This window comes from Chaetodon auriga, chromosome 2 (assembly GCF_051107435.1).
Source record: "Chaetodon auriga isolate fChaAug3 chromosome 2, fChaAug3.hap1, whole genome shotgun sequence".
NCBI lineage: Eukaryota > Metazoa > Chordata > Actinopteri > Chaetodontiformes > Chaetodontidae > Chaetodon > Chaetodon auriga.
The window spans coordinates 3,449,447-3,570,971 of record NC_135075.1 but is presented as its reverse complement, the minus strand read 5'-3'; the positions used below and the strand labels follow the sequence as shown (position 1 = coordinate 3,570,971).

General features: G+C 42.8%; 3 protein-coding genes across 6 annotated transcripts; 1 reads left to right on the top strand and 2 right to left on the bottom strand.

The window, feature by feature from the left end:
* Positions 1 to 1,660: 1,660 nt before the first annotated feature.
* Positions 1,661 to 8,038, bottom strand: LOC143332635 (putative peptidyl-tRNA hydrolase 2). Of its 2 annotated transcripts, none has more exons than XM_076750323.1 (7): positions 7,421 to 8,038; positions 6,503 to 6,616; positions 6,077 to 6,148; positions 5,891 to 5,965; positions 3,992 to 4,089; positions 3,225 to 3,339; positions 1,661 to 3,038 (listed from the first exon to the last, which is right to left on the bottom strand). In XM_076750323.1, the coding sequence occupies exons 2-7, from the start codon at positions 6,608 to 6,610 to the stop codon at positions 2,952 to 2,954; spliced, it is 555 nt and encodes a 184-aa protein (XP_076606438.1). In that variant the 5' UTR covers positions 6,611 to 6,616; positions 7,421 to 8,038; the 3' UTR covers positions 1,661 to 2,951. The 2 variants fall into 2 exon arrangements, with proteins under 2 accessions (XP_076606438.1, XP_076606447.1); XM_076750332.1 differs by having other exon boundaries at positions 7,514 to 7,649.
* A 111-nt stretch (positions 8,039 to 8,149) lies between these two features.
* On the bottom strand, positions 8,150 to 105,652 carry plxnb1b (plexin b1b). 3 transcript variants are annotated; one of them, XM_076750285.1, is made up of 40 exons: positions 105,234 to 105,652; positions 84,052 to 84,122; positions 69,865 to 69,989; positions 49,013 to 49,100; positions 47,116 to 48,283; positions 43,903 to 44,085; positions 37,225 to 37,353; positions 36,853 to 36,953; positions 34,029 to 34,161; positions 31,375 to 31,531; positions 29,871 to 29,979; positions 27,294 to 27,402; positions 24,300 to 25,256; positions 22,762 to 22,896; positions 22,528 to 22,650; positions 22,240 to 22,333; positions 21,887 to 22,053; positions 21,531 to 21,682; positions 21,179 to 21,284; positions 20,803 to 20,939; positions 20,286 to 20,462; positions 19,948 to 20,176; positions 19,554 to 19,796; positions 18,794 to 18,973; positions 18,535 to 18,683; positions 16,708 to 16,808; positions 16,109 to 16,326; positions 15,838 to 16,016; positions 15,694 to 15,760; positions 14,971 to 15,117; positions 14,689 to 14,854; positions 14,174 to 14,277; positions 13,983 to 14,067; positions 13,374 to 13,540; positions 12,703 to 12,863; positions 12,365 to 12,512; positions 12,112 to 12,176; positions 11,923 to 11,998; positions 11,771 to 11,845; positions 8,150 to 10,860 (listed from the first exon to the last, which is right to left on the bottom strand). In XM_076750285.1, the coding sequence occupies exons 5-40, from the start codon at positions 48,271 to 48,273 to the stop codon at positions 10,756 to 10,758; spliced, it is 6,792 nt and encodes a 2,263-aa protein (XP_076606400.1). In that variant the 5' UTR covers positions 48,274 to 48,283; positions 49,013 to 49,100; positions 69,865 to 69,989; positions 84,052 to 84,122; positions 105,234 to 105,652; the 3' UTR covers positions 8,150 to 10,755. The 3 variants fall into 3 exon arrangements, with proteins under 3 accessions (XP_076606400.1, XP_076606423.1, XP_076606411.1); XM_076750308.1 differs by lacking the exon at positions 24,300 to 25,256; XM_076750296.1 differs by lacking the exon at positions 69,865 to 69,989.
* A 6,950-nt stretch (positions 105,653 to 112,602) lies between these two features.
* ube2v1 (ubiquitin-conjugating enzyme E2 variant 1) lies at positions 112,603 to 120,356 on the top strand. The gene is made up of 4 exons (XM_076750260.1): positions 112,603 to 112,755; positions 114,422 to 114,567; positions 117,133 to 117,258; positions 119,001 to 120,356. The coding sequence occupies exons 1-4, from the start codon at positions 112,734 to 112,736 to the stop codon at positions 119,145 to 119,147; spliced, it is 441 nt and encodes a 146-aa protein (XP_076606375.1). The 5' UTR covers positions 112,603 to 112,733; the 3' UTR covers positions 119,148 to 120,356.
* The last annotated feature ends 1,169 nt before the right edge of the window (positions 120,357 to 121,525 follow it).

Below are 121,525 nucleotides of genomic sequence, written 5' to 3'. Positions count from 1 at the left end.
CGTCAGAGGATCTGTACCTTCAAAGTTTCGGGAAATGCTCGTTATTAAATTCAAATGCCATGGAATTAATTTCAATTCGTTAGTGGGATTAATGTTTTTTATTTGAGGGTTACATTCATCAATCTATCGCGGAAGGAGCTTCCATACCAATACATAGTAGCAAACGTTAGCTACACGGGGTCTCTGGGGCCCAGTTCCAGGGACACCAGAGGCAGGGTTAGCCCACTGGGTCAGCCCCACCTACCGGTATGTCAGATGAATGGAGTATGAGGTGTCGCTCTGGTAGCATCTGGTAAGGGGTTGGACAGGGAAATTGACCAGTGCTCCTGGGTTGCATCTACTTAATGCTGGTCCCTCCTCCTACTTTTGTTCCCGCTGCCTAAATCAGTCTCTTCCCACACTTCGGCAGTCACAGAAATAGTGACCGACACAACGAAAGTACCTTCATCAGCAGCGGTTCAATAAAACTAACTCACCTGGGAGTTGTGCCAGAGGAGCGGGCGAAAAAACGAGCTTAATTCATGTTAGCATTTCAAAAAGAAAATCACGACGCAGTCCTTGCTGAATATTGTAGTGTTATTGCCCGAGCATACTACACACTGGATTTACAAACAACGGCAAACGGAGACATTATTTTCAACAGATACAAGTAAATAGAGGATACTTTTGATATTTTGATTGTTATGTATAACCACAGTCACAATGACGCGATTGGTTTCATGTCATGTCATGAGACTTGGAGGGCGACTTTGATTGGCTGTGGTGATAAACGTCAACGTCATTTGTTGCAGAGGTCTGACGACCGATGAAATTAGACAGCAGAATAATAAAATTGTGACCATGCGGCTCTTGGCACAATAAAGTTAAGACTTAGAGCTTCATAAAACAGGTTTACGGAACATAGTGGTATCTGATACATTTGCGTATGTGATGAAGTGACGGTTCAGGCCGAACAAAGCAGTCAGACGAAATGAAAACACCGGACTCCATGTTGAAACGTATGTTCGATCAGTGGCACAACTGTAGTCTGTTCCTTCATGAACCCTACGCATTCTAACAGTAGTATGTTATGGAGTCAATGTCATAGCCACCATTACACACATAAGGCAATAATCAATAGGTACACTTTGCATTGCATTCTACGTGGGTGACATAATGTACCTAAGTCTGGGACAAAATGTATCCTTTTAACAGTCGGTGAATTATGTAAATCTAACACCTACGCCCCGCAGCAAACGATAACGCTTTAGAAAAGTGAATTGTTTGACGTTACTTAAAATGTCAACGTCAGACACGTCATATATCATTTTCTTGAAGTAAGGCACTTTCCACTTTATCGTCCTTTTTGTTGTGTCTTCTCTGGTTGCTGCACTGTAAACGCGGCAAAGAGAATCATATCCAAGAGAACGTCATGAGGTTAATAATTGAAGGACAATTTACAGGCCGGACTGCCTTGGCAGGCAGTGGCCATATTTAACAATACTGCCATTGTGACTGCGGTGAAAAAGCAATGTCATATGGCCAGTCCTCACCACGCACTGCAACATGGCTGCGCTCACCCCTCCCCCACACTGCTTTCACTGCCACAGCCCCAGCAAACCTTTTCATATGCATAGTCTGTATGTTCGAGTCTGGAACGTAAAAACACGATTCAGGCTGCTTGTGACTTCATCTGGAGGCATTTTTTATTGTCTCCATAGTCTGAAATACTCACACAAATGACTGTATAACACAGGAGGTATCCAAGTGTGGACATGTTACTAAAATTGACATGACTTTGGGATTCCAAGGGTTTCTTCAAATATGCATTTCATGTTGCATGCGTCACATTGTCTTTTTTTCTTTCAAGATTTGTTACAAATAAAATCTTTAACATTAAACTAAGACTTCTGGGAGTGGCAGCTCATGGTCACAAATATTTGTTAGTGAGAACATAGACAAACAGCAGCTCACATCATTCTTTGTGTATTATTATTAGTGTGCAAGACTATTCACCACATCTGTAACAACTGTCATACACACAATCATCTGCTTTCTTTCAAGCTGTAAATTAATCAACTTCGTTATTGTAAACAATCCACAATAGCAGTCAGAGTGCATAAAGTTAGGCCGAGCTCAAATCTCATCAAATTCTACCAATAAATCCAAAAATTATGACTTAATATTTCTTTCCTTTTGCTGAAAGAAAAAATACAATAAAGTCCAGTAACTGTGCATACTGTTAAAGATGGCACACCACAGATTATACAGTATATGGCCTTAACAGGCATATGTATACAAAATATAGCCATTTATCAATAAGAAGTGATGTTACTGAGTCTACAGGATAGGGATCTTTGGGAGAACAGTTGCATACAGACACAAAGTAATTTTAACATCAAAAATGAGTGTTCACATGTTATCAGTTGATAAGTTATCCTTCACTCAGGAGTAGTGGGTCCAACAGGAAATACTACATCTGCTATGGGTGTAATCATTATCATGTATAAGGCTACAGTACACAGCCCCTTGAATAAGCATAAATACAATATTGGTCAACCACCAAAAAACGCAATTTGACTTTGCCATATGAGAAACTGGACAACAGACTAGATGTGTTTGAAAACTGATTAAGATTCTAACAAAACTCCTCTAAGGAGGTGGCCTGTTCAAAAAAGGGAAAGGTCACCACAAAAAGAGTGCCTTCGTCTCATTCGCCTGTAAAGAACCGGTCTCTCACCCCTCCTGCTCTCAACGGCCGACTAAGCGGCGACTAAGAATGAAAGGGAAACAAATGGCTGAGAGTGTTTGTTTTCTGGTGTTAGGACATTCCCCCTGTTCTTTAGGTCTTTTTAAAAGGTTGTTACACTCTTGCATGCCAAGACTCTCCCTGCTGCTGGGAAATGCTGCCCTCTGCTGGTTGCTCAGTGGCACTGCAGAGCCATGCCTCTCCCATTGTGGGTTCAAGCCCCTCAGAGCAGCTTCAGACTCCCAGTGACATTGTTCACCATCTCCTCCTCACCCATGATTGCCAGGACAGTACGGGACCCAGCCTCCACCTGACAATGACAAGAGGCGTTGGTTCAGTGCTCCAATTTTCATGTTTTCATAGCGAGGCACTGTGCCACACTGACAAAATCAATTGTATTGGCCAAATATAATGTGACAATATTTTGGGAATGACTACTGGGTCTCCAAAATACATTTACACACAAAACATCTTTGAAAATGGCCTCTTTCCTCACCTGGGTCAGCCCTGCATCCTGGACCAGGTAAGTGGGCAGGCTGAGGCTCATGGCTAGGGCCTGCAGCTCCAGTAGATGAGCCACATTGGTGCCCTGGACCACCACCTTCTTGGCTCTGTATCAACATCAACACCATACAAATGTACTTTTTCATTGTTACTGTTTAGTAGAATAGACTCAATTATTCAGCAATGTTATAAATGCTGGCACTAGATGTATATAAGAAAATGTTCAATGTCTGATTAAACGCTTAACAAGCGTTACTTGTGAACACTTCAGAAATTGGAGCGTTACTCAAGTAAAATGTTGGATTTGTGCAACTAGAAGCACTAGAACATGCGTGGTCCTTCTGAAATGAAAACTGTGATGTGCAAGATATCAGAGTTTTTATTATTTCCATATTTTTGCCATGGTATCTTAGGAAAAAACTGGGCTAACTTTACAATTCTGCACAAGATTAAAAGTTGACACAATGGGACTGTCAAGATTTTTTAAAGATTGTTACTGATAATATTTCTAAATTGTTAAGTTACTTCCTTGCAACTCTAATGCTTTGCTTTTTTACTTGTTAAATTCATGGTTACTTACAGTGAATTAACAAAGACTGACATAATACTGAAATTTGCGCAGCATAAACCAGTAAATTCATTTTAATGCTTTGCTAATTAACTGACATGATCAAAAATTAAGATGTACTTACATACTCCTAACAAATGCATAGCTATTCAGTGCATTTCTTCTCTACTAATATACTATACAGGCCTTACCCACTGTGGTCCCACTTCCAGGCCATCTCCCTCCAGCTGTTCTTCTCTTGCAGAGCCTGGTACAAACCCACAGCAGCATGGCCAACCTGGGCTGCCACCTGCACAAACACACAGCATTGTCACACCTACACATCTGATTACGATACTGATTCCAGAGTGAAAAATAGGGGTGGGCGTTACATTGGGGTCACATTCTACCACAACATGGATTTTGCAATACTTCAGTTACCACGCTAAACATATTAACATATTAAAAATGTTCTTCACTGTTACTGTGATAACAAGCAGGTAGAGGGCTACACACGTACTCAGAACTAGAGTTACATGCAGTAACTATTTCCTCCCTATAAAGCTGACTCCCATAACGTGAAAATTTGGAAGGTAACATTACTAGCAACACACATCAATGTATCTGTGGTTAAATGCAAGAACCAACACAAAATGTCTTCATCTACTCCCACCATCCGTGGAAGTGAGGACCCAGTAAACTTCATGAAAATAACCCCACAACAACAACAACAACAACAACAACAACAACTGGAAATCTCTCTGGCTATATGTGTGCGCCAATGATTTTGCTTCAGACTGCTTCAATGGCCAATACAAACAGGATTAACTTCAAAACTGAAGCTCAAAGATGGATCGATTGCGACTTCAAACTTAGAACATGTAACTTGGCATTCTTATGCTGCTTTACTGTTTATTTTGCTAGTTCGTCTGTTGAATTTGACATTAGCACATTCTGTGGTTAAAGCAGCTAGTAGCATCTATTGTGGACCAACATGCTGGAGCATTGTTGGAGTATTTAATATTGAGGGACAGTCAAGAGAAACTGTGTAAATGTTAACTCTCATTTGAAGCCATTTAAATAACCAGAGTAGTAGCTTAGATGTAGAAAACTGCTTTTTCAAGTATTTGCGTCATCTCACATAGCCAGAGCTAACGTTATCCCCACACTTCATACTGCAACACAAGCTCAGCTGGTTTTGTTGTCACAGGAAAGCCTCTCTGCTGCATGCTGCGTCAGTATTTGTCTGTTGCTGCTGTATGTAAATGTACTTGATTGACACGCCATGGTACAACTGACTGTTGTATTTATATAATATACTTTACTTTGGTCTTCTGCTAAATAAATGCTGCTGAGATGCATAATCCTACCCCTTGTCGATCTCTGAGAATGAATCACATTACATTCACTAATAAACCTACATTACAGGGCAGGCTACTTCTCTCAAAGCACATGTAGGTTCATACCTCATTTTAAACCCTATTTGGAGCTAAACAACAAATTTGTTTATTAAGTCTTTTTTTTCTCAAAAGATATGTTTCCTTCCATTTCAAATAGAGTGATAAGAGGAACAATCATGTTTTGAGTGGAGTATCCTTCTTATTTTTGCAATACTGTTATATATACCGTCACTGTTAAAAGCAAACAAAATACTGTGATATAAACTTTCATATCACCCAACCCTTGTTAGAATGCAAACTCAACCTAAAAACTACCTTTACATGAAATCATTACAATCCCTGTTTCAGTGTAACTGTTGTGAGCATAAACTCCTCCAACTTAGATCAAAAAAGCAGAGGACCTGGTCAGTGTTATTGGAGGAACCTGGAAAATTCCATACTAATGCAAATTAAAGACGGGCTTTGTGAAATAACAGAACACACACAGCCACAGCTTTACATAACTGTAAAACCTGGGATAGATGTTATTAAATATAGGGGTAAGAGCTTAAAAGTTAGCTTGGCTAAGAAGTTCTTCCTCAGTAGTCAGTGGAGGACCAAACCACGACTAGGCCTTTACTAAATATCATGAAAACACTTAGTTTAGGACGCATTGTGTATTTGAACACAGCACATATCCCACAGAGTCCACACTGGCACCACTGGACTCACCTTTCCAACCCCCATGGCAAGGTCCATGTTCACCACAAACACCATCTTGAACATGAGGTCATCATCTCCCTCCTCCTGAGGGTCCGAACAGACAAAAAGAGACACTGAGATTTGGCTTTGGACAAACTCCACAAGGTCTAATGTACCAAGGTGTACCTGTGGTGACTAAGGCTAGCTTATGGGCACCTCATTCTCCAGCTTGTTGAAGTAGTACATGGCCGCCTCCTCGGCAGACACATTCCGAGTGTGCAGAAGTGCCTGAAGTGGTGAGAAACAATGAAAATGGTCTTAGAACAAAACAGTGTATTATAGTATGGTCATTTCATAATTTTGACTGACAAATATAAACTAAGCAATACATGTATTAAAAAAAAACCTCATATTTAATAGGTGGTTTGATAATTGGTAATTATTATTTGGGATATTCAATTTTTGGTAGTTTTGAGCTGTTAGATATAACCTCAATTAATTATGCAAGTCCTGAATGAATAGATGACACTAACAGTCCTGTTTACTGCCAAGTCACCACAGAAAAATGCATCATTCCCAGTCATACAGTGAACGTAGCCAACATTCTGATACCAGCAGCCCACCCCGAGTGTGCCGTCCCACCTGTTTGGCTGCCTCCTCTGGGATGTCCAGCTCTCTGAGCTGCTGCAGAAACACTGGGTTGACATCCTGAGAGCCTGAATCTGGGCCTGACTGCTCTGATGGCTCCATTCTTGACTGCAATAAGGAAAACAGCAACTATGAGCATCCTCCACAGAAGTCACCCACATGAAATTACGTTGGGATTGTCGGTAAAATTTGCCACATGAGAGTAACATGTAACTCATGCCCACAAAAATATCAATGTCCGTTTTCAAAAATTCTTCTAATCTTATTCATAGCAAAAACACGAATGCTCTTCGAATGAACTGAGGCCCGAGGCCTTGAATTACACGAAATGAAGCTGTAGCATCTAGAATCATCTGGCTATACTGACAAGCGGTCACAATGGGCTTTAACCCTAATTGAACTGTACCATTTCGTAAAATGTCGTACGTTGACGTGCTTTTTCAAACAAGGTCGTATTAAAAATTAAGTGCAATTTGACGCTCTCCTCGTGTCCAAGCAGGGAACATTAAGATAACTAAAACAACGTTTACCTTCCAGACAGCGAAAAGGTGTAACAAAACAAGTCATGCGTTAGCTGCTTGATTGCTGTCGACACACAGCGTTAATGTAGCTAACCGCTAGTTCTATGTCGTTGACAGTTGTTAGCTCACCAAATACGTTAACGTATACACCATTCAAATTAGCATCGGAAACAATGCAGCTAACAAGAGCAACGTTAGCTTTCGTTTGGACAGCTGAGGCATTTCAACATCTCACAAATTGCACAAAGATGCTTAACGTTAATGCCAACCCGACAGTTAATTAATGCAACCTATCTTGCTCAACAGCTGCTATCACAAAGCTAGCTAACATTAGCATTCCCGTTACTGCTAGCTGGTCTAGCATCAGTCCAGCAAGTTGCCTATAGTTTACCCGTTTTGCGCAGCTAGCTCCACAGCAGGAACAATGACGGAGTCTTCAATTTTCGCCTGAGACTTCACAGTTTGTGTTATAATATGGAATTACATTCAGTGGGATTCCAGGCGGTATAGTCTTCAGATTCACTCCATCGTAGACCCTTATGTTTGTTGACGCAGGATGCTAATTCTTGTCGAATCAGATCGGTGTGGTGCTACAGGATTTCTGGTCATATTAATTATGTGGTGACAGCATGCGCGCGCACAAAGGACATGCAACCTAATCGCCACTATCATGAACGTAAGCACGAACGCGGGCAGGTGAAAACTCACTCAGTACTCAAGCAAATATTTTCATAACGATTACAGAATTGTGCCATTTGTTGACCCGACTCACTATGTCAATCCCCTCTAATATTTTTAACCAGGCTAGGATATAGGCTACTGTGCTCCTTTTTATCTTGTTGCAGCTGAGCAATGGCAGACTGTGTGCAAAGGTCCGTGGTTAACGAAGAAACAGGAGATATTCGTTAAACAGGTGTTGACTGTTGACCACATCTCAGCAGCCTCCTCTCCACGGTAACTCCGGCCACATGAACGCACATCGCTCCAAGCAAATAGGCCCCGAATAACTGACACTTTGGATTACGCGGTCAGTTATCAAGCCCTAAAGAACTCACTTACATATGGACATCTGCAGGGACTCAATATTCATATTATGTTTTCAAAGAAAGAGAAAAACATATCATTTTAAGAATACTTTATTACACCAGCATCTGTGAGAAGTTACACCTTCTCTTATTAAACAGGTTAAATCACTACAGTTACATTTTAAAGATCAGTATGTACAATGATATTAACACACAAAATAAGAAACATCCTTAAAACTGCTCCTTGCAGAGCCTGCTCTACATTGCCAAATTTATACAGCCTAATAACAGTTACAGTTTTCCCTCAGATAGCTTGTCTTTATCATCACAGAGCTTTCATCCCCGTCTGAACTGACAGTGTATGACAGAGCAGATCATCCATTCATATGAGTCATTGGTTGCTTGTGTGTGCTAAGTAATGTAGAATGGTAGTTGGGGGGACATGACAGTGAAAAGATCATCTTTTTTCACTAGCACTGATTTGGTTAACGGATGTTATTACTTCTTAAGTGCAGACTAAACTGGGTCTATTGCACTGACTGGTGTATTGACAGACAATTCAACATCAACGTTGGCAGGTTCTCAGTCTTGTCTTCTTACAGATATAATGTGACATTGAGACGTTTTTGTGAAAATGTGCACATATTCTGCAAAGGTACTGAACAACTTCATTATTTTGGTACTGCCAGCTTTGTGTCAGGGTTGATTTGGGTCTCCCCTTGCGTTAACCTGATCCCGACCAGTGATCTCTGCGATGCCTGACCATCACCTAAATATGAACCTAAATGAAGCCCAAACCCCAAACACAAAGGGCAGTGCTATAGGAAACATTATTCAAAGGCTTTTGACAGAAGACTGCCATCGATTATTGCCCAGCCATCCCCAGCCCTACAAAACCCCCAAAAGCCATCTCAGTCATTTGTCATTTAAATAAGAAAAGCAAATATTAGCTCATGTATAATAAGATCTCTGTGCTCAAACTGAAGGCAGAACAGTGTGACGAGATCAACTATACCTACTGAACCAATAGTAGTATAATCAATACAAAGCCTGTATCGACTGGACAGAACAAAATGCCATACAGACCTTCAGCACATGAAGCAACGCCACCTTGTGCTCAATACAAGAACTGTAGAACTGTATACCAAACACGATGCCACGACCGAAACGTTTCGACACATACCATGACCTCAGCTTGGAGCGGAACACGGTGAAGCATGATTTATTACACAGTTCAAAAGCTAAAAGGAATGTTAAAAATGCATAAAATAGAAATATGACTGACCGACACAATAAAACATTGCTGTGCCCACTAACTTCACTAATATGAGTTTCTTTATGGAAGGAGTTTTGTTTTTCCTCTAACATCTTTCCAGTGACTTGTACACTATAGACACATCCACATGAATAAGAAAAAAAGCAAGGAACAAAAACAGTAAACTGTGACTCAGTCGGGGTTTAAGTACCTTAAAATGCTCCAATGAGCAGGTTCCAATTTCACACAGAGGAAATATAGAATGTATGACAAAGAACTAGAAGTGTCTGAAATGGTATGGTTGTCTGTATCTGTGTGTGTGTGTGTGTGTGTGTGTGTGTGTGTGTGTGTGTGTGTGCGTGCGTGTGCGTGCGCTACTACAAATGAGAAATCCAGCAGGTGTTACTGTAAATGTGCATGAGGGCAGATCTGTGCTGCTGTACTGGTAGTTGTAGCTGGTTGAATTGTACACAGTAGTGTTGGTGTTGGGTCAACAACATTACAGAAAAGAGGAGTGTTTGATGCAGCACAGCAGGCTGAGGTAGAGAGCGGCAGTGACTTATTAAACTCTCAGCATTTTGCTTTAAGTAAAGCGGGTCATAACAATGTTGTGTCTATTTCAGAGAAAAAAGTCTTCCAGCTGAGTTCACTGTTTGAATACTGCTGACTTTAACATCTAAAATATAATTCCCACTTACTTCAATACTTTGTACCAGAAACCAGAAATATGAAAATACAAGGTGTAGATTGAACAACCAGGGCAGTATGAATAACTGTACACACACACATACACAAATCACTGTACACACACAAAGGAATTACTTCTGACTATACAGCAGCGACAAGCACACAAGGCATAAGAGGTACCGCTTCATGAAATTCACTCCAGAGGGAAAACACTGGCATAAAATTCCCCGTTTATCAGTTCTATCAGATCAGATCAGGTGACCGTGGACCAGCTGCTTTCTTTTACACAAGAGCTGTGCAGGACCACAAAGTCTGAGGTCCAGCACACGTTCTGGAGGGATCAAACACTCCATTTCTTCTCCAAACATCTCTTCATTAAGTTACCGGAGGGACAGCAGGCCTGACTGGTGTCTTTCACACACCTCCATTCTTTGTCCAGGTTTGTCTGGTGTCCATGTGCTGACCCACTTCTACAGGAGCTCAAAGCTTCAGACTGTCCAGACTAAAGTCACCAACGCATCCTCATCCGACTCCAGACTTCAATGCCAACCTGAATCTTCTGATCCTTCGTGTGGAACAAAGTTTCTTCAAAAACTCGCAGCTCCTCGACTCCAACCCTCCTCCTGAAAGGAAGGCTTGCCATTTGTCAGTCTGTTGCTCTCCTGCTTTTCAGTTCAACCTGCAGGGTGCAAGTCTCTTCATTCACCTCCCACTCCTCACACACTCTGTTCGCCGTGGCTCCGGTGAGTGTGTCCTCTGTCACAAGTCAGTGACTTTGTTCTCCACGGCGGCTGCAATCTGCTGCAGTCTGTAGCCGAGCTGCATTTTCTGGGCCGTGGTGTCCTCCTCCAGCGCTGTGATGATCTGATGAGAAGAAGATGACGGCACGGGGGTGGACAGAGACCGAGGTAGACAGGAGGAAAAGAGAGAGGACAAACACAAAAATGAGGTGCATCATTCTTGTAAGCAGAAATGTTCTGAAAAGTAAAAAATACAAACTCCTGAATGACCAGTTTTCAGAATGAAAACTAGTAGTTGTATTTCCAATTCACCCAAATGAGGATCTAAGGATAGAGGGTGTTGTGTGTTGCAAATGTTTCTGAGACAAACAAGTGATTTATGATTTTGGGCTATAAAAGTCAGCCATGTCAATGGTTCTGTGGAAGTATGATAGAACACCTCATGGCTGTTTGCCTGCCCAAATTTAATTTCAGAGGATGATGTATTCACCCATTTATTCAACACTCAGTCACAGGTTTAGCTTCAACCAGGAGGTCAGCTCATCTTTATTCTACATTTGCTGCATTTATGTTTCCTTGATTTTCACTGCGCTCCAGCATCCTCCACCTGTACACGTGTAAAACAGGTTGGTGTTTGATATTACTGTCATTTTATCATCTTTGAAATGAATGAATGAACTTTGCTATTAGTTCAGGTCTCTTTACAGGGCATACATAAAAAAAAAAACATGTAAAATAGTGAGGAGAATTTAGCTGTTTGATATTCTAAATTAACTTTTCATTGATTTGATGAAGATGCTGGTTTTGTACTCTATTTTAGAGGTTTCATGAGTATCTATGGTATCTACATTTTCAGGAGTTTATGTTTTCAGGCAGAAGTTGTGACGTCTGATATTTCACAGAATTTTGTGTAATTTAGTGTAAACACAAATGAGTCTTTTGTGATACATTTTCAACTACACTCACATCTATACATTGTGCCATTATATACTGTTACACCTCTACTGCTGAGTAAGACGGAGTGGTCAACGCACCTGGTCGTAGTATTTATTGATGTACTTGTACAGCTCGTGCAGTGCGACCAGGTAGTTCAGCTCTCCAGAGTAGTTCTGAAATGCAAACCATCAGATTAGTGTGCGTCTGTATTCTGTGTCTGTCATTACTGTGGCGGTGTGGCGGTACTCACCCTGGACAGTTCAGCCAGAGCAGAGTTCATCTCCTGGTCACTGGCTGAGATGGTTTGCCTGATGTCAGCATAGTACCTGCAACAATGACAATTACAGTCAACTTCACATGTGTGACTGACATTAAACACTGCTTTAATCAGCAGTGTTTCAATTAAGTTTTAATCAGCTTGAATGAAATCTGAGCCCACCTTTCTACCATCTGTTTGTAGCGTGGGATGTCTCTGGCATACAGCAGCTTGTTGATGGGAGAGTCCTGCTCAGAAAGAAAGGAGAGAATGAGAACCAAAGACAGAAGGAGGGACAGGAGGTTACCACAGCTCCGTTTGTGACTGCTGTAAAGCCACCACCTGATTTACCAGCAACTGACACAACATTTAGAGTCTGAACTTCTTTTTTTTTTTAATTCCAATGCACAAGTATATCTTGTATGTGTTCCCTCACCCGTCCCAGCTTGTGCTCAGCAATGGTACAGGAGTCCATGAAGGTCTGGGCGATGACAGAGAGCACTGCATCCACGTGATCTGAGGCCTGGACGTCAAAGATAAACTGAGGGTTCTTCACAATATTGATCCAGAAACGCAGAGGCAGACTGGAGAAACAGAGCAGACATGAGAATTATAACCACTGACATACTGTTTCAAGACTTAAAAGCAGTGTTTGGTAGTTAGGTGAAGCAGATCAAATATCTTTTTGGGCAAAATCCTTTTAACCCTTCGTATTCCTGGTCAGTGCCATCCTCATCCTGTCATGTGACCACACAGCTCCAGTCTACAATGTACCTGTTGGTCTTCCAAATGTGTATCGTCTCTGGGTCAGAGATGCCGTGTTGTCCTGCCTGGTCATCTAGCAGGTCAAAGAAGTACTTGACAGCCAACGGGACAGGACGACTGGTACTGAGGATCACTGTGAACAGATCGTCCACGAACTTCTGCAACGTCCCCTACAGAACATGAAGGAGGAAGGACATGAACATATTACAGGAAGGAGTCGAGTGTATGTGACTGTGGGCTCCTGCAGCCAGTGGGGGACGCTGTTAATCTCCACTTGGATACAAGTGACCATTGCAGCTGGATTCCCTTATGAATTATTATGATTCACTCAGCTGAATAGAAACAGAAAATTCTGATCAAACTTCACGAAATATTTTAAAACTATTTTGATATGGAAAAATAGTTTAGCCTTTGAAAATGTTCTGTATTGGTTGTATAAATAATTACATAGTGATGTTTGTTTAAAAAATAAAACCAAAAAAAAAACCTATTGTTCAATTTATTTTCAGAGATGTACTCTGTATTATAAATATCCAAATTACATAATCCGGATAATCCGGATCCGAGTAATTGTAATTGCACACTGAAAATCAACTGTCTTGACAGCTGTATGGAAACCTCCATTTGTGTGTGTGTGTGTGTGTGTGCCTGTGTGTGTGTGTGTGTGTGTGTGTCTGTACCTTCATGGACAGCAGGCGGGTCAGGTAGATCTCGGGGATGGCCTTGGCCCTCTCTCTCTCCCTCAGGCTGCCTCTGCGGTGTTTGGGGAGCTCAGGCTCCTCGCTGGCTTTCACCAGATGCCACAGCCTCACTCCACCTTCATCTGCATCCTCCAGCATTGGAGTCTCTGCACAGATCAGTGTTTTCAGAGCTATATTTAGTATAATTCACTGAGCAGTGATGCTGTGCTTCACCATCAGATATACACAAAGCTCATCATTGTCAGGTTTTTTGCGTCAGAAAATAATCATGGGAATATTTATAGATAGATTTACTTTAAATATCAAAACTTAAGGTAATGAAAAAATCAAAATAAGAAATACTACTGTGCTATACTGCTATGAAAGTACTACTTTCAGCTTGTTTTCACTTTGTAGTTTCGTTGTTTATCGTTTAAAGGACTTGAAGGGACCTTCCTGTTTCCTGGGCTGAATAACACCCTAAAGCACCACAACTTTTCAAAGCCTGCGACGTAAAATCCAGCTTTAGACTCCAGAGTCGTCTTGGATGGAATGACTGGATGGTTTTATTTATTATTACAATGGCAAACTGTAGTCGTATTAACTCACTCTCTCCTGCCACATAGTCGTGGTTGTCATGGTGAATGTGTTTGGTGTGACGAGGAACCAGCGCTACTGTTGCACCGTCTGGGACCTGATAAACAACACAAAATATGCAGTTAGCATTACTAGACCACAAACCTCCATTTTACCTTTAGTGGGTAAAACATCTCTCGTGAAGGGAGAGCGTGAACTCTGACCTTGTAGTGCTGCAGAGTGTTGAGGCGTTTCCAGCTGCCCTGAACCACAGACGTCAAGTCCTCATCTGACAGGATGAGATGACCGGCAACACCAGACCTCCACTCTGAACAAGAGACACCAGACAGACGGTCAGCACAGTGTGTGTAACCCATCAAAGTGTGTGTGTTCACACATGCCTGTTGGTGCAGCCATTTAGAAAAGTAGATAAACAATGGAACATGTGCATGCACAGGTGCTGCCCAGCAGTTCTATCAGTATGAACGGCTGATGTTGCCATTTTAAAGACATAATAACTTTGATGAAAGACCACTTATGAACTCCTCTTGCAGTTATTGTTGTCTTGCTGTAGGGGGCACCACAGCTCAACAAATGCAACAAAGGTCTTGAAGTGTACCAATTAGTAATTTCTCTCACTTTACAGCAGCAGGTTTAAGTGTCAACAGCAAAAATACTCAAATGGATTTCATCTGTAAATAAATCTGCTCTGAATATTGGCTGTGTTATGGATTCTCACCCAGGTCCAATGAGTCAGCGTGGGGTCGGTGGGAGAAGGAGGTGCCCTTGTACACCTGATCGAGCAGTTTCTCTTTCACCTGTGTGATGGTATCACAGTCCAGCACTTTGGAGGGAAGTGGCTGGGTCTCGTTCACTCCTCCACCCTGCACCAAAACATTCAGAGTCTGCAGGAGAAGAAAAAAAGGAGGGGTGAGAGAAGGCCTGAAGGTCATGGTGGGAGTCTGGGATTCCCTCATTTGATGCAAACAATAATGTTGCTGAAATTCAGAGCTCTTCTCACCAGGGTCTTGTACTCCACGTCCTCTCGCAGCAGGCGGTTGTCATTGAGCGTGTACTTGGCCTTGCCAGTCACAGCGTCCACCGGTCCTTTATCTACCTGGTGCTTTATGGCCCTGAACAGCATGTAGAGAGACTCCCCCGCTGAGTCCTGCGCGCGCACAGAGACACACACACACACACACACACACACACACACACACACACACACACACACACAGTGACATCAATTAGTATTGGCCTAACACACTCTGCAGGAGACAATGAAGGACTCAAATGACATGGACACAAAGACAAGTACATTCTTCAGACTCCTTTAAATCACTGACGCGGCACTTTGTTGAGGCTGAAATGTTTGCAGCTCAAACTGTATGAGGAAAAGCTGGACTTCATATTTTCACCAGATATTCTTCAGCTATTTCCTGAAGCTTCCAGCAGAATGACATTAAAAGCCTGTGTCACTGATGTCAATCAGCTGTGTAAATAGTCTTGTGTATTGTATTGCACTCTGGTGTGAAATGTGATCTAATAAAAAGTTGATCACAAAAAGAAGTTACACTTGAACGTGTTTTTCTCAAAGCCAACAGAGCAGTACGTTTGTGTCTTATTCACAGACTTCCTGATTTTTATCACCGTGTCCCTTCTATTTGCAAACATCTGACTGAAATTCCATTTCACAGTGCAATGGTAGCAGACACATGGACTCATGTCTCATGTCTTGACTGACCCTGAGGAAAGCATAGAGGCAGATGGACATCCAGTTGGTCAGCAGCTTCTCCACCACCGTCTCTGTTCTGCAGAGAAAAAACACAGTTTGAATCACTGCTAAATAGCTTTTAAACACTTGAGCTCATCAGTCCACTTTCCGTACCGTCGCAGCATCAGTTTGGGGTTCTTGGCCACATACTGCTCCACCAGGTCGTTGAGGAGAGTTTTGAGGATGTCGGTGAAATACTCCAGTTTGCCGTGCAGTGCCACCGTCAGCAGGGAGGCCACGTAGGCTCTGTCTCTGGGAGAGAAAGTCCGCTGGCTCTCCAGAGTGTGAATGAACTGAGAGGAAGAAAAGAGTGGCAAATGATCCCTCTGCTCTAAATGCATGTTTTGTCTTAAAGCCTCTCTCTGCTTATGACAGTGATGACTACCTTGGTGAGGAAGAGTTTACTGTTGAGAAGGTTGGACAGCTGCACCAGACCCTGCTCCACCGTCTGCCGGCGACACTCCTGAACGTCCAGGTCTCGCCTCAGTGGGGACTCCCGGTGGCCAGGGAAGAAAATGCGCTCAGCATACATCCGATAGTCAAGGAAAGGGATACCAGAGCCCACGAGGTCGCTGGACATGTCCATCATCTCTGTCATCAGGTCTGAGTCAGGGTGGAGGAGGAGGGGAGAGAGATCAGGAGGTGAAGCTGCAAGCTCTGCAGCTTTCACTACATGTAATATTCAAAATGCATGCTGGGAACCGTGTTCAGATTGGAGCTGGTGAAGACTGACACTGGTTAGTGTTGGCAGACTAAATCTAAAGTCCTCTGCAGCAGCCATGTGTAACGTGAGGAACACTTCATCCAGGAGGTGTGATGTAATGGGATCATTTCATAAATCCAGTGTGAAAACACAGTGAACCTGTCGGCCTCCACAAACTAAAATAAACCCTGTTCTTCCGTCTCTGGCTCTCCTCTGTCAACCTCCTTCCTCTCTTTCCTGCTCTCCTTAGTCACGTTACTTGACTCCCTTCACACTCTTACCTGTGAACTCTTTCTTGCAGCGGTCTCTCACGCTGGTTTCCAGGTTCTCCAGTTGGATCTGGACCTTCTTGTAGTCTCTCAAGGCCTGTTTGCTCTTTCTCCTGACAGACACCGACAAAGACAGGAGCAGGGAGTCAGGTGGGATAGAGGAGAGAGGAAAAGTAATACCAGTTTCACACTGGATTAGTGGCAATCCAACAAAACTGTGAAAAGACTGACTCAAGTAATTTGACCCAACAACCCCCCACCAGTAAGGATCAGGGTTAATTGTGGGGTCATGCTGGGTCAGAAAATGGAAACATTGCCTGATTTGGTAACACTCAAAGATGACTGTCCTCATCTGATCCCGCAGTTCTCAATGTGCCACTTTTCAAAACAGACAAAACTAAAAACTAAAGCTGCAGTCCCATAATGCTCTGGGAGATGTTAACAGGAATTATGTTTCCATGGAGTCAGTTAGCCGCAGGCTGTTGTGTTTTTAGCCTATACTTACTTACAGTTTGGCAAAATGGCACCATTAGTAGCAGCAGTTCCTGTTTGCAATGTGCCCATGGATGTACAGACGACTAACACTGGATTACACTGGATGTTTATCATGGCTGATGTTAGCTAATGCTAGCAAACTTGACAAAGACATTGCTGTCACTGACATTACAGAGTCAGCTTGCTGACTGCTGTATGACTCTTAATGCTAATGTTGAGCCCTTTTCAGACAAGGAATGTGAACCATTGGTGGCTTCATGCATCCGTTACAATGATGGCTTTTTCTTACTCAGACATAAGTGTCTGTATGGCTTTATTCAGACATGATATGATCATTAGAGAAAGAGGCACATACTTGCACCATTATTAGCATGTAGAGCGTGAAGGGGATCATGTTTGCTGTATGTAGAGTCAGAAAATAATATCAAGAAGGAGGGAGAGTATTTTCTGTTTCCTCACAGGTCACTGGTGGATTTTAAAACTTAGTTAAAGCTCGCCCCTTCTTCTCACACTGAATCTACTTATACATTTTCTGACAGGACATAAAGTTGGGGTACCAATTAAATTCCCATTTGCTCACATGCTGTATGTTAAGTGTTCTGCTGGATATTCATAGGTTCATACATGCAGCTGGTATGAATGAAAAGACAAGATATTGGGAGTGATTGCTGCTGGTCTGATGATTATCACCATACAAGGGCTTCACCTCCTCTGCCACACACTGTGAGAGGAAAACATGTTTTTTACAACTGATCTAATATGAGAGGCATCTCAACAACTTAACACTAGCTCACTCACAGTGTTTCATGTTTTATTCAAATGTTTTTGGTGTGCATTAAGGATGATAATTAAATGATAAATGTATCAGAGCAGTCTTAAGAAGACAGAATGAGAAGTGCATTCTCTCTCTGTGCATAATAACTTTGTGCTGCTGCAGCCTTTATTTTTTTATTTTGGGCCTTATTTTGGCCTGTATTAGAGAGGGAAAGAGAGAGAGGACAATATGCAGTTAAAGGGCCACAGGTTGGAATTGAACCCGAGACCAACGTGTTGAATTGCCATCACATTTACCTCATGAAGTGCATGTCTGAGAGGGACTTTGAATTACAATGTAGTTGTTATTCAGTCTTGATGTTTATTACCAAGCCTATTCAGTTCTCAATACTCACCAAAACATTGCTCTATAGCACCATCAGTGGTCAAAACTCTGCAGGGTACCTTTAACTTTCATCAAATTGATCCAATTCTTGTGTCATTTTTGTTTCTCTACACTCAATTACACAGTATACACACACACACACACACACACACACACACACACACACACACGGTCCACCCACTGACCTGTATATGAGCACGATGATGAGGACGATGAGGGCTACTATGGATGCCCCAACCCCAACTCCAATCTGAGCCTCCAGGGGGAAGGTGGACAGGCTGAGGTTGTCATACTGAACCTTACCCAGGGAGAAGTTCAGGTTGCCCATTTGGACCTGAAACACACACACACACGCACACACACTCCTTACTCACAGCAGTGTTCACAATCCCAGCCAAATGCTAAAACCCTCTTTGGTTTAAAGTGAGCGTGTGGAGGACTCACAGTGAATTCAGGCAGATTGTCGGAGCCCTCTCGCTTCTTGCCGTTGGGTACCGGTGCAGGCTGCTGAGGTGGCGGCTCGCAGTACAGATGGTTTCTGGTCAGGGTCTTAACAGCACACACACCCTCCCCAACCAACACTACCACCTCGTCCTTAGTGATGGCTAGGTCCAGGTTTTCTCCCTGAGAACACATGCAGATGGAACTTTTAGCTTATCTCAATCCGCTTTCACTATCCGTTCTTATGTTTTTTTCTTGGCAAATTTTCAGGCTATACTAAAAAATCTTGTTATATTCAAAAGAAGAAAACATGGCTTCAGATTTTGACTTGCATTTTTTTGTCAATCCTTCTCTGTAACAATGTTTCATTACCTAGTTTTTATAATAATAATTTTCTGCACGCTACTGTTATGTTCTTCTACCACAATGACAAATACCACTGCTAACAAGCTAGGCTGTGGGAGTAGGACATGATAAACCAGTATGGAATTCAAGGCTATGTTAATGCATTTCTGCGTTTTATCAGACAACCTGTCCTAGTTTGGTAATCTGTCATTTGTGTGTTATGCCAACAAGTTGTATGTCAATGTAGACTTGTCCAGCCTGACAGGTCTAAGACTGGATAATTCTCATAAGGGAACTCCCATCTGCCTGAGCTGTACATTCATGACTGTGCTTTATGTGCTAAACATCATCATCATTGCTTCTCTTAGTAAAACAACAACTTCCAGAGCTGCCTGTCTATCTCTGCCTCTCCTCTGACCTCCAGCTGGATGAAGCTGCCAGGGTTGTAGCGGTAGGCCTTTACAGGGTCCTGCTGGTTCAGGGGCCGCAGAACAGGGTTGGGTTCATAGCTGAAGCTCTGGGGGTTCAGTCTGCTGAAGTCAAAGCGCAGGTTGTCCAGCAGAAACTCCACAGTGACCTTTGACCCCCAGACAGAGGAGTCCACCATAGGAGAGCGACACAGGATCAGGGAAGAGGAGTTCACCTCACAGCGCTCCATGAACTGATGAGACAGGGAGGGTGTAGAAAAGGTGTTTAGTCAAGGAAGAAACTTGCTTTTAGTTTAAAAATAACAAACCAACACACACACACACACACACACACACACACACACACACACACACACACACACACACACACACACACACACAGACCTGTTTGACAGAACAGAGTGGGTCCCCAGGACAGACAGGGTCAGGGACCATCCTCGCTGGCCTTCCCAAAGTCTTGCCCTCCCCCTGCTCTCCACTCCTCCTCTTCCTCCTCCTTCGCTTCCTCCTTTTATTCTGGCTGATTGACTCGAATGGAGAGACGGTCACCACCATCCGGGGCTCCTGCACCACATCCAGGTTGTGGCCAGACACGTAGATCAGCCGACCACCACTAAACAGACAGAAGACTTACATTTCACGGCACTTACACACCTAAAAACTTTTTAGGACCGGAACAAGAGGTGAAGGTTCAGAGATGAAGGTCAGATTGTCAGACTCACTCCAGGAAGCTCTTTGCTGGTGTGGCATGGGTGATGTTGGGGTTGTGGGTGTAGTGGTATGCTGAAGTGTGGAGGTGACGCTGGCTGCTGCCGTAATGCAGGGTGATCCGGTGAACTCCTGTCTTATTACTGCTGCCTGTCACACACTGAACACTGGAGCTCTGCACCTCTGACACACTGAGAAGAGGAGGAGGAGAGGGCACACAGGACAGACTGATTAATAAATGATGTGATATTTCACTGACCCCAGAGTGAAATTGTCTTTTTGCCTCCTGGCACAAGGAGGTCAAAGGTCAGACTGACAGAGGGAACGTTAAATGAAGAAGTCTTTGCGGTGACTGAGAGAGAAAGAGCAGCAATAACAGTTTCTCCATTAAAGCTAACTTTGACTCAACAACAGACAATCAACCAGTAAATCATGTCAGTGTGTGTATGTGTGTGTGTGTGTGTGTGTGTGTGTGTGTGTGTGTGTGTGTGTGTGTGAGAGAGAGAGAGAGATAGAGAGACAGAGTCTTACATGTTACAGGGCACTCCTCCCACAGTGATGGTGAGGTCAGAGGGACGTCCTGTCAGCAGGTTTCTGCCAGTGATTGTCAGGGACGTTCCTCCAGCTTTTGGCCCCCTTTCAGGAGACACCCCCATCACGAATGGGTCCTGAGAGGGAAAAGAGGGTGGAAGAAGGTGGTGGTTAGAACTGTATCAACCTCAGGATCACATAGGGACACTGAAAACACATTTAGAAGACTGGCAGTAAAGCTGCCAATATCCAAATGTCTGGTCATTCTATGGTTAGAAGTGTTGCTGTTTTTAGCCATTTGCTACCGCAACAACACATCTTTCACACACGAGTCAAGGAAATCTGATCAACTACAACTAAATATAATCTAATGTACCTGGTAGCTGAATGTCTGGCTGGACAGACCAAACTCTCCTCCGCTCACTTTAACAGACACATGGTCCACTTTCTCTCCTCCACTGGCTTTGGTCCTGCACACAATCCTAGAAGACAGACATCACTCTTAATATAGTTATTCTTAATAAAACAGAATTGCCCATGAACCCTGGCAATGTTTAATAAAGCTGATAAAAAATTTAATAACACTTTTGCAATGACCCACATGCTTTTGTTGTCATTAGTTTTGAGAAATCTGAATCCACAAAAGATTTAATCAAATACTGACAAAAACATTAAAGTAAAGACATTAAACTTGTGAACTGTCCACCCTGGTGGCAGTTTGTCTGTACCTGGAGGAGACCTCGTAGAGACTGGGGATAACAGTGCAGGGAACCCCAGCTACTGACACAGAGTGGAGAATGTCTTCAGCCTTCTGGCCTAAGTTAGAGCCTGAGATGGTCACCATGGTGCTGCCTTCCAACAGGCCAGAGAGTGGCTCAATCTGAGGGAAGGAAAAGCATTTTATATTATTTATATCTCATTCATTTATAAGCACCAGTTAATTTCAGTTTCAATTTTGAAAAGTTGATGGTGAAGAAAAAGCTCTGATCTGAAGCATGAACGTAAATTGTGACTATAAGCATCTCAAATGTTGTGTCTCCCCACAGTAAAGAGGTAAGTGAGGAGGTGAAAGGTCAGCACTCACAGAGTGGATGACTGGGGCAGGACAAGTTTGCTGTACAGGTTCACTGCAGGTGTCTGAATACAAGCAGCTGGCGTGAGCACCACCACACCACACACAGCCATACTTGTGGTCAGCTGTGTGGCAGCGGCTGCAGTCAGAGTGGCCCACAGAGCAGTTGTACAGAGTCACTGAGGGCAGAACAGACAGTATCGGTCAGTGTTTAAGGGTGTTGGCACTGAGCCTTGTTAAGTTAGCGTTGGGTCTTTGGAGAAAGCACTGTCAGGGAACAATAACTGTATGTTGAGAGCAAAAAATCAGCAAGAAAATAATAAAATCCAACATGGTACAATGTAATCTGGCGACTTTGACCTCACCATACAGATCAGGAGAGCTGTCCACATGGAAGGTGTCCCTCCTCTTCACGTATACCATGGCATTGTATTCTTCCACAAGAGCAGAGTATGTGTACTGGACAAACAATACAAACAATAGTGTCATTAAAACAGCTATTTGTTTCACAGTCAGACTATCAGCCAGCCAAATTCTGCCTCTCTAATTACTTTTACTGGATCTAAGTTCTACACTGTGATTCATATGCGCACATTCCTGTCTGGACAGCAGCTTGTTACATGTTAATGAAGAGTGACAGTGCATTATCAGACCTGGTGTAGTTGACAGGTGATGTCAAAGTTTGATGGATTGGTGTCATCGGTCTCCACGTAGGCGTCCACCACCACTGTCTGTCCTTCGATGACCAACACACACTCATAGTCCAGCTCTGTGTCCTGAACACAAAAACGAGTGTTTGGTGAGGAGCTCACCAGCCAAACAGACATGTGTTGAGGCTGAGTGTGTGTGAGTGAACGTGTGTGTGTTTGTGTGTGTGTGTGGTATACCTGATAGAGGTGCAGGTTGTGGGCCAGTAAGGTGATCTTCCTCTCCACTCTGACAGGGAGCAGCGATGAACCCTGGACCTTCTCCACACAGGGACAAGCTGAGGAGCCCCAGCTGACAAAGGAGCCCTCATCCCCCTGTTGCCCAATACACATACACACACACAAAATATAAACACACGCCTTCTCCTCCTCACGCTGCTTATGTCGACATGCACACGCACACACAATACTTCAATATGATCCGGTGAGGCAGCACAGTCACTGCAGATCCAGCTAAGCATTTACTGCTGACCTTAAAACTTCTTCTTGACACCTTGTTTCTTTTAGTCCAAAACATTGTGCTAAAATTACAGTCAGTCCATTTTTTTTAACTGTGCAGGCCCTTGTTACAACCACTACAAAATGAGCTACAGAAATCAGGGCCTGACAGAAATACGGTTATAAGATTTCTTTAGCTCTGAAATATTGATGTCAGTATCAACCTCAGTTGTTCAGACAGGCACAGATTATTTTTTATTAGTGACATGATCCAATTATGGATGTTTGACCATTATCAAACTGTCATTGGCAGTCCATATAAATATCTGGGGGGGGGGGGGGGGGCGGCTGTGATCCCAGAGGACTGTCTGTGTCAGATGTGTTCCAGAGGAGCACAGGAGCAGAGCCACACCACCCAGCTAAGATATGTGCTGTTAAAATAAATGCTTAAAACCTTGATGTGAGAGTCCCGTCCAAAATAAAAGCATTCATTTACTACTAATTATTATCATAACTAGACAACAATGCAACTGTTACCAAAAAATGCCACTTTTGAATATCTGATTCCATCTGAATATCACTGAGTGATGTCAACTGACCCACTAATGTCATGTCTTCAGGTGTCTCTATTTGTCCACTACACATTAAACAAGTTTATTTCCAAGTTGGTTTTTCTCTAACTGTCTGGTTAACTTATTTATCTGATTCTATTCATGTGGACACAGGACAAGTTTGTGATGATGCTTGGCACATATCAGACATAACAGACACTTACACAAAACAATCAAAACAAGCAAAACTCTATTTTTCTTAAGATGCTCGGCTCAACTGTCTGCACTGACAAGAATATGACCCAGTGTGAGAAATACTGTGTACCACACACAAACACACACAGTATCCTCAAAGAAAAGCTACTGCTCAAAGTGAGGCTTTAAAAGTAATACTGAGCTGTAAGTGCAAAAAAAAAAAAAAAAAAAAATATCAGGAAATGTGAAATATGTTTAAACAAAAAAAAAACTGCAGCCCACACTGGAGCAGCTGCTTTTCTTGGGATCAGTGAATAAAGCAAAAGTTAAACAACAAAATAACACAGGTGTAAGACAGCAGAGGAAGAGCAGGGAACACACGGGCAGACAGGGAAGTCTGTCTGAGCTTTGATCCGACAGCAGGAGTACAGAGTCCAGTCAGGAGCTGGAAGCTTTGGGAGGATGCTGAAGAAGAAGAAGAGGAAGAGGAGGAGGAAGAAGGAGGAGCAGGAGGAGGGAGGCGGCTGAACTCACCGGGAGGAAGGCGTCGGCTGGATCATACTGGTAGTCCAGCTCTGAGTCAGTATCCAGCAGGTGGGGGTAGGATGGGGGGGCATGGTCCACCTCACCATCACCTGACAACACAGTGGCAGCTGAAAATGTGGCTGTGTCATTTTCTGGCAGGATGGCACTCTCAGCGTGGACATCTGTGTCTTCTTTTGTCCAGAGGAGAACCTCAGGGTCGGTGCCTGGGCTCCCTGCCTCAGTCTGGGAGTCTTGTGTGGGCACAGCAGTGGGAGTCAGGGTCAGGTCCAGGTAGAGGGAGTGCTCAGAGTCATCCAGTTCACCCACAGGGAAGGGCGTAGGCAGCGGGAAGCCGGATGAGGCCAGGGTGGGAGGCTCTGCCAGGCTTAAAGCTCCTTCAGCTTCCTGGGTGTCGCTGGGGGGCAATTCTGTCATCACCTCCAGGGGGGAGGAGTCCGGTTCCTGGGGCGGGATGATCAAAGGCATCACAGGGTCCAGATCTCCACTTAGACCATCAGCCGTGGTGACAGGCTCCAAATCCCTGGCTCCCGTGTCGACACTGGGTGTAGCCGCAGCACCTTTGGTGTCACTTTGGGTGATAACAACAAGCTCTCCTGCCTCACTCTCCTCTTCCTTCCTGGTGGTGACCTCTGGGGGTGGAGGTGTAGTTGGTGCTGGTGTGGTGGATGGCAGGGAAGTAGCAGGCTGAGGGAGCAAGGTGGTGGGTGGGGTGGTTGGCTCAGGGCTGCTGGTGGTTGTGGGTGGAGTCGTAGTGGTTGGCTCCTGAGTGGTTGCTATCGTGACAGGGGCTGCGGTTGTTGTCGTAGCGATAGTTGTAGTTGTTGTCGATGGCGTAGTTGTGGCGGTTGTCATGGTGGTGGTTGTCAGGGCAGCCGTTGAGGTAGTGGGAGTCGTAATGACTTTAATGGGTTTGGTTGTGGGAGGAGCTGAGGTGGGGAGTTTAAACTGGGGGAGGGAGGAGGCGGGGAAGACATGAGGACAGGGTGAGACAGAAATAAAAAACTAATGGACAAAGGAAAATGGAAATAACCAATAACTAAACTTAAACATGATGTTAAACAGATAACCTGCTGTTACTGTGTTATTGTTGTTTATCACACATGATAATTGTTACAATAATGCAGGTTGGTGCTGACGTGAGTAAAACAAAACATTTATGGGTACTGATGAATGCATGGAAAAAACACATTTCTTCATTGGAAAACTGTAGACCATTCATCTACACTCACCAGGTTCAGAAGTATGAGTTCAGACCAACACATTAAAGAGCTTTTAGTTTGAGAAAATACCAGATCTAAACCAGTAACTGAGGCTTTTCCTGTGTGGTAGCTGTTTTATTTTGGAGCTGAAATGAGTGACTGTGCTGTGCAGCGGTTGATTGAAGAGGAGAACGTGTGTGTTAACAGACATAATTGATGTTTTACTCATTGTTTGCTCTCTGCCACCTGAAATGAATCCCGTGGCGTTTTCGACCTCTAGCAGCTATGGAGCAGTTGTTTATGAGTGCATCCCGTTCGGTTTGGCTGTCACATGTGGGTGTGCGTGTGGGTGATGTGACACAGTCCAACCAACTGTTTGACAGCGTTCCTCTTATCTTCAGGTGGCAGCAATGTGCCAGCAAAATGAAATGCAAATGTTTTGTGTGAAGGATTTGCATTCAGCGTCTTTGCTAAGCCTTAAGGATCCACACAATCCATGTTGGTAAGAGGGCTGTCCACACCAAGGGCGATAGGAGTGTGAGCATCTGCCCTGATGGACGATAACATTGTGTCAACACAGGCACCAATCATGTGCTGCATGCTCCAGCTGTGCAGGCAAAATGAACTTCAGAGAGGCCAGTGGTGCCAAAGATCTGAAGATGGCAGCCTAATATAACGCCATATAAATGTTTAATAGGGTATATACCACAATAGCCAAGTCTCCTCATGTCTGTTAATAATAACAACAAAACACTCATTGCTGACTCTGAGGGTGAGCACAATTACATCCCAGACGTCCTTCTTCTTGATAGCTTTCTTTATAGAGATGGGTTAGGGTGAGTTTTTCTTTCACCTCAATGATGAGGCTCTCCGCAGTATCATCCACCATATCGACTGTGAAAATTTGGATGGATTTTGACTTTTTAAAACAATATATTTAGAGTTATTGTGATAGTTTTCCTTCTTGGTGTGGACGGCCCTTAATGTTACATTTTTGTTTATTTACAAATACTGCGTGAGGACACATGCACAGAGGTATGATGCAATAAACATGATGGCCAAAGGTTTGGAAAAGGACAGCTGCTCTCTGTCATGCACGATGCAGCAGATTCACTGTAGGTTTCAAAATATTCAAACAAAATTGGCTTTGTAAATGATTTCTGAAGAAGAAAAATCATTCACATGCTCGTTAGGTCTCCAGAATACATACAATGTGTTTCAGTAAAAAAAAAAAAAACACCTGCCCCTGAAGATTTGCAACTCTGATTATTTCTAGACTGTTAGTAGAATGTGGGCAGTATAGCTGAAGGTGTTTGTTCTCAATATCTGTGCCAGTGTCAGACTGTAAAAACAGACTGACTTCAGAGCTTAGAGCTAGTGTTATTTATGTAACCATTAAAAACAGTTGGCTACCTTCTCAGTGAGATCCACAAATGTGTTTTATATTTGTGTTAATCTGGTTGACCAAATCATTTAAAGGGTAAGAAGAGGACTGGAGAATCCATCCCTCTAAGTTTCATTCAGAATCCATTCCAATCTGTTTGCCTTATCCAGTGCAGTCGTGGAACGAGTTGTCAAGTCTCTTTCATGTCGACATAACTAATTGTTTAGGACAAAACCCCACAGGATACCTTTAGGAATCACAACCTTTCCATTTAGAATACAAAATGAAAATACTAAAATACTTGCAGAGCACAAATTCTTTCTCTCACACGTGTCTGACTCTGTATTTGACATCTCACTGTGTGCAGTGCAATCTGACGTCTTCTGTTGAGTAACTTACATGTTGGTTGTAGATGATCACCCCCTCCTCACAGGTGGGCTTGTGGGTACACAGGTGCTGGTGGACGCACCAGTTACAGCCCCATCGGCTCAAAACACAACCGCGACAACTGCACACAGAAAGAAGAGGATGCACAGATTAGAGACATGAAAAAACAGCCTCTGTGGCAGAACTCACAGCAGGGTGACAGAAAAGGCAAAGGTGGAGGACAACAATGAGTCGGGGTTAGGAGCTATGAGGACAAAGTGGAGAGAGGTCTAAGAGAAGAAGTATGGGCTTTTTATCTACAAGTGGGAGACGGGAGAGGGACGGCTACTGGAGCTTGTATCACACAGACTAATCCAATTGTTGCCAATCTGGTCCCAGTGGTAAGAAAGGTCAGTGATTTAATTGAATTGAGCCTCAGTTTCTTATCAGAGTGGTAGGAAGAGCTGCCACGGACAGAGGGAGAGAGCGGCTGATAGAGCTGGCATGTCTGGAAACACAGTGAAGGAGATCAGAGAGGATACCAAGCAAACATTTGACGCAGTGATCTTCAGAAGGCAGAGCGCTTCCAGCTAATCTGATTAGGGCTCATTATTATTAAGTGTCCTGAATTTATCAAAACAAAGCTTTCTTTCCTCTGGACTTTGTGTTAATGGACATATACTGTGTACTGTCCTCACCACCAGAGGACCCAGGTCACTGTGAACCATGCTGTAAACAGAACTATTTTTAGTTTGACTGGGAGTAAATAATCCTGTTGAAAATCTGTCTGAACCGATAAGACGTACTATCTGGTGCACTTTTATGATGAAAGTTAGCGTCAGCTAGGTGGCAAACTGAATAGGCTGCTGCTCAGTGTTTTCAAGTAGGCTAGCTACGTTCTACTGACGGAAATGATTCGCTTAAAACAGTTAGCGAGAGAAGCTCTGCAGAGCGGAATGTGACAGCAACATGGACATACGACCAGGCCATGAAATGTAGAGCAACACTTTTACTTGGTGGTTGGTATTATTTATGTCACCTCAGTCTTGAGGTGACATAAAAAAAGACACGTACTAACACCAAACTGATGTGTGACAGCGTCTCTTTATCAACTCTGGTAAATGCCGGTAAAGTCAAAACGTTAGCAAACCTGTGGCTGTGAATCATGACAGAGCATGAGATCTATCAGATTCACATAAACACATTTGGGAAAATGCTTCTGAAAGTGGCTTACTGGTGTCTGATTTTACATGACAATTATATAAAGAAGCTTCAACTAAGTCAAACAGTCAAAAGGCCTCGTGCAAGAATCTGAACAGGTTTGTTCTTCGGTGGCATGTACAAGTGGTTCAAGAGAATTTGTGGCATTCACCAGTTTTGTCCTACTTATAAACAAGTATGAACAGAATTGTTGAGTGGACCAGGCCTGTTGCAGCAGTCATGTGCAGATACTGTAGTCTGCCTGTCATCCCAAGTGAGAAGACCCTTGTTTAACAAAAACTTGTAATGCAACATTCACATTCTGTTCACCATACTATCATCATCATGGCCTGCCGATTTACTGAGAGGTTTAATATATTATTATTAACATTTATGCTTTTATTGCAGTTTGGGTATGGCACAGATTAGTTCAGGAGTTGCTGGAAACTCTCAGCTGCCTCAGGGTCTTTCTGCAGGTTGCTGTGCAGGTGAACATCCACTGTTGGACCTAACAGTGTGACATCAGCTGCTGTACACTTGTGGTCCACATCACATCTGCTCCACAGGCTGATCTATGGACCACTTTGCTTTTCAAAGAGGTTTTTTTTAGCATCTAACAGGATTTTGTCTGTATTTCTGTCACAGTGCAGCGCTGCTCTCAATGCATGTTGTCAGCAGCTGCATTCATATTTTCTGTTTCAGGCCCTCTAATACAACTACTGACACTTTGCATGTGTTTGTTATGTTGTTGTGTGCTGATGTCTGACAGCAGGACAGTATTTATCAATGAATCCTACAAGTGGAACCGAACAGGTAGCCTTATACAGCAGGAGATTATGCTAGTGATCAAATCTTACAGATATGCACCTACTCACCCACAGCTGGTGTTTATCAGCCTTAAATGAGCAATTTTACAGCAGATACGAGGGTTTGATGAAGCCTCACTTGGAAATTTAGGATAAAAACATGAAAAGCACAATGCCCAACAGCTTCCACCTCTCAAACGATGTGATCTATCCTGAACAAAGCCAGTATGGCGTTTACAGTTAAGCCCTGGCAGTACAGCTGAGCCATGTGATGAGATGGAATGACTGCTGAGAGAGAGTGAGGGGCAGGAGGCAGGTGTGGAAAGAATGACTAGCTAAAGTATAAGGGAGTTCTTAAAGTACGGGGTAACAGGTTTGGAGAGAAGAATTAACCCAGGTGAGGGAGTGAGAAGAAATGGAAAAACATGGACGAAAGACAGACCAGTGAAGGTGAACTGATGGAGGGACAAAGAGTGAGCAGGGTACAAAATGGACAACAACTGTCTCTGATAGAGATAAGACTTGATTATGAGATGTGCAGTAAGAGGAGCAGATCAGGAGGAGACGGGACAGCACAGCTGATAAATCATCGGTGGTGACTTACGGCATGCTCCCCGACAGCTGCTTAACAGCCGTACAGTCGTAGAAGGTGAAGTCCCTCGCTGTGACGGTGACGTCGCCAAAGCGAAGAGACAAGGTGACTGTGACAAAGTCTGAGGAGAACCAAATAAGACAGAAAGAGAGCATGAGGAAGATCTGAAACCAACAGAATGAACATGGCGTTTCACCTGAGCACAGAGCAGAGCGGGCAGGCCTCTGACAATGTTTGGCCAGGATTATTGTCTCTGTTTCAGCAAAGCATGAGAAAGGGATGAGTACAATGTTTCTCAAAACACAGTGAGAGGATGTGGGAGAAGGTCTGGTCCAGACAGCCAAAGCACAGAGGCCTAATCTAACCCATGTGCACCCTGAAGCCTCAGCCCAGAGAGAGCAGACATAAACACAGCAGGGCTCAAAGCTCTGAGGCCAACCTACGATCACACACATGCTCAGCGCGGATCATTTGGGTCTTGCTGCCATAGTTGTGACCATCATTTCTATCAGTTACACTAACACTATACTCAATAATGTCATTTCTTAGAATTAGAATCTTCATTGCAGCCATGTTGTGATTGAAGCTGAGAAGATAACATGGATTTGAACAGTTTGATTTTAATTTACTTTTAAATTTTCTTTTACATATAACATTTACTGTCAGATAAAAACAACACAGTCTGAATATATTCTGGACTTGTCGACAGCCCGGAGCTGAAACTGTATAATGTGTTCATGTAAGAAGTTTTGTTAAACAGGCAGCAGGCAGGTGAGAATCTGATCCTCAACTTTAAAGCAGCATTTGCCCTTACAGGCCTTAAACTCTGACTTTTATTAAGTGAGCTCCAGCACTAACCCTCTTAAAGTAAAGGGAAGCCACAGCTAGATCCTTAAATACAGCCTGTGTGTCCATATCTCAGTAAACCCCCCAGGCTGATTCTGCCTGAGCCCTGTACCCTGAGAACTACAACAAGCTGCAAGTTTCAGGAATGCAGGCATGGGAACCAGGGCCTGTGTGTGTGTGTACAGACACAGAGACACACAAACACACAAATCATGTGAATGTTTGGGTGAGTGTGACCTCTGTCGAGGCTTCAATTTCTATTTACAAGCCCCTTTAATCATTGCCACTGACTTACTACAACAAACAAGCTGCTCTCAGTGCACTAAATAACCACCTAAACCTAGAAAAACCAAAGCACATATCGAAGCACAGAATCACTAGATGAAATAGATTTATGGGGACTTGTGTGCTTAAAAATACAGATTAGTCCCTGCTGTGTAAGCCGGTTTACAAAAAGTGGATTGGGTTAGCCTAGATCCATGGACACAGGGATTGAACTGCATACGTGTATGGTATGTCTGTCATGCTAACACACACATACAGACACACATGCACACAGATTCATTTCATTACAGGATACAATCAAATCCTCCAGTTCCAAAGCTGAAAAGTTCAAACCAGTAATTAATTAAACTCCAGTTTTCAGTCCATTGTGGGGTCAAACACTCACCCTGTCCTGGAGGCACCATGGGTACTCGGCTGGTGTCCGGAGAATGGCAGGTGACCCCACTTTCAGTGACAACAGCAGGACTGTGGCTGTCCTGGAAGACGCAGGAGTAGGACTCGTCTTTCTCTAACACTGGAAGTCCTGGCACTGACAGAGACACCTGAGGAAAGACGAAATATTAACACTGACTCAAACCACTGGAGGATCGTTTCAGACAGAGCAGAGCAGGTCGCCCACTGATCACACACTTCAAAAATCAATGCAGCATGTGCAGATTAGACTTAAACCATGTCTGTTTGTACACTTTATTTGTATTTTGGCTCCACCTGTCTTCATTCATGTGGTGTTTCTGCACTGCAGCTCAATCAAACAGTATGAGCTCTACAGTCATGTGAATCTTTGGATTTTCTGTCCATGAAGTGTGCCTAAATGGTGTTTTTGTGTGCTCAGTGATGGTGCTTATTACTGATCATGGTAACTACTCAGTGGTAGAGCTGGGTGTCACACCTCTATACATATTAGTACTGACACAAATGTGCTGTCAAGTACCAAAAGCTGGTAGTGAGTGTCAGATTCATAGACTTGTTTCCTGATTCTCTGGTCCACTAGTTTCTGACTTTACTGAATAGTTGGGCATTTTTAGAATGTCTTTTATGTCATATAGTGAACCTCTTTGTGTGGGTGCTTGTTCGTTTCAGTCCTGGTACAGAAAGGCTGTGGTTCTCTTCATTCCAAACAAACAAACTTCTCACTTCCTGTGTGAGCTGTCACCACACACATTACTGCAAAGGAAAACCAAAACTAACTGTTGAAATGGAACAGTGAAGAACATTTGTTGAGTGTAAAGGCACATACTGTAGGTCATGTGCTTTGACATGGCTGCTTGTCAGGGAAGAAATAAGCCACTGTGTTTGGGTTTCTCATTCACTGCTAAATACATAAATACATGTATGGTCTACTGAGCTCCTTCAGTGACATTACCATGCACCGGGTACATAAACAACAGAGGCTAATTCATTGTTGTTTCATGAATCAGTTATTAATTGGGCTGAGGTTCCTACTGCACCCAGTCCACCTGTGCTTTAAGGAGATGGAGACATACAGTATTAAGATAAAGGAGTGACAGGAATTCCCCTACACAGCCAAATACAAAGAGCAGCCACTGACATGCACAAACTTCTCATTCATATCAATACACCTTCTCTTGTGTTTATGTTCATCCCACACATATAAGAAACATCAGTGGACAAAGAAAGAGGCCCATCGGCTTCTCTCTCATCAATAACTATCAATAACTCTCTGTAATACTATAAGACAAACAGTGCATCCTGCCTCTGGTCATGACATATCACACGTGACAAAGCAAACCAGCTAAATATGTTTTTCTGCATTGTGTCAGTTATAGAAGAATCAGTGTGCATTAAATCTTGATTGATTCTATTCAGTTTTCTGATTTTTTCCTTTCTGAACAAATGCAAATGACTCCAAAGTAGGACTGGAACCAACAATTACTGTCCTTATCTAATAATCTCCCACCTGTTTTTTTAACTAATCATTTGGTCCATAAAAGTTCAGGAATTAGTGACAAAGTTTCCTATAATTTCCTAAAGGCCAAGTCATCAAATATGAATCAAACTACTGCCCCAAAACTCAAACATGTTCAGTTTATTATCTCATCAGACGAGGAGAGCAGAACGTTCTCCCAACTGAGAAGCTTGAACTAGAAAGATTTGCTTTTCATGCATGAAAAATTACCTTAAAATGAATCAATTATCAAAATCTTTGACCGTTATTTTTCCGTTGATCGGCTTACTGATTAAATCGACTAATCCTTTCAGCTTTACTGCAAAGCCTTGTGAACTCTTTGGGTCCCCAGCTATAAGCAAAATTAATAAAAACATAGACCCTCTGTTTGCAGCTTACTTCATAGCTGATATTCAGTCATTTCTGCCATGTTTAGGTGACATGGTAGATGTAGTATGAGGAAATGTATCCATTGCTTTGGTATTTGATCCATTTATAACATTTTTTGCTTCACCCACGTCTTGCACACTGATGGTATTTGATAGGTGGTCAGTATCCAGAGCACATTCTAGGAGGATTGAGACAAAGGTTTTCCACTGTCAGACGCTGTGTTGTCAACTGCCCTTAAAACCAGACAGCCACAAATCTTTTCAGCTAGTCATGTTGTTTTCACAGTTCCTGAGAAATATGTATCTGATTCCAACTGGTCTAATGTACACCAACACAGTGTACTTAGACATGTAGAGACATTTGTCCTCTCCTGTGATGTAACACAGTGAGTGTATTGTACATATTTTTGTTCTGATGCTATCGACAGGCACCATCTTCCACGGAGATGACTGATGCTGTTTTTGCTTTTCTCCTGCACCAGGACGGGACTCTGATCCCTATCTTCTTCTGACGCCCTGACACTTCACACACTCACATATCAAACACACCCACAGGACCCCCAGCCAGCGTACAGTAAATCCCTCAGCTCAGCTGATAAGCAATGCTGGGATGAGTTGGAGCGAGGTGGTATGTGGGCCAGGGCTTCATGGTGTTCCCCATGCTGGAGGGGGGAGGGGCGTATGTCAAGAGTTTTGTTTTGCTCGTTTGCTGGTCCAGTTTACGTAACTGCATTACACACTTACCGTTCTGGTCTCCTCCCTGCTGACATTGGAGGGGTTGAGGTCCTGGACAGCAAGACACTGCTGCTCCATGTCAAAGCTCCACAGCCACTGACCTGGCTGCTTCCCACGAGAACACTCTGACTGCAACACACACCTGCAGGGAAAACACCAAGGCTGCACTGTTATGTCATGAACACTATCTTAACTTTGTTGTGAGCTGAAGTTGGGCTCTCTATCTCTCCATCTTTAACTGCAAGTCCATAACTCATACTGTAATTACAAAACTGCATAAATCCTTCCTGAACTGTTAAAATGTTTTTCTAAATAGTTGAGAGCTGTGGTTTCCACTCCACAGCTGGACAGAAAACTATATACATATACAGTATATGTACGTGTATGTGTGTGTGTGTGTGTGTGTGTGTGTGTGTGTGTGTGTGTGTGTGAACTACAAAGACAAACAACAGCACTGCTATGGAGGCAGAAGGACTGAATAAAATGAAAGAAGGGGTAAAGACGGAAAGAGAGGAGCAGAGAGAAAAACCTGGTGGTGAGAGGGAGGTGGGAGGCCAGGTGGGGAGGCAGAGCAGTGAGGAGAGGGGGGGGGGCAGATGGGATGGAGAGGTAGATCTCTTTCATCAGACTCACACACAATCCCACCAGACCACAGTCAGATTTTTAAGATGACTTGGCACACACACTTCAGAGACTAACGAGGGTGCCAGCAGTTTTCTTGTCTGCTGATTCTTCATGTCAGCACTGAACTTTGTTTTTCAGTGGAATTCTTTGAACTAGACATGTGTGAATCTAAACGAAACTAAACATGTCACAGCAACATGAATAGCCCATTAATAATGGATTTTGCATTTCAGTATTCTCACAAGAACAACTACAGAATAATAAGCAGACACTACTGCTTCTTATATTGTCCAACTTAACATGAGAGTGCATTAAACATCATTAAAGTAGAATATTTCCCTTTCTTTCCTCCAAAAGACTCAATTAAAAATGAATAGTCAAATTCATAAGAAATAAAAACACCAGCACATATCTTAACACACCACAGCCTGACTTGGTCTGGTATGACCAGTGTTAGGGAGTAACTGGTTACATAGAACAGCATTACATATTTAAACTACAAAGAAATGTGATTGTAATCCCTTGCAGTTAATGAGAAAAAAAAAAAAAGCTATATGTAGAATTTGTTCTGTTGCTTTGCATCTCTTCACCATGCAGGAATGTCTTCTTTCAGCACATCTGTAACCACTGGGACAAATGCCATCTCTGTATCTACACAGGCTCCATTCATTGGCCAGCATCAAGTCAAATCTTGAGCCTTGTTTTCTCTTGTTCAAGTTTGCACCACCTCTCATCTACAAATCAATACACATTGACTGAAAGGGTGCTGCACAGAGTAAAGCTTTTTAACCTTCAGACAAGGCAATGTCCTCACAATCAGTCACATAAAGTACCTCCCATCCACCTTCACACAATTCAGCTCTAGATTTTGTTCCATGCCGATCCAGTAGGCTACATTTAATCTCCATTCACGGCAAATTAATTGCTGCCTACTGTGGCTAACAGACTCCTTTTGCACAGCTGCACCTCGATTTAAGAACAGAAAGTCCTGGCTGACGTCAGTCCTCCTTGTGTAGTGATGCTGGTAGTCTCTGTGAGATCTAACATGCACTGACTTCATTCAGATTCAGCCAGTACTGTTCAGAAATCAGAAATCAGAAATCAGAAATCAGAAAAAGCTTTATTGCCAAGTACGCTTTTACACATACGAGGAATTTGTTTTGGTGTTGTGAGGTTTATGCTGCCTGCTTAATGATTTGGGGATTTTGTAGGTTTGTTGGCCAGTTTAAAACATTTGTTAGAAAAGTAATTAAATGTTATCAAGTTACATTACTTCTTATATTTTCAACAACATCACTGAGTCAATTCACACATTTAGCATTATCATTTCATTGTTACTTGAGGCCACAGTGGCTTAGCTGCTGGTTTCAACAGTAACAATGGAAGTTTCTAATTTTTCAGTCTGGTTACTGTTATTCAGTACTTTTTCTGTCAAAGCGCGTTTGGGATTGTTTGAAGAGAAATGATCCTTTTTAAATGACACAGACAAATGCCGATCATGCCCTAGCTAACAATACATCTAAACATGTATTTGAATGAGACGGTACTGAAAACATCAAACGATTGCTCCAACTGGGAAAGGATTCGTATTTCTAGGCATATAGCATCAGCTGATCCACCGCTTTGATCCAGATTGAAATATCTCAACAACCACTGGATGGACTTCAAGAACTTTGATCCACATATTTACGTGATGAGAGATCAGGATGAATAGTAATAACTTTGGTGCTCCCTGATTTTTCATCCAGTACCACCATCAGGTCAATATTTCAATTTGTCCAATCCTTTGGTTTATGACCACATACCTTGTAAACTCATGGTGTGGTGATCATGGCAAACATAACACCTGCTTAGCATGTGAGCACTGTCACTGTGAGAATGTTAGCTTGCTCAAACTAGCATTTAGTTCAAAGCACAGGTGTGTCTGTGTACAGTATCACAGAGCTCACTCTAAGTCTTGTTTCTTAATAAATGGTGACCAAATATGAAAATGGTCACAGATTCATTATATGTTGATAAGCCAGCTGGTCCATGGACTAACTAATTAATCCTTTCAGCACTGGTTCTCTCTCTCTCTCTTTTTTAGATTAAGAAGACTATTTTACACCATAAACTTTCATTTTTATTAAGTTCAATTTCATCGCCACTTTCTCAGATGCTAGATCAGGACACATTCAGGGCTGCAGTTGACTGCTGGGGTTTAGCTCACCTTCCCTCCAGGACACACCAGCCACAGTAGGGGTCGTGGGCCAGCAGACAGGAGTGGCAGTCTGGGTGCTGCTGGCATTCAGCCACCGGCCTCTTCTGCAGCTGGAACCAGGACAACACAATCATGTTCAGTCGTGCAAACCATGCACACTAAGCTCCCAGAAATCTGATTAAAAACAATAGGTGGCCCACATATTCCAGTGGAACAATGCAAAATGAAAATATGGTCATTAGAATAATCCTAACGACCAGGTGATTTACCGGAAGGGAGAACTAGGGCAGAAAAAACTAAATGATCCCTCTAAATGTTTTCTCTTTAGCTTCATTATTACAACACAGGAAAAGTTTGTCTGGAGAGAAGAACATGAAATACCATGTTATGAGTCATGATGAAGAGATGTTCCTCTTTCTGGTCCAGGATGAGGTCTGAACTGAGAGCTGTGTTCTGCTGAATGGAGATGACAGAGTACTCCTCCACCTCACCATTTGGCCCCAAGAACACCTGAGGAAATGCACACAAACACATGAATGTGGTGATTATGTAAGAATTTAGCAGACTCTGCTTCTTTCAAGCCTTCGTTTCAAACATTCTTGCAACTTTCACCGTTATGACACATTTCAAAGAACATAGGCTACGATAAGCTTTTAAAAAGTTGGTAAGTGGACCTTGAGTTGGGATTGTTATGTCAAACTACTATTTCCGAGCTCAAGAATGAACTTGAATGAAAAAAATGGGAAGAAGCTGTTCAGTGGAACTCTAGAAGAGTTCTCTACAGATTTAGCATCACACTCCCAAAGTGTCGGACTAACAATGGACTGTTTCAACAAAAAGGATCAAAAACTGATGCAGCAGAAGCAGACATGTCTTTCTTCTTCTTCCTTGTTAAAACCTGGCACCTGTTTTGCACAGAATGCAATTCAGCCACAGACATTCTGATGTCAGTGTGCATTTATGCAGCTAATGTAACCTCAAGGCGCTCACTTAAAGAACAGGCGAGCAGTGGGCTGCAGAGCTCTTGCAAGCTCACTTCCCTGTAGCTCCACACCTCCACATTTTCCTCATTGCAAACTTGTGATCTTCAGAATTACGTTGACTCAAGTGACATCACTTGAGGACATTTATCAGATTTCACACAGCTCCCTCTGGAGACAATGAAGGCTTTATCCTCCTTTTTCCATACATGCAGTAGTACTTCCCAACACCTGGAAACAGACTTTCCCGTATTTCTTAACTTAGGCAACAACACTGATAATGGAAATACAGTATGTGAAGTTTAGGAAGTCTGTCCCACAGAATGATACAACAAAGGATTGACAGCATGAAGAAACAAAATCCACATAGTTGATGCCAACACACAGCTGTGCTTTGACACACAACCACAAAAAGAATTCTTCACACTTCACACTGAAGTGGCAAAAGAAATGTCCAGATTACAAATCCTGCACCACAGGACGGTGAGACAAAGGTGGGTCTGACAGAACGAAGAGACTCAACTAACAACCTAATACTAGGAGGCCTCCATGACCAGTCTGATGTTGTGCTGCCTGTTAGAAGTCCAGAGTGGCTCAAGTGTGAGTTATTATGAAAGTGCAGCCTGACCAACCTCTCCACATCAGCCTTTAGATGTTATTTACAGGAGCCTGAACATCAGCTTCATTTAATCTAATGTCATTAGTGAGATGTTCCACAGTGAGGGGATCTCTGCTGGAACAAAGACAGCAATCACCCTGATGAGAAAATCCAGCACAGGTCAAGAGGAAGTGTGGATTCCCAAATCTAGCCTGTGATGTTGCAGGATGTATCCCTGATGCCAGGTTAATCCCATCCTCCAGGTATGTGGAGAATTTGAGGTCAGCTATGCAGACTGACACTCTTTGATCCCACAGCACCTTAAAGACAGACTGTCCAGGCTTCAATACCTGTCCATCAAGACTGCAGAAAATTACTGAAACGACAAAAAAGATGAGTAAACACAAGCGACTAAATGACACTCCTCTGTTCAAACAAGTAAACGAAGAGTAAGGAATCCACGGCAGGGGTTCCTTCTGTTAGTCAGGGAGATGATCATTTCAAGGTTTTTAAGGGAAGGACAGAAGTTTAGCAAAATTTGTCAAATAACAACAAAATAAAGGAAATAAATTCAACACAAACACAAAGATGTTAAAGGAAGAGTGGGAAAGTCAGACTGGAAGCTGCAGTGCAGCCATTGCATGCTTGCTGCACAAACCCTGCTTTCTTCCACCATTACGTGCTGAGCTAACGTCAACAAAAACATTTAGAGATGGAATCCTGATTGCTCAGTATCTGCATGTTCCTGCAGCAGTTTGAAAGAGCGCTGCGGTTTCAGCAATTCCACTTAAAATCATACTGGCTCCTTTGTCCAGAACACCAGCTTAACTTCATTAAGTTCTTCTTATTACCAGCAGCTGCAATTAGCCAATCAGTGCGCACCATGTTTATCTACCAGGAGGTCAACAACACTGGGAGGGAGTCAACATGTCACACACATTACATACATATTAGGTTACATGTTCTTATCTAAATATACACAACAAACAAGGACATGTGTTACAAATTCATGGACAATTTTTGCATGGCTCACCCTTCCTGAATTATCGTTTCTGACTCTTAGAAATGTCTGAAATTTCAAAGTAATCATTAGCCTCCATCCTACAGTGACATACTCATTAAGATGACCTCCACTCAATTTGCATGAAGAGTTTAAAAGAACAAGTCTGTGGCAGGAACAAATACATTCACTTAAAATTGATAAATCTATTAAAAATTAACACACAAAAACAATGATTTAGTTTGGCGATGATCCTCTGTGTAGTTTTTTTAATGGTTCCAGCTGTTTGGACTGCTTCTTAAGGGCAATAATGTTGTATTACGATTGATTGATTTACAGTAGAACTGTATCTGTCATCGGACCATATAATTCTGCTGCTTTGCAAAATTATGTTTTCTAAATGAGTTCATTTACAATGTAATAAAGAACTGACAAAATGAGTAACTGAAGCTGTTGTGTAAACACACCTGTCCACGCAACGTAGAATTTTCTACACAATAGTGCACTTCCAACGTTCTGGCAACAGTTGGAGGAAGGCCTCTCCTGTTCCATCGTGCCGAGCCTTATTGTCTGACATCAGTGTTAGACCTTCCGAATGCTCTTGAGGCTGAATGGGAGCAAACTGCTGCTGCAAGCCTGAAGAGTGGAGGCTGTTACAGCAGCACAGTAATGAACATGGTTTTGGAATCCACGTGTTCAACTTATACAATCATATGTGTTTAGAAAGTTTGAGTGTCCACATACTTCTGGCCATATAGTTTATTTCAACATAGTGTATGAAAGCCAGTACAGATGACAGATAGAGAGAAGAAGAAGTCAACACTGGACAGACAGACAGGAAGCTCCATGATTTATTGAGAGAACAACACATCACAGATGAGCTCCAATCTACAGAGGAGAGCTGCAGGAATCAGCTGAGAGGGAGAGTGTCTGAGTGAGAGGCCATTTTCACCTAAAACGCAGACAGTGTCAAACGATGGCACATGTGTCATCTGTAGACACTGTCATGGCTCATAGCTGGAGCCAAGACAGCTCATCCATGGATTGTAGATAATGCAGGGAAATAAATGACCTAGATGAGACTCTGTTTCTTCATGAATGAATTCTCTGCATCACATATCCAAAAATTCAATTATGTCTCCATTGAAATCACATTTACAGCAGTGTAACTTGTTTGGAGGATCAGCAGGAAAGTCCTCTGGCAACAATCGAGCTGCTCGATATCTTTTCAACCCACTATCAACTAGATCTAATCCAATTTGTTCAGATAATAGTAGACATGGTGGCATTTTGTATTTTTCATTATGACTGATTTTAATAATAAGTGTATTATTGTTTTGTTGCCTCGTCGGGGGAAATTAAGGGTCACATCTGGGGCTGTAGTGTGTGAGATGTGCAGAGTTTCAAATATGAACACAGCAGCTCAAATACGCTGCCAAGAGCAGATAGTGACTCGAAATTTTATTCATGTTTGTGGACATCCTACAGTCCTAAGATCCTACAGTCATCATGTTTCCAGTGTGTAAAACTGTGATTTTATTTCTCATCAAAATGATTCATGCAATAACATCTGCACTTTCATGCCACCGCAGAGGTAAAAAAAAATGACGGCAGACTTAAAATGTGGTCTGAAGTGATTTCTTAAGTTTCATTCAGTTAGATATAATAGTTTTAAGAAAGAGTTTCTGCTTGTGACTAAGGCCAAACTTAAAAAATATACAGTATATAGTAAAAATACTGAGTATACATTTATTAAATACTTTAAATTTTGTCCCAATTCATCCATTTTCTAAAATTTCTTTTCAAACTATAATTATGATGCCACCAGAGTGGATAGACTGACTGAAAACAGAGGAAGAACAACATTTCCTCTGCTTCACATGAAGGAAATAAAGCAAGTGAATGGATGGTTAAAAAGTCTGTTTTTGCTTCTTCAATGGTTTGTTCACTTGGTTTTCTGCACAATGACCCAAGAATCAAACTGACATTCTTCAGCTGGATAATCCCTTTGACACACAGAGCACATCTGATGAACAGCGAAGGGTGCGAGCAAAGTTTCATTTAAACGTTCACTGTTGGTGGTGGCAGTCAGGACACAGACTGACAATGTATCCATTAATGACAGTGACATTGACACTGACACTGTCTGCTGTTATGACCGATCTCTACATAATTCTGAATGAGTCTCTCTGTTAGGAAGTGCACGTGTCTGCCAGTCAGCGATGACAGTGCACAACACAAGTATGGAGCTAAGTTATCTGGTCACCGTGATGTGTGCCTCAGGGTTTAGCTGGCCCCATGTGACGTAACCGTGTAAAAATACGTTAATGGCCTTCATTGTGCTACTTCTGCTTGTGCAGGGGGCCTTAACCACAAGCCACCATTGAAAAAAAAAGAGACAAAGAGCCAACTGTGTGGAGGCGAGCTCACGATCTGTAAACTCCTGATATCAAGGGGCCTCCTTCCAAGCTCTCTGCTCCAGCTCAGTCCAGCGTTTCATGTTATCAAAAATCAAAATAAATATATAGAATACAGTAGTGTTTCAAAAGGACCAACATATTTCTAAACTGTCTTTATGCTTCCCAACAAATACACAGATTCAGCTGACATGTTCTATTCAACTGCAGTTATCCCCTTTGCTTGTCTTTGATTTTGTAGCCACAACAGGACGTCTCTTGTGTCTTCTTGTTTAACGAGCTTCACCCTGACCTCCATCTGAACCCACGGAGACACTGCCATACATGACCCCGTCGTGACTTCTGTGACACCTTGGAAATCAAACTGACAGCCTGTTGAGGATGCTGCTTCAGAGGAGCTTCACGTGATGCGGCCACTGTAACTGAAAGTTACAAAATTTCTATTGAGTGCCCCCCACTGGCAGCAGGGAAATCCCCTTTAAGGCAGCCTGAGCTTCTGTTATACAAGGAGAAATTCTAATTTACTACTTCCTGTTTTCCATCCCAGTGTTGAGCCACAAAATAGACATACTGTATAAAGTCCACTCTCACTGCTTTAATTGGGGATGGACCGAATCTTACAAACACTTTCCAGTATAATCCAACAGAATTCAACCACCACAAACAACAGCCCCAAAATGACTTAACAGTTAATAAAACCCTAAGCAACAAAAGCTGAATATGCTTTAAAAAGGCTGAATTTTTCATTCTGTTACATTACATTATGCTGGATGAAACTGGGTGTACCTGAGTAGGGATAAAACACCTCAAGGAGAAGCATGCACAAAAATGAATCTCTATGATGAGTGGAACGAGTTGAATAACTTATTATAGTGACATATTTTAAATATCTGTCCACAATCTTATTCTACCAGCCTTGTTCCCAAGAATTCTTAACAGGTCAGTCAAGTCAAACAATACATTACAATACAATCTAGTTTTATCACAAGCACTGTTTCAAAAGTGAGAAAAAGAAAAACCAAGGCTGAACTACCAACCATGCAAAGTGGGCACTGGGCCCTCAGCTCCTCCTTGCCCTTGGGCCCCTTAACAGGTTAATCAGGCCACTGAAACAGCTCTAACATAGAACACTGTAATGATCATTTATATGCAGCTAAATCAAATAAACCTAATTTACATGAATAACAGTATTCAGAGCAGTTGTTTGGAGTCAAGACATTAAGAAAAGTCTGCCAGTCTACTTTTTTTGTGGCACATCTGTAAAGATGAGAGATGTAAAGAACAGAATATTACCCAACAGTGTTTAAACCTGATAGGAACAACATTCACTATTTCTACAAGCTGGTAAGACTGTGGGAAATGAATAAGCAGACCAATATGTAGATGTTGACCTCTAAAAATAAAACCATGCTACATCAACTATAATGACTTAATGACATGCAGTTTTAAAACTTCGGAACTTCTGTGCCATCTGATAAAACCATGTTTTAAAAAAAGCACTATTTACCAGGCACACACTGATGTGTTTGGTGGTCCATGTTCTCATCATGTACTGGAGGAGTGGAGTTGGTACAATGGGACAATCTGCCAAAGTCTCAATGCATTCCTTTAACAAGATGGAAACTTAACTCTGGATGTACCAGGATTCTACTCCTGAGACTATTTCTGGACTGCTGGGTTAAGCCTATCTGACTCTAAACACTGAGACTATTTTGGACCTTAGAACAATAAAGAACTGGTGTCTGGAGGTGAACAGCGAAAGGTTGAACTGGTTGTCTGCTGGGTTGACTGCCATGTCTGTACAGGGACAGACATTACAGTTATATGAGAAATACCAAGCACACTTTACCCAAATATGGTCTGAACTGAAAATAATGACACAAGTTGTTGAGTATGCCAGACTATTACTTCATATTTCCAGCAATAACAGCACAATCCCTGTATAACATCACACCACATAAACAAAGTAAACCTTGGTAGTGATTTTGGTGTGTGCAGAAGCACAACAACTTGCAAGCTGACAACCTGTCTGTGCATGCCTGAAGATCTGTGACACCGTGTTACCTTGTGCAGGTTCCCCTTGGAGTCTCCCAGGAAGGCAATGGTATGTCCTGCCCTTACACTGACAGCCACCGCAGTGAGACGGGCAGACGGGCTGTCCAATATAGTCTCTGCTTCTACGGCCATCCTGCTGGCCATCGGGCTGGGGGTGTGGTCAGAGCCGCAGGGATAAGCATCCAGAGTGTTCTAATAGAGGGGACACAGGAGAGACCAATCAGTGTGTGAGATTCTGACATGCCATGTTCAGATACCATGAAGATTTGACTAAAAAAATGAATTAACATCACATCATATTGCATGTGAAATGTAAAGGATACTGTGTTTAGTCCAAAAAGAAACCCTTCAAATGATCTGTTATTCATGTCTCAGCAAGTCAGCCAGTTACCAAAAATAAAGCAGCAGTGTTCTATTGTGGTAACTAAAATCCCAGCAGGATTTATTGTGGAGGGGCTGGGGTTTGGGAACAAACTATCACTGGATTCCAGTGACTTCTACACTCTGTGCTTTAAAGCTCAAAGACAATTTGTTTTTGCTTCCACAGTTTGGCAGGAGGGAGTCTTTGCTCTGGCGGGATGGTTGTTGTTTTTTGTTCTGGGCAATTTATTTTTCGCCGAGAACATTTGAAAGTGGGGTCATTGCTGCATCATTGGTAATCTTAGGAAGTAGAGGCAATGAACCTGAGAGCTCTGCCTGTTGAAGGGTACTTGTTTTGATGGACTGCATGTAGTTGGCTGGTCTGTTGTTATGAATGGACCCCTTATTTGGCATGCTCTTAAAAAATAGACTGCTGATATACGAGCACTGCTGAACTCCCATCACACAATCCAACTCCAGTACCACTGAAAAACTGATTTCACCACTGCACCAAACTGTCCAACTTTAAACTTGGTTCTAATAACATTGCTAAAAAGTGTCCAAATAGCTATATATAGGCCTCAGTGAGTATTGATTAAAGGAGTGCCTGAGGGTTAAGTTAACCACAGGGAGTGAAGTTCAGTTTAGACAGCCTGTTCTGTCCACATCATGAGAACCCAACCATTAGAGGAAAACAAGGAAGGAAGACTGTATGCTAAGAATAGCCCCAAACTATATTATGACTACTGAAATAGTTATGAAGTTATGATGTCCAGACTAGGAACATGGCCTGGAAGCTGGCGTGTCACTGACTGCCAGGCTGATGGGAGCCGCTGATTACACTGTAATGGCACATGCTGACGAGTGCTGCGCAGACTGCTATCATCTAGACATTTGCCCATAAGCACTGAGGGCAGCAATAACTGCAAGGGAGTAAGATAACAAAAAAGATTGATAGTTGCATTACGGCTACTAATGCTTGGAGTCCTAAATCCTGATCATCAGTAACAAATCATGTTCCCCACAGCTTAGACCTTGCGTGAGAGTCCGTCCCTGACGCAGATGGACTGTCCTGGCAAAGACTGAACAGGGATGAAGCTGCTTTGGTGTTGTTTGTGCACTGGGATCCAATTGAGATTTGACATCTTAATGACACTGTAAATCTCTTTTCAGCTCCAAATCTCCCGTCACTGTTCTCCTCTAGCCATATTGTGTGCTTTGATTCCCCTTTTTTCCACGTGCACTTCAAAGTCATGCTGTACATTCATTTCTGTCCCATTCCACTTCCTAGCCCACCTATTTCCCTTTCTTTCACCTTTTGCTTCTAAATTCCTCCTCCACTGTGTCTGTATCCCTCAATGTCTTATTCTTTTACTCCTTCAGAACCTCACCTCTGTCTGGTGTTTCTTCATCCGCCCTTGTCAGGGCTTGTTAAACATTACCCTCAACCCCACCCCACTAAGTAGAGCTAATACCACCGATCGATCCCTCCCTGGCCAGCAATTCTATTAAATTACACTGTTGCAGGTTGAGGGGTCAGTGCTGCTCTACGTCCTCAACACAGGAGGAAGTGATAATAGAGGAGGATGTCAAACTAGTCTACAATGTCCGTCCAAATGCAATGTTCACGTACACACACATAAACACAACACATAGTCAGAATCTTCAGAGTTGGTGTTATTAGAGGACCACTCTAATTCAATCCCTCCTCCGCAGCACTGCATTTGTCTGTTAGAAAAATGTCAAATCTAATTTCATCCTCACTGATACAAAGGTCACTTTGCTGCAATAGGACAGCCCTGGACAGCTTCAGATGCATGGCACCAGCTTTGGCAGATGAAAGCTTTTATTCAGTATTGCTGTCAAAGAAAAAACATTACTTCTCTAAAAAAGAAAAAAAGGTCAGACAGCATGTTCTTCTGTAATGACAATAACAATGAAAACAAGGAGGAGAATGTCAAGTATACTGGGTTATTTAGTGATTTCACGGTGTTCCTCTCTGCCTTATGTTTATGTGAACATTTTCATTCGGACAAAGAAAACATACTCCAATACATAATAGCACTGGCCATTGTTCAATGCAAGGGCATTCAACGCAAGGTCACTCTTAGCATGTACGCTGCTTTCAGTAACACTTTGTCACACAAACATACAATTACACATAGTGACGTGGGAGTGGAGCAGTGTAACTGCTATCTGGTTCAGTATATTGACCACTGTGTGGTTTGCTGGAGAAAGTGGTGATAAGTCCCTCGCTCAAGTGAATCTCAGTCATAAAATGCACTCTGACCCACTGCCTGATCTGTTGCCATATCAGTGTCAGGGTATTGTCCCCTTTGTTACACAGTGTGGATGTAACTAGCAAGCCGCTCTGAGTGGATCATCTAAAATAATTTTCTTGTAGAGTTTTATAGTTTTATATATATAGTGGATGTAGGCCATCTAACCTGGAACAAAAGCCACCTAAATGAAATAAAATCTTAATCTTATTCAATCAGTGTAGCTATTGTTTAGGTTGATCGACTAAATTGATCTCATACATAGTGTGTTAGGGTCACAGTACTTTACCACCTCTGCAAAACAATGTCCTGAAGAAATGTTGAAATCAGGACATTATGATGTAAAGATCGCAGACAAGTATAGTGGCTGTTTGCTACCTGTTAAAAATGGAACAACCTTACAGCAAAGGCATCAGGACATAGTTTAGGATAAGGCTGCATGGGTTGCATTCTAACTGATTTGAACCTCTTATGTATTGGTGCTTATTTGTTCACGCTTTGATTTATTTATTTATTTATTTATTTATTTTTAAGGCGACAGCACTGATTGATAACTATATGACAAGCAACCTGTTGATCTCACCTCTGGCAGGTTGGCACAGTTGGATTTGACTTCATACTCAATATAGGCTGCTTCCACTCCTGCTTCTTTACCCATCTGTGTGTAGCACAGATCTCTGGTGGAGTTAATCCTGCGGTCCACATCTTCCAAGCTAAACATGCAGAGGGCTGAGTCCTCACTGGGCTGAGTTGATGAAGCCAAACGAGTGGAGAAGACACCAAGAAGAGTTTCTGAGGCTGGACTCACTACACCGTCCTTGTTGAGGCCAAGCTGGACAGCTTGCAAGAGGTTGTAAATTTTTCCTGTCCTGGAACGACATGTCAAGGGTACTTCCACATAGGAGTAATAGGCCTGGTCATCCAAACAAACACGAGAGACATAGGTGCGGTACTCTCGTGACTGTGACTTTAGGTCCCGCCTATAGAAGAGGAAATATACATGTTGACGGTGGGCGAATGATGCTACAAAATGATGGTCGTATTCTGAGAGACGACCAGCCACAGCCAACTTGGCAGTCTCCTCGTAAGAAAAGACAGGTTCCTGGGCAAGGTTTCTTGTGGAAATAGGTGGGTGGCTGCTGGTGTAACCCCGCCCCACAAACAGTACTGGTTGCCTATCTGGATGCGAGCGAACCACAAGTCCCACGGTGCTAACGTTGGGGTGGTTAGCTGCTACATATTGAGTATCCACCGGCCTCTCTGTAGAGAAAAGTACCACATCCACAGAATCCAGGCTACGTTTCTGGCAAATTCCTTGGTTGACACTTCCGCAGGTAATAAGCTCCATGGAATACGGGTCAACCAGCAGGAGCTTATTGTGGTTGCTGGTGACCCTAGCCTGAGGGCAATTGCTCTCAGTTACAGGAGGCAAGCACTCCCGGCTATCTGTGACAGGTCCAGTGTCATCCTGCAGTTCAAGTTGGAGGAATCGATCCAACTGGAACAGGCGATCTCGGGCCCCAACATAGACACGACTGACACTTGGGTCAGGATGCAGGGCTAAGTGCTCAAACAGAGTGTCATTGCGGACAAAGGTGGGGTAAAGACTCAAAGAGGAGTGCAATCCTTGAACAACGCCACTAAGTAATGAGGTGAAGGGCCAGCCAACGGCTAGCAGCAGGACAGACAGCAGTGTTCGGACTGCTAACACTGAAAGATGACGCACCATCCCCGGAGGCATGGCAGCAGAGCTGGTGGAGAGAAGACAGTACACAGTGTTAGAAAGTGTGTCTCTATTCACTAGAACAGGAGCTGTCAACAGACCTCCAAACACATACAAGCCATGGATCCCCATGCCCACATTTAGTTCTAGAAACCCTTATGGATACATTTTAAGTAAATTGCTGCATATTAAAACTGTTCAAGACCCCCTTGAACAGTGGTTCCCAAGCAAGGAGCCATGGACCGCTACCAGGCCACAGAGTAAGAAAAGTGATGGGATTCATCAGTCACACCCTGTTTCTGAACTGAGGCACTGTAGGTTATCAGTATGTGAGGCCTTCTTACCTACAGTACATGTGCTGCGTTCCCATAACTGCTGCAACAAGCTAGCTAATGCTGGGATAAGATCCCTCCCTGCTGTGTTGGTTGTTCTCTACCATGACACACTACAGGGGCTGAAACAAACATTTGTTGGCCAAGGCCACCCTGACACAATTTTGGCCAACCAAGGTGAGCAGGTGCTGCCCAATCACCAGTGACCCCCCTCCCACGCCAACAGGGTTCAGTTTGGTACTTTGATGTTTATGCACAAGTCTGATTTCTCTGCAGATTAAAGTGGAAGGACAACTAATAAAACTATGAAGTGTTTGATAAGATTAACAATTGTGTCTATTTCAGAATCTATGATTAACAGTTTGAAAAAAACCTTAGAATGACTCCATCAACATAATCAACTATCTGATACTGGCGCTCCTCACCATTTGTTTCCAGTGGTGTTTTATAGAGGCATGTCACCTCTTGACCTCCCAGCAGCTCAGGTTTAAAAACACATCCTTTGGACACAACCTGTAACACAAAGGAAAGAGAAGACACATCAGTATACTCTATACTTAAACACCCAGAGTCATTTATGGCCACGTATGCACGTATGACAAACCTCATCCAAGAACATACTACAACCACAAGCCTGTGCGTCGGCTACAAACACAGACTCTGACGTTCAAACACCTTGTATTTTTTGGCATCACTGCAGTCCACTAAAAGCCGTGGGAAGCTCATACCCATTGAAATTCCTGTCAGACCTATGTCTGACTGGCTACATCCGTTTTTGCAAGTAAAAAAGCCCTCAGCAGAGGCCAAGTCAAGTAGTGTCAGTCCAAGAGGGCTTTCAGTGCCACACACGCTGTCCCAGTATACAATCCTCCCTCATTGCTAGGATACAAGGTACAAAACCCTTTGGCTTCATAGTCCCTGCCAAAAAAACAAGTTGCTGTGAGGTAAAAGAAGATGGCATGAGAACCTTGAGAGTGGTACAGTTCCCTTAATTGTGCACCTGAATCTGTGGTTTCACAATTGATATGTCAAATATTGTCATGTCTCCAGTTACCACTGCTAAATTGCACTCAGTTCTCATTTTCACTCCATATACAGTATATCCTCCTTTTTCCTGCTCATAATCTCCCTCTTCTTTCAATCCACCTCTCCTCCTCCATTGCCTCCCAACACTCCATCACTGGCACAGAAGCAGGATTATCTCTTACGAGTTCAGGCGGCTCTCCAGCGGGCTTAACCAAAGGGGAGGTTGGGAAAAAAGACAGAGACGGACTGAAAAAGACACTATTCACCTCACTGAATGGACCGATCCTCATCCAGTACACGCAAGCGCACGCACACACAAACACACGCACACGCGCACACACACACACACACACACACACACACACACACACACACACCTTTTTCCGTGCCACACTAGAAGCATTAGAAAGCTTGCTTTGTTGGTTGCAATCTCTTGTGTGTGGGAATGAGGGTAAAAACCTGGCAACAGGCCAAAGATGAAAAGAAAGGACACAAAAACTATTCAGAAGAGTGCAATAATTCTGATCATTGTTATCATTTGTTTTTCCACTCGATGGCATGCTCATGTAGAACTACCTCCAGTTCCAATACTAGCAGAGGCACAGGGGTCAAGCAGACTGATTGCTGCCTCTGTGACTGACCCCAAAATCATCAAATCTAAACCAAAAAACAGTCTCTCTCCTCTGACCCCTGGGGGTGGAAGAGCAAGTTTTCAATAACTGGTTCGGAAGCTGCACCTCAGTGGCTAAACTCTGCAGTCAGCATGTCACAACTCTGGTGGAAAGGAGCTTTACAGCACTGTGCAGATAATCCTGAAAGCACTGGTCCGGAGGCTAACGGAGCAGAGACAGGAATGACCGGCATGTTAACTTGTAGAAGCAGTAGTTCAACAAATACAGGGCTTCTCCTGTTTCCTACTCTTGCCAGTGGTTTCTGGAGATTGGATGTATATTACTCCATCTTGGGTAACAGTGTCGATTTGAGCACAGGGTTGTCTTCTCCAATAACTCTCAAAATGTGGACGCTGTCACTCCATTCATCCAAGAGTAACAGGCCAGTCAGATCCTCATTTATCTTAATTTGCTATTTGCTAAAAGCTACAAATCAAATAGCTGAAAACTACAGTAAACTGGGCTGCCATCACTCTGGCACGAGCTCATTTGGAAGAGGTTTCCCTTCCCTGCAGTGAATAATCCAATCACACCCAACTTCATTCAGAGTTTGAGACATATGAGAACAAGGGAATGGACTCCTGATTCAATTCTCTCACGTTAAAAATCACATTTCGCCTCGAGTGGAAGTTTTTTTTTTGTGTGTGTGTGTCTGTGACTTCAGCAAGCCAAAAGGTATCAGTTTGATGAGAGGAGAGAGGCGGAAATGTTGCCTGTAATTGCTTTATTTGCCCTTTACTTTTAGGTAATGGACTCCACCTTGTTGCAGCCCTGTCTGCAGACAAGTATCTTAACTCAGTTCATATGCATGTTAAGATATAGAGCATATATTCCAGCAAAAACAGGTCACGACAGTTTGACAAAGAGTGTGTTTAGTATATGAAGGACGCACAGCAAACAGACGTGATGAAGTCATGACACATTTCAAGATAAATGGCACTTTATCACATATGAAGAAAAAGGTCAGTCCAACCTACTCAGTGTCATGAATTCACTTTATCATGCTATGAATAATACCAGTAACGAACTGCTGCTATCAGTAGTCAACCTACTGCTTTACAAACAGAAAAGTGTGTATTTGTTGTGACCTGTAGTTGGCTTGGATTGTGTCATTTTCCTCAACAAACTGTAATACCGTTCTCTTGGAAGGTGCCTGACGCTAAGCTCAATGAAATTTTTAGTGCAGTGGCATTGTTATCACCTGGAATATGAAATGTTCCTACTGGACAGCAGTAGTAATATGCCTCCACCAACACTGCCCCATGTACAATCCTGATTCCAGCACAGAATACAACAGCGGAGACCCTGAACTGTTGAGCGACTCAAGTTGTATATCGAACAAGAATGGGAAAGAAATTCCGTTCTCGAATGCTGAGTAGTTAAAAGAAAAGGTAATGTAAAACAACAGCAAGCATGAAACTGCCCCAACTTTTTTGGAAAGAGAATGAGTTTTGTGTATGTTTCTGAAAAACTGTCTTTGTGCTGTCTTCAACTGAATATAGGTTGAAAAGAATTTGCAAATGCTTGCCTTCTGGTGAATGCAATAGTGGTGGTGACTGGTGTTGGGTAGACAGTGTTGGGGTGTGAAGGGTTGGGTAGTGCTGAGTCATCTGGACCTTCAAAGGTGGATATGTTGACCAACCATGTTCCTCTCCTGACATTGACAAAGTTCAGATGGTAGCCACATATCCTTTCAGTCATTCAAATGACTCATTGTCTCATGTTGAAGAAGGCAGGGCCATGCCAGACTGATGAACCATGGGAGGATGGTTTCAAAAGAGTTTTGAGACTGAACCAGGTTTATAAAGGCAAGATTAAGTGTAAATACATTCTTGTACCAATGTTTTGTTCAGAGGACAGGTAGCTGTGGAGCCCACATCAAGTTGACAGGACCATCAGAGTGGGATCCCCCTAGGACTAACCAAAGTCTATCAACCCCAACCCACCACAAATGAACTGGACAGGAGCCTGAGCAGCAGCCAAAAGACCCCACAACACAACGAAGCATTCCTGAGAGGCACATTCAATTGAACCATCATCCGCTTCATTGAGTCCAGCCTTAATTTTCAATTCAGCTATCCTACATTCTGGAGACGACAGAGAAGGACAACAGCAGGGAGGGGTATGGAGGATATTTGAAGTGCAAAAAGCTGGCAGAGTGACATTAGCAAACAGAAACGGGGTTACAGGAAGACAATGGTGAAAGGGGAAGATGGGGGTGAGACAGAGAAGGGGGAAACGATGAGGGAAATCTCACAAACAAGAGCTCACAAGCCTCAGTGCTCACTGGGAACTGATGGAATGTGACTAATGATAATAAGCCAGAGAGAGAGAGAGAGAGAGAGAGAGAGAGAGAGAGAGAGAGAGAGAGAGAGAGAGAGAGGGGTGGGGGGGTGCCATTAATTATAGTGCCTTCCCATAATGCTCCATTCAACACCCACTCATTTGCAGAACAAGGGGGAGGGGAAATAAAGCTAGTTTCTAATTAGTGACATGATTGTGAGCATAAACACACAAACGTGCACGAGCACACACACACGCCTATAATGAGAAGTCCTCCTCTGTACACTTTAAACAAATAAACACACTCCAAAATGCCCAGACACACACACACATGTGGAGGAATAGTGGGACTCAGCGAGGCCTTAGGTGAATGCAGCCATCTGCAATCAGTCATTGCCTTTACATCAACAAACAGTGTTTACAAAGGATGCTTTAGCGGCTGTAAGAGCCCACGGTGTTCAATTACACAAACACTGGCCGTCAACATCCTCCTCCTGCTTCTCCACAACACAACTGTTACTGCTGTGATATACAAGCTGTGTAAACCATTAGGGCTACTTCCTAACACCTAGCAGGAAGGACACTGGGGCTCTGCAAATGTTCACTGTTGTCTCTCTGGACTCCCAGAGACAGAACATATCAGACTACAGAAGTTTAAGAGTAGTTCTCAATGTTCAACCTGAAAGCACAGGGTCTCCTGAATAATGCAACAATGCTATAGGTGTGTGTTATGAGAATTAGTTTGAATTATTAATACCTACATATAGGGGGTTACATATAGGGGTGCAAATAAGTGCTACGCAGGTCCACATTCATGACAAAAATCAGAAATATTGTACAGTTGTTTCAAAATGTGCCTTTGCATGCCAGGCAGCACCTGAAGTGGGTCTGGAATATAGAATGACAGCAACTGTCACTGTCAGTACATGTCAACACATTTGAGCCAATGAAGTAACCTGAGAGATGTCCAAGATACAGCAGACATGAAGTAATGTTTTTGAACATTGCTGCTCATCAGCACGGTCAAACTGATAGGACATGAACGCAGCATTCAGCTTGCTGTTAGTGGAACACACAACAGAAGGTGACACTCAGCGAATGGATGTTTTGCACTAAAACGCATGTTACTATGACTCTCATAGTCAACTTCTCACCTTATGTTTTTTCGTACACACGCTCACACTTTTGACCTAGATCTTTTCAAACATACCTGTCCATTCTTTGTTAAAGATTTGGTGACCGGGGGAGTTCCATATCTATGAAAGAAGCTCTCCCACCGTCACTCACCTTACATGTGAAAATCACTGAGAACAATGACGCTCAGGATATTCACGCAGACAGCTGAGATACAACCTCTCGTGTTAATGTGTTTCATTTGAACCCACCACAGTGTAACAAATAACACTCTTGTGTTTATCAGGAACACTTGCAACATGTCTGTTCCCTCACAAACTTCCTGTGCTACTGGGTGCAATATTTTTCTTCTGATTAGAAACATTAAAAATACATTACTTATAAACACCACAAATCAATCTTCCTTTGGGTGGTGTAGCAAAGCTTTTACTGCCTGCTACAGTTTCTCCCACCCTGCCAGTAGCTCTGTCTAGTAACTATTAATAACAGGCTCAGTCATAACATCAGAGCGGCCGTATCACTCAGCCTGCTGCACGCTGCCAACATTGCTTCCGGAGATTTTTTAGCTGCACACTGAACCTGCACAGCTGTTTACTATAAAGTGCGACATTTCCACTTCTTATATGGTGTAAAATAAAAATGCAACAATAAAAACTGGTTGCTGACACATTGTCACATGGTTTGCAACCAACAATCAGAGTCATTTATGGCCAATTTTTTTCAGTGTCTTAATAAGCATATGCAGAAGTAGCAGTGGTTGTCAGAGCTGTGCTGCTTTCTTTCCCTCTCAGTCACTCCACTGGTCTGCCCACTGGTGCTGGAGCTGGACAGCCCAGCTGGCTGGCTGACAAGAAGTTATTTATAGAGAAACCCCCAACAATTGCTGCCCATCTCAAAGAACACATTCCTCCTTGGCTGATGAACTTCACAGAGAGAGGAGGAGGAGGAGGAGGAGGAGGGAAATCATCGCCCTGCGCTCTCTTCCGGAAAACGTCCTTCCAGAAATTAAGACATAAAAGTCCCTCAGTGTCCCTGATCAGGCCCTTTTAAGGGATGTAGTCCCTCAATGACATGGCAGTGGGCTTTTCTGGACATGTTTCAGTGGTCAGAGGAGAGCCACTTGTCGCTGCAGAGGAGCTGGGTGAGTAAAGGAAGTTCCCATGGTTGTTAAACTTTATGGCCCAGAAGAAATCTTCCCTGGGGTGACAGAGGTTGAGCCTGGATACAAGACAGGACGGACATCCGGGTCTCGGGGATCACCTCTACATTTGGGTGGAACTCAATAGCTTTGAACAAACGTGTGCATGCGCTTCCTTTTTCCTCGTTGTGAATCAGAGTTGCTCTCTGTGTAAAGGCTGCTGTTCACTGGGCTGAGGTCAGATGGGATGTCAGCCTTAAAAGGACTATTCAGGCATGATGTGAGCTTCTGGCTCCCATTCAATCTGTTCATGCTGACTCTGACGGGTTTTTTTAAATATATATATATAATTTTGGCATAATCAAAGATACTTCACACATCTGTCTGAAGCAGAAAATAAGACTGCAGACTTCCAATTCAGTGAGAAAAGACAATGACTGCAGTCACCCCAATGACTGCATTTTGCAAAGCTGCTAACTAAGCCACTCTAATCTTAACGTCTTATTTCTTCTCAATTGTTTTCCATCGTCACCTTCAAAATGAAGCTACACCTAATTAATAGCTAAGCTCCAACTCTTTGGTTACATCTGCCTCCTGCCACATCATTCAAGTCAAGAGACAGACGAAAATGATGGTTCTACCAGCTCTGTCAAACAAATGGAAAAATAAGACATACCATTTAAACACAATCCCAATTACACTTTAAATTAGTGCCTCCTTTTTACTGGCAACAGAATAGAAGAAAAAAAACAGTCCAACAGGAAATGAGCAACATCTCCAATCACACTGCAATAGTCCTTTGAGTCATGTCAACATGATAAAGGAGCATGTCTGTGGTGGAATTCGATGTTAAGGGGCAGAAATGAGAGCAAATAGCGAGTCATCAGTGCCATCATAAACAGTCACAGCTGCCACACAGGAAGCTATTAAAAGTCTGCAGACTTTATCTGGATCGTAACTCAAATACAGACAGGTGCGGCTGGCAGCGCACACATCATAAAGTATCTACATTGGTGTGAGCAATAACTTTTGAATGCACTGAAGCAGAGAGGCAATAATGCTTTGGGGTAAGTTAAAACTTACACCTTCCACTGTGATATTATTTGGTTTTGAGACAAAGTGTTGGTGGTACCGTCATCTACTCCACACTGAAGCCTGGAAGCATCAAAACAAGTCAACACTGCGACAGTGATGAGACAGGTTGAGGCACAACTCACTACAGAGCAGAACACACACTCAAAATAGTGTAAATATAACGTTAATACACACCCCGCACGCTGGCCTCCTGACACTGTTCTCCGCACACATCCCCATTAAATATGATAGAGACAGGATGATAAGACATTTTGAAATGTCTGTATTATAAAACCAAACAGCCTGGGAAACTGACCTACAACATTCCATGTTCACTTCTGGCCAGGGACAGCCCCCCTCCACCCACACAAAAAGAGATTTTGGTGGAGAGTTTCATACTGATTGGGTGCTGTCGCATTACAAATACTGCCACGTTACTGCAGTGCTATTGTGCTTTGCCATTTCATGCTGTAACTGCAGCTGGAACAAAAAACATCTGCTGATGGAGAGACGTCAGGGCAGAGTATTCAGATTCTAGAGGTTAATCCTATTATACCACATAGCCTTACCTGTAATGGAAACCGTGTTCAGAATAGTATCAGTGAGCACAGTGCACACACATTGAGGTTATAGGTTTTTCTAACATACAGATGTGAACAAACACATTGAGAAAACAAAGTATTTACTGTATTTAGGTTAATCTGAAAAGCGCATGAAAAAAACAACTTTCTGCAGCTTAAATCCTCTGCAGTGTCTGCTTATGTTCACTTATTCTGACTCTGAGGGTATTTGGCTGATGTGCAGCAAAACAAGCAGCATTTCTTCTTCTCGTTTTATTTCTTCATGTTTTTACTCTGTGAAGAATACATCTGAGGCGTTCTTGCCAACACAAGACCCTGTTTACAGTGAACTGTGCAGTAAACAAGACATTTTATTGTCTCAGGGCCTGAAATCTATTTAAAAAGTCACTTTAAAACAATTAATTTATTTTACTGGTCATAGGTGCAAAGCATGTACGTGTATGGTGTAACCTCTGCACCACAGTGGGTTAGACAAAGTACAGAGTGGTGTGTGTGTGTGTGTGTGTGTGTGTGTGTGTGTGTGTGTGTGTGTGTGTGTGTGTGTGTGTGTGTGTGTGGAATCCTAGCGTATAATTCCAGTGTTCAGGGCAGTCACTGTGGATGGCGGCTGTCCAACGGGACACTCACATTTACACAGAATAGAAGGGTGGGGACACACAGAGACCCACACACACAGGTTATCATTACCAACTTAACACTGAGACACACTCTTGGAGACTGTATTTAACTGCTTAACGGTCTAAGTTATTCAACAGGACAGAGAGTTCAAAGATGACAACCATCACTCCCACAGACAGCAGGAGGAGACACTTGACCAGGTGAGAGGGTTATTTGATAGCCATAAAAGCTCTGAGGAGAGGAAGGATCAGTAATAGAGGTTAACTAGAAACATTGGAGAGAAGGACTTGAAAAAAAGAGAGAGGGACACATCATATTGGTAAGATAATAAACTGTAAAGCTCTATGAAAATAAGCTTTCCTCCTCCTCCAGCAGGAGGCACTCAGCATGTCACCAGATGGGGCCTCAGGAACTTAGAACCTGATGAAAATCAGGGAAGTCATTGCACTGAATAGCTCTGCTGTTCCACCAGGAGCTCCGGTGGGCAGGACAGCAGTTATCCTGAGGCAAATTAGCAAAACACAACCTTTGACATTGGTCTGCTGTGTCCCGACAGCTCCGGCCCTGCCCATTGAAGATCCTTTGCCAGTTATGGACACGAGCGTGTGGCTACCGGCCTTGTTGGACCAAGTGTGTTTCCCCACTGTCTGCCATCCAGTGCCCACAGGCTGTGTGTGCGTTGAGTGGCCATCAGGAACCAGTTGGCGGGTATATGCTGTAGACAGCTCTGCAGCTCTTTGCTGTTTTTCATTCCAAATGTTTTCTTCACTTTCTGTTAGTGGGAGAAAATCTGTCCTCACCACCAGACAACCCTGATCTGCAAACTGTGCCAACACTGTCCTCTGACCACAGAAGACAACACATTTTGATGCAGGGCAACAAAAAAATCAGAGTGAAAATCTACGTTTAAATTGTTTTCTCCTCCAGGTATTGTTGTTTGAAAGGCTATATTGATCTACAACAATTAGCCTCACAGATATTGTAAATTCCTTTGCATTGTTTCCAGCCACATATTGTATAAATCAATACATGACATATCACCCAGGAAAAACTGGAGCATGTGATACCGCTTCAATCAGAAAAGGCCTCGCAGGCCAGTTAACAAATACTTGGACAGACATGAAAAATGATAATTTGGACTTTATGACTCTTAGATGCAAACAGAAGCTACAGTCTGTGTTTCTGCTCCGCTGAACTGTGATATCAGCAGTAATCAAGCTCATATAAACAGTACAAAGTCACTGTCTAGCACTAACGTGCTGGGAAGGGAAAAAAAAAAATGTGCGAGTCAATGTGTGTGCATGCGTGTGTGTGTGTGTGTGTGTGTGTGTATGTACATTTGTGTTTTCATGAGGCAATGCCTTCACAGGCAAATTATAGCTTGTGTTTTGACATACTGATTATGGCGGAGGGAACTATGCACACATGATCAGAAAGAATGCAGAAACTCCTCTGACAGAGAGGAAAAGTACGGACAAGATGGACAAGAGCTATTTTTTCCTGTCTGCTCATTTCCATCACCAAGTGTCACAGCCCAGCAACAGCAACGGGCCTATAGGCACTGCGAGGGGAGCTGCTGCTGCTGCCTCAACATACAGTAAGAAATACAGCTCTTACAAGTGAACACTTGAATGATAACATGGTGAGCAGGAATGAGAAAGCAGAAACTCTCACAAGATGCTGAGCTGTGATGGTTAATGGGTGAAAAGCACTGAAGCCAAAGTATGAGTACAACAACGTTTGACTAAATTATTCAGCAAGTCCCTGATGCCTGTTTCTATTCATATAAGCTGCCACTTTCTGAACACCCATATATAAAACCACTAACAGTATGTCAAAAGTAAAACAGACTTTCAGGCCAGAATCAGAATATGTTAAATGAACTTGTTCCTAAGACATGTCTTGTGACCGTATCTGACGGCAACCTGTACCAAGTGGTCAGACTGGAAAGTGGGCCAGAAAGGCCTGCTGCAGCCTCCTCATGGGTGCTCGCACTGCCTCCCTGACCTTTCCTCAAGAATTCTGTGTCTTTTTGCATGCATTAGTTGTCTTGACGCAATGAGTTGTAGAAATTGGGATAACAGCACACACGTCCAGACAGTCTCTCCTCGAAGGCATTCATGGTGTCACTCTGTTGGGCACGACGCACGACGCTGATTTGACAAACACGTTGTTTGAAGCATACTGAGGCCTTTAGGCAAGCAACATGAGCAGGCTGACAACCAGACAGACTGTTAGCAAATTCACATTTCAGTCAGTGAATGCACACCAATTACAACAAAAAACAAACTACAAAGTGTACAGGAAGTACCTAAAAAAAATCTACATCTAACAGACGGATACAACAGACCTCTATATCAGCACACTGTGGAATATGGTCAAACTTGTGACCTGTATGTCATTTCCTGTTAGTGAAATGATTGACACATATACATGGCCAAGAAATCAGGTTTCTCCAGCAGAACTCCAGCTGTGCACACTGGGTTTCTCTCATCCCTTAACCTGGTTACAGAGAGCAGGTTTCTTGTTGACATGACTGTTAAGAAATCAGGTAAATGCAAAGAGCCAACGGTGAGGTGGTTACTGAAGCGTACGTCCAGGTACTACCTCTGTCGGCACTGATGCTGTTCTCAGATCTCAGCAGTTAAGGTATTGAATTACACAGCGTTTTGTTATATAACTGACAGGAATGATGCACGATGAAAATAAGACCTTGTTGGAAACAAAAATAAAACTATGTATTCTTTCAATGCAAACTTGATCCTCATCTAACCTCTAATTTGAAACCCCAAACTCTGATTTTACAACAAGCACTTGGTAAAATCTTCACATCGTACACTGAGTACACTTAGTGTACACACACCTACCAGGTCCTCCAGCCAGCCCTGGTTCACCTCCACCTGCGTTTCTCTACGCCTCACCAGATAAAGTGCTGGTTCAGGGCTTGTAATTCAGCTGCTATAACCTGCTCTGAAGACACACTCTGACATGATGCTCACTCTGACAGTCCTATCTTGTGTTTGATGCTGTGTGTGAGTGACTGAACAAAGCCAGAAGCTGCTCCATATTCATGACTCAAGTCACAGGAGAGGGGACCAGACACACACCCCTCAGGCCTTGACAGCTTGTTAATGCTACTTGGCCTTGCAGTACAGGATTCCATGCCAGTAGCATAGTGCTAACTTTGAGAATTGAACCAATAGAGCAGCTGCAAAATGAAGTGTGATTGGTCAAAGTTTCCTAGCAACAGAGAGGAAGGCAGTATCCCCAGTAACATCCACATTCAAACTTCACTTCCTGTCTCTTCCTGAGTGGGGGGATCTCAAGCTGACACTCCACACACCAATCCAAACTCTCTCACCTCATTTTTAACGATCCTGTCTCAGTGTTTTAGTCTTACAGCTCTTCAACAGAGCTTAAGTCCTGGCTCTTTTAGAGCTTTACAAAACATCGTTTTGTGAAATCCTGCAAGCTCACAGCGTCAGCTGTATCTGAATATGGCACATAGTTTCTGCATGTCTGTATAAGATATGAAAAATGGCTACAAAGACAAAATAGCATTCATGTGACAAAATCATGCAAACCTTTAAATCTTGTCTAATTGTGTCATTATTGGTCATTTTATCATCTGACATCAGTATACCAAGCTGAACACACACATTGTGGATGGTACTATAGTGCTTTTTAGTCATGCTAGCTACAGAGCAGCAGAGATGGCAGTGTCTAACATTCATGGTTCCCAGACGATACATCCCGATGATGCTGGTGATCCTCTGACTTTGTCTCTAGTGTCTTGATTGATTTTCCAGCTATACATAATCATTGCAATATAAAATCACACATACTTTGATAAAGGATTTTATCCATTTTGTCTGTTCTAACCCTCGCCAAATCTTTGAAGTCAAAATACATGAAGCCTCGGCTATTATGTGGCACTGCAGTTCATTCCAGTAGGCATGGTGCTTAGATCCTGTCAAGTTCTGCTTGCTGATACGTTGATTTACATTTCACTGAAAATGCAAATATAGGATTGAGGTGGAAATGAAGCAAAGTGAGTTTTATGACTGAATCATCGGGGCATTTTCTCATTGTTTACTTTTACAAACTAAACACAGAGTCTTGTCCTCTTTCCAAATGTGGAGACCATTTTGGGATTTTCCAACAAGACATTAAGCAAGAAAGAAAAAGGCTTAACACCACGAATACACCAAAATGCAGGCAACATAATATTGGATGAAAGAGATAAATGTGTGAGGGAGTGAGGTCAAAGAGAGAAAAGGCTGAGTGTCAGGGATTATCTCTTCTCGCAGCATTACTGGAGTCTGGTCCATTTCAACTTATTCGGCGGTTTAATTATCGTGGACATTTTTTAATGTTGCTCTATGGGAAAATTTCAGTCTGACAATTATCTGGGATTATCCACTGTCTGCTGCTAAATGTTGGCTGAATTGTTATGACTGCATATTCATCAGTCTGCCATTTGTTCATAAAGGCAAAAAAAAAAGGGTTTTTTTGTTTTGTTTTGGTTTTTTTTCCAAAAATTGGTTTCATATAGAATACTACACTGAAATACACTGAAATCGAACTCCAGACACCCGAGAATCTCCTTTTATCACGCAGTATACAGCCTGTCACTCTGGCATTAATATTTATGAAGCAACCACAAAAAGCTGACAGCTGGAAGATGCCTGGAGTTGCATTATGGGAAAAGCAGGATTCATTGTTTTTGGAGCATCGCATATACTAGAGACTGAAAGACAGCATTTCACTTTGACCATTCTTTTAAAAATCCGTCTTTTGTGACTCTAACTTTATGGAAGCAACAACAACACTAAATGATTCGAGTGTTAACAGTATGTTCAGGCTCTATGAAAGCAAATTATACAGGCAACACCACTGCAAACATGTCAAAGCAAAGACAGGAATTCAGGCACAAATTGAGGAAAAGAATAATTTGCACAAGTTGACAACATTAAAGAAAGAAAGTTCAAGCGTTTACATCAGATTCAATGTGAACACATCTGTAGCGTTGCTGATTTCTCCTCGTCTCAGCTTTGAAGAAATACTTCACAGCTAAACAGACCTGTTGGCCAATCTATGACATTGTAACACCTGAATTCCTGTAAGATTCTACTGGGATTCAGGGTCGGCCTTCTCCATGCCTGAAAATACTTCAATTACATCCAGACAAAAATGGAACTGATATTTCCAAAAATGTCTACTGCTCTTCTGAATAACTATGGAGATCGTAGACCAGCAACTCAGGCACCAAGGAGTCAGCTGAGGATAAATTTAAGATTGTGATTGAACAATTTGTGCACAGACCTGAATTCTGTTGCTCTACACGATGAGGAAAAGTTCAGGTTGTGGAACGAGATGAGCCGTGCTGCTGTGAAACAGAGCTCAGTAAAGGCTTACCGCAGCCTCAAACAGTCCTTTGAAACACTGAGCAACTGTTCTGAAAATTCATTTCCGACTGACATGGCACTCACCTCCAAGCACTCAGGCACAATACACCCTCTCTCTCTCTGTCTCTCTTGAAACCGGTACCATAATCCTCTTTTCCTCACAACACTGGGCTTTTTCTGAGCAGCAGGTAAAGTGCTAGCTGTTGCAATCTTAGGATAATATTAAAGGCAGTGTTCTTGAAGGCCAGCAGAGGAGATTTTGCAAAGCATGGATAGCATGCTCTCATGGAGGGGTAATTCAGACCTACACACACACACACACACACACACACACACACACACACACACACGGGTATATATAAAGGATCCTTTCTGTGCCTGCCTGGGCAATAACAAGGGCAGTGCAGAGAGGGTGAAGGGTAAATGTTAGTGTGGCTGCTGTGTTGTCTGGTCCTCCCTGAAAATGCTCTGTGTGTGTGTGTGTGTGTGTGTGTGTGTGTGTGTGTGTGTGTGTGTGTGTGTAAAACACACCACCACACAAAGAGCCTCTTTGTGGTCCCATGCGGCCAATGCTGCTTTTCCATAGTGTTGCCTCAATAAAACATTTGGGTGTGTGTTGCTTATGGAGCCACGCTTGTTGTATAACATGCAAAGGTGAGAATGAAGTCATAAAACAGTTAGAGACTGCGACAGAGTCTGGAGTGCAGTAAAAACTAAATGAGCTTCTCCAACACAGCATCAGAATAAAAAAAAAGTCACTCTCCTATCGAAGCTGGAAAGCAGAAGTGCTGCCAGCCACTCCACGCGTTTGACAAGCCATGAAACCATGAAGAGCCTCGGGCATTCCCACAGCTGCGAGTCAGATAATGGGGATGTTACACAGGTTGATGACCAAGACAAACACAGAATCAAGCACTCACACAGTGCACATCACCGGAGGGCTCAACCATACAAAACTAATTATTTGTAAACAGATCTGTTGAGCAAAAGAATAACTCCACTTGCTCTTGCTACCGATCCTCATTAAAAGCAACGCCATCAAAATCAATAATTGGAAGTGTGTTTCCTAGAGAGCTGAGCAAAGAAAGACAAAAAGCTCAGGGAGGATTTATCAGATCTGTGTGCTTCCTTCTTTTTAACATAATGTAACTTGGTTCCTGAAAGAATATTTTTCTATTTTCCAGAAACTAAACGAGATTCGCAGTCATTAAAACTTTTCTTGTTGTTGCTTTTACACAAACAGTTGACCTCCACAGCCGGCCACCGCTCTTCACCGGGCTCTGTTAAATGCCACGGATTCCTCTCAGAGGTGAGCATCGCTGTGTGGAGCTGCTGCTGCTTCACTCCGGCTTCAGTGCTCCAGGACGGGACAAGAGACCACAGCCTAACAGCCAATTATGGAGCTCAGGAGAGGGATTTTTACAAGCTGCTCACAATGCAAATGTACTTCATATTTATGGAAATATGATGGGGGAGGGTAGACAGTGTGTGTGCATGTGAGAGGAGGAAATTCACGTGGATGCATTTCTGTGTATTTGTACAAGTCCAGGTTGTTGGTAAATGCCTCGAAAGGCAGGCTGTGTAGGGGTGTATGTGTGTGTGTGCATGTTTGCAGGCCATAATGCGTCACATAACCTTATGTAACACCATGACAACTACAGCGAGTTACCTTTCAGTGTAATACAGCCTAAGAAGCGTGACACTGTCTGAGGCTATGAGTAATCTTTAACAACAAACCTGCTCTGCCACAGCAGACCACCCTGAAGGTGGACTTGCCATCGTGGTTTGGGCCACCCTTGGTGAACACACCCGTACGAGGCTGCTGCTGGCTGGAGCAAAGTGTGCTATTCTGACAGGACTGACACACAGAGGACCGTCTTGGAAAGGAGATGCTCATTAAAAAAGAAAAATAGATACGAGCTCCGCACATTCCTGTCTGAATCGAGATCGCATAAATGTTATTTACTTTCCGAGTGATAGTGACTCTGTGTGTGTGTGTGTGGTGGAGAGAGGGACAGATATTATCGCTGGGACTTTGTCTCGCCTCTGCCTGTTTTACAAGCAGGAGGTTTACAATGAGGTGCTGAAGGACACGAGTGTCAGTCTGGTTATTAGGCTGCAGAGGTGCAGAGGGATGGAAGGAGGCGTAAAGGGAGCAGAGACGAGTTATCCTTCACTGCACCACCCTCCATTCAACACACTTGTCTGTCCGTCATTCCCTCAAACTGTCAGAGGACTGCCCGGCTTTCCGGAGCTCCAGCCACTGTCTGCCCAGTAAGTGTCATCACACATCTGAATATTTCCCTCTCATTCTGGCGTGTGCCCTCACGTCTAACCTCTTTGGTGCAGTTTAACCGAACACTGGTGTAGTCGCTCATTTGGTTGTGTTCGTGTAGCCGTCATCAGACAAAACGTTTAAAAAGGAGGGTCTGGTCCAGGTTCCAAATGGAATCTGGTGTGTGAAAGCAAAGCAGACCAATCACAATTTTATGATCATGAACATGTGGTTTAAGCATGGATTCAGATAAACTACTACCAAATGAATCTACTGACTGTGAACCGTCAAGAAAGGAATCCCCTGAAAGTTATTTAGAAATACATTTCTCCACAACCATTGAGTAACAAAGGAAACCACATGTGCATGTCAGCATGTGGGCGCAGGAATTTTCACAGATACATCAGACAGTAAAAAACAGATAACCCGTGTGTGTGCTGTGTCATTTTTAACATATCCTTGGTAAAAAATGAGCGAAACAGTAACTATACCCCCTCCTCATAAAGTGATATTATGGTACATCTGTTTCTTGCTGTCATGCTTGTGGGTTGTGATTGATTGGTAATGTAATTGACATTGTTTCCTGACAGGTAAGTCGTTCATTGGACAGTTTTGGGTGAGTGCCATCCTGCATCATAATTTTCCACTGAACAAAACTCCAGGTGTGAAAGCTACTTCTGTCCGCCCATCTGTTTACACCAGTGGTTCTCAGACTAGAGGGCAGAGCCAGTCCTGAGGGATCGCACATAGCCAGGGGAAAACACGTGTGACCTTCCAGACTTTTTTCACAGCAGACGTCCTGCCTGTGTCTGAAATCACCTCCTTTTCACTAAACTCTGTGTTATATTTACCCTCTGTCATTTTATTGGAGTGACTGAATTCTGAGTGCATACAGAGCACCCTCAAAAATTCCCAAAATGCAACAGAGTAGTAGTGTCCAGTAGGGCTGTCAAAATGATGTTCCAATATTCCTTCTAAAATAAAGCACATGGGTTCAAACCCCTCAAAGATCTATTTTTGTGCATTATGTCCATAAAAGGGAAACCAAATACGAGGGACATACATTTGTGTATTATTTCAACATAAACGTCTTTTAAAAGATCCACATACCTACAGATTACAAAAGAAACAAATGATATCCTATAACGTGTTGTTGAATTATTTGCTTGTTTCAGCTTGGCCTACGTTTCATTTTCAATCAATGAAAGCGATGTTGTGTGCAGAGTTTCCACTAAAAGTGGACGTACATTGACTGTACATTGTACACTGCCTGACCATTTACACAAACTGTCATTTTATCATCATAAGACACACTTCATTCAAATGCAACAAAAACAAAACAAGAACCTCACCAAACCCTTCCTGGCTCCCTCTGTCACTGTTCCAACAATTACCACTCACTCTGGATTTGTTGAAATAAAGAGGGAAGCAGTGAGAACGTGATGTGTTTGCTGTGTGATGACAATGACACCTGTCAGTATGACCCAAATGATGATGATTCATCAGTGTCCAAAATCTCCATTTACTGCTCACTATTACTCACAACCTGCGACATACAGAGCAGTGAATGATTGAATGAGGGTGTGAGTTTGGACTCACGATCTGATATCACTGTGTTGGTGCTGTTCCTACAACATCATAATTATGTTGAAATCAAAAAAAGAAGCTGAAAATAACAACTGCACTAAGCTTAAACAACTCAACCACACCAGGCTGGACAAAAACTCAGTGCCCTGGGTGTCTGACCTGTTCATCCACTCTGACCTGCTCCCTATGTGACAGGCATGAGCAAGAGTTTGGGAACCACTGGTTCAGACTAACTTTAGACTTTTATGTTTTCTATGATTTCTATCTTAACTCTTTCTTAAATGAAAACATCTTCTTCCTTTTGCTCCATGGCCACACCTACAGCCAGGGACATGATTTACTGCCTCCAATGTTTTTTCTTGTAAACAATGACACAATCTGACTTGCACAATTTTATGAATCACTGATTACAAACGAACATTATTTATCTGCCGATACCAAGGAAAAACAAGTGACTAATGGGTCTGGAATCACTACGTCGACTTCAAACTCCTTCCTCTAAACTCAATTTCTCACTCTGCTCTGCATGTGTGTGGAGTCCAGGTAGTAAAGATGCAGGAATGTCTCGTCGGGACCCCTATTCTCTCTCTTCACTCCCTCACCATAAATAGTGCAGGATCTTTGAAGCAGCTTGACATTCAGAGTTAAATGCTCACACAGGGAACATTTCCTTCATAGCTCCAGCCTCACCTCCTACTGGGAATATACAATAAAAATCTGCACAGCACAGCACGCTTTTAAAGGTGAACCAGAAGCAATGGGCTTTAAATTATTTCTGTTACACTAGACAATAGGGGATGTAAAAATGCAAAAGCGCTCTGGAAGCACACAGTGGAACAGCCTGTTTTAGCTGTGGTTGAATGTGAACACAATAACGTCACTGTGTGCGCTGCTTGTTGCATGGTGATATTGTTTGGATTTTGGTGGTTCTTGCAGTGTTCAGGGTGGAAGTTAAATCATGTTTTGGTGGGTATTTTCAGCTGTGTGATGGCTGCTTAACATCTGTTCACTGTGTACTCATCAAATGAGGTCTGAGGAACTGGGGAGCACAGAGGTGCCTTCACACTCTTCACAGGGCAGCTGGCGACACTGACATGCCAACTGCAGTCGAACGTAATACTCAATCTGTTTGGGTGATGTATGCAACTTTCAGAAATTCGGTGTGCTTGTAAAACTGAATAGAGAAAACCATGAGCTAAGTATAACTGGATACATTTTCAGTACAAGTGCCAATATGATACTCAATAGTCAGTACAGATACCAAAACAATCATTTCTCAACACCTCACTTTGAGAAGTACATACCTGTTTTATGCAAAATCCTTTTTGTTGCATTTACTAAATAAGCTCAAGTTTCCCAATGTTTAAATTGTCTTTATTGTTTTTACGTCTACAGACAGAGGACCTAGACAACTCCCTTCTCTTGGTTATATGCAAAAATACAATCCCACAATTAATACACATCTTAAATCTCATATTAGCCACTTCAAGTTCTAACCTGTTACATCAGCAATACATTTACCACTTAGTGTACATTGATTGTAAGATGGCACAACTAAGCTGTCAGCAGAAGCACAAGAGAATGAATTGGCTGGCTAACCCAATGCAAGGCTAATTGGAAAGAGCCATTTCAGTAATACGCAAGAGCTAGAAACACAATCTTATTCCCTGCAACACACACACTGGCTTCAGCGGGGGTGGGTAAGGACAGTGTTGTAGCACAGAAATATATGATAGATCCCAACTGTCAGTGTACCACAGCGGCTTTGTGGCTAGCACTTAGCACGTGGCACTTAGCAACGTTGATCCCCATCAGAGCTATGCTCACTGCCATCCCACACCCTTGGTTTAACACGACGGCGTAGATGCACCTTTCCATAACGTTATCACACAGCAGTCAGCCAGTGAACAGCTGTCCATTTCAGAGGACGCTAAATCTAGCAGGGCATCATAATTAAACTACACGCCCACCAAATGACTCAAGTCACGCAAGCTCTCGCATACAACTTACACTTACTCATACTTTTTAAGGGCTTTATGGTCATTAAATTGAAACACTTGACAAATGAAGCAATTCATGTGAGTGCTGCTTGTTTTTCCATAACTTCTTGCTGAGTAGTGGTGAAATGAACGAATCCGCACATTATCAGAGGAGTTGTAAAGGCAATCAAAATTTGATTTATAACAGCCCAAATTGCCGCTTGCAACAGACCTTAATCATCATGGCTGCAAAGCTACATTTTTTTTTTTTATTTTTTTTTTGCCAAAAAGGCTGCAATAAGCTTGATTTCTGCAGAGACAGTGTGTGTGTTCTCATTTGTATCCAGCATATGGACAGTACTGCAAAAATGATTCAGATTCTCTCCAAAACATCTTTTAATGAGCTGATTGTCATCAAACACTCCCAAAACATAACTCCTACCACAGAATGATGCCATCACCTGGCAACTCCTAACTAGCTTCTGCAGCGCTCCTTCATGTCCACTGGGAAAGGATGTGGATACAGAATGAGGTTTTTGGCCACATTTAGGACTGAGTTAGGACTAATGTGCACTCTGAGACTACACACCCAGATTTTCAGTGGCAACTTTCTTGACAATTTTTGATACTTGGTGCTTTAGTCGGTCCAAACAAAAAAAAAAAAAAAAAAGATACTGGGGTACAGTACCCTGGCCAGGTGAAAACTGTTAGTCTGTCAGTTAGTCAGCACTGCAATGGCTCTCATGTCCTGTCAACTTATTCTTACATCAGAAATCACAAATTTGCTAATTTTATACATATCTTATTGTACAGGTATTTGCATCAGTTCTTTGAGATGTTTTGCTTATTCTGTTCTAAGAAAGGCAAAACATGCAAGGGCCCAAAAATATCTGAGGAACTGAAAGGCAGTAAGATACCGAAAAAGCATTGTTTTAGCATCAGTACTGAAATTCATGGACCATACCGGCATCTGCAACAAGAATCTTCCAAATGATACGCACTCTGAGACACAATGGGGAATTAATGGGAGAAGAAAAGCAATGTTCTGGCTGTAAACGATACTTCAAGGAGAACACAGAAAGCAAGCTCTGTATGTACAGATTCATTCAGGATAGCGGACAGATAGAAGTGCATATGAATGTGTGTACATTTGTCAGACGGCAAAGAAACGGGCTCATTCATCATTGTGCTCCAGACAAGCACAAGGGTCACCAACCCTCCACACACACTCACACGCACACACACCTCATTATACAGCAAGGCAGGGGATAACAGCAACTCCCGCCTCTGCTCTAAATTCACCCAAAGCATCATTCACATCTAAACAAGGTCTGAGTGACCTGACCTTGGAAGGCAGGCCGCAGCCAGCACTTTGGTTTCATCTAGCCAGGAGGCAACAACACAGGTAAATAAACAACAGCATGCAGCCAAGAAGAGCAGCAAAAACTCTTTTATTGATTTCACCCCAAATATTTCAGTATTTGGTCCAAAAAAAAAACTGACCTGATCCACTGTGGTCCGCCGACGATAAGACTGAAGTTAGTCCCTGACTTCAGCTACTCACAGGAAGGGGGGCGGCCAGGTTTGAGCACAGATGACAGGAGACGTTGGCGCCCAATGAGCGGTCACTTTTTTCATATAAAGAAGGAAGACAAAACATTTTCCTCATCAGTGTCACAACTTGGAAGAACACAGCAAAAACACTGGTGAAAATTGGATTCTTGTGAGGTCATTAGATATTTGCATAGCAACCAATCAGCATCTTACACTCAAACAAGGTACAAATTTGCACACTGTAAAAAGTGTTGCCATCAACCACATCTATGTATCTGAGAAAAAACATCATACTGAACAGTACAGATCCAAATAAATGGTACACTGAACAAGCAGAAATGGCAATACATGGAGATGGAAGGAGAACCGTGAAACATTGGTTTTCAACCCCTACCACTCATTTCTATATTTTCAGTGCAGATGTATTCTAAAACCTCCCCATTTTACCCATTTATATAAATGAGGACTAGATAACAGAAACTATGTCTGTTCACCACCAGTGAACCAGTTGACTGAATGTTCCCCCACAGGATGAAGTGTGATAACTTCAGGGCTAATTATCAAATGTAAGTATACTCGCACAGTAAGATAAGATGGTAGCTTTGGTGAACAGTATTGTCAGTTAGTATTGTCATTGTGGGCATCTTAGCATTCTGACATTAGCATTTAGCTTAAAGAATTACTGTGCCTAAGTATGGTCTCATAGAGAATGTATTTGCAGATTCACTCATTTTTTCCACAGTTGATGGAATTATGAGAAGCTTCCCTATTTAGACTGAATCTGTCCCAGTATCTCCTTGCTAGACACACAAAGACAAAACTCCTATCAATTATTTGTGAGTTTAAGAGCATACAGGCATGTTTTCCAAAATGTTGTGGTGTTCCTTTAAAAACCTCAATGTTATCAGTCCTACATTTAGCACCACATCCAGACGGCCCATTGACACCAGTGCAGGCAGCTGAAGACAGAGCACTGGTTCAACATTGTTGGCAATGGGATCAATGAGATTACGCAGCGTCAGGTACACAGCTGCCTGGGCACTGATAAGCTGGGTGAGGTGTCAGTGTGCGTGTGTCACGACCTCAAACACATACACATGCACCTCCCACTCAGTGTCATGACAGGCTGCCTCTCCCCAGCCCCAGGAGGTAAACCCCACAGCTCTCTCACCGCTGAGGGAGAGATCCATGGCGTGCTCATGTCATAGAGGTAAACCTGCTGGGGCCACTGGTGTACCTCACCCCTCCAGCTTAATGTAATGACAGTCCCAGCCAATTCCCAGTGCAACCAGTCCAAACCAAGCCAAAGTAAAGACAAGAGGATGCATTTCTGTAAAAGGGAGGTGGTAGTGTGTATGTGGGGGGTGATTCGGAGCTGGGACAGGTCAGGAGCTTGATTTATGACTCATTCCAACCATTGTGGTGCAATCAAAACGCATCAATGGCCCCATCCATGTCCTCCTCCCCCATTGGTAGGACAAGAGAGGCTGGGAGAAAAGCACAAGGTGTGTGTGCGTCTGTGAGTGTGTGTGTGTGTTTTCAAGCGTGGGTGCATACATGCATGTACTTTTGTGTGTGTGTGTGTGTGTGTGTGTGTGTGTGTGTGTGTGTGTGTGTGTGGTGGGGGTTGGTTGGAACTGTGTGAGCACCTCTGTTCCAAAACAAGGGATGGACAGCTACATTAAAAACACAATAGGCACCCTTCCAGCCCCCATCCGTCTCCTGCTGGTTACAACTGCTAGTTTGTGTGTGTGTGTGTGTGTGTGTGTGCGCTCATGGACAAAAATGGCTAATCAGAACATACAAAAAGATGCCCACTAACAGTGTGGGATTTACTCATTGACCAAAATACTGAGTGAGTGCGTCGCAAATTTGAGCCTGAACATAATCAGTGTTTTGTGAGGAGCTGTGCCTCAGGATTTAAGGACGTGGGATCCTGTGCTTTCAATCTTAAAAACTGCTCACGCTCACATCTGGTAGTCTGTACCTCTCATAAGGAAACTTCAACTGAGAGTGGTTGGATTTGACCTGGAAAAGAAGTTTCATCCTGGTAGACTCTGCCTTCTAATGTCCCTTTAAATCAGTGGGTTTAATAGTTGATAAATAGTTCAAAATGGGTTTTTACACACGCGAGCACTGTCAATATGACTACTAGTGTCACTTCACTGTAGTCCCCTGCTGTGTCACAGATGAGCTCCTTAACAGATCAGTGAAGAGGAACAACTGACACACACACGCACTCAATAGCGCGCACGCACGCACGCACGCACGCACGCACGCACGCACACACCAGCCTCCTTCTATGCACACAGGATCAGAGCCACTCACCTCCACTCTTCCAGATTGCAACAGGGTATTAACTTGGCAGATTCATGTGTGTGTGTGTGTGTGTGTGTGTGTGTGTGTGTGCATGTGCGTGTGTGTGTGTGCTTCTGGCCTGTAAATACACAATCAGACAACAATAGGCCTTCAGCCACTGAATACAACCACACCCTGAATCTGCCATAGACCATTAACAAACACATGTCTGTTTGCTCTTGTCTACAGTGGCAGGGGGAGTCTCTGTCTGCTCTCTTAAAGTTACAGTTTACGACACCGTCCATCGCTGGCACTGATTCTTTCTCTTGTCTCATTTTGAAATTCTGTAATTTCCATACTGCTTTTCTACTGGATTTTATGCAGGCAACATTTTTCTGGGACAGGATTTACCAGCTGCCACTGGAGGGGTGCCACCACTGGTGCATTTGCTGTAAAGCCTTATTAACTGTGGATCACAAAGGAAAACACAAAGTTTGTGGAAGACGGTCTCACTGGTTAACTTTAAAAACCAGAAAAATCTGGGTTTTTTAAGACAACCCTGTTTTTGTCAATTAGTTCTAATCAGCTCTAACAATATTGTGGTAAGCAATTTCATTGCTGATGTTTGGGGACATTATTTATTGGGTAATGTTTTAAAGCTTCATTTACTGCCATGCTGCCAACAACAGACCAGCAGACAGCTTTTAAACAAACGCCTGGTTTAAGTTATCCTCACTGAAAATGAAGTTCACAGTACCTTGAACCTCATTCAGTTGTCTATTGCACTGTAATACTGTGTGTCTGTACAAGTAGAAAAAGTGCAGTATGTCAAAGTTGAGCCAAGAAGTTGAAATTTGAAGTTTTGTTTGTTTTCCACATAAGGGAGATAGACAATCTAGTTAAATGTGATGTGTTAAATGCCTCTCTGTTGGCCTGTGTGCAACACATTAGGGTTTCCACTCTGAGCCATTCAGGTTTTACACATATCTACACACAGACCCAAGACCAGGGCAGTGCAACAGGACCCAACCTGATTCAGAATGATATGACTTGAACCAAGCCTGGCCCTGGTCTCAGGTCAGGTGTCAGTTACATGGACCAGTGAAGAGCTGTAATCTGCAGTACACCTCTGCTGTATCTCTGCAATGAAGCTGGTGAGTGAAACGTCACAACCAGAGGGGATCATAACCATAACCAGCCAGAAAACATCAGTGGGAGGATTTTTCAATCTCAGTATCCAAAATCTGCAAGACCTAATTAAAAGCAGTGACTGGCTTCTCACAGTAGCAGTTCATTGTGTTGATGTGGTTCAGCCCCATACCACAAAGAAAAACTATGTTTACTTCCTCTTTGTCTAAAACCCTCAAGAGGCTGAAAATATTTGGATTGCCTGTTTAAAGCTCCACAACAACTCCCCTGTACTTTATCTTACCCCTCTGTTGTCTGTGCGTACGTGTGTGTGTGTGTGTGTGTGTGCATGAGTTCTGGGTGCTGCGGTGGTTATGGGAGTCATATTGAAGGATTGACAGTCTATTTCCACAGTCTCCCACACACTGTTATCAGCACAGTGGCCTGACAGCAGTCTAAATACTAGTCATTACTCTGTCCTCCCTGCTGGCCAGCTCAGATAGAGGCAGACTCACAGCAGCAGCTCCATGCATCACCATGACTGATGGTGCACAAACGGTGATGCCGGTGAAGCACTCCACATTTAATTACATGTTACACAGTAAATTCATGGAGAGTTTAAACTTCAATCCATTTTTACAGCACTTTGTTTACACTGAGGTGGTTGACAGCTATAGTAGAGCTTCAGCGTCAGTGTCAGTGAGTTTGGATTTTAGGTGACTCCTCATGCTGTGGATGTGTTTGCACAACTAGTAAACAGCAGATGAGGATACAAAGTGTATTTGGTTTCACAGGCTGCTGGTTGGCCACTCCTTTGGATCTGTGGCCTTTGAAGGAGTCAGGTAACAGATGCACAGGCTGGCAGTAAACTAGAGACCAGTAATTACACACTAACACACAGACAACACACACACACACATCTAATCAACATGTTAGCACAGCCACACTGCAGCTCCAATTCCCAAATGTCTTCATTAATTCTTCTTCACAGCAGTAAGTCCTCTCTGGTTGGGCCAGTTCTCCGAGCTCCACAACTACAATCAAAGAAGAGCCACTCCACAATCAATCTGCTCCGCCAGTCGGCTCGCTTCAGGCCCTGTGCACGCACTACACAATTGGCCGTCCCGTTCTCATGAGTTTTGAGAATCTGCACACTGATAAGGTCATTAGGGAGACTCTGCGCTCCCCTGCTGAGAGGGTCCACACACCCATCCAATTGCCCCTTCATGCTCCCAACCTCGTCTGGGATGTCCCGTTTGTTATGAAACGTTAGTTTCACTGGAAGTCTTGCACTGGGAGTGGTCTATGAGCCAAAATGTCACTCCAGTCACCATCGACAGAGAGATAATGTGCAGGACAGACACCTCCTGGTCAGTTGGTCAACACGCTTTTGTTCAACCAAATTCTCATTGGTCACTGGTGTTACTTTCATCAGGAGAAAAGCTCTTCCTAATCCATTGGATTAAGACACAGCTCTGCTCGCTCAGTCCAGTCCTTTACATCAGCATCAATACAGAAAAAGAAAAAAGAAAAAAAAACAAAACACTAATAGCAAGCGTTAAGTGCATGCAAGAGAGAAACACACACACACACACACACACACACACACACACACACACACACACACACACACACACACACACACACACGGTGCCCCTCTGTCTGCTTGCTTGTATGTGACAATGTGACGACATGGCTCTGTTATTAACACTCACCGTTGATAGTGTTTCCATAAATACATGTTTTTGTCCAGTGATCTCCCACAATTCATTTCATTACTTTACAGACAGCCTTGGTCATTTTGGCCAGTCAGCAGCTTTTCCATGCTTGGTTTTCTCTGTTCAAAGCTTAATTGGTCAGTGGCTTGAAGCAAAAGCAAACAGAGAGGATAGTTCCAATTTGTCAGCTGCCTTGCCCCCCAGAGACCACCGATGGTGTCTGTGTGTAAGTATTTATGCAGTGAGGTGGGGGGAGGGTACAAAATGGGGTGCATGTTGTCCTTTCATCTCCTGAGCTCTGTGTGTGTGTGTGTGTGTGTGTGTGTGTGTGTGTGTGTGTTTGTGTGTCACTGGGTCAGGTCTGCTCCCATACCTTATTGATCAGTTTCATGTGTGTTTAACTGTACCTCTGGGTATCATCTGGCCTCCATCTTTAATCTGCCCATTGTCTCCTTCAATACATTACTTCTCTTCACTCTATCCCACAAGCCTCTGTTCCATTTTCTTGTCTCTCTTCCCTGTATTGCTCGTCTTTGTCTCTCTCACCATCTAATTTAGCGTTCTGTCTCTCTGGGTCTTCGCTATTTCTCAGCCAATCTATTAATTTACTCTTCCTTGGATGGATGGAGGAGGGAGGGAGAACAGGGGAAGAGGGTGGTTTAGAGAGGTGAGGGTAAGGGATGAGGTGGAGGATGGGGATTATTGAGAAGCAGAGAAAAATAAGAGATGCTCACCATGGCTCCATCCCATCCCTTGGAAATCTGATGAAGCGATCATAATTAGCATTATCAGCACACCTTTTTCATGAAGACACCCTCAAATGTTTTACATATTATGGACAAAACAAAGTAACACAGCTGTAAAGCCAAAATCTCAGTAACGAACAAGCAAATTTAATCCAAACCACGATACCACAACAGAGCTGCATATCCTCTCATTTTAATACATTTGAATAGCAAAAAGCAGAGTGTGATACAGGGGCCCAGCTGAGAATACCTAATTAGGGCTGAATCTAAAAACATTTCATGCAGAAGTGTTTTTTTTGTTGTTTTTGTTTTCTCGTTGGATTGAACAAATTAGCATGCACAAATTGGATCACAGAGATTAAAGTAAAAGTTCTTCGCTGTTATCTTCAACAAAACCAACAGCGGAGGTTAAGCTCTTGCACTCCAAACCTCCTTGTTTCAGCATTTTCCTTTCAGGACCAGGCATAATATGGAAGGGAAACCCGTGGATGACCCACTTTTTTCACCTTTTCACAGCCTCCCCCACTTTTGACAGTGCAGGATTCCAACATCAAAAGCAGTTCACCAGCCGGTAAAAGCACTCGACCCCGCTCGGGTCTAATATCCGTAAGGCCTGAGCATCTTCAAGGAGGAGGGCATTAGAATTAGATGTGGAAATAAATGGAAAAAAGCTTCAGGCTGCTAAAAAGGCAGAGTCAGTGAGTGAATGTCATGGAAATGGTCAAGCAGTGATTGAGATTCTGCACCCTGCTCTGCTCGTCCGGGAAGCCCAAGATGAATGTAGGTGAGTTTAAATTAAAAAAGGACACAATCAGTGAAATGAGTGAGTGGCCCCCACTCTCTGTGCCTCTGACTTGTTCGTGGAAGTCGAGTGAAGTTCAGGCGTAGTTCATGAGGCTCCTGAGACGAAAATGCAGTCCAAAAAAAAAAAAGAAGACACGAGGACAACTAAATGACATGATTTGATTATTTTTTTCTGCTTGCGGCGAGGGCTCCAGCTGCCTCGCTCCAGGAAAGTCACCTTGTCTCACTCCGGGTGCGGAGATAAGCAGGGTCGATTGCGCTTGGCATTACATCACTTGTTTAATGCTTTCATGCACCGTCAAAGAGACAGAGGAGAGACAAAGAATAAGACTTTCAAAAAAATACTGTACAGTAAGGAAGTTTACCTCTGGGAAAAAAAAAACACTAAGAGGGCCTCAAGAGAGGACTGACAAAACACACTACTAAGAGCTTTAACAAGATACCTGCTAGTAATGTGTGGCGGGCGAACTGGACACGGACATTGCTCTTACAAAAGCCAGCATCTTTGCCATCAGGAACATTTAGTCCCAGGGAACAAATGGCCTGCCAGTGATTTACAGTCCTCCGGGGAATGGATTTATGATTAGCAGCCACTCTCTCAGATGACCACATCCTTCAAGAACACACACAACACATACACCAAGTGATAATGGATGCACTACTGACAGGCTTAAACTCACTAAAGTGCCGATTACAAGTCATCACATCCCATGTGGTCACCCCTGGAGGGAAATACTGCTATTTGTTGTTGTTGCTTTCACCTCCTCAAGAGGCTGCACAGACAGTCCATTTGTTAATCCTCTCATGCTTTTCATTTGTACCATGATCTATTTCATCACATGGGTGACAGAGTGTAACGTGTCCGTTTAGAACAACGCCAACCATCGTCTGTGTCAGCAGCACCATGTTGCCATGTGGCTACAGAGCAGTTTGCAGTAGTTGCACCACACCCTGTCAGGTCCACAGCTGAAAATGTAGACATTTCTACAGGAAGCCTGAAAAGCAGCATTCATTAATCCACAGACGAGTGAGAGGCCCGCTGATGTTCAACAACCAGCAACCCAGTGTTACAAAACTTATGTGGCTTAAATGATCTTTCCAGCTTATTCAGAACGGTTCTAATTTTAATTTTCCAAGAATAAGTCAATTTCAGAGAAATTCAGGGCCAACCTCTGCTGCACTTGTCGATCTTCCAAAACAAAGCGAGCAAAGCCTTAACAGCTTGACAACAGCAGGCCATGGATAGAGTGAAAACCTAAAAATAAATAACCATTTCCACCTTGCTGATTCACCTCAGCAAAGGCAAAGGTAGGTCTCTCACACACAAACCAACATCTTCTTCACAACAGGAAAAAAGACTTTTTGGGAAAGGTGCTCTCAACTACGAGTGACTATTGCACTGGTGTGAGACAGAGGTTATCGTCATCACTGTCGTCATTAGCAGGTCTCACCTTCCTTTGAGTCACACTCTTGATGCTGACAGTACACTGACAGTTGCTGGAAGCATCATTTAACATCAGTCTGAGAAGACATTTCCACTTTGTTGTGTCCACTTCATTTGGAGCAGCAGACACACCTCATGGAGCAGAAGCTGTCTCATCCTGCTCTGATTTCTACACAATAGCTTCTTCAGAGTCTGTGTAGACAAAACGGTGCAAACCTTTTTCACCCAAACCATACACATGGCAAAGGAGTACCTGCACAAACCAACAAGTAACCCAATATTCACACACATCACCAATTACTGTGCCAAGCACAATGAACAGGAGGTGACAAGCCTCACCTCCAAGCCAGACGTACCGAGCTGTATTTCAGGGGCTATGGCTCAGCAGTCATGCAGAGTCCTCTGAAGAAGCCTGTGACTCCAGTTAATCTGTGGACTCAGCATGGGCCCATTTAAGCAGGTTTATTTGGTATCACTCCAGATTCTTTATCAAACCCCCTAATGTTAGTTAAGATGTCTGATACGCTTATAAGCACGATAATCTGCAGCCCCCCTATCTATCCCTCCCAGCTACGGTCTGTGCAGGGCAGGCCAGGCCACTGGTTCTGAAAGAACTGCAGCAGATATGCAGTCGCACTTGGTCATGGTGCACACAGAAGAGCCTTTTGTTCCAGAGCCACAGCTTGCCACAGGTGAACCAAATTTCTTTTGGGAACAGCTGTTAAATCACGTCTTTGTTGCAATCAAACCAGCATGTATGAGGATGTTGTAAGGAGCTTTTCAAACAGGCCTCGAATCATTCGGTGAGCTGAGATGACGACTGGCAAAACATACAGACTGTGTGCTGGTGGATGGGCCTGGTATAGTGTACTGCTGAGTACAACAGATTACTGCAATGAGCCAATAGAAAGACTGTGGTGTAAACTCCATGGCCTTGTGGTGTAAAGCTGAATTTATGCTAGTCCACTAATGTTACCACGAATGCCGCAGAAGACTGTCAACAAGTATTCTAAATTCAAATATATATATACAATGTAAACAAAATCTAAACATTTAATCATGAAAATTAATATTTGATTGTGGGAAAAAAAACGCCACCGCAACAGAAGCACCGCATGATGGACAGAAGTCACAAAACGTCCGGCTGCAGGGCTCTAGCTATATACAGGAAAAACTTCAAAAACTGTTGTCTCCATCGCCTGTGAAGATTGTCATCCAGGTCATGGTACTTGTTGATGTTGTCTCCATCCCAGCCTCCCTGAAGGTCTTGCTTTGTGTTATTTTATTGTATTTTATTTCCTGCTTGTCCGGGACATTGAAATCTTCCAGGACATGCGGACTGGCATCAACTGGAAATGTTGCACAAATGTTGCAGGGATTGATAAGCTAATCAATGATCACTCAGGACAGACTGCACCACTTCCACTGGTGACTAACATTAGACGTGTACATCCTCTGAATTCATTCAAATTCTGTGGGGTGGATGGGAAGTTTTGACAGGCCAGATGTGGTAATCACTTCTTTACAGGGTGGCTGGCTGTTTTGGTATTTTAGCCCTAGTTCGAATTTCCTTGTAAATGACGATGCTTCAAATGCCCCAGTCTGTCAAAAGCTGGCATTGGATGCTTAAACAGGCTGTTTTTTTGCTTGATCTTTTTATCAGATATTTCCTGATTTCAATCCTGCTTTTTAACATGAAATAGTATTTTATTTAGGCACAGTTCTAGTACTGTGTGTTAAGACCTTAAAACTGATGCATTTGAGAAGAAGTTGGCCTGTTGTGTGACATGATGGTGCAGAAAAACATGTTAACGTTTAGCAAAATACATTAGGTATCAGTACTGAAATCCTGACATGAAACTTCTGAATGAGAACCAGCCCTGTGCCTCAGTCCAAAATAAATCGTGCCTGGATGAAGCCAAACAGAAAAACCATTTGCAAGTCTCAGCCTGCTTTGAGTATCCGTTTCTTAAATCAGCTCAGAAACGGTTGGTTTCAGCGTGGTTTCAGGGATTCTGAATGCAGTTTATCTTCATTGCTTTCTTTTACACTATAATATTTCACTTTGTATGTGGAAGCAGCCAACCTGTTAATGACATGCTTTGTGTTCTATCAAACCAAGACATGTATTAAAGAAATGATATGCTTACATGGTCTGGTTGTTTTTGGTATGAGACTGCACATGGTAAGGAAGCACACACACCATGAAACACACACACATAAGCACATTGGCCAAATACACACTTCACTCTCCTGCAGTGTTTCCTGTCTACCCTGGTTGATCATTTCCCTGTAATCTAATGCTCGGCTGCTCATCTCCGGTTGGCCTTAGCTATGTGTGTGCGCATGTGTGTGTTGCTGTGGGTCATGATTTATTTTCTGAGAACAATAGTGAACCAGTAATTCACTCATGACGACAGCAACATGCATGATTAAACTTCAAATGTGTGTGCACAAGAGTGTGCATGTAGGTGAGCGTGGGGGCTTGCATATTTGAATGTTTTGCATGTGAAACAAGGTCAAGTGTATATGTCCTGTTGGAGTGTGTGTGTGTGTTGGGACTGGGCAGTACACCAGTGTCACATTCTGCCACAACATGGATTTTGCAATACCATCATTATGTAATAAAAGTTTTAACATGTTACAAATGTGCTGGAGCTATGATAACATGCAGGTAGAGGGTTACGCACACACTCATAGAGGCAGAGTTACATCCACAATCTATTATTTTCCTCGCATTCTTATGTTGCTTTACTGTTTATTTTGCCAGTTAGCCTGTTGAATTTGACGTTAGTACATTCCGTGGCTAAAGTAGCTACATGCTGGAGCGATGCTGGAGAATTTAATATTGTGAGACGGTCTGCTTTTTACACATTTTTTTTGTCATCTCACATAGCCAGAGCTAACATAATCTGCACACTTCATACTGCAACACAAGCTCAGCTGGTTTTGCTGTAAAAGGAAAGCCTCCTCAGCTATGTGCCACATCAACATGTGTGTCTCTTGCTGCTGTATCTAAATGTACTTGATAGACATGCCCCATGGTACATTGACTGTTATATTTATATGAAACACTTTGGGTTTGCTGCCAAATAAATGCTGTTCAGATGCCCAAGAACGAATCACATTACATTGACTAATTAACCTACATTGTGGGGCAGGTAACTTCTTCCATAACACATATAGGCCTGTACCTCATTTTCATTCCGATTTGGATACAATGATTACCTGATTTTTTCATCATCTTTTCTTTGTTATGTTCCCTCACATTGCTAATACAGTGAAAAGAGGTAGAGTCATGTTTTTAGTGGAGTATTCCTTTAATTTTTTTTAATACAATGATATAAAAATAAACTGTGATTTTAGACATGTCCTTTTACAGAAATGCTGGTTACAAGACACGAGTGGCAGTTAAGGAGGTGCTAGTTGTAGCAATCTGACTATAAGAGAAACAGTGCAAAGTTTTATACATGAGAAATTAGTACTTGGCCAGACTACGTCAGATTCTTGTTTGGAATGTTCTAATCCCACTTTTTCTCTTCTGATAGCAAGTACAGTAACTAAACTCTGTAAAGCTCACTGTGTGGAGCTGATCATATGCAATATGTGAGGTAACGCACATCATGACCGACATGTTTATATACCAAAACATGTTAACTGTATTATTCTTAAAGGTCTTGAAAGTGTGTTGTCACAATTTTGCAGTGGTGATGAAGAAACTGCTTTTAACGTGGATTCATCACATCTGGCCGACCCTATCCATTTAATGAGTTCTGCATCTACGCCAAAATGGATCCAAGAACCAAATCAATACATCCTTCTTTCTGCTACACAATTAAAGCTGAGAAAATTGGTTGAGCCCAGTCAGAAATATACTGGAGGAGTCAGCAAACATCACTGGTGGAATGGTATGAAAGAAATTTTAGGAGAAACTGAGAACAAACAGCCACCATGTTGTTCAAATTTGATTTGAAAGGACCATTGAAAGACCAATGACTGTTGGATTTGTTCAGTCACGTGTAGAAGAGTTCACATTTAAGGATAGGGCTGACAGTATTCCATATTTTTCTATTGTCAACATAGACAAAAAACAACCTGTTCGTCTGTCTCTCAATACTACCTGACTTCCATAACCTGTGACAGTCAGCCCAAAGAACATTAGCTACTGAAGAAATAAATCTTTACAAACAAGCAATGACTATGCTTTCCTTTCACAATTAAAAAAAAAAGGCTCAGTACTTTCCTAAAACTGCTCGGCACATTACTCCGAGTACATGCACAACTAAATTGTACATTTGTTGGGAACTATTTCCACTGGTGGATTAATCCACATTTGGTGCTCCAGTGAGTATTTAGGGCAGTAGGATGGTATATGTGGGACTGGGTGAAAATAAACTACAGCTCATGGTAAGGAAGAAACATGTCACTCACTGCAATGCTGTGGCTCATTGATTCCCTTGTGCTCTGTGGCACTGATATATCAGGCTGTGGACACACACGATACTTGTCAAACAAAGAACTGTTAATCATCTAGTCTACAGCCTTCTGTTGAAATTATTTCTGAGCAAGGCTAAGACAATAATGAGCAATCTGCAAAATGTACCCTTCATTGGGAATCGCTTGTCACTCAGTCAGGACGTTCTAGTGACAACCATTTTAAACTATAATTCACAAACTTAAAGCAAAGACCAATATTGAGATGAAAAGGGGGGAATAAGGGACGCTATGCATGCTTATACAGGAATTCCCTGTATTGTCCTGCAACCCCCCATTATCTCAGAGGTCAAAGGTCAAGATAAACTGCATGTATGCAATGTTGAAGCACTTCAGTGGAGCTGATAGGGGTTTGGGTACATTGGGAAAATTCACCTTTTTGTTTTTTTGGTGAAGCACTCTGTGGACACCTTCCCACCTCTGTGAACATGATTATTCAGCCAACGTTGTCACTGAATGTGCGCATGGCACATTATCCCTGCTTTAAAGCTCCGAAAGCAAGTTGGCGTCAGTCTCTATAGCACATAGGGTATATGCTTCCCAAAAAATGGCCTGAGCCTTGGTCCTTCAGCTGAAGGACAATTGGATGGTGTTTCAAACCACTGGGCCAATCTGCCACCCTGTGATGGCCAAAGCTGAATGATGGGGTTTGGGTTATGTACAGAAACTGCTGACAGTGAGATGTGACCCTGGGCGTTCTGCTTATTTGAAACAGCTGGCTGGATGTACAGCCTACAAAGAGAGGTTATGAGAACACATAAACAGTTCACCCACCAACACCATCCGCCTGATTCAACCACAACAGCTTCCTGGCTTCCCCCTCTCTGGCTTATCCTGCAACCAGGTCCTCCACACTACCCCAGCCTGGGAATAAATAGTCCTGGCTCCAATTTCACAATGTAATCAAAACACTGGGCTTTGTGGGAGCGCCGAGAGGATAGGAGGCTGGCAGAGTGGTGGGACAGGGAGGAGGAGGGTTCGGACAGAGAGGAGAATCAAAGAAGGGGGATCAGGCGTTTAGTTTATGCAACCAAGGTCAGCTGGAAGAAAAACACAATCCTTGGCGAAGGCAAAAACAGTAAGAGCACAAGGGAGGAGGGCTGACAGAGGGAAGGGAAATATGAAAACAAACAGATAAAAGTCGCAGCGGGGAGGCCTGCATTTGCGTGGCCTGAACTTCTGGTTTGGCGTGGGGAGGAGTAATTGGGAGCAGCCGCTGACACTTTAAATAGCTGTAGAGTGTGGTGGGATGCGGTTTGAGGGGAAGTGGACTTGACACCGCAGGAGGAGGAAACTGAAATCCCATGAGCCATTGTGTAATTCAGATGAATTGAAGGAAATAGTTAAAAAAGCTTAAGTGATTGCCCCCTCGATGCATCTGGCTATTTTGATGTTCAACATCAGCAATGGCCCAAAAGGAAAATCACCTTATAATGACAGAACGTTTATTTGGCTATGAATAATTACTGCACATGCACAAAGGAGGAGAAACTTAGTTTCCTACCTGTGGAAGTTCACTGTACTTTTCCTGCCACTTTCAATCCTTCCATGGCTCCCATGAGGATTTGTCAAAACCTGGAGGAGGACAAGCAGTTAGAAAATCCAGAGAGCATTTTTACAGCTTTCTTCCCTAAAAGCCAAAAGCATGACATAAAGTGCAACGCAAACGTTCTTTGAGGGACCTTAATGTGGAAACAGATGATGATAGCAGGAGTCAGCGGCTGGAGAAATCCCCTCTACAACGTGAGCTTAAACCATTTGTAACGCCTGCCATGTCTTCTTAATTCATGCTATGCAGGTGAGGGCCCAAACAAAACAGCTATTGTTCAGTTCAACAACAAAGACCTTGAACATGGCGAGGCAAGAGCAGCCACAAAAGTCACCTTTTAAAACGCAGACAAATGGCTGCCACAGAGAGGAGAGCCTGGCACGACATGAAATATGATCTCTCTATAGACTTTATAACACATATTTAAAGCTGTACTCAGAGATGATTAGGTCCAGAATTTAAAAAACGTTCACAAATGTATGGTTTCTGATTGAGGTTTAAAATATAACAAGGAATGCCTATCTTCTAAAAATGAACTACTGTGTATTAGAAAACTAATACTGGAGTCATTGATATAGTTTAATGCCACACATTCAAACCACATTTTGTATGAAATTAGTCTTAAATCGAGTTGGCTGTAAAAAAAACAATCCTTTCCAATCTCTCAGTTTGGTGACATGATTGTTCACGGCTTGCTCTTTTTCCTCCATTTCCTTTTTACAACAGTAATTGTGTAGTTTACCGAAAGGACATCAGGGCGCCTGTAGGACAGTAGCCTGTATGTTGAATTTGGATCAACATTATTACAGACTGACTATTTCACTTTTGCCACTTTCAAATGGCAGCTCAAATGAGAAACAAAAAGTGACTGCTGCAGTCTAGACTACTTTCAAAACACACAGTGTTGACCACAATGACACTGAATTCTACTGAACTACTGTACTATATATAAACAAGCTCTAACAACCAAGCTGCATGGGCCTTCTTCTGAAAAAAACAGATGAAATGAAATTAAACCAGGATCCTTCTCGGCTTTTGCAGCCCTAATAAAGTCTCATTTTACGCTTGTCCTTCACCACAGATGTCCTGAAGCTGTAAAGGCAGCATCCCTGCCTTACCACAGGCAATTCAAATCATAGTCATTGTCAAGGAATGCTGTCTTAACTTGGATCAAGTTTGGTCAAACCTGGAGATTTTCCAATCCACCCTCAATGTTGTTTAAAAAAAAAAAAAAAGAAAGAAAAAAAAGCGTTTTTTAACTGTAAAGGTCTCTATCACTGCCAGCTGATTCCATAGCTCCTACCTCTGCCCTCAGGCCGGGACGCGTTGGGTCTTGTTTTATTGCAATTCCCTCAGGTGAGAAGCTGGCTCAGCTGCAACACACTGACTAACTCATATACTGTTGCCATTTATCTTTGACCCAGACTTTGCGGGTGAGTCCTTAAGTTGCGCTGCGTGAAGACAAGTTTGAAGATGAAAGTACAGAGAGCAGTTTGCGGCCTTTGCTCTAATGTTTGTTCCCCTCAGTGAGTTTCCTATTCAAGGATTAACGTTGACTTGTATCACACAATGCTTCATCAGGTTGAACAAACAGAGTGCAGATGAGTTATCACAGAGCCTGGAGCAGCTTTGACAATGTTAGTAGACACGTTGAGCTTTCAGAGACTAGAGGCAGTGAAGCCGTGTCCTCCAGCCAATAGCTCTTTTGATGCCAGGCCAAATGAAGAAACCTTATGTAAGAGCACTCACACCACAGCCAGGCACACTCTCTCCTGTTAAGGGGCAACTTGAATCCGGATGCATTTAAGCCTTAATGGCTCTCTTTGTGGTCATGAAAAAGGACTGTGCCAATTTCAGCCAGGCTTCCTATTGTTAGGAAATGTACAGTGACTCAACTGGTGACATGGTATGTTCGCTCACCCTTGCCAAAACCAGTGATCGCCCGGCCAAAAAAGGCGGGCACATCCCCATCCACCCCCGACCCCACAAACTCTACATGGAGGAACATCACACCCATGAGTCCTCTAAAACAAGCCCACTGTGGCAAATACACAGAGACCTTTTGACTAGTGGTCGACTGATACGGGTTTTTCCAGTGGCCAATGCTGAGAGCAGGGCTGCCACGGGCTTCTATATAATACCGATATGCTGCTGCTTTTCTTCACACCTTTTTTTTTTTTTTTTTTTAAAAAAGCCCTTGTGAATGAAAAATACAGTTTTAGTGCAGTTACTCACAGACTGCAGAAATAACAAACAATGCGAGTGCACACTGTAGCACCCAGCAGCATATCTCCGTTTTTGGTCCCAGTGAACATTTTTTTAATGCTCATCTATTATTCGCATGAATGCCGAAAAACATTTGAAAATAAAAAATGTGTCAGCTGCCATTTTCGGTTCCACTGGCCTTGTAGTCACAGGCATCGGCCAATGCGGGTCATCTCAAAATGCCAGATATCGGCCTGATTAATTGGTCGGCCGATTAATCTACCACTACTTTTGACAGTGCCAAGAGGGAATGGACTGAACTCAAATCAGGTCAGATTAACATGGGAAAGAAAAATATCACTGCTGCAGCACAGCAGAGGCAGGGGGCATATTTTCTGTAAACAGGAGACACGTCCCTCAAAGCAACTAAAACTGTCACAGAAAGGGTTCTCATGAGAAAACAGACTTCAAAAAGAGGCCATTTCCAGGCATTATAAAGTCCTAAAATTAGTCTGAACTTTCACTGTTGACTTGGCAATGGTGGCGAATTTTGGTACACGTGATAGCACCATAATGTTATATTTTTTAACTGGCTTCTTCATTTTGTCTGTTCGGTGGAGCTGGGACACATACATATCCCGAACACATCAAAAAAGCCAGCTCTTCACAGGAGGAAATGACACAGCGTCACCAAAACCAACAGTGCCACCATTCCTGAGGTTGTTAAGCTGTCGGCCTTAAAACTACCATTGACAGTGTGCCTTTGGCCACGAGCGCTCTGTAATTAAATGCCAGAAGTTTCAGCTTTTTCCCCTCTGTTCCTTGGAAAATATACACAGGGTCTAAATACAACTCCTGCCCTGCCCTCTCAGGCTTGTTGGCACAGGGTTGATGCCATCTCGCTTCATCCCTGAACCGACATCTGGTCATTCAACCTCAGAACGAACAAAGGTTATACCAACAAATTCCACCCGAAATAAGGCAGAAAAGGCAGGCTTGGTGTCAAACTGAAACTGAAATAGTGTTGTGGTTGAATTCCTGAGAGCCAGAGGTAAATCTGTCAATGAACCCAACAGCAGAAATCTTCTTTGGGAGAGTAAGTACAGGGATTAATCTTTAAACTTTATAGTGAACTAATGAGAGACTGAGCATCTATCTCTAAGCCTTAATGAGATGAGATAGAGGATGAGCGTTTTGCAGCGACAGCTCGGTCATTAAGTCTAATTGTGTTCTCGCACTGAACACGACTAGCAGCGTGCTGCCTCTATGGCCAATTCATTCATTTACTGTACCATGTTTTCTAATGGAATGCAAAAAAGGATAAGCTCATCATCATAATCTGACAACAACACATGGCATGTGTTCCAATTCCCCCAACCCGTATTAGCCATGATTGATTTTTTTAAGTCAGTGGGGGAAACGCACATAGGGGTCATCAGCTACGCCTTCTCTGCCTGCTTTAATTACCAATGTTTTTCTATCCATCGTCACAGCCTCAAGCTTTCACTACAGTGGTGAGCTTTAATAATATGTGACTAACATTCCTTACAGGAACAACGCTTCAAATGTGTTGATTATAATATAAATATAAACTTCAGCTGAATTTAATGCCTAAATCCTGTGGCAAGCTGTTCTCTTCAATACACCTTCATTTCACATAAGGATTTCACACTTTGACTCATTGTCCATGAAAATAAGCAATCCCTGAATGGACAGTCATAGCTTGTTACACTTTGATTTTATTTTTGTCGTTTTTAGAACGCTGGTTATAAGAAACCTTTACTCACCAAAGTAATTGCTCAGATCTGGGAACATGGTGACATCGCTATAATGAAGCCCAACAAGGCAAAACAGATTACTCAGATAATCGTAACTACTTTACTTGGAGGCAAAACAAAAAATTAGCGCAGAGAAAATGTCAGGAATAATTCCTCATTGCAACCAACTGCAGTAAATTTAGGTCAAAGTTGCGCAAGGATGTTGGTCTGTTAACTATGATGGATGTTAATGGGACAATGTGAGTAATACTTTTGTGGTTTGCCTTTGTTTTCTCTCTTCAATAAGTTTGCTTTGTCTGATTGTAATGTATCTTTACTTCTTTTCGCCAATGTTGCTGTGTTTCCAAAACTCAGCAAGTAACTTAATGAGAACAATGTTACTATTACTGATGGAAATGATGTCCAAAACTACACTTAGACTGAGTGTCTTCATCAATGCTACTTTGGCACAGCGGTGCTTCAAGCTACATGCTAACTGACACCTTAACAATGTCAACATGCTGAATGTTAATGTTTCGGTGGTGGTTTTCCTTGTTGACCATCTATGTTAGGGTTTCAACATGCCAACATTTGCTAATTAGAACTAAACACAGATTTGCAGATATTTGGTCGTAAACCGCAGTGGTGGACCATGCCACTGATGAGGCTAAAACTAAGACCCAAGCTGTGATAAAACTGAACATTGCTTTAAAAGTTACCTGTCCTGGGCATCTTTAACTTATTTTATTATTATTATTATTATTATTAGTAGTAGTAGTAGTAGTAGTAGTATTTTTTACTTTGAAATCCAGAGGTTTTATAAGGTGGTAACACTCACGGCCCTTTCACACTGACAGTGGCACGGGTTAATCCTGCATTGCCTGACCTGAATGGGTCACTGCACATCATCTGAACTGGCTTTGTGACATCCCTGCTGCCAGTGACTAATATTTGGTTTAAGTGAGCAGGCTTTATCATTATACATGGGGGTTAATTTAATGTTATTGAAGTTTAAACATTTAAGAGTCACTAAAAGAAAGACAGGAAGATGGAAACAAGTTTGGGCGGGCCATAGACAGAAAGTTTGTGAAAAGCTGAACTAAACCTGTAATTGAATGTTTATGCAGAACGACGGTTGCAGAATAAAGTCTCAGCTGTGATGAGAAGAAATTAACCTGTGACACCAATCTCATATAAAGAACTTAAATGTAGGTTGAACAAGCTTCTCTTGTATGAAGAGGGCATCAGTGGAAAGAGTCACATTCTTCCTGGCTGTCACCCCTGTTTCCATCCTCTCTGCCTCGTGGTTTTACTGCCCCCCTCTCCCCAGGCTCAGTCGCCTGGTGTGTCCCCGCCACGCCTGTCAGGCACTTTCACACATCTCCTGAGCTCACACAAAGTCAAAGACTACAACAGTGCTCTGAGTCAGTCTGATTTAGAGCAGGTTTGTGTGGCCCCCAGACACCAACAATCAGTTTGTCATGCTTAAATCATCAACAGCAGCCAGCCCAATATTCACCTGCAGCACCAAACACTGTGTTGCACAAATTCCTCTAAAAATTAGTAGAAGTAGGGCAAGGAATCAAGTGTGAACTTGTTCTTTTGCGTTCAAATGGCGCTCGATAATGAGTCGGATATGCAGCAACAGCAGAGGCCCAGGGGCAATCAATGAGGATATCCCCCACTGACACTGTGCCAAACCCTGAAGCCCACAGCATTTTGTCCAGTTGTTCAACAGGCCAGACTCCTTCCACAAAATGAGGACAAATCAGTTTGACAGAGCAGTATCAGTGACTTTTACGAAACACAGTTCATTGCAAAGGCCAAAAAGGTTTTCCTATTTGAAATGATATGATTATATTACGTTACTGAAATTATAAAACTGTTCCTGTTCTGTAAATCCGCCCACAGATGACTTGCATCTTAATCTGTCTGATTTGGAAACACAGAGCCAGGCTGACGCCTAATTCACCACAGGGCATGGTTGTTTCATTTTCATTTCTTTCAAATTATGGGAAGAAAATCACATCATGTACATGTAGTATTTCCACTACATTCAATCAGCGGTGGCGGCCACCGCAACACTGTCACCAACATAATGCTGTCACCCAGCTATGAAAGCATTTTGGTTTAAAAGCATCTCAATAAAACTGGCATGCAAACAGGTTCAGGGTAAGACAGGTGAGGGAGAAGTCCTGGGGGATGCCCCCTGGAAGAACATTTTGTCAATTTTAGCTATGAAATGAGGCATTTGAAGAAAAAATTGAAAGATTTGATTAACTTAAAAATGAATTACTAACCCACACACTACATCAGCAGGTTAAATGCATTAGGCATATAATGCACAAAAGACCACCTCATCCCTAAAGCCAGTACAAGACCAAACATGACAACAAAAAGCACGTTGGAAGTCTTCCATTGCATTTTGGGAGATGGCAATCAATGGATGAAGCTTTTTCCCCTAATTCTTCCCATTCTGAAAATAACACAAAGCAGAAGACTCTGCGGGTCGCCGCCAAACCAAACACTGCTAGTAAGAGTTTTTCCAAAACAACAACCCATAGCATCAGAGAGATTAAATTCAAAGCATCAAAACATATGAGACAAAAGAATTCCGCTCCTTAAAGCTCAGGATTTCTGCATCAGTTTCCATTAAAAGATTTGAAAAGCAAATATTCAGGAGATTAGAGTCAGGACAATCCTGCAGTAACATTAATGAGTACGACTTCTAAATGAGGCCATCGCTTTTTCATTGCTTTCTACTACGCAGGATATCGGGTCATGGGGTCGTTATAGTAATCAGTTGGCTGTCCACGGTCAATAAGCAGCAGACTGAACATGTGTAATCAATAAGGGAGGGAGTTCCTGGGGGGACATTTCTATTGAACATCCCAGTCTGAAGCACAGGTCAAGTTCCTGAAGATTTTTAGAGTGTTATATATTCAGATTAACATTTGGAATGCAGATTGGTACGACTCCATGGCTGAACTGTCTGATTAATTCAACAGCTCACTTGGGGGAAAAAAGGAAATTGGCCTGATGAAGATAGAAAGCTTTCTATGTGGTTTCCCCCTGCCTCGAGGTAATATGACATCTGAGATGATCTCTGTGGGGAGTGATTTCAGCTGCACTTCAGTCCCAAAAGATCTCCAATGTTCCCTCAGCATGGCAGTGTGGTTGATAGTGATTTTGTTTTGGACTTGCAGCTTAACATATTTTGGGTCGCCCTCTGATGCAGGGGATGAGCTGTACTGGAACCATCTGCTCAGGTGCCTGGATGGCAGCGGTGTGTGTGTGTGTGTTGTTCATGTGAGTGCCTTGTTGCAGGTGGACATCCTGACACCGTGTCCCTGCTACTGAAGTCCACTCTGGCTGGATCCCACTGGAACATCTGTGCTGAAGACAAACACCTCAGACTGCTAATTATGTGAGCTCCTCAGAATGTTTGTGATCAAGGAACAGATATCTAAAGTCTTTAATATCTAAAAAAAAAAAAAAAAAAAAAAAAAAAAAAAAAGTACAACTATGATAACACTAAATGAATTTCAGAGAAAAACACTGGAGGAGTTTGGGTACAAACTGGTTTTGGAAAGTCTTGTGCAACCATGTGCTCACAGCATAAATCACACCTGTTCAATACCCAAAAAACAAAAGTCTAGGATTTTTGCGTATGTCAGCCAGGAAGTTGTAGATTGATATGTGTTTGAAGTAGGCAGTCCTAGGATTTGTAAAGTTATAGCTTCAGAGAAGCTATGGTGAGAGAGGAAGTTTAACAGCTTACATATGTACATACCTGTTCTGCTATGTTCAACTCCATAAACGTTATGTCTCCCATGACACCCATTTCTGTTAAGACGAGGTCTTAGTGTAAAAAAGGTCTTGGTGTAAGAACTCTAAGATTTAGTTACAATTCTAGGTGATTTCTCTGAACTGAAGAGTTCAGAATTTCTTATTGAAGCTAATAAGTATTCTCCTCAAAACTCTGTGGGAGTGCACAAACTGTTTGCTTGACTGGAAATGACATTCCAGCACAGCTCAGCCTACCTTCAACCTGAGCAGAGGTTTCATCCAATAACTCAAAATACCTGTGGGGGAGTGCAGGGCCTTTGAGGATCTGCAAAAACACTACTTACAGTTTGCAAAGTCATGTATGTCATATCATTTAGCCGTCAAGGCTAAAGCATCATTCCACACCTTTTCCAATATGTCTGTTGTGTACGAACCCAAGATAACAGCAGTAGTAAATGCGCAGATGACCATAGGATTAGCTCATTCTCAAAAAAGTGAATGTCCATGCACATGATACTTAACAATGAGCCTGAGCTGCTCCAGTGGAAACAACGTGTAATGTGTTTCCGTAGAACACAGTAATAATGTCCGAAAAGGAGGGGTAGTTTGTGCTATAAAACTTTTACAGCTGCCCTCACTGATCATCACTCCTGCTGAGTAACGCATGAGGTAAACCACCAACACTTTACTGCCCTGCTCACTGTCTACATGAAGACAAACTAAACGATGGGAAGCCAGGTTGGGCAGATTTTAGCAATGTAAAACTTTGTTTTATCTTTATTTCAGCCAATAATAATGATATTTTTAATTTTATTGCAGCAGCACCATGTGTTTGGTTTCCACTGGTAGAGCTCGCCTCTAGACACAGTTTTATTAGCGCTGTTGATTTATGTATCACTAATTACTGTTTCCAAATGTCTGCAATAACCAAAGGAAATGCAGACAAGTAATAGCAAATTCCATTATAATAGTTATTATTTTGGCCAGTGAATCACTGAACTATCTGCTGACTCAGGTTAAAACATTGGAATTATTAAAAAGGGGACATTCTGCTCCCTGTCTATGTCCACAAAAGTGTTTCATTCACACCTTATCAATATACCGTGGTCACAACAGTCCACTGTGGATCTCTACCAGCCTGAGGGGGTCCTGTTTTATCAGCAGGATCCCTGTAGGTACCAGGACTTGGGTTGTGTTGACATTTCAATGGAAGGAATGTTAATGGCAGATGGCCTGACTATCTGAGTACAAAACAGCTCAGGAGGTGAAAAACGTTTGAGAAAAGAAAAACAGATTCAAATAAAGGTCAAGATTAAATGCTGGACTGTAGCTAATAAAGTGGTTGGTTTTTCTGTTCTGCCCATAATTTTCAAAGAAAAAGTCATGGATTTGTGACAGGCTGTGTTCACATTGGACGTGTTTCACAGCCATTTCTGCATCACTGTACCTGACAAACACATTGACACCAGTACTTTGAATTTCTTTGGAAAGTTACATGGAAAGTTTAATAACACAAAATGTATTAAGTCATTTAGACTTCATTTTCTGTGTTTGAGGTCGATATGAACCACAGTTTAAAATGAGTACCTGCCACTCGTCAAATGTGGGTAAAAATCTACGTTGATGAATAAATTAGGTCAGCCGCCATTGGAGGGCTGCTGAAATAGACACACACCACGACAAAACTTATTGACTATGCTTTGTTTTGTATCGACTCTGCTCACTGGTGGCAGCATGAAACATATGACCGTCAATAATTGATTGTATCGTAACTCTCTGATTGACCCTCGCTGTCCGCCATTGCTATGAGCTTATTTTATCTAGCTGCCTACCACAGAGGAAGCTTGTGCTAACATCAGCCTGAAGAGAAAAATGAAGAGCACAGTGGAGGTTAAGAGAAAATTTACCAAGAAGTGGTGCTTCAAGGATTGGGGGGGGGGGGTTTCTTTACAACAGCAATGCCAAAAACATGTACTCGATAAACAGGACCTGCTCGCAGCAGTCAAACTCCTCGTACTGTTTATTCAATAAGTAATTAAAGTGTTTTAAGGACATTGTATCGTGTGCAATTTTAAGACCGGCTGAAAAATATTCTTTATTAGTTTACCACCACTGGCAGATAGACCAAAAGTTCATTTTGGAACCTGCCCAGAACACATGCACAATGTTCGGTTTTACTAACATCTAAATGTCCATGACAATATTTCAAATATCTTTATGGGGAAATTGCAGCGCAGCAACAACAAACAGCAGCAAAAGGACACAAATGACAATCAAAGTAACAGAAAGAAAATGTGAACAAAAATACAACTAACATTTATGATTCCAGCATATGTTACTCTATGCTACCAAGTTCCCACAGAGAAAGAAAGAGAGGGAAACCAAGCAGCACGCCGTTGTGGAGACTAATTGCCATAACATTGTTTTACAAAGTGAAGCAGCAGAGAGTTTGCAACAGTTGGATGTGGACACACTTTCTTGAGTATTTGCACTCATGGCTCAACTACAAATGTCAGTACTGACCTGCTGTTTGAGTTACATGAACTTGGGAGGTGGGGTGAAAAACAAACCAACATACACACATACACACACTCACAACCCCCCCCCCTCAGAGTGCTCCATAACCCTGGAAACAGAGGCCTGGTTCATTTGCAGCCAGATTAAGGCTACTGAGGTGGAGCGGGTGGAAAAGATTATTCCTAGTAAGCAAGAAAACACCCTTAATCTCTCCATTAATAACACGAAGAGAGTGTTACTTATGAAAGCTGTCTCAATGTCCATTGGTCTACACAAATAAGTCTAGTATGTTGTAAGCTGAGCTATTACATTACACCAACAGAAGCCCAGCAGCATGTGCAGACACGCAACATATATTCTGGACTGTGAGTTAGTCGCACAGTGTGTTTCTGCTTTCATTCACCAGGATTACAGTACACTAAATGAGAAATGCAACCAAAATTTTAGATCGGCTTAAGGAATGCCTAAATCAAAGCCTTGTAAATCCAACCCGGTGAGGGCAACAGAGCAGCCTGTACACTGCGACACTGTGTCGCAGCTCAGCTTACCAGCAAGTGGCAAAGGTTGCCAGGAAACACTGTGGGCCCACAGGGCGTTCACATTCACACACAAATGCCCAAACACACAGATGCAGTCACATATTCATACAAACATTTCAACATGAGTCTGAGTACCTCTGTGCTGCTGGAAGCCTCAGGGAGGAAAAAAGTCCTGCTGGGGGAGGATGGTGTCAAAGCAAGGATAACAGAGCCCTGTGACCTCTGACCCCTGTGGCAGTGTGAACCAACAGGAAGTGTCATGGTAAGAAGACATATGATAGGCAGGTTATAAAAATACTGCTCCGCTGAGGCAACATGTCTACTGTCTGTATGACGAGTAAGTGACACTTTAATGTGATAACATAAGGTTACCAGCAGCTCCCGATAGCAACAGCAATGACCAGAAAAACATATGAAGACAACTGTAGTGACTCTGTGTCACGTTAAAAATCCCAAGACTTACTGGTTATGTCTTCTTGGACGTGAAGACTCGCTGCTTTTCTCCATTTCATACCAACGTAAACTGAATGCTTTTGATGAAACATGTCTTAACTCAAGGTCCACTTACTAGCATTTTCACGTTCTCTCAACAGCATCTCCTGGTCATCATTACTGGATGGAAGTGAAAATGTTCAGGGTTGGTACAGCTTTTTAAAGTTCGAGCACTTTCCAAACATTTCCAGACTTTATCATCACGTGTAAATTGTTACTATAAATGTGACTGCTAAAAACGTTAACAGACATCTGTTATACACACATCATTCAATGGATTATTGTCCCTTCCTTTATTCTGCCAGCTGTTCATGCTAACTTTGACTGCATGTTTTGATCATGAGTGATTCTGTCGAATACCAAGCAGTTTTCATAGAGTATATTCTAATTCAAGCATATCGCTAACCTTGACTACACAATTGTTAAAGTTTTCAGAACTCTCAAGACTTTGCAGGAACCCTGTACTTTACCTGAAGATTTTAGCTGACAAAATAGGCAATTTATATGTATGACTTTGAGCTCTGTAACATGCACTGAGTGCTTTTGAAATAGAAACTATGAAAAGTATTAGGTGAGCATTTAACAGCAGTGCTAATAAACCGATCTGAAGCATGCAGAGCTAAAGGCTTTTAACTGCTGTAATCCCAAATTGAGGTGATTCTAATTTTGAGACACTACCAGTTTTGTCATTTTTGCTTTTACTTGCTTTTTATATGACCCACTAAAATTTATGACCATTGCTAATGAGACCATTTTAAAGCTCACTGTATCATTTCAAAGGGCAGAGCTTCTTTTCAACCAACAGATATTCAGCTTGCATACCTACAGCTAGGTAATTTCAGACATCCCAGAACATTGTTCTGTACTAGTGGAGTCCACCAGCAGCCGGCCAAGGTCCTGAACTTTTAACACGCCTGTCCAACATTCGTCTTTGGCTTTCCATAGAAACCCCCCTTTTCCCAGGACAGAGGGTCCCTCCCCCCAAAGGCGTTTAAAGGGAGTTTAGGGGTGGGGGGTGAGTCGATTTAGAGGGAGCTGTCTTGAGAAAAAGGGCGTTTCTGGGGAAACTGAGCGCTCACTGTTCTCCAAGAGCTTTCATGGTTGCCACTTGGCAACAGTCGGCTGTCGGTATTTCAAAATGCTGCTTTTCACGCTCGCCTGCGTGCAACGAAAAGCCACACACACACACACACACACACACACACACAACACAAAGTGAGGAAAAAACCCGGCTAGTGTCACCACAGCAGATGCCTCTTGTATTGTTGCCTCTGGAGTCAAAAACCATTGCTAGCTGCCTGACGTCATGCAAATGATATTCAATTTCACGCGCACTTCTAAGTTCCTTCATTTCAAATCATAAGCCACAATGAATGGCCACCTGTCTGACTGCAGCCATGCAATGCAAAGAACAATTCAGCCAGAGTAAAAGCAATTTCACACAGATTATCAGACTCAGCGTAAAAATGAACATGTTCCCAACAAATGCTTGACTGACTCAAGGTAACTTCTCAAAGTTTATTTTCAAAGGAGCTGTTAGGATGCCGAAGCCTGAATGCTTGAGGTTATCCTCCAGATGGTGGACACTCCTCCTCAGCCACACCCACTCACCTGCCCTTCCTCTGAGGAGACAGAGAAGGAGTCTGCAGTAAACACCAGCTGTTTTCGAACTGACAGACAGGGGAGGAGACACGCTCACATCCTCCTCTCCCTCTCCCCCCTCCGCCCTCTCTCCTCGAGGTACGCCTTCACCTCTCTAACCCCCACTTTTTCCTCACAATCCCCCTCTCTGGTTGGCTGGTCTTTTCAGCCTCCTCTTCAACAAAAGGAACAAAGGAGGCAGGGCCACTTTCCCTGTTTCCCCCCTGCAGAGAGAAGGAGAAGGGGGTGCAAGACCTGCAGACCACCCCTTCCAAAGCTGCAAAGAGCAAGCACAGCAAACAGTGTTGGCAAGCAAAATTCTTCCACCAATGTGTAGGAAAAAAAACATGCAAACGAGGACCTCCCATCATCACAGCAGAATGTGCAGGTGCAGATGACAACCGAAAATGCAAAAGCATAAACCATCAAACCCCCATTTATTTTGTCTACTGCCAAGTTGTTTACATATTCTGGATCAGTTTTACTAAAACTGAGGTGTGTGCAGCTCAAAGTGAATGAAAAATCTGTGTGTGCACGCATGTGTGTGGTGTGTTCACGTGCCTCTAAAGCTGTGAGAACTAGTTGGAGTTTTAGACTGTGGAGCGAGGATGTTTTTGTGGGGTGGAGCTATTGGCAGCTTTTCTCATGTTGCCATTTTCCAGTGTGGTGCTGTGCCATGCTGCCAACCAGTCCTTTTCCACTGGAGAAACTTAACAACACATAACATAACATGTTGCCATTGTCGCTGCTTCTGCTTTTGTTCCCACAGTTCTCCGCCCGCTTTGAGGATGGGTTGGAGGAACTACATTTGGGCACTGCTCTGAAGGTGATACTAAACACAAGTTCCAGCTACTTTCAGGGGCTGCTGGCAGAACTGTTTGGTTATGATTGGTCGAGCAGCTGTGTTCTCACATCACATCAATGACACCTACGACAAAAACAACAGTAACCACCATTTTTACTACAGCGTCTGTATCAACCAGCAGAAACGCTACTTTAGAAAATGGACGCCTCTCACTGCTCAAACGAAACAGTCCAGACTGTCATCAGAAGAGGCCGTTCAGGGTGAGGCAGTGGTTGGAAAATAAAAGTCTTCTGAGCGTCTGACACAAATGGGGATGTAAAACACAGATGAAACAAGCTTACAGAAAAGCAAAGGCTCACAAGCTGTACAGTGGAGGAAAGAGAAACAATATGAAGTGATTCAAAGTTCAAAACACTGTTGTGCACATCAACACAGCCAGTGTAAATGTAAAAACAAATGAGTATCAGCTCCTACCATTGTGGTCTGTCCCACAGACACTTAAATTCACTCGCCTAGCGCCCAGTGCAGTAAAACAATAGTTATGATGAAGTGTAGCTGGCTGAAATCAGGCTGCAGCTCATGGTAATGTGCGTTTCTCATCAAAGGGGCTTGTCCCATCTCTATTTGAATATCAAAGGGTACCATCAAAATCAAAATCAAGTCAAAGAAAAAAGCATTTTGCACCATCCAAACTCCTCCATGTTTGTGGAATTACAAGGAGGTATTGTCAACTGTGAACTGCTTACAGAGCTGCTTCAATAGTGGTGCCCTCAGCGATTCACTTTACTCCTCTACTCCACTCCAACCCAATCCACTCAATCAGAATTAAAGCAGGGCTTGTTGGGGGGTGGGGACCAGGGGGTTAAAAACAAACCTCAAATGCTCCTATGCTATTAGCTTTCATGAGCCCATGATGATCAGTGCAATTAAAAAATGCTGTGATGAAATGTTTTCAATTACCTCTTTGCTCCATGTTCTGTGTTACCAAGTACAACACTGAGCAACGCCTGAGGAACAGGTTAGAACCTGTTGTGCTAATCTAGGGTTTACACATAGGAGACAGTGAAATTGATGTTTATATTATATATCAGTGATAAGACTGCCACAACATGACAGTGATGGGGTGACGTGTTGAACCTAAATACTTGTGGCAGCCTGTGTTCACAGAATGAAAACTGAAAAGCGGCAGCTGAATGCTTAGTCAGACTTTGTATCGACTTATTCTCTCATCAGATGTGTCCTGATGAATCCCCATCAGATCTTTGACCAGTTTTGATTCTTTCTCTGTTCATTCTATCATTTTGGCACACACATAACGCTTGCTGAACAATAGCAAGACCTGCTGCAAGAAAAATGATAACACAAGCCCTTTGTCTAATCTTTTGTCTGCACTGACCTCGGTCTAAAATTAGGGTCCATCAGGATGAGAATTAGATTAGGCTATGCTTTAAGGCAGCAGAGAGGATTAATGCTTACTTTAAGAGTAGAGGAATTCATGACCTCAAGTGGAGGACCTCATAAGTACAGAAGAACAATGGAGTGTATGTTGGTGTATTTCAGTGCTCCCTCCACCCTCACCCACCCCAGGTGGAGGTCTCGCCTTCTCGTTGCATGTGCAGTGACAAAGCCCTTCTCATCCATGTCACCCTATCTCACTAGCCAGGCCTCTTCCTCTGAGGGCCTTCCACAGACGGCTGCTTCAGCTGCACAGAAAGATGAGAAATGATACGGGAGAACAGGTATGCATGAATGCAGCCACGGGGGAATACTGAGAAAATGACACCTGCAGACAGCGATGAGTTGGGAGCGCTGAATTGTGGACAGAAAGCACGGGATAAAAATTGCTTGGGTTTTACAAGAGAGAGTGATGTATGGATGTTGTAGAGGGATCTGGGAGGGAGTGAGCCTGTAAGGAGGATATGAGTAACAGATCAGATCATGCCTTCTGGTAGATGAGAGTAGCGAAGAGAGAGGAGCCACACCTCTTTCTACCAAACCTTTTCTCAAAATGAGCCAAACTTCTCAATGACATCAGTGTTAAATGCTGCCTTAACACAAACAGCAACACAACGGACGAAAAATACGTCCTGTATACCAACTTGAGTTTTGATTCGTAACTCTAAATGGAGTTATTCATTCCAATTCATGTTCAGTTCAGTGTTTGACATACTAATCCCTTCACGCATCATGAGCGTCAGTGATACTAGAGAGTAAAAGCGTTCTGTTGTAGTTCTCAGTCAGTGCAGTTCAAGCTCAGGAGGCAGACTGTGCTCGGGTAAACCATCACATCACGTGTACTCCTGTTTCAACACTGACCGTAGGCAAACACACCAGCTTCATTCATGACGGAACAATTGCGCACACACACAAACAAACACACACACACACACACACACACACACACACACACACACTGAGCTGCATGTGGTGGAAGCATGCAGCGTACCCTGATGAGTTAATAATTCACACTCTTACAGAGCACTTCACTTGCTGCTTCAAAGGGATTTCAACACTTGAATCTATTTTACAATCCACAGCACTGCATGTATCTGGGTCTCCATTTACATATCTGCATAATGAACAGGCTACCCTGTCTAATTAAATCCTCGGAGAATCCTGAGAGTGTTATCACTGCTCTTGTTATCAAAGAAAATCCTCCGCCAACAAAAAAAAGAAAAAAGGAGGCCTTGCTGATTCATGTAATGGACACCCTCGGAGAGACAGGCGCTTCATCCTGTCCAGCTTAGGGCTTAGAGTCGTAATGTTCACCGTAAGCAATATGCAGAGAGATGTGAGTGAGACCAAATGCAACTATCAGTAACTGGAGAGGGCAGCCAGTCAAGTCTGCGTCTCCAGGCACAGCGGCACTCCTCACACGGGCCTGCCCAGCAGCAAAAAGACAGGAAGCCATCATATATTCATGCTGCTGTGACTTCAGGGGATTTCTTTAATCAGCCTGAAACTCGACATCAATATGCAAAATAACAAAATCACAACCTCCCCCCCAAGGTGGCTTTTTACTTTCATCTCAATGTTTGCATGTACAAACGTGCATAATCACTGCATGAATATGTTGTGGAACTCCACTACAGCACAGAACAAGTGTACAGTATACAACAAAGCATGAAACTAGCAATTTGATTTAATGATGCATTAAATCATTTTCCTCACTACACTAACACTCTGAGATATGCATACCGTACTGTCCTCGGCTGAGGCTATATTTAATGTCTGCTATCTTGAGGTGCTACAGTGTGGTGGTGGTATCTTGTAGGAGGGGCATCTCATATCAGATTCCGTGCCCGTCATTTATCCCTTCACTCAGGGTTTGCACTACCAGCATATTGTCCCTAATCTTGGTGCATCTGTTGGCTCACAAAGCCCCATTAAACAGCCAGACCACTCTGATAAGGTTACTGAGTTAATGCTCAGTGACATAATTAAATTGAGTATTTAATCTGGCCATGGGAGTGGAGGAGCCCACAACCCCTGCCGGGCAAGCCAAGCGCTCGCATGTTGAGTCTCGGCTGCCCTTCTATGTAACTTGGACTTTGATCCCCTTTGAGATGGTCGTGCTCTCCTATGGGCAAGATAACAAGTGGTTGTAGAGAACGTTGACTCCATAAATTTCCTGTTAGCTGACTTCTCTCTGTTGCTTTGTGGTCCAAACAAATCCATTAGGAAAATGGAATGAATTGAGATTCTATAAAAGGTGTGAAGGCTTGATTGTGCTTAAAAGGTGGAACAAACTAGTCCATATGAAAGGTCTTTGGACACAAGTCACTTAAGTGGTAAAGTAAAGAAGGAAAAAAAGAGTTTGACAGACATTCCATACTTTTACACCTCTTCACACTTGGCTAGTCGCTGTGGAAAGCGGGCATGCTTGTCAGATTCTATGTTTCAGAATGTTGCAAAAACTATGGGAAAGATGTGGTGGAAGAGAGCATCAGACACTGCTTGATGATTGGACTAGAATTTTATCAGAAGCATACTAACGTCTTAACACTTCAAGGAGGTGGATTTTCTTTTCGTAATACAGTTAGAATTAAGTTTATCAAAGGAGGTTTAAGCTGCCAGTATGCCTCATCAGCACTGCTTGTCGGGCGCTGGTCGAATAGCTGTAGAACCCCCCCCCCCCCCCCCCGCCCCAAACCCACACACCCACACACACACCTTTCTGACATCAGAATTGAGGGGGCTGGATCTGACTATTTCTGTAATTTTCCAAAGCCACCATTCCAACACTCATGCTCCTTTCCCTCTCTGACTGGTCAGCTGTACAGAGGTGATAAAGAAGCGAGGGTTGGATGTTCTCCTTTAAGCCCCCTTTGTTCATTTACACAACTATTTGTCACTTTTCACAACCAAGTGCAACACTATCGATGTCTTCCAGAAACTATGCAAAGTTAACCCCAATATTTAAACAAGGCCGTGTCTCTGCTCTCAGTCTCTTCTAGTGAGGCTGTTCAGAACAGCGATTAACACGAGGTCAGACAACGTGTCTTACAAAGTAATTCAGTTTGAGCATAACCTGACCCTTACTATTCCCTGTATCAGATCTGACTTGGCAGCTTGCAGTGACAGCACTGTCCTGGCTGTGCACTGCAGTTATTTCATCAAGGCCCAAGCAGAGGAGCTTGTGCCATCACCAGCCAACTGCAGTGTATCAAACCCTCGTCCATCCCTAACCTCTCCCCACCTGTTCATCACCAGAATTAAAGCATACCTGCCACAACGCATGCTCAACAAGACAAAACACAGGAGCGTTCCCTTATTCTCTCAAACAATGTTTGCCCATGCACCCACACTTTGGCTGACGACACTGGTTGAGCGGCTCAGTCTGCATTAAAGACATTTGGTTGGTTGGAAACGGGGTAATGAAGGGTTTCGACACCACGCGCTCCCTGCAGTCCCTCCAGCTGCCAGACACAGAAAACGACAGCAGTCGACACCCAACCCCCCTTCACCTTTTGACCTTTGGCACCTTGACAGCGACAGAATTTGTGAGGTGAATCTTGTTTATTGGAGAGGTGCTTTACCACCTCTGCAGTTACAAATCCTGTCTGTAAATGCTGACATCTGTAAAGATGCTTACTTATCACTTACGTGAAATTATTTCCATACAAGAAATCTATTTAGTTCAGGATTTAGAAATCAAAAAATGTGTTGACATCTTTTAATGTCTTCGACTCCAGTCTGACCACTGGTACAACACAGCAGAAGAATATAATCAAGTGGCACTGAAATTCATCCTTACTCATCATTATCGCCATTTTCCTTGAAATGTCAGTAAGTTTTTTCTGCAGGTTTTATAAACTGAAAAGATGGAAACAACAAATATGTATATTCACTTATCTGGCACCCTTTCAATTTTTTTTTTTTTTCCCTGAATCTGAGGTCAAGCCTTTAAAAGGTCAAATGTGTACTCCATAATTATGGTATTTATACACAGGGCCAAAGGTCTTTTTACTAGTCCAGACAGCTCTGGGTCCTGGTGTCTGACTTTATCCAGGTGCAAGTACAAGAACGTGCCGGCTACTAGTTCTGCCACTAAACAGCCATTGAGACCCCACTTTAACATCTTTACTAATTGCACACCCTCATAAGCTTGACAGGAACCACAGCTTTGACTGGGCTTTATTTGAACATGTCACACTTCACCAGTTTTCAGTACCTGCAGCTTCACTTTGTTTAAAACTTGAAAACTCAACACAACACAGTCCAACACAACATTCACAATGCTCCAAAGGACTCTCGACTTCAATGCAGCTACAAAAAGAACTTGATTCCTAGAATAAAAAGTAGTTGTGGTGACTAACTATATGAAGATAAATATAAATATATATGTGGCATTAAGTGTTGTGTTTTATCACAGAACACAAAAAGCAAATGTGAAAAAAAGGAAAAAAAAAGAAAAGAAAATTAGTTTCCAATTAAAAGAGCAGCCTATCATGTGAGGGTGCATGACAACTAGCAGGCATAGGCACTGCAACTGAAAATCTAAAATAATTGAGCAATCATCATCATCATCATCATCATCATCATCATCATCAGGAGGGGATATTCCATCTAATTTCCGGGCTTATACTAAGCCATCAATTCTGTTATGAGGCAATGGGAGCAGATGGCCGTCGTTTAAGAAGCCACTAAACTGTGAAAGGAGACCGTCACCCATGGGACAAAAACACAGAGGTCACACACTCTCACTGGCAGCCGCTCTGATCCACTGTCAGCCAAACACTTGTAACCCCAAGTGTCATTAGTAAGCACAATTAATATTGTACAAGTTAGTGTGCTGAGAAGATCACACAAAGACCTGCACCTGACCTTTGACCTTAACCAGTATGTTACTAACCACAGCACAAATCTCTCCTGCTGATTTCTGATTGCTTGTTTTCTCAGGCACTGGCTTTCTGCACTTCATGCAAATCCATGTGTATGACGGTGGCATGTATGACAATGATTAAGTGATGCATCAATGGAAGAATAACCATTCTTGGTTGCAAAACAACACTTTGTTCATATGAAACTTGCTCAAAGAAAGAAGTCTGAAGGTGTGATAAAGTTATTTGATGCATTGTCTGAAGTTATTGACACACTGTCTGATCCATGAGCTGAACACCACTGATGACCTCTTCTGTTTTTATCATGTATGTGGAAAAGCACTATTATTAGGCTTGTCTGACAAACTCAGCACACACGACACAGAAATAACAACACACTTCGATTAAAAACGACATTTATAGACCTGGCTGACATGTTAATAACACAATCCTCTACATAGTGAATCGAGGTGGGTGTTAAAGCGACGAAGTGCGACTACTGTGGTGTAAAATTCAACAGTTTATAGTGCAGAGAAAAAGTCAAAGCAAAGTTAAGAAATATCCCCGCTTCAAAGAGGAGAGGAGCGCCGGCTGCGGGAACACTTTATCAGCCCATGTCGGGGCTGGACACTTTAGCACTTCGCCTTTAATTACCGTTAAATGGCGGTCACACCTCCGACAAAATAATGAACTTTTGTGGTAGCTTAGAGGCTCGCACCGACGACGCCTGTAGGATGTATATTGGAAGACGGCACCAGATAAGCACACTGTTGATCAGTCAGTGCGCTTTAGCGGGCTAACTTCGTTAGCTACCGTGGCTAAAATGGTTAATGACCAAAAGCCTGAATGAAAAAGTGGACACGGGTTAAACCACGGATACAAAGATGTTCAAAGAGAAAAGTTTTTCCAGTAACGATACGACTTCACTGAAACTGCTGTACACAACACAGAAACTTGGTCGTTTAGAGGGAAACAAGTGGTAAAACATACGCAGTTATAATTTAACAGAGATAAAAAAGAGCAGATTGGTTCAGCAGAAGCGGACTACACTGCCCAGAGGGCCACTCACCTTGTCCAGAGTACGACTCCTCAGTCACTTGCTCAAAGCGCTGCTTTACTTCTCTCACAGCGAAGTTTCCTCTGGCTTCACTGACTGTATCCAATTTGTCCGCGGCCGGTGCTTGTCTAGGCCAACAAATCAGCCGACACTCAAAACGTTGTTTCTCGAGGTTACGAGATCTAAAATTCCATTGTCGTTCAGTCCAGACTTGCAAATTCCCTCTCAGGCATCCGACTTTCACTAGTTTACACACCTATCGCTTTAGTTACAAACAGTAAATCAGTGCAGTTATTCCATGCAGGAGAAAGTGCTGCTTAGTTTAGTCTCTTTCCTCTGCTTGGCTTCACTCAGCAGGTCTCTTCGCCCACATGTAGCCGACCGGTAAGCAGTTGTGGGAATGATTTGATGCTGCGTTCAGCGCTCAGTTCTCCGCAGGAGTAAAAGGGGGTTTGGCAAAGGGGATATCACGCTGCCTTCAAGTGCTCCTCGTATTTTCCACAACGAAGCTAGACGATAAAGCCGGCTCACAGTATGCCTACGCTTTTAGAATAACAAGTCGAATTTGTGATAATCAGTTTTGGTTGCAAAACAGATTTAAATAAACTCATCAAGATCTATTTTCCAGAGAAAGACCATTGAAATTGTGTTGTATTCAACATCCTCATGCAAAGTGAGCGTGCAAATAAATGCTGCTCATCGTTTTTCAGAGAAAAGTGAAAAATAAAAAATGTAACGGTTTAAGATACAACCCCACTGTTCATACATAAACCAATGGATGTTTTGCAATTGATGTATTGGTTCTAAATCAAGAAGTGATCAGAAAACCAGAACAACCGTGTCTCAAGGGGCGATGCGAACTTTGGGCGACTTCCTCACGCTGAATTGATTATTAACTAAAATGACTATGCTGTGTCTAATCAAGCGAGCAGGCTATATTCGCAGAGCAAAACTAAACTGTATCCTGAACAGCAGCAGGTGAACGCTGTCCAGGGAATGGGACTCATCGGAGTTTTAGGTCCTTCAACTCTCATATCGCTTGATACAAATACTATACTATAAAAGCTAAGTATACAGGGTCATTGACGGCTCAGTTTGGTAATCATAGCGTTTACCTAAATCATATCCTATTTCGGCTTCCACTGTGCTGTTGCCAATGTGTGCTGCGATGAACCATTGGTCCGTTATTTCCCCCAGACTTGAAGGCAGCGTTTGCTGCCAGAGAAATGACTGGTGCACGGCAGACCCCTTCTGGCCACCTGGAGACATGCATCCCACACAGCTGTCATGGCTTGGTCGCTTCACAGACCTCCATTTCAGTTAACAGGCTTACAGTTTTCTGCTACACCATAGAACAACAATAACATTTATTTATAGAAATGAAGTTGATGCTACTTTAAAGGATGAAAGCTATGATGTAGATGAATGAATTTCAGTTTGTCTGACTCTATCGTCTCTCACAAGGACCCCTGACTTGCATGTCTCCATTTTAAAGACAACTACTTTTCAGATTCTAATCTCTATATACTGTTAAGTCAGATAATACAAGGAAATGAAAGAGATGAAGAAATCCAGTGATTTCATTGCTATTTTCAAACACCAGCCTTCAGCTATGATGAAACAACCATTCATTTAGCCTTGAGTTGGTATGACTGGAATTGAAGCTGTGAATGTTTCCTGTGCTCAGTGATGTTGCTCAGGGTACAGTCCTCCATTTACAGAGGACATATCGCGCTCTGAGACATCACATGCATATCAATGGAGACCACACAGAGATCACAACACCTCCTGCAGTCATCTTTAAGGAGGGTCTCTCTCCCGCTCTCTCTCCTCTGTATCTGTGTCCCCACTTGTGAAAAGAAACTTTTAATCTCCCCTCTTCTAATTCTTCTGTAATGAGGATTGAAGCTAGATAAGCTACACTCATTTCAACGATCACTCAACCCCTCTCACCATGCCACTCCTTAAAAACCAACCTCCTCTGACAAGACAAAGCAATAACAGTTTGAGCGACACTGTTCTTATAATACAGTCTAATATCATAGTTATGATATCCATGTATACATACTGTACATATCAGCACAGTTTGTCCTGAGCAATTGAACATATGAGATCATAGATATTTATATGTGTCACATGAGGTCGTGTTTGTGTTTATGAAGTAATCTTTTATATGATATATACAGCTAAATTTTATATATTACTAATAAAGAAGATGCTGTCTCAGTATACAGGTGCTGTTCAATGAATTAGAATAATTTGAAATGGTGCACTCATTACATTTTTGGAATGCATTTTTGTGCAGAAAGCAAATCAGGTGTTCACCGCACCTGTCCTACTCGTTAGAGTAATCACAGAACTCTTCACCTGTAAAAAATTAGCTCAGCTGAGCTTTCCAAAAGGCCCATTTAGGCTGTTTGACTGCGACACTGTTGTTTCATTGAATTAGAATAATGGAGAAACCATGTCATTGAATTAGAATAATTTTTATTATAATTACTGTACAATTATCACTTTCTCAGTATTTTGTGGCTGCCCCCTTGGCTTGTATGACTGCCTGAAGTCTCCGCGGCATCGATGTGACCAGCTTGTTGCAAGTTTCTGCACTCACAGCTTCCCAGGCAGTGGCGATGTTCTGCTTCAGTTGGTCCAGCGTAGTCGGCTTTCTGTCGCGAATTTTCCGCTTGACGATGGCCCAAACGTTCTCAATGACATTGAGGTCAGGCGAATTGGCTGGCCATGCCAAAACTTGAAGCTGTTTTTTAGCGAACCAATCTTTGGTCGACTTTGCCGCATGAGCTGGTGCAAGATCCTGTTGAAATATGAAGTCTTCTTCGCCAAACTGTTCCTCAACAGTCGGAATCAGGAACGTTTCCAGAACATCTTGATATACGGCAGCATTGACAGTCTTCTTGAGGAAGCAGAGTTTCCCTACACCCCGAGCGGACATGCATCCCCAGACCATAACGCTCTGGGGAAACTTGACGGATCTTTTTAGGCACTCGTGGTTGTAGGTTTCGCCACCACGACGCCAGACACGAGGACCTTGGTCACCGAAGGAGATGCAGAAGCGTGACTCGTCACTGAAGACCACTTTCTGCCAGTCTTCAGCAGTCCACTCGCGGTGTTCTTTGGCCCACTTCAGCCGTTTCTCCATTTGTTTCTTGTTCAGCATCGGTTTTACTGCTGGAACGCGAGATTTGAAGCCGAGTTCGCGCAGACGACGGTAAGTGGTTGATCTGGAGACGTCAGCACCGGTCTGCTTGTTCCACAAGTTGGTGAGCTCGGAAGTGGACTTGAACCGGTTGCTGACTGCGATCTTTCTCAGCTGCTTGTTGTCGCGCGCAGATGTTTTTCGGACGGCGGAACAGTTGGTGCGCTTGCTGCAGTTTTTCTTGAGAGCTTTGCAGACAGAAGACTGGCTGATGCCGAGCTGCTTAGCAATTTTAGTTTGGGTCAGGCCTTGTTGGCGAAGGGCTTGAATTTGAGCCACTATTCCGGTTGAGAGGTCGCGCTGCTTACCCATGATTGATTTTACAACTTAGAAATTCTACTTAACCCTGACTTTATACTGCACAGTGAACACTTTTCACAGAAAACAAAAATTTGAGCATTTATTCTAATTCAATGAAACAGTTTCTCCATTATTCTAATTCAATGAAACAACAGTGTCGCAGTCAAACAGCCTAAATGGGCCTTTTGGAAAGCTCAGCTGAGCTAATTTTTTTACAGGTGACGAGTTCTGTGATTACTCTAACGAGTAGGACAGGTGCGGTGAACACCTGATTTGCTTTCTGCACAAAAATGCATTCCAAAAATGTAATGAGTGCACCATTTCAAATTATTCTAATTCATTGAACAGCACCTGTAGGTGCGGCTTGCTAATGAAGACATTTCTATTTGTAGGCTACATACAGACAGGTGACAAGTGAGAGGAAGAAACAACATAATAATTCAAAGATGTTTGTTCACAAAACTGCTGGTTTGTTTTTGGCATGAGGCATTCAAGACAGTCTTGCAGTTATTCATCAGTCCATTAGTTGAGAATATAATTCAGTTATTTGCCTCCTTTACCTCTGGAGCAGTCTTTTCATGGTATTGTTGTGGGGAAACACATATAGCTATTTTTCAAGACAGAGCGAGCGAGCGCCCAACTGAAATTTCATGCTAGAGATGCAGAGACCAGTTTTTTCTTACGTCCTAAGTGTTCTTCAGTGAGCTGTTGCTCCACCCCGGGCCTCCAGAAAAGTTATAGTGCTCCTTGTCATTGATTCTCCCAGTCTGTGGAACTCAAAAGCAGGGATCATTCTTGTAAAAGACATAAGATCTCTCATTTGATGGTGGTGGCAGACTGTGCTGTCTGACATGTCGCTCCAAAATCACCCACTGGTGTCTCGTTGGGTGGCGGTCTGGTGACTGATGATTCAATATATTGCAAGTACATGGCAGTTTTTAAAATTCTTGTTCTAAACTCAGTGCCTGGGTTTGGATGGGACTCTTATGGGAAACATCGCCTGACACACATGAAAAGATGTCTTTCTATTTCTGGTCTGGTGCACACCAGAGAACTTAAAAAAAGTGGAAAAAGGCTACAAGACAATCAGCAGAAACTCCTAAAAGTCCCATTGTCAGAAAAGGAAAGGTAAAAGAAGTTACCATTAGTAGACACACTGCTTGACTGACAGGTTAGTGTCAGAGAAGGAATTATGCCAGTGAACTAACAACACTATTAGCTTTTTTTTTTTTTTTTAGCTAGTAATACAACAGGATGGAGAGAGTTTGGAACATGTCAGAATTAACACTTAAAACCACAAGCTATGTACAAAACACTGCATGTGGGTTAGACCCTTTTTTTTTTTATTTTTAAAGCTGATATTACCGTCATATCCAGGAATTCTAGGGGACCCTCAGACTGTGGGGCTATTTGTGTGGATTTGTGTGTACGTTTCTCAGCACAGGCCTGTATTCATAGCAGGCGGACATAGAAGTGAGTTTGAAAAGTGAAAAAGCAGAGTGTGAATGAGCATGCCTGTCTGTCAGGAGCAACACACTGTATTCATGTCCCTGTGAGAAACACTGAGCCATTCATCCCCAAAGTTCCTGCACACACACACAGATCTTGGTCTCGTCACTCTGAGAACCAACTTGTCTTTAGAAAGGAGAGAGGAGCTGTGCGGGCGGGCGGGGATGGGGGATGGAGGGTGGGAGGCTGGTTGGTGGAGGATGGATGGCTGGGGGAGGTGTCGGTAGGAGAGGGTCAGAGGGCAACCTCCCCCTCTCAGTATGTTCATTATCACAGACCCCAAACACAGTGACAGGCTCTCCAGTCTCAGCCTTAATGCGTTTTAAAAAATCACTGATGGGAATAAAGACAAACTCAGCTGTGCATCAAACATCTTTCACAAGCTTTTCTCTCACTTATCATTCTTATATTATATTATCTTGGGGATTTTGGGGGAAAATGTACAAGCAATGACCCAGTATTAATATTTGAAGTCCACAGCTGAAGTTTTTATTTGATTTAGCCCCAGTCTCCCTTTAGAGGGGCCGAATGATTGAAGGGTACTAAAAACATTTTGCCAGAGCTGTTTTTGTCAGGGGCATTTCTAGCAGCACCCCTGTGAAGAAAAATGCCTGCAACACTATGGCAGATATTACTAAATTTAGTGCAGCTGAAGAGCTTATTATTTCAGCCAGGCATAAGCCTGAGGGGGATCATGCTTTTGGTCAGGTGTGCGTGTCTGTATGTGCAACCTATTTATTTGCCGCAAATCTTGCACTCTAGTGGGCCATCAGCCTGGTATGTTTTTGTGCACATTTATGACTGTATGCTCAAGGACCTCTTTGTGATGAGTTACAATTTTTGGAAAAACCTATTTGATTGACTGTTTTGTTTCATACTGTCATTGACTGCTGACTTGTCACTCCTCTGGCCAGCAGGGGTCGCCAGTGATCACTAACTGCTTCTGTTTGGACTCTTGTCTCTGGATGTGGTCACGTTCATGTTGGTGATAGATTTTATTGGCATTTTCACTTTGAAACTGACATTTTTCATCTCTGGTGTTTTTGAATTAGCTGCATACTGTCTTCACTTCATTCCAATATACTCTCATGCATGGCTACACACTGGACACAGCCCACCCTGCACTCCCTGGTCCCCACCCACATGTCCCCAGACATGCCTTGCAGAGATTGGCATTCTACTGAGTCCACAAGAATTTATCTATTTATTTTTTCATTATCTATTTAATTGTGTGTTTATCTGACACTTGCAGAGGGTAATCATCAGGCTGCATGTGATGTTGCCAACATGGAAGTCACTGCAGTCCCCTGATTAGCAAACACACTGTCATTTTTCTGTGAATTCACATGAAAAAAGTACTGAAAATTATCAGTCAGAACAGACTGCTAATAAAATAATTCGAAAATTCCAAAGAACAGGAAAAAGACTTTGTGTTCTTTCTCTTAATGTTAAAGAACCTCTTTATATGCTGCATTTTGTGTCATAATGTCTGCAATGTAGTTTTTTGGGGAAAAATCAGCAAATGATTTAACTGGAATTCTTTTTGAAATGTGATTTAATGGAAATTATATTACGTCTTGATCCACAAATTTGTTTGCTGGTTAGAAGGGTAACTCCAAAAATGTAAATGAAGTCTGATGAAGTGGTGACCTGGTGCGATCAGAACAACTTGGAGCTCAATATTAATGACAGTGAAGATGGCAGAAGAGCTCAGAAAGAGCTTAGCCCAATTTTTGAATGTAAACTTGACTATTTCATGTTTACGGTTCTTGTCTTTTGTAGGACTTGTTTTTTGTCTTTTCTCTTGCTTTGGTCATTGTTATGTGTCTGTGTCTGTGTGTGTGTGTGTGTGTGTGTGTGTGTGTGTATACAGGTTTTTTTTTTTCATTTGCTGTCAAGGATAGGTTCACATTTTTTTTCTTATCAGTGTGAACACAAGGAAAATTTACAGCAAGCGAAGCCTGTTTCAGTGTCATTATGAGCGGCTGACTCTTGATCCATGTCAGGGATTAAAACCCTCCGTGATCCTTTAATCTGACACTGTTTGTGTTGTCCAGTAGGTGGCGAACCCGCACCGCCGTCAGTACGTCCGTGCCCCCGTGCCCACACTGAGGAAGAACTTATTTTCTTGTTTATTGTCACTTACAACCATACTTATCATTGTGTGAATCTGTGCAACACGTCAGTTTCAGTTTCTGCTATGTTCTTCCTTTCTTGAACCCAACCCATAGTTCTAAAAACAATTCCCAGCAAAGACGACACCAACAGCTGCTCCGAGTCTTCATATAGTTTGTTGTCACATGGGATTAGGAGGGGGACAGTGAACGAGGAACGCTACTCTTAAAACAGAAATGTACCAATATCATGACGCAAAGAAGTTAAAGTATTAAGTATTGAAAAAAAAAATAGGAAAAGAATACCTTTTTTCTGACGACGGACACGCGCCAGTGAACATCGTACGTGCGCGCTTCCGCAAAGCAGTGACAAAGATGGCGGCCCCCGCCGGATCAGGTAAGCCGACAGCTCAGACAGTGTTTTTCCGTTGATTTTGCTTATGATGTGTAATTTCCAACATACCATATTAGCTACACATTAGCTTTACAGTTTGAAATAGCCCAGCTGCAGTGGGTTTTTATCTATAACTCTGGACTCTGTGTGAGAGAACGTTCTGCCATTAACGCTGTTAGCTAGCTCATTGGCTAGCTAAGCTGGCCCATAGTCTTTGAGCAACAATCGGCCATCTGCAACAACCTTGATGGACAATTATGAAACCTACTGGTCTAAGAAAAGGCTACAGTCTCATTAAGTGTACACCACAGACCACATTTATCTAGGGTATCGATGGATTACTTTGTTGGGAAGACGGTGACGCCCGTGACTCGCCTGATGGGAAGATAAGTTGTTTGCTTCGCTGACGTTAGCTGGCAGCACAGCCCTGTTCGCTGGAGAGACTTGACATTCCGCTGAAAATGCACAAAACAAGCTCGTCAGTAAAAACTGAACACAAGCTATTTTATTCACGTGGCGTTTGACGGTTTGAAACATGGTCTCACTACGTATTTAATGAGGATATCTGTCCTCAACGTCTTAACGTTTTATAGTGAAGTAGGCAACTCCTTAAATAGCTAACAACGCAACGTCGTTTCTCTCCTTTAGCGACACCAAAGATAATAACTTCACCTGATGGCAGGTTGGACTAACTATTAAAATGATATCTGTCTTATGATCACCCTGCTGTTATAAATGAAGGCTCATCAGATACGCCTATTGACATACTCACAACTGCTTGGTGGTATAAGTTCAATTTAACAGTACCGAGCATTACACCCGTTTGGCCCGTTTAAACGTCCTTAGGATGTCACAGCTTGTTTGGCCATCCACAGGTTTCCTTAGTGATCTGTGCAGTTGACAGTCAGTGTTTTAAGAGACATACAGGCATCTGTGATTCAGATGCTTAGTCCTTCATGTGTTATGAATCAGATCTTACAGCTGTAGAAAAGTTCTCCATTGAAATGTACCTGCAGTGACAACATGGGCCATGCTGCATTTAAGTACAATAAGCCTTGTGTACAAACTTCTAACAAAAATGCTTTGACTTCCTTCCTTCTGCAGTTGCATTTAATGTTTACAGTTATTTGCCAGCAGTAAACACCGTTATTTTCATTATTCAATAATGAAACATATTCAGATTATTTCTGTGCACTTCCATGAAATCTTGAAGACCAGGTATGCTGGAAGCAGCCGTGCAAGACTGAGGTTCTGCCACTGGTTACACCTGATGCAGTTAGTCACTAGACCTGCAGCAGGTCATAAGAAGAGTCATAAATTATCGTTCATATAACATCCAGATTATTTTGTCCTCCAACATTAATTTAATACAACTAACAAAACAGTTGTTAATAATCGTACCCAACTCAGTCATTTTGTTATGATTTGGAGGTTGCTAGATGATGCAGTGTTACAGAAGGAATCACTGACAGATTCAGAAAAATTTGAAATTATATATCTTCAACTTATTTATATGTGTTAGTTTTAAAATTAGAACCAGTTTCTTTTGGCTCAGCCTCGGTTTTTGTCAGGGACTTCTGTTCAAAGTAAGAGTATGATAAGACTGAATTTTCTCCCAGTGTGTGATCAGAACAAAGTCATTCAATTTTTTTTTTCTGTGTGTGTTTAGTTGTAGTTCCCCGCAGCTTTCGGCTGCTGGAGGAACTGGATGAAGGCCAGAAGGGAGGTGGCGATGGTACAGTGAGCTGGGGCCTCGCAGATGATGACGACATGACACTAACTCACTGGATTGGTATGATTATTGGCCCCGCCAAGGTGAGCCACCCCCAGCGCCTCAAGCACTTTGATATATCATACTGCTCTTCTTCAGTTGACCAGTAGGCTTCCAGCATTGCACTTGATTGAAACATTTGCTTTGAACAAAAGACAAAAGGGCGCATCTAACAAAGTTGAGGATTGTACAAAGTTGAAAAATAGAAAGCATTGGGTGCAATTTAGCTCGTCTCACTCCATTTCAAGCCAGTACATTAATGACACATGTTGCTTTTGCTGACCTGAATCAACCTCTTGTCTTGTCTCATAAGAGAAGAAAATGTGAGTGATATTGTGAACATGTAGTCCGTTGTTATTTGTGTGGGTGTGCTGCACTTGCATAGTGCAACACTGTCGCCTCACAGCAAGAAGGTCCCGGGTTCGATTCGCGCTGCGGGCACCGGGGGTGTGTCCTCCACCATGCCTTCGGTGCCTGCTGCTTGAGGAAAAAGGCCTTTCTGTGTGGAGTTTGCATGTTCTCCCCGTGTTCACCTGGGGTATCCTCCATAAAATATACCCCCACTAAAAACATGCAAGAAGATCACCACCTGACCAATGGTGACACAAGGAACTGGGTCCCCGGGCGCCGGCTGGATGGCAGCCCACCGCTCCTGGTCTGCCGCGGAGGAAGGACGACCAGGATGGGTTAAAGGCGGAAGTCAAATTTCACCAGTGCATGGCGTGTGTGGGCATGATGCATGTATCTGTGTGACAAATAAAGGGGATTGTCCCTCTGATTCTTCTAGCAAAGGCGGTGAGCACTCTGAAATGGTGAGCATATGGTACATGAGGTTGCAGGTATGATGCCGAATCTTGATCAGCTAATGTTCAAACAGCAATACTACTGTAAATATGATGGTAACACCTCTTATTGGAGATGAGCTGTTGTAAACTGAGCTGGATATGATTAATTACCAGGTGGATATAGATTTCTGCAGCCACGGTAAAATAGATGAGCAGCAGGTGACAGGCAGTTTGAACTCTTTGATTGGACCTCCCACAGGTCATCAAGGTAAACAACACCTTCTCATTGCGTTGTTTGTCACAGTATGGCACAGCCTGGGTATCTCAACTGTGTTAAAATTCAGCACGAGGATAAAGCATAAAGTCAAACGCACAAATGCCCAGAGGCATTACATTGCAGCCTGTTTTGTGATTGCCAGCTGCAGCACTCTTGCTCAACCCTGGAAAACTTCAAAAACTGTTGTCTCCATTAGACACTTGTAGACATGCAAAAATAGGAAAGTTTGGTCCATTATCAGGTAATATCTGTCTGCCATATGTCTGGGACATTGAAATCTTCCAGGACAGCTAGACCGGAACCGATTGGAAACTATCAACATGTCAGTCATTGATGGAAAATGTAATGTAGGTCAAGCTGAAACGCAAATAATTGTAATGTCTAAGTATGTAGATCATTTAAAAGACATGTTCATGTTGAAGTTATTTACATGTAGTATGTCTCTTGTATTGATTTTCCCTCTAATGGACATAATTCACAAGATGGTTCAAACCTATGTATTTTTTTTAGAAGGAATAATCAAACACTAGTTGGCCACTATTTTCTCAGCCCTTGGGTGCATGTTATTAGAATGAAACTATTGTCCAACCAAAACACTCTGCCCCAATAGCTACGTTTTAAATGCAAAGTAAAAATTGTTCTGAACTTTGAAATAGACATTTCAGACAAGTCAGTGCACTCTGAGGAGCTGCATGTGTTTTAGTTTGAGTATCTGTTGCAGTGTGCAAGAAGATTTGAGAAGGAAGAGCCAACATCGTGGGTGGTTGTGTTTCCTTTGATGGTACTTTCATATTTCTGCCTCCCCTCTAGAGAGTTAAGATGGTGAAGCACTTCTTGTGTGGTTTAAGAAGTAAAGAGAGGTGCATGCATGCACCAGTTAGCTTGTGTTTTTGCAACACTGAAAGTAGCAACATTTATCACTGTAGTGTAGAAACAGTTTTACAAGCATGTAAAGATGTTGGTAGACTGGTTGCAATGGTAGTAAGTTAGGGTGTGAGACCCCAAGGTGACAAGAGCAGGTATGGCCTTTTCCAAAGACCAGCATCTGCTTCTCAATGCACTCAGCCTTTCCTGCGCTGTTCACACAGGTATTGCAGTTTTCAGCCTCCCTGTCACAAACTGACTGAAGAAGGCTCACTGGTCCAGCAAAAGGATTGCTGTTGTTGTCTGCAGACACAGAACAGCACGGAGCTGCTGTAAGCAGCTGTAATCAGAGTCGAGACTTCGTTCTGCTTCGTTACATGTCTGTACATCTCTTCACCTAACCACACCGCCCATTCATCACTGATAAGATGAATGTAATGATGATGTCCTCACTCTCTGAGCCATTGTTTGCTCCTTTATCACTAAACTGTAGATGTTTGGTAAAGGCATGTTGAGTTGAGACTGTTTTGTCTGCAGCTGTTCCAAGGTGACGAATGCACTGTCAAACTCAATCAATGAATGTGGGTAGTCGATGGAAACAAATTGCTGAACACCACACACCAACACATTTCCTTGACTATCACAATTTGAGCTACCCTGCCGCCCTTTTTGTTTCTTTGCAGACTGTCTACGATGGCAGGATATACAGTCTGAAAATCGAATGTGGACTCAAATACCCAGAGCATCCCCCTCTTGTGCGCTTTGTGAACAAGATCAACCTGGCTGGCGTACAGAGTTCAAACGGTGTGGTGAGTATCCAAATTTGAGATTCAGGGGTTGTATTTACAAAGTATTTTATTTTACCAGTAGGAGTCCTCCTGAATGATTCTTAAGAAGAAAAAAAAAACCTGAGCTAAGAGTTTCCTCTGAACATCTTTCCACAAAGCTGCTGAGAGCAACTTTTAGAAAGGAACTGAAAGAATTCTTGAGCTACGAAAAGGGATGGAGTTAACCCTGTTGCTGTGTGAAGACCTCATGTTTCTGACTGAACTGACTTACTGTGTCTACGGTGAATGGTGTGTGTTAGTGACTGTTAAATGAAATATTCACCCATATACAGTAGTGCCATGAAAGTACAATATTGACTTTTTTTCCAGTTGCCCAAGCAAATCTACATCCTTTTGATGGGGTGATTCCACATAAAGTCACAATTTTACCAGGAATACTTCCATGGCATTGAAATCAGTATACTTAATTTTTGGTTTGATGGAGGAGTGAAGTGGTGTGTGTGTAAACCATTGTCTCTGGTATTGCTGGATTTACTTTGGATTGTTAGTGAGCTGTTCAGAGTCTTATTAACCCCACCACCAAAATGTACTTTCAAAATTTGATTCTAGGTGTATTTTTCCAAAACACGAACACTAGCAGGTGCATTACCTGCAGCCGCTGACTGATTACAAGCAGGTCTCTGAGACTGAGGAGTCCTCTGGACTTCCTAAAAATGTTCTCAGACTCAGGAGCTAGATTTAGGTCGCTTTCACACCGGAGCTGTTTGGTCTGCTTTAAACGGACCAGAGTTCGTTTCCTCGGATAGTCCGCTTTGTTTGGGCAGGTGTGAAAGCTCATCCGAACTCTGGTGCGGACCAAACAAGCGAACTCTGGTCCGCCTGAAAACGTGGGTCTCGGTTCGCTTGCAAGTGAACCCTGGTTCAGTTCGTATGCAGTGTGAAAGCTCACCGGACCAAACACAGGACCAAATGTACGTAGTGATGCCATATGCAGTGCATCTAGGGTAGAGGAAGTACAGCGCACACTCCAAACCAAAACAAACATGGCGAGAGGACAGACGTGGACAGATGAAGAGCTCAAAGCTCTCCTTGAAATATGGTCAGATGACCACATAAACCTACTTCTGACATCCACTCACAAAAACAATGACATTTTTAAACAGTTTAGTGAGAAAATGGGGGAAATGGGTTTTAAACGAACAAACTTCGCATGATGCTCCATGTTTACTGTTGTTTTTCTGGGCTGGGAGGGAGGGATTTCCCCTCCTACTTTGTCCAATCGACGAGCGCCCCTTTCAACCACGTGATGCTGCTCAGAAAGTTCGGTGCACTTTAGAAATCACAGTGTGAAAGCAGAACCGAAACAAGTGATAAATGCAACAATGTTGCAACTTTCAGCTCCCCAATCGAACTGAGTCCGCTTGGTCAGGTGTGAAAACCACCTTAGCCTTGCCTCGTGAATCGCTTTTAGACCAAAAGCTCAGCAGTGTAAGTCTAGGACAGGCAGGCTCCTTAGTTTTAGGAATTTCTCCTAACCCGACCAGTTAGGACACTTCGCCTATAAAATTTTTTTTTTTAGTTTCTATTTGCATTTTGATTTTTAAAGCGCTTAAAATAATTTAATTACACCATTTGTGCCAACATACTCCTTTAGCCCTAAAGCTGCATTTTCCATATTTAACCTTATTGCCAGACAGATGCCAGATAATAAAAATATCTCCCCATTCTCTCTCTCTCTCCCCCCCGCCCCCCTCCCCTTTCAGGTGGACGTAAAGGCGATGGCAGTGCTGTCCAGGTGGAAAAACTCCTACACCATCCGGATGGTGCTGCAGGAGCTGAGGCAGCACATGATGATGAAAGAGAACAACAGGCTGTCCCAGCCGCCCGAAGGCCAGGTGTATAACAACTGAGGCCCCTGCTGCTGTCCCTCCCTATCATCCATACACGCACACACGCACACACACACACACACACACACACACACACACACACACACATATACACACACACACACACAGCATCCTAAATACTTAACACTGGCTCTACCACTTTCAGACTACACAACCATCATGTAATCCAAGACTCTCGACTCCCACTTCCTTCCTCGGGAGCCTCCCATTGGACAGAGGGAGGGATGTGCAGGTGAACCTGACCTCCTCACCCAGTGCCCAGTCATCCATTAAAGTTCACAGTGCAGACCAGATGTTACAAAACAAGAATACTGTACATCTTAACTAATGTTATTTTTTATTATCTTTATGTTCTACATCCGGATTGTAAAATAACAAATGACCTGATTGAGTGTACCAATTATGTGTGTGTGCGCTGGATTCTTCACAAGAGTTGGCAGTCCCTGTTCTGGTATTGTGGTGAGGGATTTGAGTCAACTCGCTACTCTTCAAAACAAATATACTTCTGTAACCCTGATTGAACTGTTCAAATGTTGGGATCTTGTGATTTTTTTTTTTTTAACCTCAACATCTTGCAGTATGTTGAAAGAGAGGAAAAAAGGTACCCCACACAATGCTTTGCTTGGTTTCTCAGGCCATGATATCCTCAAATTCCCCAGCTTCCACAATCCCAACGATGTGAATTTGACGGGCCTTCCTGAAACAAGTGCATGTCTGGTACATGAAAATACACTGCTACTAGACATTCAGCGACATATGTATCAACGGGGCACTGCTGGCTCATCACTCATGTTCTCAGACTTGTCTTCTGTGTGCCATATGGTTCATAGCGCTTTGTGATAGTGATTGATTATTAGCAGCCAGTGGGGAGGGAGGGGGGGGTGCTACAGATCCTTGTGCTTTCTCTCTCCAGAGAACATAGTTTGTGTGCTTGGCACCTTTTCAGGATCACCACTGTACTGTGGCCTGTGCAGAGCAGGAGGAGCTGTGATTTTTTTGTTTGCTGTTTTTGGGTCCTTGTTTTGGTTCTTTAGTCTCTGGGCTGACCTATGTATACTCCATGGAGTCGTCTCTTCTCTCATACAGTGAATGCCCACTTAACGCAATGTACAGCATTGGATGTTTATTTTATAATGGGTTGAATCTAATCAGGGTGATGGTTACCTGTTGCATGGTTTTATTTGAATTAAACGTTATTACTTTTGCACACCTTTGTGTCATGATTCTCTAAGGCAAATTTCAGCACTCTGGTTTCCAGTCATATGGAAATACAACTTGAAAACAAACAGAAAAGTAATTGGTGTCTTCCTGTAGCAGACTTATAACCTAAGTCATTCATAAATTAGAAGCGCCAAACATTTTAATACCCTGTTTCTTGACTGTTGGTCATTGACTAAAGTGCTTTCCATCAAAAATGTATCTTCTCAGTATATTCTTGCCCACTGTATAGACTACTTGCAATGTGGCGGTTAAAGGTTGGGAGTCTTGTTTATAAAGTGGCATTGGTGAGTTAAATTATGGCACCTACAATGGATTTCAATGGTAATAGTTTTTTTTTTTTTCTCACAATGGTCATTATGTTCTTCCTGTTCTCAGTAAAGTATAGCTACCTTGCATGGTAAGCTGTTTCATTTTTTTGCTTTCTCATGACAAATAAAAGTAATCATCAGCCAAAGGTCACCTTTGAAATGATAGGTCTGCTTTAATTGTACTGAAAACACTTTAGAATATCTCCATTTGACTAGTTCAGCCTGCTGAGGCCTCATATTAATTTCAGTTAGACTCAGCGAGTTGTGCATAAGAGGACTGGACATTGTCCCCTATCACCAACATTATAGGTGTGTTAGGAGGGGGATTTTTTAATGGCCTGTATGAAAAGGAGGAGTGACAGTAGAAGACAAAAACCTGTTCAAGTGCTCATATAGGTATCTGCTGTCTTAAGACAGACTTGGAAAAACTGTAAACATAACCAAATTAAAGGATGCTTGAGCATTTTACTATTGCACTTGCAATTGTTGGGAGGTTCAAAAGACATATTTAAAAAATTATCAAAATTGAAGCATCAGGAGTCCAGGTCCAAAACACCAGACACTGCATTTCCCACAATGCAGTGAATAGCATAATGGACACCCCTGCCAGGTATATGAGGTAGGCCAGGTAGACATCTTTCAAATTCTGCCCCTCAATTTGTAATGTTGGCGTTTAATTCTTTTTCAGATATGACAAAGCTCCACAGCCACAGAGGATGCTGTACCAGGCTGAAGTGTGCTCCTCATGACAAGTATCCTGACATAATGTGGAAAATCAGTGGAGTTCCCACCACGACGCCACCTCTCAGCTCTGCTGGGCCAAGTGTTTGTTTCTGAAAAACACTTCAT

Coding starts and splice junctions, on each gene's coding strand:
- LOC143332635 (XM_076750323.1), bottom strand. CDS start 6,610: ATGGAGCCATCAGAGCAGTCAGGCCCAGATTCAGGCTCTCAGGATGTC. Junction 4,090..5,890: donor TTGCCATGGGGGTTGGAAAG/GTGAGTCCAGTG, acceptor GTGTTTGTGCAG/GTGGCAGCCCAGGTTGGCCA. Junction 3,039..3,224: donor AGGATGCAGGGCTGACCCAG/GTGAGGAAAGAG, acceptor TGTCATTGTCAG/GTGGAGGCTGGGTCCCGTAC.
- plxnb1b (XM_076750285.1), bottom strand. CDS start 48,273: ATGCCTCCGGGGATGGTGCGTCATCTTTCAGTGTTAGCAGTCCGAACA. Junction 16,327..16,707: donor CTGCAAGAAAGAGTTCACAG/GTAAGAGTGTGA, acceptor ACCCTGACTCAG/ACCTGATGACAGAGATGATG. Junction 16,017..16,108: donor GTAAACTCTTCCTCACCAAG/GTAGTCATCACT, acceptor TCTTCCTCTCAG/TTCATTCACACTCTGGAGAG.
- ube2v1 (XM_076750260.1), top strand. CDS start 112,734: ATGGCGGCCCCCGCCGGATCAG. Junction 112,756..114,421: donor GGCGGCCCCCGCCGGATCAG/GTAAGCCGACAG, acceptor GTGTGTGTTTAG/TTGTAGTTCCCCGCAGCTTT. Junction 114,568..117,132: donor TGATTATTGGCCCCGCCAAG/GTGAGCCACCCC, acceptor GTTTCTTTGCAG/ACTGTCTACGATGGCAGGAT.